This window comes from Pristis pectinata, chromosome 12 (genome assembly GCF_009764475.1).
Source record: "Pristis pectinata isolate sPriPec2 chromosome 12, sPriPec2.1.pri, whole genome shotgun sequence".
NCBI lineage: Eukaryota > Metazoa > Chordata > Chondrichthyes > Rhinopristiformes > Pristidae > Pristis > Pristis pectinata.
The window spans coordinates 18,988,893-19,133,071 of record NC_067416.1 but is presented as its reverse complement, the minus strand read 5'-3'; the positions used below and the strand labels follow the sequence as shown (position 1 = coordinate 19,133,071).

Here is a 144,179-nt window from a genome sequence, read left to right as displayed (position 1 = left end):
AAGAGACTGATTAATAAGATGAGGGGTCATGGAATTACGGGTAGGATAACAGAATGGGTGGAGCATTGGCTGGTTGACAGGAAGCAAAGAGTGGAAATAAAAGGATCTCGTTCTGGTTGGTTACCGGTTACTAGTGGTGTGCCGCAGGGGTCGGTGTTGGGACCGCTCCTTTTTACCTTGTACATTAACGAGTTGGATGATGGAATAAATGGTTTCGTGGCTAAGTTTGTGGATGACACCAAGATAGGGGGAGGAGTAGGGAGTATTGAAGAGATAGGAAGGTTGCAGAGGGACCTAGACAGTTTAGGAGAATGGGCAAGGAAATGGCAGATGAGATTCAATGTAGGGAAATGTGCAGTTGTACACTTTGGAAGCAGAAATAATCGGGCAGATTATTATCTAGGAGGAGAGAAAATCCAAAGCACGGAAGTACAAAGGGACTTGGGGGTATTTGTGCAGGATACCTTAAAGGTTAACCACCAGGTTGGATTGGTGGTAAAGAAAGCGAATGCTATGTTGGCATTCATTTAGAGAGGTATAGTGTATAAAAGTAAGGAAGTGTTGATGGGGCTCTACGGGGCACTAGTGAGGCCTCATTTGGAATATTGTGCGCAGTTTTGGGCCCCACATCTTAGGAAGAATGTGTTGACGTTGGAGAGGGTTCAGAGGAGATTTACGAGGATGACTCCAGGAATGAAAGGGCTTACATATGAGGAGCGTTTGTCGGCTCTTGGACTGTACTCACTGGAGTACAGAAGAATGAGAGGGGACCTCATAGCGACATTTAAAATATTGATAGGAAAGGACAGAGTAAATGTGGCTAGGCTGTTTCCCTTGGTGGGTGAGTCCAGGACCAGAGGGCACAATCTTAGAATTAGAGGGTACAGTTTCAAAACAGAGATGAGGAAAGATTTCTTTAGCCAGAGGGTGGTAAATTTGTGGAACTCCTTGCCACGTACAGCAGTGGAGGCCAGATCAGTGGGGGCGTTCAAGGAGGAGATAGATAGATATCTAAATAGTCAGGATATCAAGGGATATGGGGATAAGGCCGGAAATTGGGATTAGAATAGTTTTTTTTCTTCTTCCCCCATTCCCCATTTCTCATTTCTATTTCCCTTTCCTTGGAGCAGACTCAATGGGCCGAATGGCCTGCTTCTGCTCCCTTGTCTTGTGATCTTGTGATCTCTCCAAGGAGAAAAGGCCGAGTTCCCTCAGCCTGCTTTCATAAGGCATGCTCCACATCCCAGGCAGCATCCTTGTAAATCTCCTCTGCACCCTCTCTATGGCTTCCACATCTTTTCTGTAGTGAGGCGACCTGCAGGTACTCGTGCCCTATTATGACCAATAGGGCACGAGTACCTGCAACCTATGTGGATAAATCAGGACGTGCTTCATTCTAGCAACTCTGTATTCATGAAGAAAGGATGGCTGCTATAATCTGCTGCAGACAATTCTGTAAAACTGTAAGCTGCTCATGGTTAGCAAGTCTTTATCCATTAGCTGCAATCTGCTCACGTAAGGCGTCTCACTGCTCGATGAGAAAAGTAATCAGCTTACAGATGGCATCTTTCTACTCAATGAGCTGTTGCTTAGTACCATATCTCTGTAAATTCAGATAACGTGGCAGAGACTAGACCTCTGAATGGATCATAGTGAGATAGCGTTTAAAAACTCTGGACCAATAGAAATAATGCTCTTTCATTCTAATTCTTCTTCCCTCCCTTGCATACACTCATTTATAATCATACCAATTGTGTGGTTTTCAGTTTCCAAGGTAGCTGTCCGCTAAATGAGTAGGTACTATGTGAAGAGATTGATGTCAATACCCAGCAAAGAAGGGCACGTTGCTTCCAGAGTGGAGGTCATGGTCATCTCCTCTGTTGAGACCTTGGAAGTAGAATTCTCTTTGCTCCTTGTCACCACCTGCATTTGGTGAGATGGGCTTGAAAGCTTACTACTCATTTCTCTGTGCACTTGCATTAGCCTTGCATGAAAGTACTTCAAATGTGGTCTTCATCCAAGCCGTCCTGGGCAGTATAGATGCACTGAACCTACCATCAACCAGCTCCCTTCCCACCACATTGCCTATGAGGCATGGCAAATTGCATCTGGTTAGTTCCTAGTTCCCCTGTGACATACACCCTTTTAACCATAACTGCTCAGCTTGGTAGTACTAGACTCTGAGGTGGTGCTATGGGATGTGAGATGCAGTGATGCACTGGGATTATCATATTTCATATATTTTAATATTTTCTTACAACATAGAAGGAGGTTATTCAATCCATTGAGTCTTTGCCAGCTCTCGGAGCATCAACTAAATTATTTTCCAGTAACGTATGTTCTCACAAATGCCTTTAAAAATTTCCTTGATACTCTCACAAGCCACCTGTTGTCGAGGTAATTATACAGTAGCCAATTGACCTACCATCCTGCAAGGGTCTGTGAGGAAACCAGAGTAGGATAGGGAAACTCATGTGGTCACAGGGAGAGTGCAGGCTGCACACAAACAACGCTGGAGGTCAACATTGAATCCAGGTCATTGGAGCTGTGAGGCAGCTGCACCATCTGCAGTGCTATTGTGCAACCCTAATTATCATATCCCTCCAACCCTTCTCCTTCCATTGTTCCCTCCAGCTCCATCTCTTCTCTAATGGAGATGGCCGATGCCAGAACCCTGCAAGGAGAAAACAGAAAACAGCAGCACCTGTGAGCTGTGGTTATAGTGATGCAACAGCACAGATGATAATGTGGGTATCAAATCAAGTGGGATGTAATGGTCACAGTGAAACATTGTTAGCAAGCTTACCTGACAGATTGCATGTTGCACTTACTCTAGGGGTGGTTTGGGGTTTGATAGTATCTCTGTGCTTGAGGAGCGGGATAGTCTCCTGGAGATGGAACAAGTGCTGAGCACCCAAAGATCCTCCTTCTAGTGTGGGTGGCCTCCCTCCTATTCCTTGCTGTCTTTGTCCAAATCAGAATCAGCTTTATTATCACTGACTTATTTGATGTGAAATTTGTTGTTTTGCAGCAGCAGCACAGTGCAAAGACATAAAATTACTATAAATTACAGAAATAAATAGTGCAACTAAAAAGGAATAACGAGGTAGTGTACATGGACCATTCAGAAATTTGATGACGGAGGGGAAGAAGCTGTTGCTGAAACGTTGAGTGTGGATCTTCAGGCTCCTGCACCTCCTCCCCAATGATAGTAAGAAGAAGAGGGCATGTCCTGGATGGTAAGGGTCCTTAATGATGGATGCCTCCTATTTGGGGTGCCGCCTCTTGAAGATATCCTCAATGGTGGGGAGGGTTTTACTGGTGATGGAGACAGCTGAGTCTATAACTCTCTGCAGCCTCTTGCGATCCTGTGCATTGGAGCCTCCATACCAGGCTGTGATACAACGAGTCAGAATGCCCTCCAGTTAGAAATTTGCAAGAGTCTTTGGTGACATACCAAATCTCCTCCTCATGAAGTAGAGCAGCTGGTGTGCCTTCTTTGTGATTGGATCAATGTATTGAGTCCAGGATAAATTCTCCGAGATGTTGATGCCCAGGAACTTGAAGCTGCTCGCCCTTTCTACTACTGACCCCTTAATGAGAACTGGTGTGTGTTCTCCTGACTTCCCCTTCCTGAAGTCCACAATCAAATCCTTTGTCTTGCTGATGTTGAGTGCAAGGTTGTTGTTGTGACACCACTCAACCAGCTGATCCATCTCACTCCTGTATGTCTCTTTGTCGACACCTGAGATTCTACCAATAAGTGGTGTTATTGGTGAATTTATAGATGGCACTTGAGCTGTGCTTGGCCACACAGCCATGAGAGTAGAGCAGTAGGCTAAGCATGCATCCTTGAGGTATGCCTGTGTTGATTGAATTGAATGAAGGAGATGAAAGACATAGAGTGAATTTTTCATTCACCTACATTTGGAGGCTTGAGCTTTGTGTGGGTAGTGGAGGAGATAGAACATTAATCTTGGAATGAGAGTGGGGGTCATGAACTGAGTCACAAATGATATAATTAAGAGTTTGCATGTGAGAGAGAAAGGGACAAGTTAAGTATCAGAATGAAAGTATTTTTTTTGTCTAGAGCTCACCTGGACATATTGTGTGAGATCTGGCATTGTTCCTGAAGGAGACCACTATAGCCACCTCTTGCCAAATTCTTGAAACGAGGCCCTTTGAGGGTCTCCTGGCACAGTAAGCCTTCATCTTAGCTCTGTTTGGTCACTCAGACTTCAATGTTGCATTGAGTGAAACATGGAGCTGTCTTCCTTTCCCATGCAGCCTCTCTCTCCTCCATGGCAGATATAAGTTTTGATGCTGCTGTCTGGCTGCTATTGGGTGTGTGCCCTTAAAGGCTGACGGTTTGATTTTTGCTTAGAAGAATGTTTACAAGTGTGCTAAATCGGGTGAGGTTCTGCCTGGAACCAGATGGGTGCCCTTTTAGGGCAGGATTCTGGGTATAAATCTTGGCTCTGTCTTCAAATGTATTTTTGTACAATTTCATGTCTTTTGCAAGGTTTGCAACTGGGCATTAATGTTATAGTTAGCACATCTACAACACCAAAAAAAAGCAAAATCTGATACCTGGACATTGATTCGCCTAAGTTTTTGAAATCTAATATTTGATACTCAGTGCTAAATGTAAAAAAGGTTATTTCGGTGAAAGGGTGAAAACTGGCACAAAATGAGTGCTGTGCTAATAGGACATGCCTGTTTTGAAAGTCTGGTTCTAGTCCATAATTTTGTTTCTAATTCCGATTACCATAATTTGAATATGCCTGGAGGTGCTGAAACCTGTGGTTTAGTGCACCCAGGCAGTAATTAGGCTGAATTTCTATGGACTAAGTGTTTTCAGAAGCTGCTGAAGGTATGCCAGCTGACACATAATGATGCAATTCTGAATGGTTTGGGCCAAATCTAAGTCTTTGCAGGTTATTAAACAAGGCACTGGAGAGCTAGAGAAGGAGGCATACCCTCTGCGCTTGAGGAAGTTATGTCTCTCACCTCTTACACCACCAGCTTTGCTTTGCCTCGCCTCAAGTCCTCCTCCCATTCCTTAAGGCACTCAAACAGGATCCCTGGCATGGTGTAGATGTTCAGTCATTGCCTTTCTCCAAGTAACTAATGCTCTTGCACTTTTTTCCAGATGAAGCTGCATGTGAGTATCCAAATTAAATGTTGCTAACGATAAAGTGTCGCAGAAAGGTTTTCAGAGTATTTCAAGGGTCGTCTTCAAACTTGTGAACAGTAAAGTTTGATGGCCTTAGAAATGTACTCAGTTATTTGCTCCTAACAAAATATTAATTGTAGGTAGAGGATGTTGTGTCAAGCACTATCTACCAAAACGTTGTCCAGCGTCCTTAACGAGTGCTTGCTGGGAATTTATGTAGTCATTCGTCTCTTAGGATCTACTGAGCAGCCATTTCGAGAGCAAGCATGAGCTCCTTTGCCAGGATTGCATCTCCAGTTGAATACAGGCTAAACTAGTGTTTCAATTTGTAGCCTCATCTCGGCCATCTTAGAGGCTCTACTTCGTTAGGAGTTTGAGGAGATTTGGTATGTCACCAAAGACTCTTGCAGATTTCTACAGATGTACGGGGGAGAGTATTCTGATTGGTTGGGAGGCTCCAATGCGCAGGATCGAAAGAGGCTACAGAGAGTTATACACTCAGCCAGCTCCAACATGGGCACAACCCTCCACGCCATTGAGGACATCTTCAAGAGGCGGTGCCTCAATAAGGCGGCATCCATCATTAAGGACCCTCACCATCTGGGACATGCCCTCTTCATGTTACTACCATTGGGGAGGAGGTACAGGAGCCTGAAGACCCACACTCAACATTTTTAGGAACAGCTTCTTCCCTTCCGCCATCAGATTTCTGAACGGTCCATGAACACTACCTTGTTATTTGTTTTTTGCACTATTTATTTATTTTTGTAACTTACAGTAACTTCTATATCTTTGTACTGTACTGCTGCCACAAAACAACAAATTTCATGACATACGTCAGTGATAATAAACCTGATTCTGATTTATGGTACCTGAAGTGTCCAGGGGAAGCAGGCCTCACGCTACAACTGAAATAAATTGAAGATGCAAGGGAAGCTGCTGGAATCTAGAGCAACAAAAACAAACTGCTGGAGGAACTCAGCATCTGTGGTGGCAAAAGGATGGTCGACATTTTGGGTCAAGGCCCTATATCAGAATGTGATTTCCGGGTCTAATTTTTTTTCTTGTAAGTGCAGAAGAAATTTGGCTCCTTGGTCCTTTGCCTTGAGAATAGTGCTCAAAGACTGCAGAATTTCAGTAAGCAATCATTTTCATTTGCATTAGTAGTAATTTGGTGGAGTGGATAGAGTACTTTTTATAGATATTGCCAGCTTTTTTTCTTTTACACTCATTTAAAATGGGTTGAAAATCAATCTGGATCTCCAGATGAGTGGGTGATCTGCCTAAATTAATGTGCAGATGATGATATTGAAAATTATCCCCTTTGAGTATGTTGGATGATGTGGATCAAAAGTTGTTTAACAATTGAATCAAGTTTTCTCCTAGTCCTAATCATTGGATAGTTTAAAGTGATTTTCTTTTGTTAGTTTGATTAGCTCTTGTTAAGAATGATCTTTTTTTTTAAAAGCTTGAAGAAATGTTTACAGCTGTTCTATGAATGTTATGAAAATGAATTATATTGGCTGTTGAGTTGCATTGAATATGATTGGCTGTGAGGCAGTATAAGTTTGTGTATTTTGAATACTATTTATTTGGCTAAATAATGGTAGTGCTGTATCTGTGAGGTTGTCAGAGTTCTTGCTGGGATTTTCTTTTACCTCTGCCAGGAAAACTAACAATTTAAAAGACTAATGTTTAGATCTTTGACCGTCAGCTTCCTTCATGCTGCATGGTAGTGTCCATGTCATGGAAGTGCTTGGCAAAAAGTGGAAGAAACTATTCTTCTAAACAACATTTTAATAGATTAATGGAATATAAGAACCTGCAAAGAGGATAAGACCTTGGATTCAGAGGAAAGAATTATGAGCAAATAACCTGATTGATTAAAGATCTTCCGTCTCAAAGAGAACTTTGCTACCAAACAAAATTGTTTAGATATGCTATGAAAACAGGATAAGGTGGAAATTTGGGTAGTTGTCAGCAGGTCCTTGTTTTGCACAAAGAGTGACCAACAGGAGTAAAAAGAGTTAATTCTTTTTATTAAGTGGTACAAACCAAAACACAAATTCTGTCAATAAACACCTAGATCTTGTTATGGGAAAATACTAAGATTAGTATTCAGAACGGATGAAAATTGGCTGAAGCACCTTTTCATCAAGTTAGGTCTTGTATAGGGTTACATAGGAAATAGGACAAAGAAGCTGTTCATTCTGCCCAGCTAGTCTATACCAGAGTTTATGCTCCACTTGAACCTCGTCCCATCTTACCTCACCTAAATCTCTCTGTAAATATCTATTCCCTCTCTTTTGTATGGTTGCCCAGCCTCCCCATATACGCACCTTTACCATTTGCTTCAACCACTAGCCATGATAGGGACTCGTAAATCAGGCAGCATCTATGGAGCAAGAAATGGAGTTAAACTTTCTGGGTCACATCAGAACAAGGAGAAGTTTGAAATTGAGCATGTTTTAAATTGCAGGGAAGGGAGAAGGGTAAGAACAAAGTGAATGTCTATGATAGGGTGGAAACCCAAAAGGGTTGAATTACATAAAAGCTGATAGTGCCAGCTGAGAGAGGGTGGATAAAGCTCGTTAAATATAGCTGATCAGTCTGGAAGAGATGCCAACAGAAGAAGATGAAGGAGGAGAGAGAAGAAACTGTGTTTGAATTGTATGATACAGAGTTGCTGGAAATCTGAAATAAAAGAGAATGTTAGAAATACCCAAAGGTCAGTTGCATCTGTGGAGAAAAAAAATCTGAGTCAACTTTACAGGCTGATTATCTTTCATCAGAACTGACTGTCATTAATGCAAATTAGAATGACTGGTTCTCTGAAACTGTTGACGTTAATGCTGAATCCTGAGGGCTGTAGTGTGCTAAGTTGGTCTCCACTCTATCACAGATGTTTGGCCTCTCCACCACTTGCTCTTCCTTGCAGCTTAAATCAAATTTTCAAAATCAAGCAAGCTTTTTCTAGCTCTGACAAAAGATTGTTTTCCTGCTTGACCCAGAGAGTATTTCCTGTGGTTTCTGTTTTTAGTTCAGGTTTCCAGTATCTGCAGATTTTTGCTTTTCCATGTTCATGCTATTCTAGACAAGCAACTTTCTTCTGAATTCCCTGTTGAATATCTTGTTAATTCTTATAATCATTGTATCCCCACATGTGAAAGCATTCTCTCTAGATCCACTCTATTAATGACCTTCCAGAATTTTAAAGACCTCTGGCAGGTCACCCTTGAGCTTGTGTCTCTCAAGAGCAAAGAAATCCTGTTTGTATAACTTTGCATTGAACATTTTCCTTAATTTTCTCTGTACCTTCTCCATGTTTATAATTTGGTGACCAGAAACGTATGCAGCCCTGTGGTGTGTGTGGCCAAACAAAAGTTTGACAGGTTTGTCAAAACTACCTTCTTCCAGTCCTGTCCCACTCGTACTTGGTTTGCTGTAATTTTTTATGCCCTTGGTATCTTTGACACAACTTTTAATTTAATTTTTTAAAAATTTTATTTACAGCGTGGTAACAGGCCCTTCCGGCCCAATGAGTCCATGCCGCCCATTTTTTTAAACCCAAATTAACCTACCCATATGTCTTTGCAATGTGGGAGGAAACCGGAGCACCCGAAGGAAAGCCACGCAGACACAGGAGAACGTACAAACTCCTTACAGACAGCGACAGGAATCGAACCCCGATTGCTGGTGCTGTAATAGTGTCACGCTAACCGCTACGCTACCGTGCCGCCCTAGTGATTGATATATATGTAATCTGAGATCCCTTTGTTCCTGTACTCCATCTAGACTTGTATCTTCCAAGTAATAATTAACCTCCATATTCTTCCTGCCAAAAAGCATTTCCTCATCTTTTCTATATTTAACTTAATATGACAATTACTTTACCATTGTGCAAGTTTATTAATGTCTTTCAGCATTCTGTTGCAGACTTCAGTTTTGACTATTCCCCCTCTCACCACTACTCCATTTTGTATTATTTGTTTATTTAAAAATGTTGATTTTGATTTCATAATCTAAATTATTAATGTAAATTCTGACCAGAGTAGGCACAGCACTGATTTTTGTTCCTACCACCTTCCATTACAAAGAGTCTTTGCTACCTTTACTGCCACTCTGCTTTCTGTCCTGAAGCCACCTAGCAATCTACTTTATTGCTTATGCCCTGATTCTGCACTCTTTGACCTTATTCATTTGTCGAAAGTGGGAGATCTTAGCAAAGACCTTTTGTAAAGCTGCGTTAGCTATCAACTCTCTCAGTTGCCTCCTCAAAAAGTTTGATAAGCAAGGTTTTCTTTTCGAAATCCATGCTATTATAATATTATTTTTTCTAGATGTACTGCTTTTCTCTTTGGTAGGGATTCTATTATTTTGCCTACTACTGATGTTAAGCTAACTAGCTGACAATTCCCTAGACATGTTCTAACCCCCTTCTTAAATATAGGTATTCTGTTAGATAGTCTCTGGCACCACAGCTGTTTTCTAATGAATTATTAATTGTGATGAATGTACTCTCACAGTGGTATTTTGTAGTGAGTTCCATGAATTAGACACAATGACAATGAAGTATCAGCAACATATTTCCAAATCTGGATGTTCTGTGACTTGGAATGGAAACTACAAGTGGCGGGGGTTCCCATTCACTGCTGCCCTTGTCCTTCTTGGTTTTATAGGTTGTGGGTTTGGGAGGTGCTGTTGAAGTAATCTAAGGGAATAGGCACAATGTATTTTGTGAATAGTATTTAATATATCACCATTTTCTACCCTAATTGCCTTCATCTCATGACTCACCTTGTCATCTAATGTCATATCAGAATGTGCTTTTAGACAGTACTCAATTTTATCAGTTCCAGAATTTGATAAATTTAAATTTTATGATTACTTATGGTATTGAATCTCTGAGGCTTTGATTATTACCCTGTATTGCCATACACTGGTGCAACAGGTATACCTTGTATTTGTGAATGATACTTTGGTTCAGACTTTGTCTATGTTAATACCTGTGACTTTATCAGATTGAGGCAACCCACCCTTATTTCTATTTGTGGCCATTTCAATCTTTTACTAAGTCTTTTTGTCCCTTTATCCGGGATTAATGAAGAGTTCTGCTGTCAGAGCATGAATTGTCCTATTGTTGAATTTGAATGTGAGTTATTATTGAAACGGTGGAACTCTACACATACCCAATGCAAATCGGTACTTTTGCCTTCTCACCACGGCTGTAAGAGGAAATAGCAAAATACAGACAGTTACCTTAAATAAAAAGTGGGGATAGTTTTTTGTTCCTCTGTTCTGCTAAATCTTGGATTGTAGATTTGTATTATTTTGGAAGGCATAATTGTGCTGTGGTTAGTCAAGACAAATTTGGAGCTATATTTCTGTTACGGAGTGATGTAAGTCATGTACAGTGGGTAGATAATTCCATTTTGTTTTACACTTTGCTTGTCAACTTTGTCTTAGTTACCTATCTTTCAAAACCTGACTTTCTACATACTAGGTTGAAGACTGGTGTACAATGATATTAAACTAGTTAACCTTGCTAAGATTTCCTATGAAACTGTGCATAATGTTACATGCAAATATGAAAGACGGAATTATTTTCAGTAATACAGTGGCAAATCTAGTCTAACAAAATACCAATATGAAGCACCAGAGCATGAGTGTAATAAATACTTCAGTTCCTCACTATTGCTATAAATAATGGAATAGTAAACATTGCAACTCAATTTATATCTATTCCCTTTCAAGTGAATTAGTTACAAATACAACAATCATTTTTTCCTGAGAAACAAGCTTTCATGCTACACAACAATTCAGTGGTCATGTTTCACATTAGATCATCCACAGTTTAAATTTTTGACATTTTGGAGGTATCCTGGAAGCTGAGGGATAAGTGGAATGGAAGTAATAGCCTTAGAGGATGGCAGCTGGTACAATGCAAGTTTTTGTAGTGTCACTTTGTTGTTATAGCAGCCAATCTGGACAAAATGACAGGCAAGGTAATTGAAGAAGAAAGGCTTTATAAATGAACAAGAAGGCAATGGCTACTGGAGGGGCAAACCGCCCTCCTTAATGCTGTGAACTTTGTGGCTGTGAACTGCACACTGGTATTTTGTAAGCCTAAATGTTTATTTAAAGCTGATGATTGTCCTGGGAAGCAAATACAAGTTACATCAGTGAGCTGTGGAAGAAGGCAGCAGATAAAGTTTGCTCCACGCAAGGAATGCCAATTGGTGTAATGAGTATGGACGCAAAAGTAACACGGTAATGGGCTGGATTAAGGGAACCACTGCCTTCTGATCTTCAGCACATCTTTGGTTTCTGTGCACTGCAACATGATTGTTGGAAACGTACTGGAGATCAGATGCCAATGAACCTGACCTCTAGCTTAGTTGCTGGATTCACCATTGAGCTGGTGGCAGTTACAGACCACTGTGCGGAGGGGCCAGATGCACTTTACAAGCTGCTCTTCGCCTTACCAACAATGACTGGTATACGAGGGACAGTCCTCATTCTTTTGAATTGGGTTACTAACCTCCACTAAAAAGATAAGTTCAAGCAAAGTTTTTTTGAAATTTCCACTATGTATTTAGGTTATTAATATACAATAGTTAACATTTATATCTGAACCTTTTATTTATTTTGTTTTAAATTTTTAAAATTGATTTCAAAACAGTGTAATGTTATTGGGGCTGGGGCCGCTGGGGCCTTGAATTCTGGTGCTTGCTTCACCTTATAGAAGTGTTATATTGTGAAAGCCTCCAATACAGTGAATCCTACGGAACTGTGAAAGTTAAAGTCAGCCATTGGAAATGCAAGGTGGTATCTACAACAATTCACTCCATTAACTGTGCAATGCAGTGCTTTAATTGTGTTTTTAATAAAAATGTTTAATTATTAGTTTAATTTGGAGAAACTAATTTGTCAAAATGCTTCAATGAAAATGGGAAAACTTGTTTGGAGGGTGGGGTTCGGCATGGTGGGGCAGTAGGAGGGGAAGTTGGTAACCGCTGATGGAGCTTAACTTTGGCACTATGCTGCATCTTTACTGAAACCATCTGTGTTGGTTAAGATGTTGAAAATTTGACTTTGAAAGTGAAAAGTTCAGATATTTGTGTAAATGGCTGTCATCTATTTTAATTAAAAGATGTTTCAAAATTCTATTTAAACTCATTTTTTAGAAAACAACTCTACTTCTTTAAATAACATGAACACATTTAATAACATCCTTTATTCCATCCTCGTTCTTGTTATAACTGACACAACGATATTTAAGAACAAACACATGAGATTTTAAAATCAACACTGTTTATTACAAATGAAAATTACGAAACTTTTATTCCGTTTTTGCAATTTATAATAGTGTTGATTTAATATGTCTCTGGGAAAAATGTTCAATTTACAACCTGTCAGTTTATAGATTTAATTGAGAAAGCTGGTAGCATCTTGCAATTTTTCAGCAATTTTATAGCATTTAAACTAGTTACAGTCTGAAAGGCATCACTAACAGATGTCACCCCAATCAATTTTGCACTATGCAGTCAAAAGTAGTAAAGACAATAGTTTAGAAATAGATAGTTATGTTTTATTGATTGGAAAAATATTCAGGATTCATAGTTTGTGTGTATTTTTTCAGCCATCTCAATGTGGGAAAAATTTAAGCATTCTTCTTTGTGTTTACTCTGATGGGAGAACAGAAATTGCTCTTGGTCAAATGCTGAAAGCCTTTTAATTATCCTTGCTATGTTCCTGTTCATTGTGGGCTCCTGCTATAAAGATGTGCAGAACTGTCACACAACTTGTTGATTGAAGAATAAATGTCTAGTGGACAGCCTTTGACTTTTGTGACTTTGGGAGATAAAGGATCTGTCTGTGGTGCAATTCAGTAATAGTGTGATCTGACTTGCAATGCCTGTGCTGTCATCCACAAAGCTTGCAGTCATCTTGATGGTTAGCAGCAAGCAGAAAAAAAAGTATTATAAGCAAGTTGTTCGAGTAAGGTTTACTAGACTGCACAATTTCATCTTAGCTGATTATAAGATCATGAAATCGCTAATTGTGAAATATACAAATTTGCTGGGATGCAGTTTTCACTGAAAATTGGTGGTTGACAGACTCCTACTCTCTGCCGTGTGTTTGGTATCCATAGGATAGACAGCTGAAAAACATAATTAAAATTCTTCTCTGTGGGGTGATTCTGACTTTTAAGAAGTGTTTGAAAAGTTAGAGCTTTGAAGTTTGAGAACTTAAAAATAAAATTATGTTCATTCTCTTTATTTAGTTTTTATTGACACAAGTAGATAATAATGATTTAAGCCAATTCATTGGAGCTGGAGATGTAATAAAACAAGAATATGCTTGACATGGATTGATGTTTCTAAACAAAAGAAAAGCTAGCCTTTCATTTTAAAACAAAATATTGACTGCAACGAGGGAACATTTGAAGTAGTCGTTCTGGTCTCATTCAGATCAGAATTTCTAGCATTACTGAGTTTTCTATTTTTTAAATCTCTGCAAAAGCTGTATGTTCAAGTAAGTATAAGCAATGCATTAACAAACTTGTTTTTTTTTACTGTCGGTTAGATGACACATTTTGCTTTTCAACAATTAAAATATTCCATCCAATTTGTTTTAAATCAAAGACCCAACTTTTTTTTTAGCAAATACCAGCAATTCCAAATGGAGCTACTGGCATTTCTCTGCTTGAATGACATCAAGTTTGGAATTTGCATGCAAACGCACAAGTATTGAACTTTCTGGTTGCCCTTCACCTAACTTTTCATCACTGCACTCTAACTTTGGACTTCTCATGGAGTTAAATCCTGTGGCAGTTCATCTCCCAGAATTTAATGCTGGGAAATTTGCACAATCTTGCAAGCCTAATTGTTACAGTATGGAATTCATTACCTGAAAAGATGGTGGAAATGGATTTAATCTTAATTTTTTAAAGAAAGTATTAGTTAACTATTTGAAGGAGGAAAAAAAAGTTATGGGGAAAGAGTAGGAAAATGACATTAATAGGATAATTTCACCAAAGAGCTGGCATGGGCATTATTGCCCAAATGGTGTTTGGTGTTGTGTCATTCTTTGATTCTACCAAAAATCGAGGCACTATACAACATTATGGTGATTACAGGGTTGTAGTGCTAGTTGACTGTAATCCTGGAGGTTTCATCACATGAATTACTACATCCAACTAACTTTTCCAGGCAATATACAGATAAATAAGTGTTCAAAAATATTGAAAAGCATATTTTGGCAAAACCATTGTACTCTTTCTCCTCGGCTGATTGTATCTACTTCATTGTGAGAAAATTTAGGAAAGTAATCTTTCAGTTTTTTGTATTTGAATTTATTGGCTTCTTTGAGTGCTTGTTTCTGGAAATGTGAATCTCTGACAGATGTGATTCCAACCAATTTTGCACTTTACACTCAGAAGTAGTGAATAGTATAGAAACAAATAGTTATGTTCTTATTGATTAGAGTAAAATTCAGTATCCAATTTGTGTGTGTGTGCTAACCACGTGAACAATTGGCTTATTTGTTAAGAGATGCAATTGACTTTTGCTTTTCTGTGTTAGGATATACAAACATAACAGAGCATGAAGTTACTGAAGATGTTCATTTCAGAAATGCTTTATTTGATTAGACTACATAAACTTGCCTACCAGTGTGGTTTCCTTTATAATGTGAGGCAGGTGCACAGTGGAACTTTCAAATCTCCTGCTGACTTAATTAAATAGCCTTGTTAAAGTGGTGAAAGAGATTTACATTTAACATAAAATCCATTGTATAAGGTAATTATTTTTATAATATTGGTTTTATCTCAATTTTTCCACTTCTGTCTTTGTAGTGCAAGTCTACAAATGCCAGGTGCCATTTATTTGGCTTGCTGCCTATTTTATAAGCCACTTACTGTAAGTGCTAATTGGATACCTGTAGTCCTGTGCATTTTTTTTCTCTCTTGCACCTTGCTCATTAAAGATTTTGAAGGCAAGTGGCTTAAGCAGCACAAAGTAAAATCTGAATTCAATTTCTGGTTTATAATAAAAATACTTCTTTCCCTACCAAGTGGGTTGTGGGGATGGTTGATGCAGTTAAGGGGGCTAGGGGGACTGGGAGTTGTGGATTATGGGTTGTGGGGGAAGAGCAATAGAAATATTTTGATATGGCATTTAAGTCATTTTGTGCTTCAGGTAAGTTTACTTGCCTAAGTCCTAACAGTTAATGGGGACTTCTGATGAGTTTCCCAAACTTGGAGCAGCATACTCCGTTTTCACATTTTTTTTGTGTATTAAAATTAAAAGATTGAGTTCAAGTACTATGAAAATGGTCTTTCAAGGTTTCTTCTTTGACCGAATTAGAGAACAGGATTGGCAGAAAATTGGGGGTTTTGTTTCTGTTGAGATATAAATCATTTATTCCATCATCATAGTGGGCATTGACAAGAATTCAACAGAGCAAATTGATCCTTTGAGAAGAGGTCTCTTGATCAAACTTTACTTCCTCGAAGCATCAAATACTCTAACCATAAACTTGAGGGTGAGGTGTCTTTGTAGTTATGTAAATAAGTCATGTGGTTGGAGGACACAGTGATCTCGTCATATGTGCGTCAAGCACCATATTCAGGGAGTTGTTTGTTCATAGAGTTGAAATAAACACCCTTGTTTAAAGCTTCTATGTCCTGTGGCTGTTATGAGTAGAACTTACCAGATCTATTGCTGCATCCAAGCTCCACCTTAGGATACATTACAAAGGATGTGATATCACTGGGCAAGTCAATGTGAAGTAAATCCTGATGGTTCTGTTGGGAAGAACCCAATGAGTATTTTATGCTTTACGTGATGCTACAAAAAAAGATGGTTTATGGTCCTTCCACAGACCCAGGCACAAATTTAAGTCATTTAGAAACTGTGAGGTCTCTCCAATATCTAGTTAGTCAATAATTAGTTACACAAAACTATAGGCTAACAGAAAACAGCCACAATTATTTGGAGGTGGTCCATCAAGGTTGAGTTCTTTGCAGGTGAAGATAGTTTTGAGAACTGCCTGCTGGTCACTCCCGTCACAATTGTGAATCCAATGATTAAGAACTGAATACATCTGTTTGGAGGATCCTGTTCAAACAAATTGTCTGTTGAAATTGCATCTTTAATGCATAGCAAATAATGAGATTTATATTAGAAAAATCTTGAAAATCAGTGTTTTTGGAGAGGGCCAGCCAAGTAACTGTACACTGTAATAACAGAGGACTGTGGACCATCCACAGTCAGTAGTAGAGATAGACAGAAGATAACCAGGAGTATGTTGCTGTAGAAACACTGTTGCAATCACCAAGTAGTAAAATAGGTTGTTTACAGATGCTTTCACCCAAATGCTGATGTGTTTGTATGTTGACCATGCACTGTACCAATACACAATCCCAACTATGTCCTATACTTGCCATTGAAGTGCATCTTTTGATTAGTTGACATAGGTTGGTGGGGGGCGGGGGTGGATGAAATTCTCTCCACAGTGGTAGAAAAATAATCTAACCAGATATGTTAGTAGTGCGACACTTTCAAACTTTCCCAGGCCAATAAACTATGTTTCCTGTGTTTCAGGTTGTTCCAGGTGCTACTTTATGCCAGGGATAGTTCAAATGACTAGCCTCTGGGATTAATGGATATTTTTTGCGATGAAGTGTTGAGTAATGAGATTGCTGGAGATGTAGTGTCTGGAAAGTTCACCTGCTTTCTAACACACATTCTGTCACCTGATGGATAGACCAAATATGATGTGACTTTGTGTGTGAGCAGCTATATTTGTGAATACTCCATCAATGCTCCTGTTGTTAGGCTGTCCCTCAGCATGTTGTACCTTTCCGTGAGCATTCAATGCATGGAAACTCTTCTGAGCTGAATATAACACCCATACCAAATAACTCCTGTGATATCCATGCTCATATCAGAAAGTCTACCTCCAGCTGTTTCAATTTTAATTTTCAGTTACGTTTATTGTTTTTATTTTGCATGGATGTATCCAGGAATATGGAGTTATGTTAAAAATTATCTATCGTCTGAACGTTAGAATATCCTTAAGGGACCAAATGGCCTGCACGTCTCTGCATTTTTATTACAGGAATAAAGCACCTCCTGATTTTAATTATTGTAATATTAGTATAAATATATGTTACCATCATGTAGTGAACAAGCTGGAAACTTAAGATTGCAAACAGCCATATAAGACAGCTGCTTTCAGCATTTTCTCTGTTGGGGACCCCTGAGGATAATGGCACATGTTTAGGGGCCCACTGCATCACAAGGTCTGAACGATGTAGTCATTAATCTAAAAATAACTACTATTGATTAAAAGGAACATTTTAAATACTTTGCTGTAAAATAATCTGCTGGTGAGTTAATAAGTTCATGCAAATAGGGATCTAACGACCTTGAGAAGTCCCCAGAATCCCCATTTGAATAACGTACAGCTTGAAATCTCATTTGTTAAAGATATCATGTAAAGGTTAATGGCCTTCTTTTGGCTCTTCAAGATGTTAGAAGTCCTGTGACTAAAAATTAGAATGTGTAGTGCTGTTCATTTCAGTTTTACAAGATTACAAATGTACTAAAACATGATAATAATTATTTCTGGGTAGTTACATGTAAATCTTTGAAAATTTGGCCAAGCACTTCATAGCATGTGCCATACTCGCACTTATGTCAAATTACATAGTTCCCCATGGACCGTTCCACTGAGGCACCGTGGAGGGAATTAGATCAGGTTGCCCCAGGAGCATCCAACATTGGGTTTATTTTGGACAATTATATCTCTGCAGTGCAGTACTGGATAAGGTTCCCAATAAGGTAAATCCCATTCTTATATTTTATCCAGTGCCATACTTCCAAAGTGCCAGTCTTCTCCCCCATTTGGTTCAGCAACCCTCCGCTGATACTGATTGAGGCCTTGATTGTTAGGACCTGGCCCAGATACAATCAGTGGCCCTCAATCCTTCGTCCTTAAATCAGAATCAGCTTTATTATCACTGACGTATGTCTTGAAATTTGTTGTTTTGCAGCAGCAATACAGTGCAAATGCATAAAATTACTATAAATTACAAAATAAATAGTGCAAAAAAAGAGAATAACGAGGTAGTGTTCACGGGTTCATTGACCATTCAGAAATCTGATGGTGGAGGGGAAATAGCTGTTCCTAAATCACTGAGTGAGGGTCTTCAGGCTCCTGTACCTCCTGCCCGATGGTAGTAATGAGAAGAGGACATGTCTCAGATGGTGAGGTCTTTATTGATGGATGCTGCCTTCTCGAGGCACTGCCTCCTGAAGATGTCCTCAATGGTGGGGAGAGTTGTGCCTGTGATGGAGCTGGCTGAGTCTATAACTCTGCAGCTTCTTTCGATCCTGTCCATTGGAGCCTCAGTACCAGGCTGTGAAGTAACCAGTCAGAATGCTCTCCCCCAAACATCTATAGAAATTTGCAAGAGTCTTTGCTGACATACTGAATCTCCTCAGACTCCTAATGAAGTAGAGACACTGGCGTGCCTTCTTTGTGATTGGATCAATGTGTTGGACCCAGGATCGATCCTGAGATGTTGACACCCAGGAACTTAAAAGCTTCTCACCCTTTCCACCGCTGACCCCTCAATGAGTACTGGTGTGTGTTCTCCCAACTTCCCCTTCCTGAAGTCTGCAATCATTTCCTCGGTTTTGCTGACGTTGAGTGTGAGGTTGTTGATGCGACACCATTCAACCAGCTGATCTATCTCACTCCTGTATGCCTCCTCATCGCCATCTGAGATTCTACCAACAACAGTAGTGTCATCAGCGAATTTATAGATGGCAATTGAGCTGTGCTTGGCCACACAGTCATGAGTGTAGAGAGAGTAGAGCAGTGGGCTAAGCACGCATCCTTGAGGTCTGCCTGTGTTGATTGTAAGCAAGGAAGAAATATTGTTACTGACCCGCACTGATTGTGGTCTCCTGATAAAGAAGTCGAGGATCCATTTGCAGAGGGAGGTACAGAGGCCCAGGTTTTGAAGCTTGTTGATTAATCCTGAGGGGATGATGGTGTTGAATGCCAAGCTGTAATTGATAAACAGCAGCCTGACATATGTTTTGCTGTTGTCTAGATGCTCCAAAGCAGAATAGAGAGCCAGTGAGATTGCGTCCGCTGTAGACCTGTTGTGGCAGTAGGTAAATTGCAGCTGGTCCAGGTCCTTACTCAGGCAGGAGTTAATTCTAGCCATAACCAACCTCTCAAAGCACTTCATCACAGCAGATGTGAGTGCTACTGGGCGATAATCGTTCAGGCAGCTCACTCTGTTCTTCTTGGGCACCGGTATGATTGCTGCCCTTTTGAAGCAGCTGAGAACTTCAGACTGCAGCAGTGAGAGGTTGAAGATGTCCTTGAACACTCCAGCCAGTTGGTCGGCACAGGTTTTCAGTACCCAGCCAAGTACACCATTGGGGCCTGACACCTTGTGAGGGCTCATCCTCTCGAAAGGTGTTCTGACATCGGCCTTTGAAACAGAGATCACAGGGTCACCGGATGCTGTGGGAAATCGTGCAGGTGTAGTTTTCTTCTCCCTTTCAAAGTGTGCATAAGAGGCATTGAGCTCATTGGGGAGTGAAGCATCACTGCCATTTATGCTGTTAGGTTTTGCCTTGTAGGAAGCAATGGCATGCAAACCCTGTCACAGATGTTGTGCATCCAATTGTGTCTCTAACTTCACACAGAATTGCTTTGAACGGCACAGATCTAGCCCTCAGCAAACTGCGAATCTCCTGGTTGAACCAGGGCTTCTGGTTTGGGAAAACTTGGTACGCTCTCAGAGGCACATACTCATCCACGCAGGTCTTGATGAAGTCGGTGATGGCCATGGCTTATTCAGATCCGCAAATGAATCCCTGAATATGATCCAGTATTCCATCCCTGAATAAGGTCCGATTCAAAGCAGTCCTGTAAATGCTCCTCCGCTTCCCTTGACCATACCTTCGTGGTCCTCACTACTGATGTTGTGGTCCTCAGTCTCTGCCTATACACCGAGAGTAGAAGTATAGCCAGATGATCAGACTTGTCAAAGGGCGGGTGCAGGATGGCACGGTAAGCGTTCTTGATGGTGGTGTAAATTTGCCATGTTCTACAGTAGCAAGTCGTAGAAGTTTGATCTTGGCCTTAATTGTAATGGATGTTGATGCAGTGCTGCCTGAAATCATTCAGTAGACATTTTAGGGTGTGCTAGAATTATTATAAGCTTAAAATTTTGTTTTCATGTTATCTAACATTTACCTGTTCAGTTTTTCAAAAAAAGTAGAGAGAGTCAAATGTTACATGGTTTCAGCAAATGCATTGAATGCACTTGCTTTCAAGAGTTTAAAACAATTTTGGATACAAGCATACCTACTGATTAATGTAGAAACATGAAGTTCTGAAAAATTTCCAAGACTAACACTCAAGTTCTGTAAAACTCAGAAAGACTTGGCAAAATAACATCTTTCTCTGCTCACTCCTGTCCCTCTGCTTACTCCTCATCTCTTTCCCTTACCCCCCCTTCCCTCACCGACCTCTGTGAAGTTGCCCCTCAGCTCCCTTTTAAATCTTTCTTTTCTCACCTCAACCCTGTGCCCTCTAGTCCTTGATTCCCCAACGCTGAGGAAAAGACTGTGTGTATTCACTCTGTCTATGTCCCTCATGACTTTAGACACCTCTATAAGTTCCCCTGTCAGTCTCCTATGCTCCAAGGAATAAAGTCCCAGCCTGTCCAACCTCTCCCTATTACTCAGGCCTCAAGTCCTGCCAACATTCTTGTAAATCTTCTTTGCACTATTTCCAGCTTAATGATCTCTTTCCTATAACAGGGTAGATGCAATGCAGAAAGCCACTTTTCAGCACTAACCTCATCCTATGATCCCTTATTTATCCAAAAATCTATAGACCTCTCCATTTAGTGTTTTTTAAACTCAAGTTAGGGAGAAAAGAAGAGGATTGATTTCAGGTGATCAGCTCTGGAAGGAAGGGCAGGTCATGCATTAGAACAGGGAGGAGCAACAATAGCTGAACTTTTGGATAACTGGCTGGAAATCGGTGGTCATTTCTGCAAATTTCTTTTGCTGCTTCTGAGTGTTTCTGTCAGCTTTGGCCATGGTTGAAGATTTTGGGAGGATTTTTAGAGGGTGAATCTGAGGCTGCCCTTGGATGATGATCCTTATAACCAACTGAAGGCTATGATCAGAAACTTCTGATGTTGAGTATCTAGGTTCAATTTGAGTCATAGAGTTGTACAGTACAGAAATGTGACCTTCAGCCCAACTTGTCCATGCCAACTGTGATGCCTATTTACACAAATCCCATTTGCCCACGTTAGGCCCATATCCCTCCACTCCTTTCCAATCCAAGTACCTGTCTAAAACTTCTTCAGTTGGGTCCAAGTTGGATCACTAGCTTTGAGATACATTTGGGTTGCAGTTAAACCAGTGATGCTGATAAATAAATGTTATTTTAAAAATATGTGTGTGTATGTTTAAAGTTTGCCTATGACACAGACTAACATCTTTCCCTTTTAGGTGGTGACCTATTGCTGTTCTCTCCACTACCATACTTGTGGAAAAAAGAAAGGAGGAAGCACCTGTCTGAAAGAATGATAAAATGAGGGCATTTGCTGTTCTGTGGCTTCCTTTTGTATTCTGGCAGTGTTTCCAGTTTTGCTCTGCTTTTTCATTCATTGTTTTGTTTGTATCACTGAATTCTGTTTATTTTTTCAGTAGCTAATTTGAGTGTTCTGATTAGAATGAATTTTATAATATAATTTTCACTGCTTAGATTGTGGTTTGTTGTTTAAAAATAATGTTCCATTGAAGATAATTACTTAAGTAATATTTTGATCATGTAGTGCACTTTTTAGCAAAAAATAACAGTAAATAATTAGTTGTATCTCATTGTTCCCAAATGTAAACTGTCAACTTTCTGTGGTGATTGAAGCTGAGAATCTCCAAGCTTTAGGAAGATGGCTAAGGTCACTATAAAGGGATGTGGCTCAGCATAGAAATTTGGAAGCTTTTTCTGACCATTTTGAACACTGTATAAACACTGTATACATTGTTTACATCGAGTGTCAGAAACTTTCACCTTATGATCTTGACTTTTACAGCCCACTTGACATCCCTGCTTAAATATTTATAGTAACTAGTTGCTGAATGGCCCTCATTTTGTGCAGGGTAGTGGTTGATAATGAATATTAAAACTCTTGTGAATTGACTGTATGTAAGTAGTATGCTTGAGGTACCCCAAAATACTGATCAGCATAATACAGACATATATTGTTTGATTTTTTTTGAGGCCCACTACAGCTGATTTTCACTGTGTACATTTTCTCCTTTTAGTCAAATGGGATATTATTTATCTGGTTTGCTATTAAGTAATCTAATAAATAGTCTGTAGAAAATTCACCAGGCCCCATGCAGAGCTAGAAGTAATGAGTTTAAAAGAGCAGGGGCATCACAGAACCCCAGTTTTCATGTCACAAATAGCCCCATGCCTGAAAGAGGTGGGCATTTGGGCTTCTTTGTGAAGAACCCCCAAAAATTGTGTAAGGAAGATCAGGAGCCAGAATGGGGCCATGTTTTTGTTCAATGGATAGCAGCTATAAAGATCAGTCCTTAGTGACTTTGCATCGTGGAAGTAAATATATGAGAATTGACCTTTTAGCAGTCTTAAGTATTTAAAAGGCCAAATCCAAAATATTAACATACATCAAACTATGAAGGTAGGGCTAAGGGCTCAAACTAACAAAAAGCAAATTTAGAACTGAAGATGCTAAGTTCTGTTGATACAAGAATGATCAATACATGGAACAAGCACTGGAAACCCAAAATCTGCCATCATTTGAGAAACAATGGATGAGATGTTGCACTGGGAGAACCCTGGGCTGTTTCAGCTGGAATGAATTAAGATGAGTTGAATGACCTTCTCATCCTTAATTATCTAGTGATTTAAGAACAGTTTTCCTCACAGACTTGCTCACAAACCTGAACATTTTTCAAAATGGTGACAGTCTTCCTATGATTTGCACTTTACTGAATTGTAATTAGCTCAATCAACCAGAAAGATCCTTTCGTTGTAGCTTTGAAAATAGCACTAAGAAGGCAGTCTGTGAGTTAATCTGTCAGTAATGGCCTGCACTATAAAAATTGCATTTTAACTAACGGCCTGCCATTGTCTTCGAGGATCACATTACTATGTTTGTCGTTTATTTCAGTACTGAATTAGAGCCTTGTGTCTAGGTAGTCTATTAAGTTTCTGTGTGTTTTTCTATGATAATTGGGTGTTTTCAGTAATGTGTTTATTAATACAGACAACAATGTGTGTTTGGTTCCATTTTTTAACATTACCTACTGAGATGGCATTTTTAGGAATATGGCTTTGCAATGTTCTATTATTTGCACCTCTTAGCAATCAGAGCAATCAGTGACCCTGTCAACTGATTGGTTATTCTATTAAAAATAAAATATTTTCTTTTTGCTTTTGTCACTTACGTATTTCTATAGTTGAATGTTTGTTGAAGTAAGTATTATTGTTAAAATAGAGTATATTCTTATTTTGGATATTAATTTGGGGCACAAGATGAAATAAGGTCCTCTCACAAGATGTTCTGGACTGGGAATGTTGATTTAGTCATTGTTTGCTGGCTCAGGAATGGCCCATGACACTTTTTCTTATGTTCTTCACATGCATCAGTTAAATGGATTAAGTTACAACCCTGATTCAGGCAAATAAATGTAGAGATTGCGATCTGACAAGCTTCATATGTGAAGGAAAGAAGTGTCTTGACAAGCATATGCAGAGTGTGCAGTTATAAATATGCTTTTGATGGTATTGCTGCATGCTTTCAGCAATGTTATTTTTGCAGACAGTTATTCATCACACATGTAAAGAAGGTACTTATTAGATAATATTGTGATGCAAACCATGGCCAATACTTATATTTACCCAAGAAAACTTCATTAATTCCTTGTTCAGCATGACTACAATACAAATCACACTATTTACTGTTGAAGAGTTTACATTATGGCAAACCACAAGGCTTCAGAATCGCGTCACATCAGAAGGGCAGCAGTGTTACATCCTAATGGCTGTTGCATATTAAAGAGTATCTACTTAACGTTCGAGTATGGTGTTGAAGTACAGCACGGCATTTACCCAATCTCGTTACCTGGGCAGTGATTTGTAATGGTATTGTTAACCTTTGAGTGTTTATGGTGCAGGTTGCACAGTGGTGCTGAATTAATATGTTCAGCCCCAAGACAAAAAACCCTAATTACAAAAGCAAAATTCTATAGATGCTAAAAAAATCAAAAATGTTAGAGATGCTCAACGATATCTGTGGAGAAAATATTGGAAGCACTCCACAGGTCGGGCATCATCTATGGAAAGAGAACCTGTTCTTCACATTAGTAGCTGCCTGTTGTACTTTGTTTTTGAAATTCCATACTATGAAACAGAATTTTGGAAATGGAATAAAACATACAGCTGCTAATATAAAGCATATTTAATACTGCACACTGAGCAGCGTTGATCAATGGTCTATGGAGGCTAAAAGTTACTGAAATGGTTCATAGGATAGACTCTGACAGAGTATTTACCTGTCTGGAAACCTTGATCTAGAGGGCAGAGTATTGAAGGGAGGGTGTAACTATATAGAGCCAAGGTGTGAAAAAAATTCTTCCTGAAAAATTTAATTTGGGGATTTTTTTTGAAAGAGTCTCCCTCCCAGATGCTTAGTCATTATGTATATTCAGGGTGAAACTGATGGAAAGTTTGACTTCTTAAGGGATTCAAGAAATGTAGAATTGAGCAAGAATGTGGATCTGAGTTAGAGGATGAGTCGCAATGTTATCAGACAGTGGGGCACGTTGCAGCTGTGTAACTAACTCCAGCACCTATTTCTTGTACTCTTGCATCCGAGCTGAGTTTTCAGAGCATGTTATAATAGATTCTTTGGCAGCAACAAGTAATGATTTATTGCTTATAATGTGATGTCCCCTGTGTTCTACCTGACACAGCTGTCTGCTTTCAAACATTTGTCAATATTTTTAAAATACATCATGGTTGTCTGCAGAAAACAAATATGCTTTTTTTGTGAAGATAAAAGTTTGTTGTATGCATAAAAAAAGTAATTAACAATGAAAACTCTTCCAGTTGTCCATGACAACTTTGGATTTGTAACTGTTCATCACAGTTTGTCTTCAGAAACGTCCCAATATTATGTAATGCTCTTGACAAACAATTGTGGGAGGCTGATTTGAGAAGGACAATTGAGTAGCATTCCTTGCTTTACTTTAAGTAAGGCCTATGGGGATTCATTGCTGTGTTAAACTTCTGTGTGAGGAAACAGGGAAGAACACTTACTCCTTTACTGCTTGTAATACCAGCCAATCACAAACTTAAGCCAAAGTGTTAGCTCATCTACTACCTTCTCCATGACCATAGGATTTTGAATAAAACCACAAAAATGGTATTTGCAGTTTACTTCTTGATCACTTCCTAGACTTAAGTATGACTGCAATTGAAGTTACTGTGAAAGGTTAAGAAGAAAAAAAATCAAATGCACTGATAAAATTTGTTAGGTTAGTTTAGAGGGAAGGGAGACGTCATTCTCAAACCCACCCTCAACCAAAAAAAGGGAGTTATCTGTTCAGAAAAGGTTCACGTTTTTTATAAATTGTTCTTTTGTTTAAAATCGATCTGTAGGAAGTTTTATTGGTCTAAGATAGAGATCTTAAATTGTTGAGACCTGTTTTGGATTACGTATCTAAATTCCAAACGTGTAGTGCTATGAAAATGACAGCACCTTCTGTAACATGGTAAACACAGATGCTATTTCAGTGACACTTTATTTCTCTACCAAGCCTGGGAGGCAACTGTGCAAGTGGGCTGAGTTGTGATTGAAGATTACAGCAAGGGAGGTAAAGAAATGGAGGAGTCAATTACTTTATCAGAAGGTTTGCTCTCAATATATTAATTTAAGCAAAATAGTTTCACACATTACTCCCTGTGAATTTCTCATCTATGTATTGAAAGCTTGGGCTGTTGTACATCATTTATTCAGCCGACCTATTAAGCATGATATATCTCTCCTAGGTATTTGAAGAGACCATATATTAAATCTTGTTTGCTGTAGGTGGCAGTTCTGAAGGTCACCACAGGCTTTCAGAAATTTGGACATAGTCCAGATCTTGGCAGGTCAGCAGTAAGTCTCAGACTGGTCTGTCACCTTGCTTCATCCTGGGGTATCTCCTCTTTAATCCTCTGCCAAGTCAGCACTCATGTAGGATCTGAGACCTCATTCAGTTCAATTTTGATTCTTGGACTCGGGAAAATGGATGGTAAGGTTTTAGTTCAGTATTCTTATAACTTCAAGCTGATCAAATTTGTTTAATGAACTTTATTTTTGAAATACTTTAATTTCTATTAATTGTTTACATCAGTGTTAATATTTTTCTGTGTCTCTGAGTGCCACAGACATTTAAAAACTGTTAAAAGTAAATCACAGAAACAAAAGCTCTGGTCCCTACTTTATTTTCAGTCAAAGCTTGTTAGGCTGTTCTTTAAAAGGCCCTCAAAAGTTAATTGCCTGACTCTAGGGCACAGAGGGTTAGTAGGTTTGGCCTACTGCATCAGTCCCAGATAGTGTGATTGGGCAGGAACCGTGGAGGGCAGCTCTAGGCAATGGAAGGGTCCAGGCCATAATAATACTGCCTATTTAGTAACATTATAGGACTTTGCTGGATTTCTTTAGATTTACCATAGTAATCCTGGTAGATTTTGCAAAATATCTTGAATTTTTTTAATGCTGAATGGAATCTCTGCTAATTGTCCAGTGTTGATTTATCGTGATTGTAAGTTGTGATTTTAATTTGGGGCAGGAATTAGTTTTAGACTTGGTGAGGGTGACTGGAAGAGGAGGTTGAATTAAACTACTTTTGCATAGTTGGAAATTAATTTTAGATCTCCAGTGCTCATGACCGGTATTGTCTTCCCCAACAAGCAATAGCATAGTGGTTTAGCTATTAGATTAGCAAACAGATGCCTGAAATTTTGATCCGGAAGTACATGTTTGAATCCCACCAATGTGGCGAGGAAACTTTAATTCAAGTAATTAAATAAATTTGGAATTAAGAAGGCTAGTATCAGCAGGTCAAGCTGCATCTATGAGAAGAGAAACAGAGTCGACGTTTCAGGTCACAGATGCAGCATGACTTTCTGAACATTTCCAGTGTTTTCTATCTTTCTTTTAGATTTCCAGCATCTACAGTTTTGTTGATTTTCAAGGCTAGTATCAGGTATAATACCCATGAAATTGCCAGGTTGTTGTTAGAAACCCAACTGGTACACTAATATCTTTTAGGAAAGGAGATCTTCCTTTATTTTCTGGTTTGGATTGACCAACGTGATTGACTTTTAATAACCCTCTCAAATAGCTTGGCAGGCCATTCAGTGGGGCACAACGATGGGCAATAAATGTCAGGCTTGCTAATGATATCCTTAATCTGATTTTGTTTTAATTTGCAGCAAAGGCTCAGTATCTTTAATATATTCAAACTAAATTATTATTTTTATTTCACTTATTTATTTGCTAGGACCAGGAATGCTTAAACACCTGGGCTTCAAGAGCCATTTTCAGATCTGAGCAGAGGAACATAGGCCAAGATTTGTACAGAGATCACAATGTGATGTTAAATGGCATGCAGCACTTAACTGACATAAGTTTGGAAAATTTCTACCATGCATTGTAGGCCCAGAAGAATACTGAAGCAGAACTTAACTGCAAGATTGAGGCCTGCCTCAGTATTAAAGCTTTTCACTCCCATAAGCTACTGCTGAGAGATTCATCGTCCACCTGGCAGGTGTTTTCTTTAATTTTCTGTTGCTACTAATGGCCCAGACCCCTTTCTTCCCCCAACCCCCCAATCCTCATGCAGCGTATTTTAAAATCACCACTCTCTGACAGCAGCAAGATTGTAGCCTATTCATTCCATTCTGCATAACACCTTGGACTGCTGGAAATAGTTTGTCTGTCCCTTGTCCAGACTGTTTTTAGTAACTATCACATTGTATAAAACTTTTGAAAAACTCATTGCTTGCATTTTTTTAAATGACTTAATGGCACAATCTGTCCATAAATCATGTTACTTTGTGTCTAGCCAACTTTTTGTAGTTTGTGAAATAGTCATGCCACTACCTCCTAGATTTTTCTGCCCTCATATTCACTGTCATAGGAATTTTACAACACTAAAGGAAACCACTGTAGCGGTTAGTGTAACACTATTACAGCGCCAAGCAACGGTTCAATTCCGGCCGTTGTCTGTAAGGAGTCTGTACGTTTTCCCCATGACTGCATGGGTTTCCTCCGGGTGCTCCGGTTTCCTCCCACATTCCAAAGGCGTACAGGTTAGGAAGTTGTGGGCATGCTATGTTGGCGCCAGAAGCATGGCGACACTTGCAGGCTGCCCCCAGAACATTCTACGCAAAGATGCATTTCACTGTGTGTTTCGATGTACATGTGACTAATAAAGAAATCTTATTCTGTCTTATCACTTGGCCCATCATATCCATGCCAGCTAAAAGAGGAGCCACCTCACCTACCCCCATCTTACATCATTAATTCCATAGCCATAGAGGTTGGGGCTCTTCAAGCACAAATCCAGGTGCTTTTTCAAGTGTGACAAAGGTGTCTGCCTCTACTATCAGGTAGTGTCTTCCAGACTCCTACTACCCTCCAAGTGGAAAAGAATTTCATCATCTCCCCACTAATCCTGGTACCAATTAACTTAAATCTATAAATTAGTCCTTCCTATTCTATAGGCCCCTCAACTAAATCCTCCTCGGGCTACTCTTTTTTTTGAAGAAATCAACCTTGCCTCATCTTTCATCATTATTGACATTTTCCAGTCCTGACAACATCCTCAAAAATCTCCTCCGATTCCTCTCCAGTGCAGCAACCACAAAGACTTTTTGGGGAAAGACCACTCTCTAGAGACCTGCAGCCACTGGACACTGACACTGAGTGTACCAGCCCCTCAAACGCTCCTCAGATGCCTTGTTTAAGGAGCACACGTGAGTGGCACTGATGCATTATAAGAAAATGTATTTAATTGATGATATACTGAATGTAGAGAAAGACATATACCAAAGATACTTGCTCTATATAGAATGAAGAAAATATATTGTTTAAGTGAAAGAAGTATGTGTGCAGTCTAGATTTGTGCTCCTCGCTGCTAGTCATAGAGGCAGTTTTTGTATCATCTGCATACTTTTATCATGTCCCATACATTTAAGTCTAATTCATTAATATATATTACATGCAGCAAGGGACTGCTGAACTCTGTAGAACACCACTGGAAATTGTTTTCCAATCACAGTGATACTTGTCAATCGTTATCCTGTGTTTCCCGCCTCTAAGCCAATTTTGGATCCAATTTGCCACATTCCCTTTGATTCTATGGGCTTTTTCTTTTTTTTGACCTGCCTGCCACATGAGACCTTGTCAAAAGCCTTGCTAAAATCCATTTTGACCACATCAAATACACTACCCTTATTGACCTTCCACGTTTCCTCCTCAAAAAAAATTCAAGTTAGTTAAACAAGGCTTTCCCCAAACCAATCCCTGCTATCTGTTCTTATTAAATCTGTACCTTTCCAAATGATGGTTGATATTGTCCTTCAGAATTGATTCCAATAAATTGCCCTTTATTAAAGTTAAAGTAACAGGCCAATAATTACTCGATTTCTCCCAGCCTCTCTTAAACAGCAGTGCAAGATCAGCAATCCTCTAGTCTTCTGGCATTACTCCTGTAGCCAGGAAGAATTGGATATGACGAGAGCCTCTGCAATTTCCTCCCTTGCTTCTTTTAAAACCTGAGACTTAATTTCATTCAAGGCTGACAATTTATCCACTTTAAAACTTGCTAAATCCTTTAATATTTTCTCTCTTATGCATATCATCTTATGCAATAGGTCACACTCTTCCTCCTTAACTACAACATTGGCCCACCCCTCCTCCCAATTTTGTAAAGCGGCATCACAGAGTACTCATTGACAATCTAACCAACATTCACCATCTCCACATGTTGGTTGTATTTTTGGTCCATGATGGACCCTTCTTCTTCCTCAGTTATCTCCTTGCTTTTGCACTACCATGAGTGTTGCACTATCATGGACCTGTCTCTGATCTTTTTTGCACAAATTAATTAATTTTTCACTAGTATAATTTATGCAGTCTGAACCTATGTGTCTGTGATGCTGCTGCAACCAAGTTTTTCACTGTACCTGTACCTCACCATACTTGTACATATGACAATAAACTTGACTTGATATATATATAAAACCTCATTAGATTTTCTTTGATTTTTTTTCTTCTATATCCATGCTAAAATTTTATCTCCAATTCATTGTCAACTTGTTCACCGAAGTATATGAGAGAATGGGACTGTCACTTAACATTCCTACAGCAAAGGTCCTCTACCAACGTGCCCCCTTTGTACAACAACTTCCCCACAATGAAGTTCCATAAGGAGACCCTGGAAAGTGTGAAATCTTGGGAGCCATTTCTCAACAAAGGCAAATGTTGATGATGAAATTCACTATTGCCTTCAATGCGCCAGCTCAGAGAAAAAAAATATAAATCAAGACCTCAAATTCATACCAGGATCATGATCTGTTAGCAGTAATCCCACAATCCTGTATGCTTCTGAGCCGTGGGCTACCCACAGCAGGCAACTTAAAGCACAGGGAAGATAAGTAAACCAACATCAGCATCCTATCCCAGCACTGAGGAGCTAATTACACTCAGTGTGCAGCTTACACCATTCGCATACCTGACACCAGGTTCCCGATACTGACGCACTATTCTGAGTTCTTTCGTGGCAAAATATTGCCAAGTGCACAGAAGAAAAAAACTTAAGGGTGTTCTTGACATTGTCTTGAACATGTGAAATGTCCTTACTGACTCATAGAAATCCCCAGCGCATTGCCACTTAAATATAGAAAGAGCATTCTGGATGGCATCGAGAACACGGCAGCCTGGTGTAATCTGTGGAAGGAGTACCCAAGCTATCCACCAACTGTCCAATCAAACATCTCCTGTCCTGCCCATTTCTGCGTTGGTTTCATCCAGAACACGAGCTGAAATAAATAATTTTCAACTCTAAGGGGTTACCTAAGAAGAAGAATGCCAGAAAATTAGATCTGGTATCTTGCATATGAGAGGTCTACTCAGGTATAAAATTAAAACCCGACCTGATCATGGTCTTTCAGAACCCTACAAAAACCTAGAACTTAGCTTAATTACCAAAGAAATTCTAACTTGAATCTGACATCCAAAGAGGACCCATTGGGTTAGGTAACCAGGCTCCATCACATATTGCATTTACTGTATATCATGGGCTGCAGATTCCTATGAGTCAGTGAGGACATTATAAACCCAGAAATTCTAAGTTTCAAGCACATACAAAATTATAACTTTCTGCTTTACAGCTAGTAGTCTTTTGAGTTGTTCATTGAATCTTACTGAAGTATTTCTATGTTGCATGATGTGGTATATTGCATTACATAGAAGCACTTCCAAAACCAGTGTTTTTTCACCTGCTGATTGATGCTCCTTATGTGTGGGATGGGGGTGTGTGGTCTGCAGAACATGTCTATGGGTTCTCCATTAATCTTGTGAGCAAGTGGGAAAAAAAGATTGTTGTTCCCAATACTGCTTGTTGGCTGTATTTGCCCAGGCATGTTCCTTTCAATGCCTATTGCATCATTTTGTTGCCTTGGACATAAGATTTTGCTAATCCTCCCAATCCCTTACCCCCTCCTTGCCTTTCCCCCCAAACTATCTAGGTTGCTGTGGACTTCACCCCACCAATCTATCCTCAGGAAAGGAAAGAGAGAAAAGGGGGATTAATTGCAGTAATGTTTTGAATCATCAACAGGCCAACTAATGCCTCCAGATATAATTACTATTCTAATAACTTAACAGTATATCTCATTCTGGAGGACTAACAACCATAACTGGCAATTATAGAACTGTTTGGTTTTCTGTATTCCTTAGAAAGAAATTGAAATTGTGCTAAGTTCAGTACATTCTTAGCAGCAATGTGAAAGGGGTTGCACTGTGGGTTAGGTGTCTGAAACAACTATATATATTTGCAATACCAACAGTATATTTTCAAAAGTATGTGTTTGCTCTATATTTGAAAAATAATTGAAAACCAAAATCAGTGTTAACGTTGGACTAAAGTGAGAATTCATGTGAAAGTAAAACACTATGGAAATAAGACAATTCGAAGTGCTCAACAAGTTGGACACCATCCATGAAGAGATGAACAGAGTTAATGTTTCATGTAGGTAATCTTTCAGTAGAAGTGAGGAAAAAGCTGGAAATAAACAGGTATTTAGCATGCAGAGAAAGTTGGGTGTTGGGGGGTGGAGCGTAAAAGTGAGAGGAGAAAACAAAATGAAAGGTCAATGTTGAGTTGTTGACAAGAGAGGTCAAATGACAAACATTTTGAGATTGCAAGGTGAAAGAGTGGGATAATGAATGAGCATTGGAACAAACGTCATTCTTGGGGAGGTGCAAATGAGGAAAGCAGAAATAAAATATTTGAAATACTGATTATTTAATCTTGTTAAACTCTAATGTTGAGTTTGAAGGCTACAGGTCTGTTTGGAAGAATAGGTGCTGCTTTTATTGAGCCTTGTTAGAACAGTGCATTATGCCATTGAAGAGGGGCCAGAGAGGGAATGGGATTGAGAATTAAATTGGCAGATGACTAAAAACGTGGAATCATATATGGTGGTCTCAAATCTGTGTTTATTCTCCTAGTTTATAGGAGTCAACTTATAAGCAGTATGTATGGATCAACTGGGAAGTGGGCAAGGGCATGGCAGATGGAATCTAACTCAGACAAGTGCCAAGTGCTGCATTTTGGGAAGTTAAACCAGGGCATGACATACACGGTGAATGGAAGGCTCTGGGGAGTGTTGTTGAATGGAGTGACCTTGGAATACAAATACATAGTTCCCTGAAAATGGGAACACAGGTAGACAGGGTGGTGAGGAAGGTGTATAACATGCTTGCCTTCATCAGCCAAGGCACTGAGTACAAGAGTTGGGACATTATCTTATAGTTGTACCAAAATTCGGTTAGGCCGCACTTGGATTATTGTGTGCAGTTCTGGTCACCACAGTATAGGAAGGATGTGATTAAGCTAGAAAGGGCGCAGCAAAGGTTCACAAAGATGTTATCTGGATTGGAAGGGTTGAGTTATCAGGAAAGATTGGGTAGGCTGGGTCTCTGGAGTGCAGGAGGCTGAAAGATGACATGACAGAAGTAGATAAAAGTATGAGAAGCACAGATAGGGTAGACAGCCAGTAGCGGCAGTGTCTAAAACTAGAGGTGAGTGAGAGGAGGTTTAAAGATCTGAGGGATAAATTTTTCACACAAAGAGAAGTTGGTTTCTGGAATGAGATGCAGAGAAATGGTGGAGACAGGAACACTATCAACATTTAAGAAGCAACTTGACAGTCACTTGAATAAACAGGGCATAGAAGGATATGGAATTCATGCAGGCAAGTGTGATTAGTATAGATAGGCATGCTGGTTGGCATAGACACGATGGGCCAAAGGGCCTGTTTCCACATTGTACAACTCTGACTCTTTCCTATTACCTTAGCTGAAGGAAGTCTCAAATTAAGTTCTTCTCCACGTCCAACTTTTCCACTGGTTTGCTGTATTCCTTTTATTAAAATGATTCCCTTTTATGTTATTGTGCTAATAGAACTGATTTTAATGATGTAAATTTGGGAAGAATACTTTATTAACACCCTCTGTGACTCAAACTCTAGTATGCAGGAGAAAAAAGTGAGTGAGGTAAAATTGGCAAATGACAGTCATTTCAGACCAGCAGCTAGTTCTTGGTGCTCTATGTCAATCTTACTCTTATTGTCCTCAGCTTAGGAATTTTGTAACTTACCAGACAGCATTCATTTTTAGCATGGCAGTCTCAACAACACTTTAAACAACTTGATATTTTGTGTACTCTATTCTGCTTTCAGTATTTTGAGAATTGCCCAGATCTTCTTTGTGAGGTATTGTTTCTTTCAGACTTAAACTATGTGATGAAAAATCCCTACAGTACTCTTTAACTGGTTCTTCATTAAACATGGGACCAAAAACAAATCCCAATTTTATTGAAAAGGCCCAAGTGTGTGATATTAGATATGCACTTTGAATTTAGGGTCTAATTCAATTATCTTTCACTTTAGATTAAGCTAAAATGTATCTAAATATTGTCATTACTGTATTAAAAATCCAGTTAGTTTTTGAGCATGCCGAAGTAACTCTTGTGCACCCCTCTAATTTGCATAACGATAATGCAACCAATTATTGTGGGAGAGTAGGCATTACAATTTGCAATAATGCTTGGTAGGATCAAGGTGGAATAAGTGAGGTAAATTGCCTTGTTTGGATTTAAATATGGGATTTTTTTCATGTCAGAAGTTTCTTGTGTATCCTGGATATACTTAAGCTTTTTTGGAATCCTGTCTAGGTTTTGTAATATATTGGAGAAACTCCAGGGTTTTCTACCACTGCAGGATAGTTTATTGTGGTGTACTTATTTTAATCAACAGTACTTTTCATAATAGCACAGCAGTTTTTTTTGTTTATATACTCTTGGCATTGGAAAATCGTTAGTAATTATTTGACCTCCAGAGTCAGTACAATGCTCCCAGGGAATAATTCTATTACAATTCGCGCTTGTGGGAACAAGAGGTTGAACAGCAAAAGCTGCTTACTGTCAGCCACGTGTGTTGAAAGGAGAATGGAATGCAGTTCTTTCTTCAACTCAGATTCAAATACAGTAAGACCGTTATTGGCTAATCACATGGATTATATGGTACAAATCCAGTCTTGTTGGTGTATAGTACAATGTGCTTTTTACATGTGGGTATATATGGAGACCCCCAGGGTCCTGCAATAGAGTTCTAGCAATATGGATGTATAGCATTCTGCATGCACAACTTTACTGGCTACACTTGCTTAGGACATACAATGAGACCATTTCTGCCCTTCGAGTCTATGCCAGTTCACAGAGCAATCTCATTCCCCAATAATTTTCCCTATTACCTATGCTTCTCACAATCCCATCAGTACACCTTCCCCCCCACCGCCCCCCCCCCCCCGCCCCCAGATTCAGCTAAATCAATATCAAAAGCAGCATAATCTCAGGGGCATGCAATACAACATTGTTTATGGTTTATGAATGCATAACACTATTCAGACCAATACATGTGTAAAAACTAGAAAAAAACTAATACTTTTTCTCAAATAAACAACTTGCACATCAGCAGATAAATACTGGCTGGGCATGTGGATACACAAGCCAGCCTAACAAGGACTGTAGATCTATGGAGTTGAAGTTATGTAAACATGCACCACAGCGTCTTTGTTCCCTCTCCTTTCATCTAGCAGTGTAGTGAAAACTTACAATCTAATGGACATTATATATATTGTTGGGAAGACTCTTAATAGGTTTTGAAATACCACAAGCTGCATTGGAAGCATATTATTTGAGTGCAGAACTTTGTATAAGTGATCCATAATCATCATGCAGATCAAATGCATCAGGAAATGATAAATGTTGGATATTTACTATTGTTCTCTGTTAAAGATAAGTAAATTGAACAAATATTATGATTTCCCGACGGAAGCTGTGTTATTCTGCCAGTATCCTGAAGTAAATGCTTATTGGACCAGATGTCATATCCCTTAATAAACTATAAGTATTTACAGCTTGAATTTCCAATGGGTTGACATGAGCCGATGTGAGCTGCCTTTATTCACTGCAAATATATGTATTTGAACGCAGACATGCATTCAAATATGTCCCCCTTGCTAAGAGTCCTTATTTTTTTGCTAGACTTCAATCAGAGAATATGTACTGCCGCCTAGGTGTGATCAGCTAATTACTAATTGGAAAGTTGTTGCATGTTTTGATTTGGAAGGTTACTTTCACTTTAGCTAATTGCTGCAATGTCACATCACATAATGTTAGCGGAATGCTGGGTGTTTAACTGATACCGCAGTCTAGTTAATTAAATTTACGTTTAAATTTCTAAGAGAATAGAATAAATACTCTGGCTTCAGAGTTAATCATTGTGTTGTTTCAATTATACACTGTGAGATTGCCAATAGAAATTGTGCAATAATAAATTAGCTAGTGGTTTCTGATATGTGGAAATGCTTTTTGAATGCAAGTTGTTCAACAGTCTTCCATTGCACTTGCAGAAGGCATTTCTTCTTCAGGTATAGAGAGAGAGAGAGATCCCATCTAACAGTTTTTTTTCTCTCCATGTTTGTTGTGTGTCAGTCACAAAGGCAGTAGGTACAGATCACAAAAATTATCAGATGGAGTTGCATTTATTCCCATCAAATATTTTTCAGTATATATTCTGGTTACATCTTTTTATTGTAGCAGCATTAGGCATAGAGAAGTGGGTATGCATGCATTTTCTTTGGAACATCTGGGAGCACTGTGAGGGAGCATTGATTCAAAAGTTGTGGATTCAAGTCCTTTCCAGAAACATGAGCACATGATCTAGGCTGGCATTTCAGCACAGCACAGTGCTAGATTCCATCTGTCAGATGAAATATGAAATTGAGGTCCTTTCTCATGTTCAGGCATAAGTAAAAGATTCTCAGTACTATTTCGAAGATAAGCTCTTCTCAGTAACTTAGCCAATATTTATGTCTTAACCAATCCTAAAACATTATCTGCGCATTTATCTCATTATTGTTTAAGGAATCTTGCTGTGTGTAAATTGTGTGCCATGTTTGCAGTAATACAGTAGTTATTGCCTGAAAGTATATTTCAAATGTAGAGTACTTATAGGCATCCTGAGGTTGTGAAAGCGCTAAATAAAAGTAAGTTTTATTTTTTTTTGCATGAGGACTTTGCAGACAGTAGTTATCAAGAAGTTGTGTCTAGACTGGGTACATCCCCATTCAAGGTCTTCTGGGTGATCATTTGCAGAGGTCGGTTTCTCTCACCAGCTGTAGGATATTTTGTATTATGTAAGGGGAAATTATGGTGCAATGGGAGGAAAGATAAGTTAGGATATAAAGGAAGGAGTTAGGTTTGGAAACAGATAAAATTTTGAGTTTCTTGCTCTACCATAATACACATGCATCCTTGAGAATAGAGAGAAAATCGTAAATCTGTGTTGAAGATAATGGTTATGTAAGGTATAGTAGTGGCTAGAAGTTAATACACTAAAGTTCACATTTGTTTTTGTTATAATTTGTTAGTAGAAAGTTAAATCAAACTCAGTCTAGGGACTGGGTACTAAATAATGAGTTAATAGGTGCATTATTGTTTGAGAATTGTTTTACTCATATGAATTGCTTCCAGCAAGCACAACCTTTCACCAAAATCTATTGTCAGAGTGAGAAAATTTCAGCAGCAGCCTGTCCAACTCTTTTTGGAGATAAGAAGATGGGATGGACTGATCTAGATCCAGATGGAGGCCAGGCCTTGTCTTAGCTGTTTGGAGATACTGCCCAGAGTTAGCACTAGAAAGTTAGGGTGAAATTAAGTTGCCAATTAGTTGCATTTCCTTTTTAAAACAGGCCATCATTCTTAATGATAAGAATGGAAATTCTTTCCCGTGCTCTGTTTCTTCAGTCATGTTCTAGTGGGTTTTATCTAATGATAGATTCCAGTGTGGACTGAATTCAGTAAAGAAAGAGAAGGGTTTCAATTTTGTGGTGATTTTTGTAAGCTTGAAATTTGGAATATGACTAATACTTTATCAAAGTAGCAAAGAAACCAGTTAAATTATTTTAAAAACCCTCAAAAAAAGAGAACTAATTATATTATTATAATTATAAGTTATAATTATAACTAATTATATTAATGTGTTAAAGCAGATTTGACGTGGATTACAGTGTAGGAGTGCGCCACATCTGCAGCTTGTGGGAGCTTTTCTTGAACAGTGTGATCCCTAGGCAACAACATCCACAGTAACTATCTGCAATTGGAGGTGCTTTTGATCAGTTATTGAGCTGAAGTCTGAGTACAGGCATTACAATACATGAAGAAGATGGAGAAAATAACTCAGGAGGCATGATCAATACTGTCTTATGAAAAAGAGTATGGCTAACATATAAGGGGAAAAGCACTGAAAGTATGTTGGGATTTTCAGAAGATATGCAATAAGATATTACAAAAAAAATTAGCATATGTGTTTGGAGAAAATATGTCAGTATGAAGTGTGAATCAGTTAAACAAAATAGCATATGAATATTTGGGTCATTTTTTGGTTGTCATGCTGATTTGATGCAAAAATCTGAGGGAGTTAGGTGTAATATGGCCAAGTTTACTGCTTTTGCTAACAGGTAGGAAAGTAAATTCTGGAGAGTGATATAGATTGGTTGAATGATTTGATTGGCCAAGAAGGTGGCAGGTGGAGTTAAATGTGTTGAAGTGTGAAATTGCTTATTTTAGTAGGAAGAATGAAAAAGCAGAATACTCTTAAATGGTGAGACACCAGTAAATGTTGATATTCAGAGGGTTTTGAATGTTCTAGTATGTGAATCACAAAGCGTTAACAAGCAGGTACAGCAAGTAATTTGGAAGGCAAAAGCTATGTTAGCTTTTATTGCAAGGGGGTTGGGGTATAAGAGTATGGATGCAGTTATATGGTAGTTCTGCATTACCTGCATTAGGAATTTCTCCATTCCTAAAGAAGAGGAGGTGTTAGAAAAGTTCACTCACCTGGTAAAATAGGACTTTATTCTCCAGAGTTCAAGACAATAAGAGGCAATTCATTGAAACATACAGCTATCTTGCAGGCCTTGACATAGTTGATGCCGAAAGGATGTTTCCTCCATCTAGAGAATTTGGAACCATGATTTATTTGAATTATGGAATAGCCTTTGATGGGCACTGTAGCCTTTTTCGTATTTTCTTACTAGACAAATTTATAAATAACACTCTAAATAGTTTTTTAGATTTTTTTTGAAACTTTACATGAGAAGTCCATTATTTTTAAAGTGTTGCAAGTAGTGTGAGAGAAGTCTCTCTCTGCTGATGAGGAGATCCATATACACGAAATTCCAAGTGACCAGAAATCGTGGAATATCCTATTTAAATGATAATGGTACTTATTAAATTTACATACAGACTTCCTACATTGAATTTTTAAAAATGCTGGGAATATTCAACGGGGCAAGAAGCATCTGTGGAGATGGAATCAGTAAACATTTCAGGCAAATGATCTTTAACCAGAACCAACCCTAATTACAATTGTATGCTGGGTTTGACATCCATGAAAATGTTACCCCTTTTTAAAAGGGAGATCTTCATTATTGGGCTTTTGCATTTTTGTTGTACATGGGCCCGTGTGATAGTCATACCAGCAAAGATTTTGACACCTTGAGTTTGCATTTTATTTTCACTTGTTATTCTTGGCTGGGCCACTAGGTGGAGCACCCCAGTAAATGGAGTTAAGACTGGAAGCATCAGATCAGCCTCGCAGAATGATGATTTATATTGATTAATTTTTTGGGTCAGTACTGGTGATAGTAAATCAACAGAAAATGGAGGAATTTGGGCCATGAATGAAGCATGCCTTTTACACCACTAGCACAGTGTACGAATGGCAAATAAGAATTTTGTCTGCAGTTCAAAGAATATTTCAGTTGTGGCAATTATACACAGATATGGACACAATATCATTGGGGTAATCATGTTTAGGGATGGGAAAGAATGGCAAAAAAATTGATAGGATTGAGCCATTGTAGGCAGTAGAGGTGTTTAAATCAGAAAAGTGGAGACCCCAAAGCAATCTTTTTGAAGTATTAAATTCTGAAATTAAATGGTGAAATTGGATCCTAGAATCTTGTGCAGTATTAATATGTTCTGACAAGTGGATATGGATTCACTGAGAAATAAATTGGATTGATTGAGAGGGTTAAGTTAGTGAATGGTGAATTTATCCAGGGAGATGGTGTAGGTGGAACATATTCTAAGGAAGGCATTTGTTAAGTTTTTCCAATGGTGCAACAGTCTGGAAAAACAGTTCAGCAGAAAGGGCATGAGGGAGGAAATCCAATAGTAAGTCTGTGACCTTTGGAGTGACAGTCCATAGGAACTATGATTCTTAACTCAGCTGTTTAATACTTATTGTGAATAATCCTTAATCTCATTGGAGATGTTTTTAATCATTATTAGAAAAATAAATCCAGGGCTATTGTTGGTTTACATATAGATCCACTACTGCTCTTAATCAGACAACTCATTTCTATGGAGACATAAGAGACTGCAGATGCTGAAATCTGGAGCAACAAACTCATTTCTATAATGGAAGAGTTCCTTAACAATAGCCTGTATATAGTGACAATACTATAGCCAGACAAAGTGGTAATGATAGGATAATTCCCCTGTCAATTAGGCTTGGGACCGTACACCTGTAAGTGACTGAGGTTAATTTTATGCATATGATTTATATGTAGCTATCTTCCACATTGCATTTTTTTTGAGAAATTACACCCTTATGAGGAGAAGTTTTGTAGTTTCTGTTTACTCCACTCTTTAAGTGGACTTTGTTTTCTTAGTAAATTAATTTTGGTGGTGTACATTAGGTTTCTGTGAGTCATATGCCCCACCTTCAATTCAATGGCTGGGTGGTGTTGTCACAACTCTGTTTACAGTATGGTGATACAAAAGACTGCAGATCCTGTACTCTGGAGCAAAGAAAATGTTGGAGGAACTCAGTGAGTCGGGCAGCATCTGTGGAGACAAAGGAATAGCCAATGTTTCGGGTCAAGACCCTACATCAGGACTGAAAGTGTAGAGGGGAGGTAGCCAGTATAAAGAGGTGAGAGGGAGGGGTGAGACAGGGGTTGTTAGGTGAAAGGTGGAACCAACTGAGGAGGGGGATGGTGGGCAGGTGGAGCCAGGTGGGGGAGAGGGAGGAGGGGAAATTGGGAGACAGCACCTGGTGGGTGATAGGTAGAGAGAGATAAGGAGAAAATGGGCAGATGCAGCCAGATGGAGGCAGAGGCAGAGGCTGGAAGGTGATGTGCAGACACAAGAGGCTGCATCTGCAGTCTCTTGTGTCTTCAGATGTTGGAATCTGATAAGCAAGGGACGTGATAAGTAACCCGCACCCACCGTGCTCCTTTCTCACTCCACCCAGGTTCTCTAACCCACTCCCAGCAAACCACCCCTCCCCCAGGTTGCCCAGCTCTGTTCCCCTCCCCAGCCTGGTTCCATCTGCCTATCACCCACACACTGAACCTACTGAGTCTCCTATCACCTCTCCCAACTGGTGTCATTCGCCCATCATCCCTCCTTTATCTGATTCCACTTTATCACCTTTCTTACTTATCATATTCCAGCATCTGCGGCCTCTTGTATATACACTTATCACCTTTCGGTGTCTGTCTCAACCACCCATCCCTCCCCCCACCTGGCTCCATCTGCCCATCATCCCCCTCCACACCTGCTTCCACCTATCACCTATCAGCCCCTGTTTCCCTCCTCCCTTTCACCTCTTTATGCTGGCTATCTCCCCTCTAGATTCTCAGTCCTCATGCAGGGTCCCAAACCGAAACGTCGACTATCCCTTTGACTCCGCAGATGCTGGCTGACCCGCTGAGTTCCTCCAGCTGTTTGGTTTTTGCTCTGTTTACTGTATGGACTAATTGAGCAGAATGACCTGCTTTTTTTTTGTTATATTTTCTTTGTATAAAACAGCACAGATTGAATTTTAATGGAATTGGAGGACTTCTGTATGTTTATTGCATGAACTGATTGAGCTAATTAGCCTGGTTCCAATTAGCCATATTCTATATATAACACTGCCATAAAATGAGGACAACATTCTTGCATGTTGTTCTTTTTTTACAGTAAGTGAAGAAGAACTAAGGAAGTTGCAGAATGTATGCAGCTATTTGTATAAATGGTAGATTAGACACATGTTGAGTTGTAATCCTCATTTTAAAATCAACATATCAAGATATCCAGCCAGTCTAGTTCCTCCTCCAAACATCCATCACCTATTAGTTTTTAATACACAGGGACAGGATCAACATACTTGTGGTTTTAGCGATGTTTTTCCAGGTTTACATGATGTTGTTCTGTAGGTGCACAGGAGCAAAAATAAAGACTCGTTTGCATTCCACCTGGGCTGTCAGTCAAAAAGATGGACGAGGTTCGAGAACGAGAGAGAAATCATGCAGAGCAGTCACTAAGCAACCAGTTAGGTGGCAGCAATATATATTGGGAAATCTCCATTGAACTCATTTCTAGTTTGTATGTTTTTCTGAATAAAAATATATCTAATGAATTAAAAGGTTTTCTTTTCAGTAAATTGTGTGATTTTAATTATAAAATACCTCACCTACTGCTTTTATGAATTGTTTCCTCTGTCCATCTGGTAATCTTTTACTGCCACCATTTCTAAGTATTCAATAGATTTAGACTTGAGGGATAATTCTCCAACTTTGTGGTTTTGATGGGGAGGCATGCTTAGAGGAACAGCACTTCAGAAATACGGGAACATGCATTACACACTGTTTTCTGATAATAATATCCATGTGTGGATATACACTAAGCATTGCCAGTGGCCAAGGGGAAATCAGAAAATTGCTCTTGCCATTTACAGCTAACTAGTGAGACACTGCTTGGAAACTAGTGTGAGATTTGTGACTCAGGAGCTGAGCAGGTACTGGTTCGAAGACTAATTCAGCAGATCTGTTCAAATTTTCTGCTCTTATCACAAGCTGTGAATTGACTTGGGTTTGAATTACACGAGGGATAAGCAGCCTCTAATGGCAGAAATTTAGTATGGCAACAGGACAATTTACATTATTTGTTGATTTGAATGACAATGTTGTCAGCAATATATTTCAAAAACGTAGGTGTATTTTCTTAGCATCCTGCTCCATCCTTCCAATTATCTTTAAATAATTGGCTTGGGTCGCCTACATTAACTGTGGTATTTCTTGTTGCCTTTTGCAGCACTCCGCAACTTTTGATCTTAATGTTTCCCTGAATGTAAAGGAATAATGAAACTTATCCTGCATTATGCCATATTAAAATATGTTGAAATACCGGATAAAAGGCATGCTGAACTGATTTAGTTTGGGGCTGTCCGTTTTCTATTATCTCTTATACTGGGCTTTTGGCAGTCCTGGTTTGCTATAGCTTATAATGACATTTTTCAAGTGATGGCCCAGAATAAATAAATGTGTCTGTCAATCATTTCACACTTGTTTACAAGTTTTGCTTGTGTGTGTGTGTGTGTGTGTGTGTGTGTGTGCGCGCGCGCGCGCGCGCGCAGGCATGCACACATTGCCCAACTGGATTGATTAGTTTAAAACTGGATTTTTAAAGCTATTAAGCATGTAAAAATTGCTTTTACCTGGAGGTCAGGCCAGCAATTCTTTCTGGGTGAAATTGTGCCTGTTACAAAACTGATGTTTACGTGGCATCAGCCTCTTGGATAAATGGCATATAATAAATTTTATGTGGTGCTTTATTAAAAGTACCACATTTATCATCTTAGGCTGGAATGTGCTGTCATATAAACCTTTAACTTGTGACCTGTAATTTGTTATAAAGTCTGTCAGTGCAGAGTTCATGACAACAGTTGCTCTGCATTTCAGTACCTTTGCAATTGTTTCTGGAATATTTGGCTGTTGATTGGTCTTGGACTAGGAGAGCTCCAAACGATCTAGAGACCACAGGCTCCCTTTGTAACAGCTCCAAAACCACACAGTGCTCAGTACAAGCTAGCAATGTTTAAAATACTTTACATTTTGAAAGCTCCTCCTTTTTTTTGTTTCTCCTCTCACTCCCATACTGTCAAAATATACTTTTTGATATAATTAATTGCAGATTAAAAGGCACTATATTTATTTTTTGTGGGAATAGGCTCTGGCTCAGACATTCTGGCACCATTGCCTGAATGGGTTTAAAGTATCTTGACTGTTTGGATAATGTAGTGGCAGATTCTGCCACTGTAAGCTTGAAGCTCGGGGAAAAATTAGCTCCATTATTCACAGCATAGTAAAATATAGTTAAATTAGACCTGCTCAGAGTAGTGTAACATTCTACATCATTACCTTGTTTCACAAAAGCACTCTAAAACCTGATGTTTTGATTTATTTGAAATTAAACCTTTGTTTCATGATATTATGTTAGAAATGCAAGATTTTGGTTTTGAAATGTTTGCTTCTGCTCTAAGTGCTTTCAATATTTTAACAATTTCATTGTAAAATGATTTGGAATGGCCTCAGATTTGATTGCCGATTTGAATTGAGGTAATTAACCTTCTCCAGATGGTGGTGTAGGCTGTACCAATTGGCTTCAGATTTCTGAGCTATGGAAGTTAAAGTAATAAGTCAGTATCCATGTTCCTGAGTTATTTGATGACTTAGAACATAGATAATTATAGCACAAGAACAGGCCCTTCAGCCCATGATGTTCTGCCGAACTAATTAAGCTAGATGTTCTGCCAGGAAATGAGCATGTGTGTTTGGTGACCATAGAATCAGTTTGAACTGTGATGCTTCTAGTTGAGTAGTCTGTTCCAACACACAGAAAAAGTGCCGGAGGAACTCAGCAGGTCAGGCAGTAGCTATGGAGGGAAATAAACAGTCGACGTTTTGGGTCGAGACCCTTCATCAGGAATCACCCTGATTATTTCTCTTCGTAGATGCTGCCTGAACAGCTGAGTTCCTCCAGCACACTTTGTGTGTGTTGCTCCAGATTCCAGCATCTGCAGAATCTCGTTTCTGAGTAGTCTGTTTTTTCTTTATGTCTATGCTCACACTAAAGCGTGACACATTGAGAAAAAATCATGGAAGAGGAACACTGCCCTTTTCTGAATCCTCCGAAATGATTCTTCGTTTTCCACAGAAGTGATGAGAAAATTATACTGTTTCTGCTGCTTGTTCTACATGAGCAGCATGTACTAGATAAAAGGCAACTTTAAAAGTAAACCTTTTCAGAGATGAAAAATGAATTCAGTATTTTTGTCCCATTAAAATAAATGTTGGAAAGTAAAACATTTAGCATAATTAATGTAACAATATTCTTGTACAGAAACAGTATTTTTTGCTTTCCCAATAGTATGACAAATGCATCGGCATCCCAATTAAATGGTAAATCGATAGCCTGCACTTCCAGAATATCTCTGCACTTTATTGTTTTAGAGCATTGTTCAACTTACTGCCTCCCATTGATGTCCTGACTGCCTATTGACGTTTCAGTATGAAATTTATAACGGCATCTTTTTTTGAAAGGAAGTCTCAGGGGTCTTTCAGGAGTTTAGGCTACTTGAGATATTTTGTCGGAGAAAGACAAAATAAAATGGATCTCCTATAGAGAGGTGAAGATATGTTGAATGGGGTCCTTGTCAGTCCCTGCTCTCGGATAAGACTTGGCCATTGTTCTCTTTGCAAGCTGAACTGTCACCTTGAGCCTCTGATGGCTTTACTGCACTTGGTCCCTAATCTGCTGACTAGTGTCTATTTGTCCATTCACACTCCACTGGGGGGCTCAATAATGGGCTTATTAGCTATACCATTCACATTCAATAGGACCCTGAAGGAGTTTCAAAGCAGCCAATCACTTTTCAAAATCAGTGAATAGATTATGGTTCCATTCAAGAACGTAATTAGTGTGAAAGATTCCCCAAGCTTGCTGCGATCAGCCTTTTTTCTCATCGTGATGAAATTGTTTACTCTGTTCACTATTTGTGTTTTTTTATTATTATGGACATCCCTTTTGTTTTAGTTTCCACACTGCAATTACTGTTTCTTTTAAGGATTTGCCAAGCTTTACTTCAGTGGAAGGCCATTTATCTAAATGAGCTGCTGCTGATTGATTGTTGTCCTTCAGACTAAAGGAGTAAACTCCCTGAATTGCTGTTAAAGGAAAAAATGCTGTCTGCCTTGTCATTGTGCAACCAAAATAGTGCATTCTGTACTAATAGGTAGATGTTAATGAATGCCTCATTGTTTTGCGGCTTCCTGTTTCTACGTTCATTTTTGCTATATGAGTGCAGCAGCTACTAGTCTTTCAAATATTTGTTCATGTGTTGGGACTAAACTGAGTTGAGGGGCATGCCAGCAAACCGTGTGCCAAGTTCTACATGCTGTGAAGTAGAGGAGTTACAGCCTGGCCCACAGAGTTAAACATTACTGAAAACTGATTTGATTGGCAGAGGCAGTTTGCTCTGCTTGTTTGATGATGAAGCTCAGTTCAGGAACGGGTTCAGATTACAAACAGAGGGGAGTGACCAAAGAGGGGAGAGAGAGGGAGAAAAGATTTACAGACACCACAAGGCTTTTGAGATTGCAACGAGCTTGTGAATGAAGTGTATCCAAAGCCAGGGCTGCAGAATCTTTTATTCTGTTTCGTTGCCATCTTTGCTTTCTTACAGTAATACTGTCAAGAGAATTGTAATCTCTTGTAATTTAATTTGCCTTTTTTTTAAACAAGAGAAAGTTATTTAGAGAGATGGACACTCCTGTTCATTCTGCAAGAGCCGCATGTTGGATATGTGTGTTTGGGTCATGTTTTCGTTGATCCAAGTAGTTGATTTTTCCTCGGAGACCCGTGGCAGTTGGATCCAAGTAGTCCAGGGACAACTGTTTCTAGAAGACTACCCGAGGGAGCCCACATTCCTTGCTTTAATTCATCCTGTGCACACGCCTGCTGTGGGGTACGTGGGTCATGTTCTTACTGTGGTAGTTAAGGTAATTCTACCAAGTAGTGTTGGATTGCAGACAATTATTGTATGCCAAAAAAATGAAAGAGAATGTAATCTTTGAAATCAGAAATGCGGTATCTTTTTATTTCATGCTTTGTTTGAATGTAACATTGTGGTATTCTTAAGGGATAGAAAAGAAAAATTAACCGTGGCTGAAAAATAATGATGTCTCTGTTTGATAATCATTTTGAAGTTAAATTTCATTAGTCACTGCAAAGCAAGTGCTCACTTGCAAACTGTACATGGAGATTTTTTTTTACTTTGAAGGAATGCAGTACTTCTCTCAACCTCACCGCCTTTCCCATGTTTAGAATAATTTGGGCAGGTATGTGATGAGGTGAAAATGGCTTGGAGAGCGGGTGGCATTGAGGCCATCAATCAAATTAACTTGACAGCTCCTCCCCAATGTAGTCTGTGGAGGGAGACAAAGTTCCCTTTCAAAAAAGACCAGCTTTCACTGTATCAGGAACTCTGTAAAGGATTGCTGTGCATTTCTGTATTACTGCAAGGGGCTAATATGTGAACAGTCTGAGAAAAGTTGTGTTCAGGTTGAGGTACTTAAGACCAATAGAGCATTTTTCCTAAATGTGATTTTATTTTAAAAACTGTACCACACAATATGTAGCAATTTTAAAGTATTCTATAAATTTGAATGTTTCTTGAGAAAACTGTAGTATTTTTTGAAATATTTATTCAATTGTGATATAAAGTTGTAATCTATTTTTATCACCACAATCTTTTATGTCTCTTGCTTCAATGGAAGAGCAATATATTGGATGGAAATAATTAGTAGAATAAATAGAAAATGTTAGTTTTAAAATGATGAAAGTGTGAACTGTAACTAGTTGTAGTCCAAGCTCTAGAACAGCTAAGTGAAAAGTTTGATCAGTATGAAAAGAACTCCGGGATCATCTACTAACCACTTAAGATGCATTCTGTATAGCAAATGCTGCTGGGCAGAAATTCCTATCTTTTATCATACTCAAATTATGTCCTTTACTAGGTTTAATTATCTGAAGGTATATTATAACCAACCAGTATTTTTTTTACTAAAAGTACATTAAATGGAAAATGAAGAAGGATATGTGAAAAAAATATTTTAAAATATCCAATTGCTTCATAACCATAAATAGCAGAATTTTTTTTAAGTTGTAGTGGTAAAAATACAAAGCTTCTGATATTGAGTGAGATTGTTTGAAATGTTTTCTCTCGTTGAAAGTATAATTTATTATCGGTACATGTTCCATCTGAACTTGTGGAATATCAAGAGTACAATGGTCGGATGCTTTTTTAGTATATTGATCTTTTGAATTGCGGATCACCTGTTCTGTGTAGTCATCACATAAGCAAGATGGGTTTAGAGATGTTAGAGACCCCTGGAGTGAAAGGCATTGCTTTAAAGCTAAATGTAACTCAATCTTGATCAGCAACAGAACTTTCATGAGCAGAAAAGTGCGGTATGAGCTAATTTAATTTTTCACTGATGTAAATTGATACTGTCAGGTCAGTAAGGAATAGCCAGTCTTGGAATTGTGTTTCATTCAGGTTCTGTAATCAAACATAGTTAATATTTGGTCAAGAAAGGTGCTAAGTTGGGTTTTGGTAGTTTTTTTTATCTGTGGAGATTGGAGGTAAATATCCCTTTCACAAGCATTTATTCTTGAGCAGTAGTTTTATTTCCCTCAGTTGATTTTTCTGTTATGCACAACTTTATATTTTGTGCTATATGTTGACTCAGGTCATAATGTGTATTACTCAGGTTGTGTAGCTTTTGTTTGCTGATCCAGTCTCCCATGCTTTGCTTGTGCAGAGGATAGCCCTACTTATTGTTTGCATCCTCATTTGCAATACCAACTGGGAAAAAAATACTTAACGGATGCATGCAGTCATTTTAACTGTATAATTCTGACAAAACTTTGTTTAGTGAAGCAATTCTAAGCTTATTTTCCAGTAGGGTTCTTTTAAATCTCCATTGCAGAAAGAACACAAAAGGGGAAACTAAATGAAGGAAGGACAGGAAGAATCACAGAATATGAAATCTTTGTACCTTTTAATCTTTTGTGATGCATTTCACTGAGTCCATGATGTGTGGGTTCATGCTTTCTAAGCATGATACTGTGAAAATATTAGATACTAAAAGCTTTAGTAGAATAATTCCTCAATTTTTTTGGTAAAAAAAAACATGGTTTTTAAGATTTTTTTAAGTTTCTTCTGCAACTTTTCACAGAAATAACTGAAATAGGTTTATTTATGCTGTAATGAGGAATTAATATCACAGATGTAAAAATAACGATTATCATATTTGAAGCTGAGTACCACCCTGTGTATTGAAGCAGGCTTCCAAAAATGTCCGACTGACAAGCTAATTCTTATCTTTGCAGCCTTTCAAGTGAGGAGTTACACGGTTAAGAAGAGGACACTTGTCTTTCATGCCTATATAAAAGAATTCAGATGGGATTAGAGTCAAGATGGAGTTCCAGCACCAGTTTAGCTATCTTCACTAACAGGATGCCTAGTTGTTGCTTAGTCTGCTGGGCCATGTTAACCATGGCAGCAGTCGTTCTAGCACGGCCACAGTTTAAACCTGCTGATGATGCATCAGAAATGGAAGGTAAGTTAAATTTCAATGATTTCAAAGCTAAATGGTCACTGTGTTTATATCAAAAGAAAATAAAAGTCTAATTGAATATCTAATTGAATATTCAAATGCTTCTATTCTTTCTTTGTTTTTTGTTTGTTTAATCTGCCAAATAAATTATTGAAATTTGGTAACTTGCGCACTTCACAATAAGACAACTGAAGTTATTTACAGAGGTTTACTGGAGTGACCAACTTTTCGACTTTGGCTTTTGTGGCTGATAAATGTATACTTGCTGACATTTATGTCTTTGAAAGCCCCATGTGTTACAAAGTTTTTTTTATTTTCAAGCTTTGCTTATTTTTTTGTAAGCCTCTATTTAGTTCCTAATTTCCCCATAGGTAAGAAACACAAAAATTTACATGCATGAAAAAGGAGATGGCATTTTTCCTTCAATACCTTCACCAGGCAGTGAGTTTGTAATTTTTTTTGTAGTTTTCTGATGTACTATTATCCAAATAAAATGCTAATTATTTTGGTAGTGATCTTGAGTCCTTGTAGTGGTTCCACAAAGTCACTGTCAGATACTGGTGATTTAAAAAGGCTTCCTCAAAACATGTTTGATGGTGACATGCACTGTGTTGTTAAGAAGTCAATGAATTTGATTGCTACATTAATTTTTTTCAAAGTATGTTAAGATTTACTATTTAAGCTGGTAAAGTTCTCTAAATTACAGTAACATCTCTTTAAAGATTGTGAAAGAACGTCAGGACTTCTGTCGCTAGTCTGACATTTATTTCATAAACCTTGGTGGGTTTTGTAGCTCATTACAATCAGCAATTTCAAAGCAGCATCTCATACTGATTGTTGCCAAAGACGCAGAATGCCATACATTGACTAAATGAGATTTTCTTAACTGATTGATAGATTAATTGAATGAAAGCTTATGTCCAGGAGTCTGTCGACGGTTGAGGGAAATTGCAGTCAGTGTTTTCGTTTGGAGGTAATCTGAGAATATAGAGAGAACTGTTAGGTTCTCATCACTAGTTAATGAGTTATTATTTTCTTCCTGCTTGTAACAGGAGCATTTTTAGTGACAGCTTGGTGTGGGAGACAACTGGTCAAGAAAGCAGTCATGGTCATTTGATTATGTAAAGAAGAATGCAAGATAGGGGAGGAGCGTGAAATATTGTTAGGTTTGTTTTGTGATTCACAGGGAAAGATAAGTTTTGCAAACATTGAATATCTTTTAACATTAAATGATTGAGGGAATCTTCCATTTGCTGAAATACCCTGCTTTTCATTCTACATTTTGTTTGTTATATAATTGTGGTTAATTGTGAAATATTAAAAGCTGGGAGCTCAAATCCATGCTCGTCCAGCTATTGATTAAAGGAAAAGGTTGTTCTTGAGAAGTATTCTTGCATCAAATTAAAAGATGGTTTAAAAACTATGAGGGCTGTGGTTGAAATGAAACTATCAGTCCTGTAGATTGAATTTTCTCCTTCCCTCTTTCTTTGGGGAAATGCCTGGCCTCCACTTGGCAGCTGCCCAAATTAAAACATTTGAAATCACAAGTTCACCATGAGGAGAACTGCGAGTTTATACCCTTGTCTTGTGACTGCATGGTGTAGCACATTGGTACATTCCTGAGAGTGACTTCAGAAATGTACACTGTTTAGGGTTGCAGTTCTTAACAGAAAGATTTGTAAAAACTGTGCCTTTGTAGTAGAACTGTTCAATCTTAAATATATTCATTTTCACAATATACATTTTTAATTAGATTCCATATTTCAGTTTTGTCAGAACACTGCAAATTCTCCCTGCCCTCATTTCCCAGGCTTGTATCTATCTTGGGGGGGAAGGGCCTGATTTAGGTGCTAGGAAGTCTGAACTCTGGAGAGGATTTTTTCCAATTTCTATAATAACTATTGACACCCTGCTCCCAAAAGTGATCGACAGTGAAATTCAGAATCTTTTCAGTAAAGGCAATAGAGCTGGATTTCAGAAATGAAGTAGAACCCACAGCTTCTGCTCAGCAGGTCAGGCAGCATCTATGAAAAGAGAAACGAAACATTGAAGCTCCTTCATTAGAACTGAAAAAATGAGAAAACAAGTTGGTGTTAAATGGCAGGTGAAGGAAGGATATGCAGGAAGCCCCGCATTATGGGGGTTGCATTCCAAGAAAACAGCCTATATCACAATTTTCCGTAACAAGAAGTCATGTCGTCTGCAAGTGTGTCAAGAAACACAAGTTGCAAAAAAGATGAATTTTGCATTTTTTCTTTTTTTTACTTTTTTCCCACATAAATTCCATGAGAGCGAATTTTATTCTGCATCTCAAATTTTTGGGTAGTGATTTGCAAATTCTGCAACATGGTTTCATACTCAAGATCTCACCTATTAAACTGCTGTCAACTTCTGTAAGTGTGTATTTCCGTTACCCGAATGGCCGTAACACAGGGGTTGCCTGTGTAGGGCAAAACGAATATTTCTGAAAGGATGGAGGCAGGGTTCCCTTGCTTTATAGCCCGTTTACAAAGCCATCTGGTTAACATATTAGTGAGGATAGTTAGAGAGAAAGAAAACAAACAAAGGTTCATGTCAAAGTTGTGAAATGCTGAGAACTGAATCCAAAAGGAGAATGTTTGAAATGTCCAGTAGATCAAGCATTGTCAGTGGAGAGAGCCATTTTTGATACAAAGAGAGAAAGTAAGTTACCTAAAATTGTTGAATTTGATATTATGACCTATAAGCAACAAAGTGCCCTGATGGGAAATGAGGTGCTGTTCTTCAAACTTAATATAGGGGGAGCCTCATTAGAACAGTGTAGACAAATTATTTAGAGTGGGAGTGGGATGGAGAAGCAAAATGACAAGCAACTGGAAGCATAGGGTTACCCTGCAGACCGAAGCAAGGTGCCCCAAGAAGCAGTTACCCCATCTGTGTTTGGTTTCTCTGATGCAGAGGAGAGCTTATCCTGAGAACTAAATGCAATGCATTAGATTGGAAGAAGTGCAAGTGAATTACTGCTTTGCCTGGAAGAATGGTTTATGTCCTTGAATGGTGGAAGGGATGAGTCAAAAGAGTAGGTATTGTGGTTGCATGGGAAATTGCCATGAGAAGGACAGTGGTTAATGGAGAAGGGAGAACAAACTAGGGAGTTGCAAGGGAAGCAATCCCTTTGGAATGCTGAAAGGGGAGGGGAAGGAAAAATACATCTAGTGGCATTGAATGTGGAGGCTGGTGGGGTGGATGGTGAAGACTTTGGGAACTCTAGCCTTGCTGTGACTGGGAGGAGAGGGAGTGAGAGCAGAGGTGTAGGAAATGGAAGAGACGTGGATGAGGGCTCCATCAACAATGGTAGGGGGAAAGCCATGGTTAAGGAAAAAGGGCGACATTTGTATGGAAAGCCTCATCACCGGAGCAGACTTGACAGAGATGGAGCAACTGGGAGAATGGAATGGAACCCTCTCAGAGGAGGAATGGTAGGAGGAAGTATAGTTAAAGTAGCTGCAGGGGTCTGTAGACTTAAGAGGAATGTTTGTTGCTAATCTATCTACTGAGATGGAGACAGACAGACAGATCCAGAAAAGGAAGGACAGCAGTGGATGACATGAGAAAGTAGGGTGAAAGTTGGCAACAAAAGCAATGAAATTTTTGAGTTTAGTCTGAATGTAGAAAGCAGCACCAATACTGTCATCAATCTATTGGAAAAGCATTTAAGGAAGCAGCCCCATGCAGGACTGAAACAATGACTCTTTCATGCATTTTTCATGCTCCGTCCCCCACACACACTCTCTGCAGATTAAAACTAACTTGTTTACTCACTGTTCCAGTTCTGATGAAGGGTCTTCAGCCTGAAGCATTAGTTCTGTTTCTTGTTCCACAGATGCCACCTGACCCACTGAGTGTTTTCAGCATTTTTTGTTTTTATTTCAGGTTTCCAGCAACTGCACTTTTTTTTAATTTTCATTTTCCATATTATTTAGCCCCTGACCAGGAATGTATTTCTAGACATTTCTTTTCAATTGGACCTTAATACACAAATTAGTCCATTAAGAAAATCTTTAATTTTGTGTTGCGTGTTTAAAACATGTATTTCTCTCTACTCATCCTGTTTAAAGGCTGATCTTTGATATTTTGCCTTCTATAATTGAGTCCGAATTATACCATGGGTATCCTCCTTTACGGAGGTTTGGATTTGCTCTGATATTGACTGTGACTTGACTCACATGGTGTAGCTTTACTTACTTGAGCCATGAGCAATGAATGGATGTGCAGCATAAACTTCTGAGACTGCATGCCATGGCAGCATTAGATTAGGTGTTGAGGATAAGTGTAACTGCCTGGTGTTAGCCCTCCTTTTAATTTCCATAAACTGAGCCTGGAGCAGAGAACCAGGTCTTTGTAGAAATGAAATGAAATACCAGAGTCAAACTGATCTTTCAAGAGTTTTTGACCCTCTGGTCCTTTGGGTTATGCCCCTGTTCAAGGGAATTGTAGCAGGCATCTGGCTGACATGTATTCAACCCCTGCAGGATTTCCCAAGATAAGGAGGGAACTTTAGCAAAAAAAAACTTTTTAGTCTGTGAAATAGGGAAAGACTCAGTTTAATTTGTTTTTGGATTTGTTTTTTAACTAAGAATAAAATGGATAGGAGCTTCCTTTGTTCTTAGGATACTGAGCAGGAATTCCAAAAGAAAATTAAGCATCAAGCTATGGAAACTTTACTGTTAAAAATTTAAGACAATGCAGGAGATAGGCAAACATGGAGACATGCTATTTATCAAAATCCTCCAAAATTAATTAATTAACTCTTTTCTTTTGGTGTTGTTTTAAAGGGGCGTTATGATATCTTTGACGAAAAAATTTCTACATAGAAGATAAGATTTCTTTATTAGTCACATGTACATTGAAACACACAGTGAAATGCATCTTTTGTGTAGAATGTTTTGGTGGCAGCCCGCAAGTGTCGCCATGCTTCTGGCACTAACATAGCATGCCCACAACTTCCTAACCCGTACGTCTTTGGAATGTGGGAGGAAACTGAAGCACCTGGAGAAAACCCACGCAGACACGGGGAGAACGTACAAACTCCTTACAGACAACGGCGGGAATTGAACCTGGGTCGCTGGCACTATAATAGCGTTACATTAACCGCTACACTACCGTGCCGCCCAAGGAGATTATGCTGCTATCCCAGGAGTTTGTAGTAGTTCGCCGTCAAAAATTTAGATGCTTACCTAAAAAAAAGATTGAAGCATCTGACATTTATTATAGACAGTATCTGTGTGGCAAAGTGTTAGTTGAATTAATCTATGTTCAAGAATAAATATAAACTCACCTGAAAGCTTTAAATCATTTTTAGCTCTTAGATGGTTAAATATTCAAACTGTTATTTTTTTTCGCTTTCAAAGTAAGTTAGTACCAAATAAGGGAAATGATACATTATTTATGAAATCAGTGGATGCTGAACAGAGTTATTAAAATGCGAAATAGACAGTTTCAAACATAAATCATGGTTAAAGCCTCTTTGGACTTCATTTTGGCAGCTGTGAAGTTGATGGTGTCAAATCAGTGGTGCATAAAAATAAAGCAGCCAAGCATTTTCTCTCTCTTCACCAGATTTGAACATGATAGCATAGTCTTGTAATGTAAGTAGTTCTGTTGTCTGCTTACGGATTCCAACCATAAAAAATGGGATTTGGATATAAAACAAATGTAAAGTCATCACATTAAACCAGCAAGGAATGAAGTACTTGCTACAGAAATGTAGGTTCCAGTCATCACAACTAAATTGTTGCAGATTCCCAGACTATCCAGGTTGTTTTCCATGATCAGCAGTCCTGTCTGTGTGAGAGGATAGAGTGTAATGAGGAAAGAAGAAAGAGTTGGCCACACAGTCTCCATGAAGTGTAACACCTCAACCCTTCAGAAGAGTAATGACAGTTATTTGGGTGTGTTCCAAAGCCATCAACTTTGGGCAAATGTCTTGCATTGGTGTTGTTGCAAGGAGACAAACTGGGACAAAAAATAATTCATATTGGTGTAGTTGAGGGGAAAAATGTTTGAATTTTGTGAGTAGTCAGATATGGAAATTGGTAATTAACAATGAAAAATTAATATCATCATGATACAAAGCTCATCAATGAGCATTCATTCTATATTCAAATAGTTTTAATGCATAAGATTAGACCCTTTTAAACTACATAATAATGTCAGTTATCAAGAAAGCACTTTCAATCCCGCATATGTGAATTGGTCAAACTTACGCTAAGGAAGCATTCAACCACTGGTTACTGCAGAGTCTAGAGTATTATAACTGCAGTGTATATTTATAAATTAGTACTTTTTTAGCTTTGAAAAGAAATGTGACCATACTATTTGTTGCAATTTAATGTGTTGCTTGCTCCACACACCACTGAGGCATGTTAAGTTATAATTCCCTTTAGATTAGGTTTTTTTGTTTGGTACTGGAATACTAAATTATATAGTTTGGTTGGCATGGTGTCTGGAACAAAAGAACAATTTATTTTTCCTATATTTCCAGTAGGTTTTTCAAACACAGGTGTGATCTAAAGGTGTATTAATAATAATACAAGATAATTAACCATGTGCATTAAAAGAGCACACAACAGCAGAAGTTGCACACCATCCTGATATGGAAATTTATTGCTTGTACTTCATTATCACATGGACTAAATCCTGGAACTCCCTATTCAACAGCACTATGAGAGTACTTTCAACAGAAAGACTGCAGCTTTCAAGAAAGCAACTGAACAACACCTCCTCAAGGGCAATTAAAAATGGACAATAAATATTAGCCTTGCCAGCAACATCTAGATCCTGAAAACTGAACAAATTTTTTAAAAAAAGAAGATAATGCAATTTAGTCTAACCTTTTGTCTGTTCACACTTGTCTCCTGGTTGTCAGCTAAGACTAGTCTTGACTCTAAATTGGATTAGTTTGTTCACACTTTTGCTTCATCTGTGGAATGGGAATGATGCAAATAAGTAGTAAAGAAACAAAAAAGCAACGGCATTTCAAGAGGCAAAAGATAAATTTTAACAGTCAATAGATATTATTCAAGAAATGTTCCTGAAATGCCCAGTTTATGGGCAAATATTTGTTCTGTTACTCACTTCATATTTATTGCCAACCTCAGACTAAAACTGAACATTTGATGATTTCTTGGTTATAAACCAATTTTTCCTCTTTATGTACAGACAGCTTTATTTTGATGCCCATAGTATTGCAGTGAATTAAGTGGGTAAAATGTAGTCATAGTATTTTTGGTGTTTTTACATTTGTCCTTTTCATTTACACTATAAACCTCAGAATTGTTTCTAGTGTCACTGACCCACATCTATGTAGAGTTATTTCAATGAATATTCACCCTAAGTTGCTAACTACTCAATCACAATCTTGACTTTAAATTGCAGAGGCCCATAGAATACATAGTAAGTCATAACATCAGTTAATAGAAAAGACGAGATTACACATTACACCCAGTGAAGCAAATAAAATACCTGGAGGCTCTATAAGACAGCTGATCTTTTTCTCCTAGCTGGAGAGTTTAGAATTGTGGTCATAGTCTCAGGGTAAGAGATTCAAACATTTGGGCCTGAGATGAGGAGAAATTTCTTTCTACAGTACATAGAAAAATATAGCACAGAAACAGGCCCTTCAGCCCACCATTGTCTGCGCTGACAACGATGCTAAATTAAACTAATCCCAGTTAATATTTAGGAAATTGAAATCCCCTAGAGTGGTGACTCTGTATCTGCTCTAGATGGTCAGTCAAATGTCTGGCTCCAGGCTGTCACTCCTGATCCAGCTCCAGATGGTCACTCAGTATTGAACTTTGGGTGGTCAGTCAGAGGTCAAACTCCAGGCAATCGCAATGCGTTCTGATCCAGGTGGTCACTCAGAGTGGCCACTCTATCCGGCTCCAGGTGGTCACACTGCATCTAGCTCTAGGTGGCCTCCTCTGTGTCCAATTCTGGGCATTTGCAGTGGTCTGGTCCTAATCTGCCCTAGATAGTCACTCAGGGATCTGGCTCCAGGCAGTTACTCAGTCCTCTAGTCTGACTGGATGGTCACTCTGTCAGACTCCGGGTCACTCAGTGGACAGGCTCCAGCTGGTTAGTCCTAGTCCAGCTCCAGGCAGTCACTCAGTGGTCCAGTCCAGGCAGTCACTCTGTCTGGCTTAGACTGTCACCACAGAACATAATGATTTTTATTTCTCTACCTCAAAGATTTATGTATAGTCAGTCACTAAACATATTCTCTGCAGAGATCAGCTATACTTATGGCCACTAAAGGAATCACATGATAGGGGGGCAGTATAGGAAGGTGGAGTTGAAATCAATTAACCATGAACTTGCTGAATAGCTTGAGGGGCTGAGTGGCCAACTTTAAGTCCTGCTGCTCATGGTTTTGTGTTCACTCTCTGTCAAACTGATGGGAAGTTCTATGGAATCAAGGAACATGAGCAGTGGCTACAGTTATTTTTGTTTCCTTTGTCAGTCTTGAAGCAATATTGACAATTTAAGTGAAATCAATTAACAGCATAGACCCAGAATCAGACCTGGAGCCATGTAGATCTATGTTACAGATAAAACTATCAGTTAATAATGTAAGGCAAGTTTTTATTTAGTAACTTTTCACATCTTTGGGACATTGCAAAGCACTTAACAGGGAATAAGTTATTTTTGAAGGACACTTTTGTATGTAAATCTAGCAGCCAATTTGTGTGCAGCAAGATCTCTTCAAATGGTGACACAAGAGATTCTGCAGATGCTGGAATCTGGAGCAATATACACAAAATGCTGGAGGAACTCAGCAGGTCAGGCAGCATCTATGGAGGGAAATAAATAGCCCACGTTTCAGGTCACGACCCTTCACCAGTTCTAATGAAGGGTCTCGACCCAAAACGTTGACTGTTTATCTCCTCAAATTGTACAGGGTGAATTGTTAGTTCTTTTTTGTGTTGATTGAGGAGGAAATGTTTGCATGGGCTCTGTGAGGACTTCCTTGGTGTTTTTTTTCCCCAGCATTTTTTATTTTATTTCTTTTACTCAGTTCTGAAACCAACTTTGACAACCATGTGCTTTGTATATTTTCCTACCCCTGAACAATACATTTTACCTGGATTCTTGGCAGCCATGGGACCAGGATGACAGCTGGAGCAAGGGGTGAGCAGAGCTGTGACACAAGTCTCTGTAATCTCAAAGATATGACATTGTCAAAGAAAATAGTTTATAAATTTATGACTTTGACTGCACTTACATACAGCAATAATATAGGATAAGCAGCTATAACTATGTATTTTAAGTTTGTTTTGGTCTGGGTTATAATTGCTATTGATCAAGATAATTATTGGATTCTGTTATAAAATCAGCTATTGTTTGATTCTTGTGCAGGATTGTCATTATTCCATAGCACTTGCACAAATTTTAAGTGATGACTTAAAACTCTTCAGTTCACAATTTACAAGGGTGTAGAATGCTGAATTTCTGTAAGAACCATGGCAATCCCTGACTGGATTTTGATCAATCACTAGACCTCACCTGGTAACATCACATTAAAGGCATCTGTCATGGTGGTTAGATGAGATTTACAGTTCTTTATTTATTTGTGGTTAGGTCATTTATCAGTTTGTCTATGTTGTCTTGAAGTTAAATCAGTGGGATGTCATCCTTCATAGTGCAGTAGTATAGACAGTTGAAGCAAAGAATGTATGTTCATTCTGGCTTAAAAATGACCTACCAGAGAACATCACTATTAAGGTCCCTTTAAGGGAACTGAACAATCACAAAGACTTTCATGACTAGTTATTTCTGCTTCCAGTTGCTTCTGTTAAAAGAATGCTGGTGTCTTCATAGGATGAATTGGTTTGGAGGAGTTTCTGAGCCAGGCAGTACAAGGGGCTGTGTAGAAATGCAATCAACTGTGTGTTAATGCCTCTCCCTTGTACCATCAATCTCACTAACTATTTAACATCAGTTCCACGAAGTATTGTCAACATTCATTACATAAACAAGTATTGTAAAAACAACAAAAATTAAGCAAAGTATATTACATTTAGGAATAATATTTTATGGATTTACATATGATAACCAAATGTTTGCAACATGGCCTGTTGAAACCTGTTTAATTCGTCCATCAGATTTTAATGAATTAAACTGTAGCCCTGTTTGAAACTGTCTGAGCCAAGTTCATGTTTTGAATCTTGTAAAAAACTGACTTGGTCTGATGTCTAATGCAGAAGGCAGGTGTTCCAGACTTCCTTAAGTGCATGTTAAAGTCATTGTATAGCATGTTAATGCCAGGCTTGTTTTTCTCATTTCCTTATTTATATCTTCTCCCTGGCAATTTCACAAATAACATTCACAGATGAAATTAGCCTACCCATTTTGAATGACTAGGCTAATTTACATATAATTTGCTGTTAATTAGACTGATCAAAATTGATAAGCAAATGAATTATTTTATCACTTTTTTTTGGTTTCATAGGTATCGCTGTTCAAAAATACTGAATGTCGATGGAGCTCTAATTTAGTCATAAATAGAAATATTCAATTTGCTGATGTAGTATACATTTTGCAGCTTTGTCAGGAAAAAGTAGTGATGGAATATATGCCCATCTCATAAAAATTGAAATAATTCTAGCAGCTTAAAAATGTTTAATAGATGAAGGAAAATGTATGGATTCTGGTCTTCTGGGAAGAGGAGAGCATGCCAGAGGATCCCAAAGATAATGTAATCATGACCATCTTCAAGAAAAGAGAAGTCTGTTTATAATACTTATACATGAAACTCCCTGCTGTCTGCCGCAAGGAAAGTCATCGCAAGGATCGTCCCCAGCTGATCCCTCCCAGTCACCTTTCTATGTCAGCTAAACAATGACGTGCAAGCTGATCCAAACAAAATGTTACTTGTGCTATTGAGCATCACCTGTCCCAACTGTGGCAGAGCTGTGGGTCCAGTGTAGGATTCAATAGCTATCTCAGAAGCTACAGATCTGGAGTGAAGCCAAGCCACCTATGTGGGTTTGCCTCAGAAGAAGTTAAAGTATATTCATCTTTCTGAACAGAACTATTACAGAATAATGTTGGAGGTGAATGTAATGACTACCTTTGTAGCTTTCCTCCCCTCCCCCACCAAATTGAAAAGTTGAATTCTGTTCTGTATCTTTGAGAAACAATGGGAAAAAAATCAATATGGGGAAATGTATGTTTGTCTATTTTGAAAGTAGACCTGTAGTAGTTTGGTGATTTTTGCTATTATAGTCCCAGTATGGGAAAGTTTTTTCCCCTATTAATATGAGTTGAGAAAATCGCATGTTCAATTATTAAAAAAAGATTGAAAAAAAGTTTGCAGTTTCATCCACCAGCAGTTAGGGTGGGAATTCTCAGACATTCTTGCTGTGCTCTATATCAGGGAGATTTGCTTTTACTGCCCTTTCCCATTCTCCACTAATTATAAACAGAGAGTAAAAATTATTCATTTTAATAATTGTGTCCATGTGTAACACTCACATTCCCAGTGAATGTACCTCCACCCCCATTGGACAACATTAGTTCCAGGACAAGTGGTAAACTCAGGTTCTTTTGAATTCTTAAGTCATTTACTGGAGAACAGTAACAGAGGTGGTTTTCCTTCGTCCTTAGCTTAACCTTTCTCTTTGGACTACCTTCTCCTGAGGGAGGAAAGCTGGAATCAAAGCAGTAATGGGAAGGGAAACCTGAACACGCCAAATGGGGTCTGAACTTATCGGGGCTGTCTGTGGCCAGCAATCATTCTTGGAATCTGGCCACTTGATTCTATTGGGTGAAAGGTAGAGGAAGGAGGCACAATCTCAGGATAGTTAGCCATTTAGATCTGATTTCAGGAAAAACTTCTTCATTCAAGGTTGTGAATCTTTGGAGTTCTCTATACAGGGGGCTGTGGATGCTTGGTTATTGAAAATATTCAAGGCAGTATTCATTGGATTGTTGGAATGCAGGAAAATTGAGTGATATGGGCATAGGGCAGAAAAGTGAATGTCATCATCATTTGTTCAAAGGACAAAGCAAGATCATGGGGTCTTGCAGCCATTCCAGTTTCTTACATTCCTATGTCTTGCACTTGTGTAATAACACCTTTCATTCACTCAGGACACCCTAAAATGCACAGCTAGTGAAGTAATTTCAAAGGGTGGTCACTATTATGGTGTTGGAAACATGACAGTCAATTCACAGTTAGCTAACTCCCACAAATACTAGTGTGGTAAACACTGGAAGATTTGTTTTAATTCTGTTAATTGAGGGATTAATGTTCACAAAAACATTGGGAATAACTTCCCACCATCTTTTTTTTTGAAATCATGGATTGGGATCTTTTGCATCTACCTGAGAGCAAATAGGCCATAATCCAAAAGACAGGACATCTAACAGTTCAGATCAGATTAGATTAGTTTATTGTCATATACACCAGGGTGCAACGAAATTTCTCGCTCGCGTGAAGCTCAGAGTAAACAGTGTACACAGTAATAATAAATAAAACAATAAGTACAGCGACGAATGCAAAACAGCAGAATGGTGCAAAGTACAACACAACGGTGAAAAGATAGTAATGCAATCTGAAAAAGTGAAAAAAGAAATGCTGAAGTGACAATAACAGAATAACCAAGAGAAGTAGAATTAAAGGTTTGAGAATGTGGCAGCACCACTGGGAAGGGGATCTGAAAGAGGTGATTGGTTCAGAAGTCTGATAGTGGGGAAGAAACTGTTCTTGAGTCCAGTCATCTGGGCTGTCAAGCTCCCGTATCTTCTCCCACAAGGTAGAAGAGAGAAAAGGGAATGGCCATGGTGGCAGGCATCTTTGACGATACTATAAGCCTTCCTGAAGCAACGCACTGTGAAGATGGACTGGATGGAAGGAAGTGATGAGCTTGTGATGGACTGGGCAGTGTTTACCACTCTCTGCAGGTTCCGTCAGCCTAGAGCAGCATAGTTGCAAAACCAGGCTGAGATGCACCCATCAAGATATTTTCTATAGTGCACTTGTAGAAGTCCGAGAGGATTCTCATGGACAAGATGAATTTTCTCAGACATCCTAAGAAGAACATATGCTGACGCACTTTCACCCCTGCTTCCCTCCTTCCGCTTCCTTAAGTCAACAACCAGCTCTTTCGTCTTGCAGATGTTAAGGGCTGGGTTGTTGTTCTGATACCATAATACAAGGTTCGAGATCTCTTTTGTGCACTCTGTCTTGTCATTATTGTTGGTCCGGCTGATAACAGTGGTATCGTCGGCGAGCTTAAAGTTCGAGTTTGCACTACTCTCCCTCAGTACTGCACTGAAGAGTCAGCCTAGATTTTGAACAAGTCTTTGGAAGGAGACTTGAATCTTCAACTTTCTTAGTCATGTTAGAGACCAATCGAGCCACAGCAGACAAGTAAATGCTGAATATATTTATATTTTTAACTGAAATTCTGTCACAGTACTGTAGTGTTAAGGATTTAGCAAAATTGTGAATATATAAACCTGCCATAAAAGGAAATATTTTGGAAAATGATTTAGATTTCCCTCCATTGATCAAATATCCATGGACAGTCTGCTGATCTCCTGCTGTAGCAACAGTGGAAGATGGGTTATACTGTGTCTCTGCTGTTGCTTCAGGTAGGAGCATTGTGTACAGGAACCCCAACTTTTCCTGGCTCAGACAGGATCTGACATGTTTATTAGAATGACAATCTTTTTTTAAACAAAATATTTGATTGGTCCCATCACACCAGACCAGGGTTTGGTACGGAGAGAGTAAGGCACTCTGCAAGCTACATTCCACCCCATATTTGCTTCCGTGTGCATTTTGCTTTGCAACGATCAATCCAAACTTATTGGTCATTATTAATAAAGTGTCATAAATATCAAGACATTTTCTCTCTCCTTTAATGTAGTTTGATTTGAGGATTGTTTTAACCAGCATGTTACGTGCAGTCTACTTTTCAGAACATTTTGGCAGTGTTATTTCACAGAGTGATTAACATTGGGGAAAGTATTGAATATATTACTTTTGTCTTAAGGTGGCTAAGGGTATGTGATAATTATGCTGTGCTTCAGTAACAAGAGTGCTATGTATGTTGGAAAATCAATGCACAATGGCAAAGAGAGAAGAGAATTGTCTTGATCTCCCTGTCCTTTCTTTACATTCACTGGATTAACTAAATGTAACGAACTGTTAAGTGGGTGGAAAAAAGAGAGCACCTTACTCTGGCATCTGACAGCAAGAATAGAGCATTATGGGCATGTCCTGCAGATAATGTTGATGTTGGTAATGCTTCAACCGATTCCTCTTCAAGGTAAGGAATTAGAGACTTATAGTAGGCTGAACTAGGGTTGAATGAAATGTGTATGAGCAGCTCTTTGCACTTGCTGTGATAGTGTCACTGGGTTGTGATTTTGGACACTTCTTGTGCACTGATTCTATGATATTGTTTAAGACTTTGTGAGGATTTAAGGTGATGATCAAATGTTGGAGCATTCCTTTCTTTTGATGCTGTATTTTAAGCAGGTTGCAAACGAGGTTGAACATAATGAGACCAACCAACCTGGTCGAGAGTTTAACGATGCATCTTGGCCTCAGTTTCAATAGAACATTCCCTGCTGCAAAAGTGGTGTTCATTTTCTTAAATGAGCCATAGCTCTAACATGTCAGAGAATCCTTTCAGCCTAGTTGGTGAATAGAATTTAATGAATTCTCAATTTCACAGCAAAAAAAAATTGCTGAAACGCAGATGTTGAATATATCAGACCAACAAGATACCTCCATCCTTTCCATTCTTGTGAAGGCCTTGAATAAGTTGGGGTTACTAACCTTCCAGCCACCTGTTAGATTTGGCGGTTGTAACCCTTTTTTTAAACAGTGATTTGCATGCCTTTTTTCATCATTTAAAATTGTTAACTTCAATTTGAAAAGTTCAAAGACCAGCATACATTCCAGGTTATTCTGTTCTCAGAATAACAGAATGCATTTTTGTATCATTCATGGTAATCTCCATATGATGTTAATACGGTTTTATTGAGACATCAGTTAAATGGAGCTTACTGAGGAAGGTATACAGAGGAAAAGAAAATGGACAATTTAATTCTTTGGCAGGAAATAAAATAAAATGAAAACTTTTGATAACTCCCAGCTTTATAATGGACTGAAGTGAACACATTGGAACAAATTAATTAAAAACATTAATATTAATTAAAAGAGAGCTTTTAACAATTGCCTTCTAATTGTCTTTTTTGGCAACTCCTCTCAAGCTGAATGCACTAAAAATGGCTGGCGTAAAGCTGAGGAGCCAGATACAAAGTGCATCTGGCCCTTCAGCTCAGTACATTATGGAATTCCCCTGGGTGCAGTGGTGAAGCAGGAGTTCAGAACAGGCTGACACACAGCTTGGAACCTGCCAACATTTCGCTACAGAACTGCCAACTACCACTCAACCTGGTTACTCCAACACAATCTGTTCCCCTGAGAGGATATCTTCGTCTTATATACAATTATCTAATAGTATGTCACATAGTTAGCTTATTCAAAAAATAGTTCTCAGTTATTCAGTTTGAGACCATCAATAGGATAGTCTTAACATGTGGAAGAGTTCGAAGTTGACAATCGTGTGATTGCATTAAGAATATAAAGCTATAAATATCACTTGTACACAGTGGACTTGTAGTGTAGTATTTGGCACTTGCATTCTGTCTCTGTGGTTGTAGTTTTTTGGAGTTAGGTTGGAATATTTGCTCCTTCCTGTCTATAGTAAATGTGACTGCTTCTGCCAACTTCTTGAAGATAGAACTACAGCCAAGGAGGAAATCTTTTAAGAGCCTGTTATCGTTTCCTTTAGTGACATGTAAAAATTCTGCAAGCAGAATCACAGAAGTTTTCACAGTTCTTCCAAACCTTCAGCGAAAGAGCAGAGTGCTAGCTAAAGAGCAGACACTTGCTAGCCATCCTTTGATTTTATTCATGTAATTATTTTTTAAATGGATATGCCTGCACTATACCTTGGTAATTTGCACTTCATAATTGAAAACTCGCAAGTGAAGGTTTGAGATAAAACACAAATATTCAGCAGATCAGACAACATCTACGGAGAGAGACATGAGGAGTTTCTGGAATCCCAAACTTGCTGACTGAGCTCCACTGTCTGTTTCCCAGCTGCACTCTGCTGCTAAGTTCACCCTCTTTCTCTGTTCACAAATAATGTATGACCTGCGGTAGCACTTATTTTAGATGTTCAGCATTGGTGGTATTTTGGCTTTTTTTAAAGCGAAAATTGGAGGCTCCCTGAAGCTTGTCCTATTTCAGCACATCAACAGCACTTCTTAATTTATCATTTTCCAGTTCCCAATTAAATAATGACAGCCCTGAAACATATTTTTCCATAAAATCCTTTCACCAACTGATATAAATACAGGTTGAATTTTGTAACAAAATATTTTATTCTGTGAAAGTTATAACATAATAAATTGTTTATAATTCAATTTTGTATTTAATGCCACTGTTCTGCCTTTACATAGAATGAATTTCAAAGTCTCACATTTTAACTTTTTTATCTGAAACTTCAGTCCATTTAGAAAAAAACAGCTTTCCATGTAGAATTAAGAATGTAGCAGATAATAGAGTTGAACTGCATTATGTTAAAACTAAAAGACAGCCATGCCAAAGGAGAATGCACAAGTGGTCAATTCACTAGGTCAAGTTAGCCAGGGCTATCATTTAAGAAGATATGAACAAAGTATAGTTGGGTCAAATAAACAATAGATAGAATTTTTAGTAAGTGTATGTCAAAAGTTGAAAAAAATTGCTGAAGACCTCTCTAATCTGTTAATATTGCAAGACATGTATGTAGCTCAAAACAAAATCAAGTTGAGTTTCTAATATACAAGCTATTAATTTGGGTGGAATTTAATAATAGGATTGTTTACTGAAGAGTCTAATAATTTTTTACCAAGCATAAATATACACTTAATGAGAATTTTCTTTTATGTAGCATGTTTATTATTGAAAAATATCCCAAGATGCTCGAGCTATAAGGAAAACGTGTACACTGAGTTAAAGCAGGAACTATTATGAAGCTTGCTGGAAGAGATGAAGTTTATTGGTGGAAGAGGTAGTTCAAGTACAGAACCAAAGAGGCCAAATAATCCTCAGGTTTATGCGTCCAGTCTAATGTGGTATTCTAACAGGAAGGATTTCTACTTAAATGTAGTACATAGTGATAGTGCATTAATAATAAATTAAATCACATGTACAAAATTATTTCTTGCCCCCCCCCCCACCATCCCCTTCACCCTGCCACTAGTTTGTTTTATAATGGATGGAGGTGCCAGGCGATATTGGTGCTTATGCCCCAAGAATTCTTAATTTGGGTTCTGTCAATTTCACACAGTTCTTTGATTCTGTTGGTATGTCGTGACTCTAAATCATTAAAGGAACAGATTAGACCTGCACATAATAACAAAAGAATCAGGAAAGTAACTGCTTAATTTTATGATTTCATAAATAAAAATAACAGTCAGATAAGTTATTACTATTTGGAAATATTGCTTAGAATGGAAATAAATTGTGCAAGGCAATTTGAGTTTTCTCCTGAAGTATATAATCCAGTTGATTCATTGCTGCTGCTAAACTTCATTAAGTAGGCAGTGCTGAGCTGTATGATGATATTTCATCGTTTTTACTAATGTAATTTTTTTCATGTGCATATGGTAGGCAGCATATGTGGATTCTTGTTGAGAGAATTATTGCTTTTTTACCTTGTAGATTACTATAACTGTATTTATGAACATCCACAAATTTGCCTTGCAACCCATGCAGTTCTTGTCCTTCTGATGTCACTGGAGTGTGCTGCACTTAATACAGATTCTTGTGATGTGAAAACTGTTTTATATTTCCCTTGATGTAAAGTAGTAGCACTAAAGTCGGTAAAGTAAACTTTATTGTACTTTGTTTCTGATAAAACTTGAATCTCGAACAGAACGAGGGAGGCAGGGTTGAATGGATCCCTGGAAATTTGTAAATACATAATTGCTATTATACTGTGTGTATGTGTGAGATGGGGCGGACGTTGGGGTAGGAGGGGAAGAGCCAAAGAGATGGTGGAGAAAAGTACATCAATTAAAGTATGAAAGGTTCTATATAAGAAGTCTGAAAATGCAGCTTACTAATTTGTAACAAAGTATTGACAGTAGGGAGATGGAGCTTATTGCTTGGGGAGTCTGCAATGAATAATTACTGTTTTCACGTCTCTGAAGAAACTCGTCTTATAAAATGTTGTTCCTTCAAGGCTTTTTCACCCAGAGTGCAATTAAAAGTAATTTTGCAGTCACTTTGTCATCTGGGAATGTAGACACCAGTCATATCAAATTGCCTCACACAGTCTTCATGGAGTGTAGTGCAAGCAATACTTGGTGATTCATTACAGCAGTTCCTTGTTGAAACCTGAAAGGCCAGAAGTAATTTTCTTAACATAATTACAGCTTAATTAAAGTGACATGTCTCAGATGGGTTTCTTGTAATGGATGTCATTCTGTTGGAAAATGAGTTCTGTCTTTTATGCAATTTTATAATTTAGTCGGATATGAAAGACTGAACTAAAAATATAAAGACCCCTCAAGATCACTATGTAATTTGTACTGCATAGCCTGGAAAAATATGAACAGTATATTAAGTTGATTTTTTTGCATAATTCTGTATTATAGCTTCCCCACTCACATCCACTGTCAGCATACTATATATCTGGTCCTTTGCTTTTCTTGAGCCAATCATTAATTGGAACTTGGTATTGGCTCAGCAACTGCTACCCATCTGATGTTTGCCTCCTACATATATCCTCATTCCTTTATTGGGAGGAATGTACTCGGCACTTTGTTTCTTCTGACCGTTCCTTTCTGACACATTACAATTTGGATCAGGAACATAATGGAGTGCAGGACAAACCCATCACCATGGTACTCCTTCCTGGGTAAAATTAGAAAACTTGTTGCAAACTTCCTGGTCATTTGCAGTCTGGCTGTGCCACTGGCACCTGTAGAAGTACTTTTTGTAATGGCTGCCATAATTCAAGATGAGTTCCCCTTCCAAGGCAGGGGAGCTGGACTGGGTCAAAGAATTTTTTCAAATTCTTTTTAGTTCTGTGCGGCCATTCTACAGACGGAAGTTAATTGATCCATTCCCGACAATGTCTCAGAGGGAATAGAGCACTGGTGCAATTATGAATAGCTGGAGAATTTTTCAAGGGTATTGACGAAAGAATTTCTAGGAACCTCCAAGAAGGTCTTCCCTCACACCCCCACGTGCAACTTTGATGTGAGTGGGGCAAAGGAAAATCCTACACAAATCCTCAGCATCTGGTTGAAAGCAGCAAAATCCCAACAGAACTGGGATCCAGCCCATTTTGTGTCTCCTCAGGCATAACCCTTGTGATCTCCAGCCCCAAGAATTTCAGGGCAGTTGTTTTTCTGCTAGTCGACATTTGTGTTTTATCTTCAGAGGTGTTTTGATGTGCATGTATCTACACATTTTGCAAGATGTACCAACAATGCTATTAATGTCTTGCCTTGAAATTATCTCCTGATCCACAAGCTTTCGCAATATCATGTTGATTAACATCTTTTTAAACAAAAAGAAGCATAACTGCAGGTAGAAATTATTCTGATAAGTAAGAAAAGCAGTTGCATATCAAGGCAGAGTTGCTGGATATACTTCAGTATGCTACCATATAATTATATTACTGTGCTTTCAATTTTCAGTGAACCCTCAACAAATAATGCTTTGCTGGGAATTCTTAATTAATTTCTTTTTGTACTCTAGTCATGATTTTATTCCTAAATAGATATGCTATATATCTAATGCATTCTGATCCTGGTGTAAGCAATGAGAATGGGCATAATTTATCTTTCCGTAATTGGGTATAATGAGTGATACCAGATTGGCTGCTTTACTATGCTCTCTGCTCCATTCCCCTCCATTGACTTCCTGCATCGCCTGTTTTAAACTTTTGTAAAGAATTAAAATCACTTTCAGTAAATCTAATGGCAAATGTGATTTAATTTCCAGTGTTAACTTTTGGCTCATTGTTGCTTTTGTTTTTAAGCCAAAATGGGGCATCAACTGAAGTCAGATTTTTCTGACCAATATTGCAACTTTCCTTTTCCTTCCCATCCCTTCCTTTTTCTTGCTTTGCAGAGCCTCCATCAATCTACCAAATCTCTCAGCCTGAAGTGCACACAGCGCATCCAGGAGATTTGCTTCAAATGCAATGTCCTTTGAAAGAGGATGTACAGAACATCATTTGGACTAAAGTTGGGGAGCAATTAGGGCACAACAATAAGACTTACATTATCAGAGAGTACTTGCAGATTAGTGATGCCACACATGAGGATTCGGGCCTCTATGCTTGTACCACAATTAGACCAGTAGGCAGTGGTACAGTATACTTCATTGTTAACATTACAGGTGAGTAATATTTCAACTAGACATTCAATAAAGCTCAACCTTTATATTGGTTGTCTCTCCAGACATAAGTTTGGCTCAGAGATTGAAGGTGGCAGGTGGAGGGGAGGGGGGTGTGGTTAGGGTTGGGATTAATGATGCAGTGGGTGGTGGTGGCTTAGAAGAATTAAACTTGTGTGGCATTTTGGACAAATAGAAATTGAAAACCAAACTGAAAGGCTGTAAGGCAGAATTAGGAGAATGACAGATTTCATAAAGAGTTATATTGTCCTTGGATTAAGACTTATTCTGTTTCAGCACTCATCCAATTTTTGCAATAACATAGGATACAATAATACTAAATAAAAGTCATGTCAGATCATGCTGTTGGATGCATTTTAGTTAGGCAAGTCATTTAAGAGTAAAACAAAAATACATATTTTAAGGTAGTGATTTATTTTGCATCTGCAAAGGGTGCTCAAAATTGAGTAATTAAACTGTACATTTCATAAGGATCTTCTTGGTGTAGTAATTGTTGATTTTAATGCACTTCCTTGTTTTGAGATAGCACTTGAGCTGTGATTGGCCCTCAAAGTTAGTTCTTTAACTTGGCTCATTTATCTCTATGGTAGAGTTGTATTACAGGCAGGTTATTGCAAGCATCTTCCATAATTTTTCCAGTAGGTAGTGTTGAGATTATTTAGCTCTAAAAATAATGTTTGGCTTTGGAAGGAACAATTTAAATCATCAAAGATGATAAAGTTTCATATTATGTACAGTGCAAATCTTGGATATGACAAGGAGAGTTGAGAGAGAGAAATCTGTAATGCATCTAGATTTCCTAAAGGCATTTCACAAGGTGCTGCATAAAAGGCTGATGCATGAATTATGAGCCCAAGGTATTGGAGGAAGTGTGTTAACATGGATTGAAGGCTGGCTGTCACACAGAAAGCAAAGAGTTGGAATAAATGGGTCCTTTTCAGGCTGAAGGGATGTAAAATACCCCAAAGATAGGTTCTTGGCCCTCAGATGTTTATGTTACTGACCTGGAGGAGGAAACAAAATGTAAGATTTCCAAGTTTGCTGATGATGTGAACATAGGTAGAGGGCATGTTATGATGAGGACATTGTGATTCTGTAACAGGATATAGATAGATTGAGTGATTGGGTGAGAACCTGGCAAATGGAGTTTAATGTGGGAAAAGTATGAGGACATGCACTTTGGTAAGAGGAATCAAAATAAGGATCGTGATCTAAATACAGAGGGACTACAAATGAGTGAAGTTGAGAGGGATATAGGTGTTCTAGTGCATGACTCACAAATGTTAGCAGGCAGGTCCAACAAATAATTAAGAAGACAAACAACATGTTGGCCTTTATTGTGAAGGGGTTGGAATTTAAGAATAGAGAGGTTTTGTTACTGTTGTACAGGGTATTAGTGAGACCTAGAATATTGTGCACAGTTTTGGTCCCCTTACCTAAAAAAGGATATGGTAGGATTGGAGGCAGTTAAAAGGAGATTCACCAGGCTTTTCTTGGGATCAGAAGGTTGTTCTCTTTGAGAGAAGCTAGATAATTTGGGTTTGTGTTCTTTGGAGTTTAGAAGAATGAGGGGTGACCTTATTTAAACAAATAAGATTCTAAGGGGGCTTGACAGGATAGATTTTGAGCAGGACAGTGACAAACAAGGGGACAAAGCTACAAGATAAGGGGCCAGTCATTTATTTTCTTCTCTTGGAGGGTAATGGATCTCTGGAAATCTCTGCCCCCACAGATTGTGGAGGCCAGATCATTAAATATATTTAAAGTGGAGGAAGATAAATATTTGAACGATTGAGGAATTGAGGGTTATGGGGAAATGGCACAAAAGGAGTTGAGACCAATACAGATCAGCCATGATCATATTGGATGGTGGGGCAGGTTTGAGGGGAGGAGTGGCCTACTCCTGCTCCTACTTTCTTGTGCTCTTGTGTTGGATATTGATATTTGAATTATTTTTATCTAATTAATACTGCAAATCAATAGGGATAGGATTATTTTCCTTTGGCTAACAGTGTGGTAGGGGAAAGAGTAAGATGAAAGATATGCTTTGGAAGTTCTTTACAAATATCCATCTATTGAATTTCTGTAATTCTGGGGAGATTACAGATTCTGGTTTTCTTCCAGATGCCATTTCCTCAGGGGACGATGAAGAGGATAGTGATGGGTCAGAAGAGACAACCAATGATGGTAACAAGATAAGTAAGTACAGGCTGAGGAGATAGACTAGGTTGATGTAATGAAGTCAGCAAGAACATAAGGTCCTATTGGTATATCTAATTTCATATATATGAAATTGATGGCCTAAAAGCACCGATGATAAGGAGATAAAAATTCGCAAAGTAACATTTCTTTCAAATGCACATAATATTTTCATTGTGCAATCATCATTACACCTGTTCTGGGGATCTTTAATTTGAAGCATGGTATTAATTTTGTTTTTACTCCAAGGAGTAAAACAAACATAAACTTAATTATGTTGCAGATTATTCTGGAATGTGCCTACTCTGTCTAGTAATTGTGTACTTTTTGGAGTCCTGTTATTATGTCCAGTTTGTCAGCCATGCCCATGATAGGTTGACCTTGACAGAAAATGGACTTCTAGAAACCATTTAATGTGATACACCTCTGAAAAAGTGTCAAAAGAAAATAAAAGCAGGTTGAACACTATTTGTAGCATTCTCTCTTATGGCTAAAATTTGTAGATTTGAGACCCGCACCAGATCGCATTGTAATACAATACTGAAAACGCTACTTTATGAAAGTGTTGTTCAGTGGATGAGCTACAGTCTCATCTGTCTTATTAAAGTGGTTCAGGATCCAAAAACAGAAGTTTTCTTGTATCTGTAGAAACATTCCCCTTCCAACCAACATTACTGTCAACCAGTTCCATTCAAAAGCAGCTCATTCTCTTCCTGGCTGTTTATTACAGAATAAAATGTTGCATAGCCTATTTAAAGTAAAATGCCATTTACTGTAGGGAAGTTCCACATGCAAGTTCAATTTCTTCATGTTGTTGCACCCAACTCCCCTTACCTGTTGCTATGGATAGGCAGTTAACACACGTCAAACAGCTCAGCCTGGGGACAGGTCAAGGAATGTCAGTGCTAGGTCATAACGCTGACCTTGGTGCAAGTCTGGGAACGAATTGCCAGTTTGCCATCTTGGTTATGATGGAAATAGCCTTTGGAGATTAGGAACTGGCAAGAAATTCCAGGGATTTGTGTCCTTGGATGTTGCTGAGTATTTATACAGGACTGAGTAACTATAATACCTCATCCTTCATCTAGTAATGTTTCATCTCTGCTTGGTATAATAGTTTTGATGGAATTGTGGAAGTAGACAGTATTTTGTTTTCAGTTAAAATTGTTTATGATTGAGGTTTTATTGTGAACCATTTTGAAATGTTGGCCTGCATCAACTTTACCTGTAGCCAGCAGGTCTACAGAGAACCAGCAGCTATCTTATGCGCAGGTTACAGCTCATCTCTGACTTTCATTCATGTATGGCTAAATTCAGATCTTCAAAATGTGTTGGAGACAGGAAACTATAACCAAGCTCAGCATATACAGTATGTAATGTAGTAGAATGTGTCCTTAACAATTAAATTAGTTAAGCAGAAGGAAAGTGAAGTGTTTGATCAAACAGTGTACACTGAAAGGTCTGAATTCATAAAAAGCTGTTTCAAAATAAAATTGCAGCAATGTAAAAAAATATTAGTGTTGATTTATTATTGTTCAGTACATTTAAGAGCAAGAAACAAGAGCATGGGTTGAACATAGCACACTTTGAACTTGCTCTGCCATTTGGAAAGATGCTTGACTGATCAAGGCTGATCCTTGACCTCAACTCACTGATGCCCAAATCTCTTAATTCCCTTAGAGTCCAAAAATCTATCAGTACTAGTCTTGAATATACTCAGTGGCTGAGTATCCACAGTCCTGTGGGTAAAGAATTTCAAAGATTTACAGCTCTCCCCTCCAATCCTCCCTGAGTAAAGACATTTTTTTTTCCTGCAGAGCATTCCTAAATAGCCAATCTCTTATTCTGAGAATACTCCTTAGTTCTAGACTCCCCACCCAGGGGAAGGATCCTATCAACATCTAACTTGTCAACCCTTCTCACAATCTTGTATCTTTCAGTAAGATCATCCTTCATTCTTATAAACTCTTGTGAGCATAGACCAATCCTACTTAATCTGTCCTCATAGGGCAGAATGATAGAATGATAGCATGAACATACCACTGCTCTAACATAAAAATTACATCCTACCTATTTATAAAAGGAGCCTCATATTCTAACAGTTGTGTACTCAGCATTTTGGTGACAAATATTTCATTCTCTATTTTCTCCATTAACACGTTGTTATTCTTAAAAGGGAAGCAACATTTAATATCTGTGTACATTGTCAGCACCAGTGAGAAATTTAATTTATTTACTACTACTAATGTGAACTGGTAATTAATTAATTTTACATCTAAAATAAGATGCAAGATGAATCTGTCTTTAGAGCCTGTAGTGTAGCTCGCTGTCAAAAACACACATTAATAGTGCAGTAAGCTGTTACTTTGCTTGAATTGTTCTCCCTGTTTTGTAGAAATACATGAAATTCACATACATTTCTTAGTCCTGACTTATGGGAGTGATTTGCCATATATCTTGTAATTTTTTTGTACTATTATTTAATAACCAAAATTCCTTAAATTGTTGTTTACATTTTACATGAAACAATCAAATTATTTTGCACTGTCCACAATGTACACAGATATTAAATGTCCATGGGCATACAAAGAGAGGCTGGGTCCGTTTTCCTGGACTGGAGGAGATTAAGAGGGGACATGTTTGAAGTATATAAGATCATGATGGGTATAGATAGGGTAAACCACAGGAAACCTTTCCCCATATCAGAGCTAGATTAAACTAGAGGACATAGATTTAGAGGGGATCTGAGGGGGACCATGTGGAATGCACTGCCTGAGAGAGTGATGGAAGCAGAGTCGCTGATAGCGTTTAAGAAGTATCTTGATAAGCACTTGAATCTCCTAGGCAGAGAAGGCTACAGGCCAAGTGTTGGAAAATGGGAGTAATATAGATGTGTACCTATTGATTGGCATGAAGGTGGTGGGCCAAATCGCCTGTTTCCATGCCACATATTAAAAGTATGGCCTAAGTTAAATTAATGCTAATTGTTTTTTCCAAGAAGGAGAATTTAACCAATTGTATGTTCATGTCATTAAATATTGCAAACATTTTATATGGTAACAGGCATTGCCTTTTGAAGTGATTATACTATTGATATTTAGTGGCAGGGATCTTGAAATATAGTGGTAAAAAGATATTGTACTAATGTGGACAATGCTTATTATGGGTATCAACCATTAACTAATGGTTTTACCTTTACAGTGTTGTCACAAGGACCAATATGCTTTGTAACATGGCACTGTACAACCATAATTATTACATTAACCATTGGTCTTTAACACAAAGGAGCCATTGTCTCTGATTTAAATTAGTTCATGAGCTCTAGCTTGTAATTTAGAAGACATGCTATATAAAGAAGTAAATGACTATTCTTTAAGGAATAAAGATCTTTAAAGTTTCAGGAAACTTATATTTCCCACAGGAGAGATTTTGTGCTTGTTGAAATCGTGGAGGTGACAGCTAGTGGTAAACCCCGAAGAACTTATTGAGATTGAAGTAAAGGCAGATGGAGCATGCATTTTATAATTTAGGATGAATGCACCATGATTCCCTGGTCCTACTGCTTTAACTTAAATTATGGAATGGACATTGAAGGGTGGGTGAGTCTCTGTATCTTAATTCCAATCCTGAATTTGGTTTAAAATCAGAAATGCACACCTCTTAGTTACGTTTTCTTCTTGTTTTCAACAGCAAAATATGAATAACTTTGGACAACCTGAAAGTACGAGCAAAAGTGTACGGTTAAGATGAGAAACAGGAAAATGTTAAAAAAAAGCAATATTAAATGAAACAGTGAGAAATACGAGACAGGCATTTGTCACTAAATATTTTAACATGAATTGATATTACTAACCAAAGCTCAAATTTAAAATTGTACTTCAGGGACACTACAGGTAGCATCCCTGCTGTTTTTCAAAATAGACTTATTGTTTTACCCAAGAACAAATGAAACTTCCATTTAATATTTCATTTGAATGATGATACCTTTTGCCTGTGCAGCAATTCCCAAGTAATGCACTGGAGTGTTAACGTAAACTTTTATGCTCAAGTCTTTGAAGCAGCACTTGCACCCAGAATCTTCACACTTGGACAAGAGTAATACCAACTGAGCTTCAATTGACATTCACAGAATTTTGTATTCCCCCATTCTTATCAAATATAGCACTCTTGGAATTAAAATCAAATTAAGGTGATGACAAAAGATCTGTAATGTTAAATGGATCCTTCTACTGAACACTGCTTCTTGGCTATCTGTTGATGTAATTAGTACAGGCAGTTGCAAATGCAACCAAAGGGCACTTGTTGGTCAACACCTGGTGGATGCAAAGAATAGAAAAAGATTTGGTTAAGGTTTAAAATGAATTCATTTGAAAGACATGAGCCATAGTATGTTTAATGTTCAGAGATATCTTGCAGAGATTACGTCCTGAGGATCCAACACTACTTTTCGTCATTAAATTACTGCCAAGGACAATTAATACTTCATGTTACAATGTTTATGTGCCATGCTATTGTGTGTGAAGCCTCTTAATATTGCATGATAGCAGAAGATAGTTTATATGTTCGATGGTCAGGCTTCTTGCTGGTAGGCTATCACTTTGTATAGCTTGTAAAGAGTGATAAGCTTTAAAATATTGAAAGAAAATTAGAAACTTGGGCTCTAAGTGACTTGGTTCTTATAACATATTTACTCATTTGTAAAGGAATTTGCTTAAATTCATGAATTAACTTTTCTCTTGAAGAAAAATACTTAGACAAAACTGTTGTAAATTTTTCAATAAATTTATTTTCTGTTCTTAATTCTTTTAATGTAAACTATGAACAGATTTCCACTAAGATTTTTGGGTGAAAGGAATATCATTGGAGTGGTCCTATGAACATTCTGTACTGTGATATAACTTAAATTGTGTTCAACTTCAAAGATCTCAACTTGTGTAAATTCCAGGCATAGCTAGAGTGGCAATGAATGAACGCAAGGTGTTCTTTCATCCACCACAAGGATGGGGAGGAAATCCAAGACAGTCTCTGCATGGCAGTTTTTCACTGTTTATGTACTGAAATTGGAACATACTGCTGGGCTCCCACTTGTGCTCCTACTAAAGGCAAGAGTGGGGGAAAGTTCAAAAGAAAAAGAGGGGGATATCATGTTTGGATGTGTAGCAGGAATTAACTTAGAAGTGTTTTTGAAATGCATGTGTTGCTGAAATTAAATTATAAAACAAGCAATATTGTTTAGGGATGCCTGCACACAGATCTAGCAAAATATTACAAGAGGAAAGTGTAAAAAGAAAATGTGGAAGGAATGCCAAATAGTTTCAGATGAAATATTCACCAGTCAGCAATTAAAATTTAGATACACAAACAGGCTTTGTTCAATTTTATAACAGAAAAATGTTACTAAACATTCATTTACCCAAAGTTAATATGAACTAAGCATTTGAATGGTAAATCTATGTCTGCAAGGAAGCAAGAACACAAATTAATATTTAATATGTGTACAATGGTTGGATACAGCACAGTTTTGACAATGTGTACATTCAGTTGGTCAAGAGTGCACAGTGTAACCTGATTTCTAGTTAAGAAAACACCATGAGTCAAAATAGAAAAGTATTTATTGGTAAAGAATAACAATGCAGAAATTTTGTTGAGCTGTGGTGAAGCTGGGAAGAGAAATAAGTCATACACAATTCAAACAGTCAATTCTGTGTAAGTATAAGTTTCTCAAGTGTAGTCAATCAAGTCTTTGCCCTTGGAATATCCAGCTTACTAACATTACAGGAACCTGTATACGGTTGCCTTATTGGCATCTACTTAAACTGAATGACCTGAAATTATGTTAGTTTAAATTATTCGTCAGATTTTCTATGCTTCAAACAATTATAACGATATAAAGGAGAAGCTGCTATTTATATTTCCTCACGACAAATAACTGTAATTTCGATTTGCATTATTGCTGCGCATGTAAGCCTTTTGCTGAGTTTCCTCAGAGAAGAACAAAAGCCACGAAAAAAATTTAAATCAGAAAATGTCAAAATTTTGGGCCATTAATGATCTAGCCTGAATTCATTGCCAATGATGAAAATACTGTAAAATAGAAGCCTTCATTATTGTAATAGGAAGAGTATAGGAAGAGGTCCAAAAAGGAAATGGAAATAAGGTCAAGTTTAAGCCAATTATTTTTTTTAATTCCACATTAGTTTGATTTATTTCAGGAAGTTCAGGTTGCAGTTAGAAATGGAATTTCACGTAAATTAAAACAAATGTGCAAACAAACTAGATTTTCCATTTATTAGGATAAGGACATATTTGAAATCTCTTGATTCTGGCTAATAGAGTTTACAAATGAACAAAAATTGGGGAGGTTTTGTCTGGGGTTGGAGATGGCAAGTTCCACTGCCATTCTTGAATAAAATGTATTAATTGATTGTGCAATGTACGTTCTGTGACTAAAAGAATCACTAGAGCCCATAAAGTTACAGAGTGCAAAAAGTAAATGAAAAGTAAACTGTGACTTGAATTATTTTTACAGATATCTAGCTATGTGCAGTCTTCTAGTATTGGAGTTCATTCATTTGTGTGCTTAGAGGTGTTGAATTTGAAGCCAGTTTCCATGCCTGTATTTTGAATGCTTTCCTCTTTACTCTGGAGCTTGTGTAGTCTGGCACATCTCTAGAATCTCGCTCCAAACAGCTTGAAATATGCACATCAATGGAAAATAGTGTCTTCCAAAAGAAGTTCTGTACCATGAGGTTTACTGCTTCTAGTAAAACCTGAAGTATTTGTTTTAAATCGACCCTTTATTTCTACCAATGTGGAGGGAAAATCAAAACATGAAACAAGCAACAAGCCGTTGGTTCCCTTCTAAGAGAGGGGAAAATGGCCATAGTTTACATCCAGCTACTACATTTGTTCATTTGTTAATTTTCTTTGGCTCCACTGGATCATTTTTTATTGCAAAATACTAATTATAGTTGCAAGTTAGAATTGGGAACTCAGCTATTTTAGTTTTGTAACTTGATTTTCAGAGAAAATTTTAACATCCCAAGTCTGGTGAAGTCATAGCAAGCTGCTTCTGACACCTTTTGTGGGTTAAGGGGATGGGAAAACTGGGAGAACAGGCAACCAGGAAAACCTGGCAGAGATCATTTTCCTACCTGATTTAGTTTCCAAACAAGCCTTTAAATGGCTACTTAGCACTCCTGGCCAAACCAGTCAAACCATGCCCCCATCTGTAGATGTGCAAAGCATGTCATACATCGTAGAATCAGTTATTTCAGGTTTTCAGTAACCAATTAGTGGACCTGTTTTTATATCAAGGTATTTTTGTTCCTCCTGCCTCACGCAAGCTAGTGGCCTAGACTTGGTCTTTCTTTTCCAAGCTCTACTCTTAACCAGTAAAAGGTCAGGTGACTGAGGTGCAGCAGACACTATTTTGATATCTTCAACCATCTGCAGCTGAAGGTGGTTACAATTTCTTGTTTTGCACTTAGCCTTACAGTGTTTGCCAATATTGGACTCTTTATAGATCTGCTTGGTTTCCTTTTCTTCTCTCTCTCTCCCTCCCTCCCTCCCTCCCTCCCTCCATCCCTCTCTCCATCCCTCTCTCCCTCCATCCCCCCCCCTCTCTCTCTCTCTCTCTTCCCCCCCCCATCCCTACCTTAATTGAATGATGTTTTACTTGCTACAGGAAGATTTTTTGAGTAGTATTAAAGTGATATTGGTGTTTATTTGAATCAGGTCCCCCATACTGGACTCAGCCTAATAAGATGGAAAAGAGATTGCATGCTGTGCCAGCAGCCAACACCGTAAAGTTTCGCTGCCCAGCAGCAGGAAACCCAAAACCAACTATGCGATGGTTAAAAAATGGCCGTGAGTTCAAACCTGAATATCGAATGGGTTCATATAAGGTAAGATCCATTTCTCTTATTTATAGTACCAAAGACTTTATAAATATACAGTGATTACATTCAAAAATGAGCACTGGCTCTCAGTTTTCCTGAAGAACCTTCTGCATATCAGCCTCTAAAGTAGCTCAATATAAAATAAAATCTTGAAAATTAATTTACATTGTCACAAGCCATCTGGGAAACCAGTATGTTGCTGGAGGTTTGCGGTGTAGGTGACTTGGCTGGATTCAATGCAGTGGTTTATACTCTTGGCAGAAACAGTGGGACCAAGCAGGTTCACACTTGTGCACACAGCTTTTTGCCTTTTAATGTAGACAGTTTTGTTTGTGTCTTGCTCATGTACAACCGTGGCTTTCAGTTGTAAAGCGTCTTTAATGTGGAAAGAGTTGCTTTACCAAACATAACAAAAATTGGGTCTTTATTCAAAGGAGGTGGTTGTAGGAGGGGAAGCATAAGCTTAATCAAAGAGTTTGGTTTCAAGAAGGATAAGGGGGTGGAGTAGCTTGATGCAAGATCGGGGTGGTAGAGAATCTTGATGCAATGATGCAAGAAAGGATGCACAAGAAAAATGAAGTCAGTGCATTTCTTTTGCTGAACAGGTAATAAAGATCGGGAGGAAAGGGGCCATTGAGGAATTAGAACACCAAGATAAAATTGTTAAGACTGGGGGAGAGTGGGCTACCATAAAAATGCCGGGTGGATGTTTCAGATGAGTTAAAATTAACAGAAGATGGGGGAGCACTGGAGTAATTGGGAGCTGTTTCTCAGACAAAGCAGTCTGCAGCAAACAGAAATCAGAGATTTTTCCAGCTATCACAAATAAAAAGACCAGGGCTATGTCAGCCCATCCAGGCACTTAAGTAAATGATTGACACTGCTGCTTTCCCAACCTTGAGTCTGCCTTTTGCTTTTAACCCTCTCTGTTAGGGTACTAAAATCATCTGGAAAACTTCTACATCCACTCTGGAATGAAAGGTGGCCTCAGATTTGATTACTGCACCTCACACATACTACAGTTCCAGTACTGCAACGCCAGGGTGTAACTGGCCTCTACGTAATGTTTTGGCAAGGTGTTGAGCCAGTATCTGAATTCACTGGAACTGGAAGCTGCCAGAAGTAGATCAGCTGCCAGTAGTACCCCATTTCTGATTTCACATTGGCTTATTGGAACAAAATGTCAGATGGGGATTTAAAACAGGCAGCCCATTGCTACTTGTATTCTAATCCTGCAAAGTTGAAAATTGTCCCAAATATATAAAAACCTTCTGCTATGAACATCATGTGATACTTTGAAGTATTTCTCTTAGCAATAGCGCAGTAAACAATATGTACAATCTGAAGCTTTGTTCATCGGTCAGCCTTGCAATGGTGGTGTTTGTATAGCTATGATATTACAGTACATTTAGTGAAGTTTCCAGACACACTTTTTGCATGAAGTAGATGCCTTAGCATTAGAATTCATGATCTGTGTCACGTTTGTATGTGTGCCAGAACTGTTTATATTTCTGGACACTATACTGCATTTGATTTTCACATGTCGCCCATGTACTATAAACACCAGAAAATAAGGAACTTTGTTTACAAAAGCAGATGGAGGATTTTTGCATTTCTGTGCACTGAGTTTTAAACTGCTAGACTACAGGACCTAGCATCTGCCAAATGCTCGGTCTGCAAGATAGAGTCTCTCATTCAACAATGAGTGTCAAGTCAGTCATAAATCAAATAAAGGAGGGCACCAGGCGTCAAACCTACTATACGTGAGACAACCACAGATGATGTTTAGTCTGGTCTGTACAAGTTAAAATTGGTTCGTTTATTGGAAAAGAACAGTGATGTGAAGTTTTTCTTGTACAGACTGTGCATGAAGCATGTTTGGTTGCTGTAGTTCTGTGAATTTGTATCTAAATTGGAATTTGGTATCTAAAACTCACACATAATAAATTATTCAAGATGTAAAGGAACCTTTCATTTCTGGAGATATCGCAGTGTAGTTATGGCAGTTTGGTCCTTATCTCTCAACACTTTGAAAATTGTTTTCACATAATGAGAAGCTGACAGAATGGACCTCACACTATGAATGAGACATTGTGTGGAAAACACAAGTATAGCCTTTTATCTGCCTACTGATTTCTTAGCATAAAGTTTATCAATAAAATGTGAAATAGCAGAGAAAGCAGGTGCATTTGTTGATATTGCATCTGCTCTTGAACTTAGTCTGATTCTGGATTCAAAACAATTGCTTAATTTTAAATTCCTTGACAGACTGATACAATATCTGAAGTGGCTAAAAGTGCATACTCATGGTGTTGTATGTTATTAAATTTCCAAGCGACTTTCAAATTTCCAGTCTCAATATTGAGTTCAACAATGTCAAATTATGACCACTATTTTATTTCGGACTCCAGCTGTCAGTAATGATTCTAATGACACTGACGACACCAAGACCCAAATTTTGATTCTTTACTCGTTCGTTGTTCCCCTTCCCTCACTCTTTGGCTGCAAAAGGTATGCTTTATCTCTCATCAATTCTGACAAAAGCTCAGCAGCTCTTTTTATCTTACTCCCCATAATGCTGTATGCCCTGCTGGATATCTGAAGCATTTTAGTGTTTTGTTTCATGTTTCTGCAGTAGTATGCTTTACATAGCAGGCAGCATCTGTGGAGAAACAGAATCACATAGGTCAATGCCCTTCATTAGAACTGGAAAAGTGAGAAAACAAGCATGTCTTAAATTGTGGAGAGTGGCGGGGGGAGAGCAAATTTCTGTAATAGGGTGGAGGCCAGGGTTGCTAGGTAACAAAATTGCTTTCTCTCTGCAATTAAAACATGTTAGTTTTCTCATTTTTTTGGTTCTGACAAAGGATCATTGACTTAAAAAGTTAACTTTGTTTCTGTTTCCATGGATGCTGCCTGGCCGGCTAAGTTTTTGAGGCATTTTCTGCTTTGTAATGCACATGATGTATTGCGGAGGAGCTTTTGATGACTCTGGGCCTCTACTCAATGTTCAGAAGGTCAAGGGGGGATCTCAATGAAACCTCCTGAATACTGAAAGACCTGGATGGAGTGGATATAGAGAGGACGTTTCCATTTGTAAGAGAGTTTAGATTCTAAGGGCACAGCCTCAGGATAAAGAGACATCCCTTTAAAACTGAGATGAGGAGCAGTTTCTTCAGCCAGAGGCTGGTGAATCTGTGGAATTTGTTGCCACAGAAAGTGGTGGAGGCCAAGTCATTGGGTGTACTTAAGGCAGAGACTGATAGACTCTTGATTGCTTATGGGGAGAAGGCGGGAGGATGGGGTTGAAAAAAATCAGCTATCATTGAATGGTGGAGTAGACTCGATGGGCCGAATGGCTTAATTCTGCTCCTGTTTCTTATCCATTACTTTGGGATTTTCTATCCACAAGCACGATGGTCAGCTCTACAATAAGTCATTTTTTCCAAGCACAGGTGGGCTACTTTTAACAAGTCAGGAAACAGAAAGATCATTACCTGTCAAAAGTCAAGGACCTGAAATGATAATTCTGCTTCTGTCTGCTGTCTGATCTGCTGAGTTTTTGTAACTTCTTTGTTTTTAAATTTCTAATATCCATAGCATTTTGATTTTATAGCACAGATTATTGAATACATAATATAAAATGTGTAGGGTAGGCCAATTAGCCGTTTAACCCTTTTCCACAATGCACCTACATCACCAAGGTGATAAGAGACCTAACGTTATACTTGTCCTATATACCTTCAGTTTACAAAAATCTTCTCAAGGTTAAAATTAACAATTTTCTGAGCATCATTTGCCAATGGTAGAAGAATGTTACCATGGATGAAGCTTCCAGGGTGATTTGAACTTGTACTCCCATATCTTTTGGACAATCTTGTGGACTACTGGTCTAACAGCATGACTACTCTACCCAAGTAATGCAGTCTATCTTCTTGTTATTAGCTAAGCTAAATATCTGGCTTTCTATCCTAATGCATAAATCATTAATCAATGTTATGAATAGTTGAGGCACTACACAGATCCCTTCAGGATAGCATTCTGATGTTTCTCCCAATTAACCTTACTCTGTCTCCTGCCATTCAATACCTGGTTGAATTTCTGGCCTGGTGAAAAAGAATTGAATGACTGGATACATTATCTAATATCCTGGCTGCCTGTATAATGTTATTGATGTATATCTGTTAGTTTAAGGCAAAGGAAGGGAAGTAAGGTTAGGCTGATGATTGACTTCTAACCGCACTGAAATTATTATCCATTATTAAGCTACATTCTATAGGACCCTACAAAAGAACTAATAGGAAACCATAGCAGAGCAGCAGCAGTACATAATGGATACTCTGTTCTATCGCATTATCTTCTGTTATAGCCCATTGAGCCCAAAATGGAAATGTACTTTTCTGGTAATCACCATCCATTCAATTCCAAGAGACCAAGTTGAGGCAAAAGCTTATAGGGTTAAATCTTGACATTTAATTCATAACTACTTAATGTATGAATAAAAATGCAGGCATTTTGTTAAGTTTACTTCTGTATATTTAAGACTTGTCTCAAAAAACTTACTGCTTTTTCAACAGATTCGACCTCCACACTGGAGTCTTATTATGGAAAGTGCTGTTCCATCCGATAAGGGGAATTATACATGTGTGATAGAAAATCCCTATGGATCCATAAATCATACATATCATTTAGATGTAGTAGGTGAGTTGACATATAATCACCAGGCACCAAGATGATGTTTAATGTTAGAATCTGTGACATAGTAAAATTGTTTTGTCAATACAGCATATGAAGGAATTGTTCAGCATATGGTTCAAAGTTAGAACATGACCATGTTCTCCACTCATACTGGCTATACAGGATTCTAACAATATTTTTTGGTTGCAGCATAAATGGTCAGCAAACTTTTGATTCCTGTGCTTGCTAAAGAATTTTTGATTTTAATTTTGTATGTGCATTTTCTTTACAAGACACTAAAGAATTAACCAACCAATAATCGCTGTTGGATCATGTAACACATGTTTTACTTTAAACAAAGAAAACAGCAGAGCTTAGGTTTTTCAAAATCATTCAGTTCGTTGCCATGTTTTCAGCTGTGTTTTTCCATGTTGTATATGGTCCATTTAGAAGGGAACAGAAATATATCACTCAACAGAAAAGGTTGTGAAGTTCATAGGCAGTTACCTTCTGCTGGAAAATTGCAGTTTGAAAAAGATTACCACAAGCAGAGATTTATAGTGGTTTTGCACAAAGCAACTAAACAATAACCTTTTTCTTATCCAAAGCATTATTCATAGCTTCAACAATCACTGTGAGGAGACATCTTTGTGAGGTATATAAACAACTACTGCTCTGCCAAATGATGACATCATAGCATGCATTCATCCATGGTAGAGAAACCATAAATAGAATACTTCTGAGCTGAAATGTCTTAATTTTCAATCACAATGTTTGACACAGATTGCCTTTGGCCATCTTATTCTGGGGTACAGTAATATGAACCCTGCACAAATCCCTCATCAGAATTTCATGTAAAAGGCATGAAATTTGATTCCTTCTGCAATGCACAATTTTTGTACGTATTTTAATTATTTTATATATTGCACTTTTATGTGAATGCATAAAAGTTGTTATGGAATAAGATTTTTTTCCTGAAAAGATGCACTCTGTGGTAAAGACTGCAGCCAGAGTGCAGAAATAAATAAAGCATTTTGTGGAATATTGTTTCATAACTTGGTTTTTAGTATTTTCGATTAGGTGACATTTTATCCTAGAACCATCTCAACCAGCTATATTGTATAAAGTTCACATTTATCTTCTAACTACTTTTTTTGCTTTGTGCTTATTCATTAAAATAATGAATGTAACTGAAAACTCAAATGTTAGGGTATCTTCAGTCTAGGAACTTTCTTCAGAAGATTGCAAAACTACAAGCTCTTCAACCTATTTCTAGCGATGAATAACTTTGACTTGCAAAACAGCCTGAGATTTACAATGTGGAAGTTTTGTGAATTAACGTTGTAGTCTAAGAAACTGCTAATACAGTATTCTGGAAATATTAATTGAATCACTACAATTTTGCATCTGTTTGATTGACAGCAGAACATTTGCCAGTTGAAGTTGCTATAAGACACAATATTGGCATTCTGAATAAGTGCACACCAATCCTTCATTTGTGAATCAAGACAATCCATATGCAATAGCATAAATGGCATTCAAGTGAACTTATTCATTTGTTTTCTGCCTTTTTTTAACATGTGCTTTCTTGGATCCTTAGAAATGTGCTAGTTGTGATGAATTTATGATTAGAAGTTAAATTAACAGTTGATTGATCTACAAGATGGGTAATTTAATTTGTGGTATACCATCAAATTTCAAAGTTGAGGAATAAGCCTGTCAAGTAGTTGAAAGGGATAGATTGCCTTAGTTCCCACCAGGTTGCAAGTTAACCATCACTCCCAAAGATTAGTTTGCTCAGGTAAATTATGGTAGTTTTTAATCCCAAATGCTTGTAGAATGCCAATCCAGAGGAGGGCCATCAACATGAAAGTGGTGGTGCTGGAGGAGGATGCCAGGATGGTGGGGGTGGTGGTTAACTCAGTGAATTGCAAAATGGTGTCCCTGATAGCTAGGAAGAGGTCAACAGATTGAAAGCACACCGAAATCCCAGCTGTTTTTAGTGAAAGACCTGTATGACTATTGAATAGCACAGTTGGAAAGCAAATCCAGGGAGTCTTAAAAGTAGGCAATATTAGAGAAACACATTGAGATTCTAATAGTTCTTGTCCTGGGTCAAAGAACTTCAATCTCATTTCTCTCCCTCCCCTGAAGTCATTTTGGCTGCCATGTCGTTTTTGATTTAATATTCACTTTTAGTATGATTAAAATTCCAAATTTTAAGTTGTCTTTGGCAGAAAATCAAGTGCTGATCAAATCTTGATTAGGTGACATAATATTTAATGAACAGTGGTTTTTCAAACATACATCACTTTTGAACTGAGGCAATATTCAATGTTTTTTACTAATGTCTGGTTTTAAAAAAAACTTCAACCAACCAGATTGGTTGTCTTCATAGTGATTTTAATTTGATTCTTTTAAACATAACTTTTTTTTTAAATGGCACAGTGCCAAGAGTTCTTTAAAATCATTTGATACAGATTGTCAGCCAAGATGTCAATTATAGATTGAAAACTAGATTCTTAATACCAAAGACTTACCCAAATGCTCCTAGTGAGGATAGCTATTAATAAATTTTCAGTTTTGATTCGTATTTCATAATTTAGTCTCTTGCTTAGAGAGTGATGCAATATTGAACTGTAACAGTAATTTTTTTCAGAACTACTTTTCAAGTTGCATTGAAGGGTGGCTGAGCTAATTGTTTGCATTTGTTTAATGTGCAGCAACATTTGAATACATATACTAGTGCACCATTTAAGAATTTCCAGAACACCCTCTTGTTTATATTCTGTATCAAATAACCGTGGCATGAACTGGTATAATCTCTTCAATTAGAGTACACAATTTCATAGGTCATTGGAGGCTTGGGTTTAAACATCTGCTTTAGTTCACTACCAAAATAACTACTGGACCTTTTGTACCAGTAACACTTTTTAAAACAGAGGAAAACATAAACATCAAGAATGTTAATATAATATTCAGCCGTCAAAATCCATCTCCATAACTCTTTAACACTTCCATTGCAACATGCATTCATAATTTGAAGATCCATAGGTTAACCATCAAGTTTTTGAAGATTATTCCAAAATTTTAGCCCTAGTAAATAAATATGTTCCAAAATGTCTACTTTAAAAAATTCTTATTCGATTTAATGTCTTTGGTCCTAGTTCCCCATCTTGATTTGTTGTAACTTTGAATTTGATATTTTATAAACCTTAAGGTGCTCCACTGGGTATATTCTGTCTGACAACAAATTTCTGTTTCTCTAATATTTCCTCATAATGTAATCCACCCCATACTTCAGATTGATCTCATCTCTTCCCCAACTTTCCTCCCCCCATCCATTCTTTGCACAGGTGTTCTTGATGGGGTTTGGGTACTGTGATTTTGAGATTTTAAAGCTTCACTGTGACTGCTTGGGCTTATGTCTAGCTGTGAATCTGCTTGCTTTCATAATTGCATGGCTACATTTTCCATATTTTGTCAATTTTTGTGAAGTGTTCTCAATTTATTGTTGTCAAACAACATTTTCATTGAATAGATCTTTTCAAAAATGTGAAGAAGACTGAAATAATGAACATACTGGTGAGATATGTAACTATTCTGTTTTGATAGAGAATAAGTGCTGGTCTTCTGTGTCAACCAAGTAATTACCTATTAAATGCTCCAAATATAAACTATTTTGTTAACCAGTTGGATGAGATTCCAAAGTAGCGTGCATTGTTTGGCGAAAATGATGACTGCATAATTAAAATAATTATCCTAATACCTTAGATTGGGAAAAAAAGTTCTCAGTTGGCCTCAAGCATTAAAGCATTGCAAAAACACCAGAGATTGTATTTCCATCCTCATTTGCCACAATATGATGAGTCATTTGAAGCCACTAAAGTAGGAAGCCTAAGGACTGTCTCACTTTCACATTTTCAGCTCAGTTTCACCTCTGGAGGAAGTGGATAATTTAGCACGTGATGAACAGAAAATTTAACCATGAGTAGTTAATAGGATGGTAGATTGAGAAATTTTGATAAGAGGGAACAATAATTTATTGTTTTTAGCCACTGGTGCATGAACAGACAATACACTCACTTTGAGAGGCCAGTATCTTTATGTTTCAAAAAATCTATTTGCAGTTTAATGCTTAATCCTGTAAAGCTTCCATTCAGCAGGTAATAATGTTCTTTCTAATTAAAAATAGTTAAAGATTTTTAATTTTTCATTAAAATGCCAAATTGTCACATATGTTGGATGCTTTAAAGCTAATTATCTACCATAACATGTAGTAGACTTTACATTTGCAAGGGCCTTTTTAATTAGAGGTAGATGTATATGTGCAATCAAGGCAATACATAAAATAATATTTTACTTTTGCACTGAGTTTACTCTTCTAGAATGGGCGGTTCATCTTTTTTCTCAACGACTGCTCATCTGAGTCCAGTATTGATAGGAGTTGTTCCAACATTGCTATAACTTTGTCATAAGTACACTTAAAACTTAGCCCTTGTGGACTAAGAAGACACTCTCTTAGGCAAATGTACAAACCTGTGCTTGTACTTTACTAGTGTCTGAGAATTTCTAAATGGCCCACTGCTGAGTGGCCCCAACATGCAATTTTGACAGGCCAATATATAGCTGTTGACTAAATCCTGACAGTAATGAGTCTGACTTTGACATATTTACCTCAGAGCATGAGGCCTAAAACAAGAAGAGACTAGGACCAAAGCACAAAGGAATTTACACTACAACTTGCTCTCAGGCAGTTTGTTGTTAGGTGAATAAAGAGTCTTTATTAAATCCACTGACAACTGAAGGTATGTGATTTACACCTGGCACTGGCTGTGGTTGCATAGCTATAAGCAATAATTATGCAAATTACCTTGCAGAGAACGCAGTTATTTTAATGTTATTTGACAAGCACCTAGCTCAAATTTTCAGATAGTAATTTGAAAATGGAAGCAGGGAAGTGACACATTTTAATGAAAATTTACCTTATTATTTCTAGTCTCAGTGGTTTACAGTATAGGCTGTAAATGTGCACTCGTCATTCCTTTATATCTGTGTTAAAGCCTCAGTTATCATACTGTGATGGTGAACTTCATTTCTACACTGTCTTTTTGAATCTACTCTGAAGTTACAAAGATTATTTGCTTTCAGCTTGGTTTAATTTCCTGGAATGTTTTTGCTGTATGAGCACTTTTCCATGAAAAGTAGAAATATACATTACTACAAAGCTGATCCAGATTACAAATTTTACAAAAGTGAAGACTTTTATATTTAATCATTCAAAGCGACCAATTAAAATCAGTCACATGGCAAAGATTGAGTTGTTCACAGTAAAATTCCTGATATAGTTTTACCACGGGGTGATTTAAAAATATCTTTGTTTTTGCAGTTTTATTTACATATTTTAGAAGAAAAGAGAAAGGTCCTGCGCCAGTTTGATCTGTAGCCTGTCTGCCAACCACACACTCTTAACTTTCAGAGATTATTGAACAAGGACAGAAAAATGGCTCCATTTCAGCATACCACTTAGCCTCAATTGCTGGGAAAATGAACTAAACTAAGTTGTGCACATCCTGCCCTCATTTTTTATGAAATTTATTAACAAAAGAAATATGCCCCAGAGGAGTTAAGATGTCACAATTTAGAAAGTTACATTACAAACGTAAAATAATTTATTACATGTTGTTTAACTAGTTACAGTTGTGAAGACTGAAACTGCTTGAGAATAGTGGTTAAGATGTAGAATAGTAGTTTTATTTATGACTAAAATGACCATGAATATTAGTCATGTTCAGGTTAGTGTGACCACAGACGTTCCAGACCCTCTAATGATGTCTGAATGTAATATTAGTCAGGTCAGTTTGACCTTAATGGTGTCTCAAAATGATCTTCTAGCTGACTTGAATCTCTAAAATCTGGTATCCATCATTTTGTTTTTATTGAAGCCCTCTTTATACTTCCTGCCTTAGTATTGGGATTGGGCCATTAACTTCTCCTTGCCTGCCACCTGCTCAAAGATCAGCCATTAGAAAATACACTTCCTTCATATCAGGCCTTTGCTGGCAAGCTCTAAGACAGGGAACACCAACCATTGCAAGAATGTATACTCCTAACTCTATCACTCATTATTCTCAGATTTCAGGTTAAAGTGATAAATCATCTCCTCCCTGACCACCCTATATTTAAACAAACAAAACTTAGGAGTGTAAATTCACCTTAGATGCTAGAACAAAATGGGTGATGGGAAAAGCAGGCTGCCAATTTCCAATGAAAAGGAAAAATGCAGCAAAAAGAGCAATTGATTTGCTGCTGCACATTTTGCATCACTTCCTAAGGCAAATTTATGCCTTGCGTTCCTTCATTAATATTAGTAATGGGATAAGTTAAATAATTCACTGAATTCAGCTAAATATTCACAGATTTTTTAAAAATTCTGATGTGAGGCATGAGCTGAATAATAGCCGATTCAGCATGTGAAAGTTAACATAAAAATCGAGTTCTATTTCTAGTTCATGGGATTCCTGAGTCCTGTACGGCACTCTTTGTTTGAAGGTCCTACAGTATGCTCCAAATAAAATGCATGAATTAATGTCAGTGCAAATGAAAAATAAATACTGATATTTGTTCTTGGAGTGGTACGTAAAGGAGACTGTTGGTGTAGTTTTGACCTGATTTGGTACAGTCAGTTTGGCTGCTCATTTTACATCATTATCTCCCCCCCTCCCCCCCATTGCTCCTTTTACTTTCTATTGACTCCCCTGAAAGTATGAATACTGTATTCCAAGCTTGTAGGTATATCAAGAGAATCAGTAGAAATTCCCCATTGCAGCAGCTTTTTGTATCCCTTTAGCAGCTAATTTTTAAGCAGAATCAAGAGAGATATCTGGGAGTAGTGCCATGGTGAAATCTTGGTACAGATTGCACAGAAACCTTAAAAATGAAAAGTAAGTAGAAAATATTAGGTTGTAAAATTGACAAATAATTTACATCCAAGTTGTTAGAATGAAAAACAAAGCAATACCTTACAGTGTTTTAAAGGTGTCAGTATTTTGACTTCAGGCATTTCCTTTTGTTAACATGTAGCTTTAAAGTAGTTGAACAATTTAATTTTTAAAAGTACCTAGATTTTGAGGCTCTTCTGATTTTTATTCTTTTTGCTCCATATTTCTAGAATATTACAAATGAAGTTTTAGATAAAGCTTCGGCCTACTTGACATTTTATTTCTTGTGATTGAATTACTACTTTTCATTTTTGTCTAAAAGCGCCTAAACCTGTTGCTTAAATATGTGCCTTGTCCAGGATAAGGTAACTAAAAAGACCTTAAAATAACAGATTCTTATGACACGTTGTTCAGTAAAATTAATCGCCTTTTTGTGTGCAAAGTGATGGAATATTTGATAGCCTAATTTTTTTCACCACTTACATTCAAGTGATACCAAAGTATTTGGAGTTTTTAGTTGTTGTAAATGTAGTGTTGTTCATAGAATTGTACACCTTGGAAAGACTATTTGCCCTGCAAGTTTAGGCTGGTCTACAAAGTATAATCCAGTTAGTTACAATTCCCAGCTATTTCCCTACAGTGATGCAAGCTTTTCTCCTTTCAGTATTTATCCAGTTTCTTTTACACGCTACAGCTTATCAGGCAATGCATCCCAAATCTTAGCAACTTGTTGCAGTGAAAAAAGCAGGAGACGGCCATCAGCACCTTGTGCCTGCTTCACCATTCAGTGGCTGATCTTTTACTCCATTGCCACTTACCTACAATAATCTCCTATCCCTTGATTCCTTTAATATACAAAAATCTATTTCTCTCTGTCTTGAATCTACTTGGAGACTAAGCATTCCTGGCTCTCTTGGGTAGAGAATCCAAAGATTAACTATCCTTTGACATTCCCATTCATTTTACGTCTGTGTCCTCTTGTCATCCCTTCACATACTGGAATCAACTTCTTTTTATTTACTCTATTTAAACCATTTATAATTTCACAATTAGATCTTCTCTTGGCCTTGTCTACTCTAAAAAGAACATTTCTGGCTGGAACCAAACTAATATTTTGTATATCTATAGCTGTTTTTCTTTTTGTAATTTATACTCTAATTTATAAAGCCAAGGACCCCATATACTTTATTAATTGTTTCATTGACATTCAAATTCTTGTGCCCAGAGCATGCAAAGAGCTTCATGACAAATTTGCATGATTTTTAAATAACATATTACTTAGGTTGACATTTAGTACATTCTATAAATTGAATAGTGAATTTGACATGCAATTCATGATGAAAAAAATTGAACTTTCCAGGGCTTGCATTCAAAATGTAAAATTATGGATTCCTACTGATGCCAAGTGGCTGTGAATTGCCTACATGAGATTATCAACTTACATTATGAATGTTGAATTGTTCCAGTAAAAAAGGTTCCGACTCCCTGTGTTTTTGGGAGTCAGGGGTATGGTGTGTCAAGTTTTGAATTACATTTGGAGAAGATGAGCAAAAATGACATGATGCTGGCAGGAGTTTTAATATTTGGCTGTGGCTCCATGAGCTTAATTAGTGGCAGACCCAGTGCCAGCCAGCTGCCTCATTTATTCTTTGCCCCTCCCCCCCCAGTCACTCTCAACTTCACCTCATCACATCATTGAACAAACACAATGGAATTAGTTTAGTTTACCCTCAGGTTTTTTTTCTGAGGACTGATGGCCTTGGTCAGCAGCAGGCATGCTTAATTGTAGAAAGTGGAATGAAGAATGCTCTATCTCTATATCTTGTATCCTTGGAAAAACAACCTATTGTTTCAAAAATGAAATACTTTCCCAGAGATATTTATCCCCTTTGGAGCTCTGGCACCGGGAGTTACTGTAGGTTGTTCAATTTTTAATCTGTAAAAAAATTTCCTTTTACAATTCAAATTATCATTTTTTTTTGCATTGGCCTTTTGAACTCTATGTAAAATGTCCTAATGAATAACTAATATGATGCACTGGTTTCAAAATTAAGAGAATTTATTTGAATTGTGATAATGACAGTACATGAGTATAAGGAATAGAAGCAGGAATAGGTTATTCAACCCCTTGTGCTTGTTCCACCATTCATAAGATCACTGCTGATCTTTTACCTCAGCATCACCAGCCCTGTATCTCTTGATTTCCTTAATATTAAAAAAGTTGCCGTGAGCTTTCTCATCGACTAAGCCTCCAGAATTCTCTTGGGTAGAAAATTCCAAAGGTTTGCCACACTGTGGGTGAAGAAATTTCCTCTCATCTCTGTCCTGAATAACCGACCCCTATTTTGAGCCTGTGACCCTGGTAGGAATTTTGCATGTTTCAGTAAGCTTTCTTTTCAATAAGATCACTTATTATTCTATTAAACTATAGTGGGTATGGATCTAGTCTGCTTAAACTCTCTTCATCCCTGTCCCAGGAACCACTCTCATAAACCACGTTGTACTTCTTCTGCGCCCGATATTCCAGATGCGGCCCTTTATATTGCGATGAGATGTCTATACTCTTGTACTTGGATGTTCTTGCAACAAGGGCCAACATTCCATTTGTCTTACTAATGCCTGCATTTACCTGCAGATTAATCTTCAGAGATTTGTGTACAAGGACACCCAGTCCCTCTGATTGCCAGTTTTTCTCTCTCTCTCTCTCACCATTTAAAGAACATTTTGTCTTTTTATATTTTTCCTACCAAAGTGGATGACCTCACATTTTATCACATTATATTGCATCTGCCATATCCTTACCCATTCACTTCGCTTTCTATATCCCCTTGAAGCCTATATTTATTCTCCTCACAATCCATGCTGGCACCTTGCTTTGTATCATTAGCAAGCTTGGATATAATTGGTCTCCTCATCTAAATCACTGATATCAGTTGTGAACAGCTGGGGCCCAATCCTTTCTGCATCCCACTGGTCCCAGTCCCCAACCCAAAAATGACCAGTTTATTCCTACTCTGTTCTGTCTGTTAACCAGTCCTCAATCAAAGCAAGTATATTACCCTCAATCCTGTGTACTCTAACTTTATAAAATAATCTTCCGGATTACATATGATTGTTCTGCTACTTCCACTGCTTCCTGCTTTCTGTAAGTACATCTCTAAGAAGTTTGTCAAACATGACAAAGCAGCTCCAGTTGCTAAAACTGTCATTGAAAATTTTTAACCATTCACAAAATCTGAGCATTGCTGGCAAAACCAATATTCTCAATTGCCTTTGCATTCTCAATTGCCTTTGAGAAGGGAGTGAATCTTTAGAATTCTCTTCCCAAGACATATGGAGCCTGAGTTGCTGGGTATATTCAGGACAGAGATTGATAGATTTTATTCAAAGGTGGAGTAGGCACAAGGGGCTGATTGGCCCAACACTGCTTCTGGTTCTTGTGTCAGGTGCTAAATAGTCCTGAGTGAAGATTGGGGAAGAATTATTGTTTACTAAGTGCTGTTTGGTAGCACTGCCAGCAGTGGAATGTGCTTGAGCATAAAATTAAAATCTGACCCAATTATGTCCAATCCAATTCAGACTCAAGCCCAAGGACTTGTTGATGCCTGACCCAATTCTGCCACATGTGGTCATGTTTATAGAGTTCATAAAGTTCATAGAGTTATACAGCACGGAAACAGGCCTTTCGGCACAACTGGTCCATGCCGACCAAGATGTCCCATCCAGGCTAGTTCCATTTGCCAGCATTTGGCCCATTACCTTCTAAACTTTTCCAATCCATGTACCTATACATGTTCTGTCAGTCTTGGGTCAGGTAGGCAGGCTCTAGTCAAAGGCTAGATAGGATGATAATCACCCAGACCTTTAAAAGGTGTCACTTGCTGCAGGCCACACACTCTGTTTCACATATGTCTGTAAGGATTCATCCGCTTAGTGAGTGGTGATGCTACTGACTCATTCTTAGCAATGGCCAAAGTAGTTTCTTTGCCACTGCTACCTTCAGCATCAGTTCAAAGTGATCTTCAACAAGTGAGGAAAGGCTGTAATAGTAATCAGTATGCTTCCTTGTTCATTTTTGACCTGATGCCATGAGACCTCATAGAATCCAGAGTGAAATGTTGATGAATTTCAGAGTCTGTTGGACTTGTCCTTCATTGGTGATGGAGGTGTCTGGGATGTTGGCTGGAGTGTCTGTAATTTTTCTTAGATTGTTGCTTTGTTAGTCTGTGGGATAGTTCTTCCATTTTTTGCACGTCTCCAGATGTTACTGAGAAGGGCTTTTCTGGGTTGGCTGCGCTGATTATCATATTAGAATCTGATGCCAAAGATGTTGCCAGGTGGTGGGCCTAATTCTATTAAGATTTTGCAAAGCATTTGTTTGGCTGGGTGGGGTTTAATGTCATTTCAGAAGTAAATCTTAAGTCAACCACATTAAAATATGATGGCATTGCTTATCTCTTGTTGATAATTAATATATTTGATGCAGCATTTAAATATTCAATAGAAATGAAAACTAATGACTGTCAATCTGCCCTCACCAGAATCTTCTTTTTATTTGGAAATTCATGTTTGATTTCAGTCAAGGCAGTGAGATGTCCAATATAATAGTGTAATTCATAACTACCCAATCACAATGCTCTACTTAAAGATTTTTTTGGTTAAATTTGAAGAAAAGCCTGTATTCTTATTTCCCTAAAGTCTTCAGATAGTTTCTCTGCAGAAGTTGTTATCTGTTTGTCAATGTTAGCTTATGTTTTTATGGCCACTGGACCCTTTTCTGGAACCAAAGTCTCTTTCATACCACTCAAATAATCATCCTTAGTTTATTAACATTTGACAAGAAACAGAATATTTTAAATTTGTAAATTCATATAATTTTATGCAACGTGTGTGAAGGGCTTAACACAGTTTTAAATTTGTAAGAAGAGGTTTGAATTGAAATTAGTTGTAAACTTGTATTTTCCTCAGAAAACTGTGAAAACAAAAATGTTTTAAAGCATTAATATAATGGCAACAGGAAGATGCTTGAAATATTTAGTTTAGAGTAAAAATCCTTGACTTCAGGTTCAATATCTAACATTTGAATGTGAGAATGAGAACATTTGACTGATTGTACCATACTTTAAATGAGCTAATTGTGGCCCTATAACAGGGCAAGGTTGCTCCATGAATTAATTCCCTGTAGATGCCAGCATCTAGCCAAATATGTTTGACTATATCAAAGGTCTTATTGTTAACCAGAGGCACCATTTCTTTGCAATACACTCAAAATGTTTGCTTGTGAAAGAATCTGTTGGCAAATTCAAAACACTCATTTAGAAATGCTGGCAAGCTAATAAAAGTAATATATATGGTGGTATTGGTTCTCATATGTATTTCTAAGCAGGCATCTTTAAAACTACTCTGTTAGTGCCTCCAGTGTTTTCTTTGGGGGTCTGTAGCTGTTCTGTAGTCTCCTTCCAACGTTTAAAGACATTTCAGAGCTTTTTAAACTAGATACTTTTTACAAGTCTCATAGCTATTAAAGCAGGATGTTGCTTCATACGTAATGGAAAAACAACAGAAGAACAGCCTTATGAAAAGCCATGTACTTAAGAACTACCTATATTTAAAATTCTATTTCCATGAGGCAGGACATAATTTTATACTGTGTTCCAAGTAGCCGCTGAAGCAGCAGTTCATAACATTGGTAGCTTTTTATATTCCTTTATACCATAAAGTTGGCTGATGTAATTTTCTTTTGCTTTTGTAGGTATTTTAAATTATTTGACATTTTTTAGTTTTAATAAATGCATGACACTATACATCCTTGTCAATTTTCCCATCATACTACTTGGCTTTACAAAAGGGAAGGGAGAATCAAAGAGAAACTTCAGTACAAGCTTTATTTTACCAAGCACGCAGTAGTTTCCTGTTAACTGTATGTTGTTTGTTCCTGTTAAATGTATGTTGTTTCATTCAGTGTTTCATGTACTAATATGAAGTATACTTGTTTTCTAAAATTTATTTCAGAGCGGTCACCCCACAGGCCTATTCTTCAAGCAGGATTGCCTGCTAACAAAACAGCATTGGTGGGAAGTGATGTGGAATTTGTATGTAAAGTATTCAGTGATGCCCAGCCCCATATACAATGGCTGAAGCATGTTGAAAAGAATGGCAGTCGATATGGTCCGGATGGAGCTCCTTACGTCAATGTCTTAAAGGTTTGAGAACTCAAAGGCTTTCTGAACGTGATAATTGTGATGAGTGACATTTCTTATCAATAAGGGCAAAGTATATCCATATTTTTAAATATTTGCCGATATCCAATTTGTTTTAAATTGTATTTAATTCTGAGTTTAATCCCAAGGATTTCTTATTTAGAGTAAATTATTTTTCTTCCAAAGTTCTATTTCCATGACAGCTAAAATATATTTACATTTCAACTGAGGTTAAAACATTGTACAGTCCTCTTAGATCTGATTGATCTGTCATGTAAGGTAGTCCATTGGGCTTGTTCCAGTGAGTTGCTTGCTATTCTACATATTCTTAAATGGAGTGGCACAATGGTCCCCGAAGCTTTCTTCTGATCTAGGAGGCCCTGTGCAGATCAGAACCGAAAATAACAAGCTACACCCCATGACTTTGACAGCTGGGTGAGCCACACCTGCAGGCTTAACCTGCTGTCAAAATGATCAATAGACAAAATAAAAAATATTTTACTATTTATTTAAATTCAAATATTTATAAAGATTTAAAATAATTGAAAACATTTAAAAAACATGTAAAAAAAACAATAAATACTGTTTTATTTTAAGTCACTTCAATTCATTACCTAAACTTTATCTCTCTCAGAGCTATTTCTCTCCATTGAAATAAAGGGAGTTGCTAATCAAGTGTAGGTCTAATCTATGGACTTCCCGACTTAACTACTGGAACACTAAGGAATTAGATGCTCTGCCTGGTGGACTCCATGAGTTTTCACTGTAAGAACAAAGTTGGAAAGACAGTGATCAGACTTCAGAAATGTTTTGGATTGGTGATCTGACCCTTGCTGAAAGAAAGATGCAACACTGGTTTAAAATGTGCCAAATAAACTGGTATAAACTATTCATGCAGGATCATCCATTCAGTGATTTTTTTTCACAATCCTTTTTTCCTTCAGACCACAAGATTGTGGGACATTTTCATAAATAAAATAGTTTTCTTTATTTCATAAAGTTATTTCATATGGAGACTGATGCTGGTGGTGGGATATTAGCTCTGTTCATACCAGAACAGCAATGATATTGTTATCTTCTGTTATTGGTTTGTTCTAGCACTCGGGGATAAATAGTTCCAATGCAGAAGTGCTGAATCTGTACAATGTGACTGAGGCGGACAGTGGCGAATATATATGTAAGGTCTCCAATTATATTGGAGCTGTCAATCAGTCTGCTTGGCTCACTGTTGCTCAATTCTCCCCAAAAGGTAACACAATTACAAAAACAAAAATCACAAAGCTCTGCCCATGGTAAATGAATTTGGGAAACAGCTGATTCATGCTGGGAGACGCTTGGAAGATTGAAAGCAACTTACGGAATCTTTGGGCTTTGGGTTATTAATAGTTTCTTAACTTCCTTTCCAAGATGCAACTTTATGCACGGTAGACATGGAAAAATATCCACAATATGTGGCCAAACTCTCCATAACTGTACAGTTCAATTTTTTTTATCAATTAAACTTTCCCTTTTTTCATCACTATATAATTTTTCATTCTCCTGTGGATTTTCATTGCACCTTTTCATTAAGATCATTCTACATTTCCTTTCCCATTTGTTTTACCTCCTTTTTCATTTTATCCAATTCCTTTTATTCTAAGTAGAAAATGATAAAGTAAGAAAATATTGTGGCTCTATTTTTCCATGAGTTAAATTGCATGCCTAGAAGGGTGAGTTAAGATGGTGATGGGTATCTGATTATTCCATACAAGCTTGAAGTTGGGCGCAAGCTTTGGATGAAGGGTTGTGGATAGGTACATAACTCCATCAGGTTGCTGCACCTCTGCTGTTAAGCAGCAATCCCTTGGTTTGTTGTCCCTGTCCACAAATATCTGATAATGTCTTGCTTGTATATTTTTTTTGTTTTTGCTTTCCTTTTTCTTCTAGACTGCCGGTGTTAATACTACGGACAAAGAAATTGAGGTTCTCTATTTACGGAATGTAACTTTTGAGGATGCTGGGGAGTATACATGCTTGGCGGGTAATTCTATTGGGATTTCTCATCACTCTGCATGGTTGACAGTTGAGTCAGGTACATATGGCTTTCCTTCAATGGTTAATCTTTCACCTAAAGCAAAATTGACACTGCTTTCTAAAGAGGAACTGGCAGGAGAACTAAAATGCTAAAATCCCATTGTATCATACATATATATATATATATATATATATATTGCTTTATTATTATAGATGGAAAATTGTATATAATTATAATGTATTTGATTAAATAATTAAGGGGAGAGTCACGCTGACAATTGCTCTTTTTGCCAATGTAATGCCAGTTCCCCTCTGTAATGGAGCAGTGTTACTTCTTGGGAACTCATTCAATGAATCAACTTTATTTCTTCATTGATTGCATGTATTCAAAATGAGGTACTGATTCATTTGCAACAGAGGGCATGGAAAGTCTTACTGAGCATGTTGAAACTGATGCTGTTTCTCTCTCTTAAGAAATGGTCATCAGTGGTATTTTTAACTGATAATTGGCCGGAAGAAAGTTGGCACTATGCAACTAAGTTCAGACGAAACTTTCCCAATTATTGGTCCTCAATAAACTGCACCTGCTCGGTAATTCCCTCGTAAAACTTCAATTCTGTTGGACAGTGATGGTTATCGGATTTGCAGGATGCAATGACAGCTAATCTTTTCTCCCTGGAGAAAGGGACCTGTTAACCACTCTGTTTGATCTGAATGAAGTGTTGAGGTTTTTCACCAAACACCATGATTGTCTCTTTAAGAATGCTACAAACCTTTTCTGTAGTCTCTAATTTCACAGACAATCAGGCAAAAACCTTTGCACAGCTTGCTTTCACTAGGAATCTGGGACTGTTCGTGGTTTTATTTGCTTCTTGTTTCACCTTAAAGCTTTCAGAGGGCATTTTATGCTTGGTAGCTTTTGGCAGTACTACTTGTTATGGATGGCAGAAGCTTAAATAGCATTCATTATGCTAAATATGTTATGCTGTAGATGTAAGTTAATGATAAAATTTAAGGCACTGTCTAACATTGAATGTTTTCTGCTTGTGAAATATATATGAAACTACGTAACAAAATATTTATCACTCTAACAAAAGCTGGTTCAGGTTTAACCTTTTAGCTGTATGAGCCTTGGACTTTGCACCAGAGCATGTAAAGTCTTAAATTTAACATCAATATTTATTACTGAATGTAACAGTTGTAGTGGAAAAGATTTCTGTATGTTCAAGCTGAAAAAATTATTAATGTATTTATTTTTCAGTTTTGTACTTGAATTTTAACTTTTGTTTGTTTTTACTGCTATTATCAGTATTCACCCAACTGCTAAAAGAGCTGGAAGCTGTTTTTTTCCAAAAGCACTCTTACCAGTTTAGCTGTAATCAAATTTTAAGAATTGCAAAAACAGGACAAAGTCGCCTTGCTCTATGTCTCCCTAATTCTTTGCACCCTATGTCACTCTAGAATTTAATGCAATGGTACACCAATGCTATTATCATACTAGAAATATGTACTTGTGGTCTTCCTCAGCCCCTGGTTTCCTCCCTCTTCTTGTGGAGACATATGATTCCATAGACATCTGCAGACACCCAGTATCTCAGCTCAATGGTTTTGCTTAATGTGTGGTCCTGGTGAGTCTGTCATGGTAGTATTGCAGCCAAGTAAGGTTTTCTCACTTGGTGTCACTGGTAGTGAACAGAAATGGGAACTTCTCCTTTGTGCCATAGCACGCTGAGGTCCTTTCCAACAAGACTGGTGTTGTACCAGTATGATAACCTAATTCTGTGGAAGCAGAAGTTTTGTAGTTGTAGATAGCTCTATATCATACTGGTGTGCATTTTACCTATGGCGCTATTTAAAAGGCCTTCACTTTTTCTTCTTTATATTGAAAATGTTCTGAAAGGATAAGGTTGCTACAGTTAATAGTGTGTCATTTCTATTTCAGTTGCCTTATCATGTGTGAATCTGTATGCTAATATCTGACAATTGTTTCTTCACGTGTAATCCAGTTCCTGAAGACAAACCAAAAGGGTTGACCTCTCCTGACTATCTGGAAATAGTTATCTATTGCATTGGTGTTTTTGTAATCGCGTGCATGGTGCTGACGGTTGTTATTTGTCGCATGAGGAGCACTGCCAAGAAGCCAGACTTTAATGCCCAGCCGACGGTGCACAAGTTGACCAAAAGTATCCCTCTGCGCAGACAGGTAACAGAAAGTAGATAAGAGAGTTCAAAAATCTTTACTTGACATTTATTATTCATTATTACTAGACACTCCAGTCATGTCTTAGAAATGATCACACAAGTTTCCCTTCTTCAATAGCAGTAATCAAAGCATTGTCCTTCTTTTAATTGACCTCTGTCTTTGCCCGCATTTCCAGTGCCAAACTGTTTACCCCCTCATTAAGGTTCTTATTAAATAACTGCTCATTTTACTAGTATGCAGTAAATGCTGTTCACCAAGAAAAGTACTTGTCTCAATTGCTACCTATTTCATGAAATTAAGAAAATAAGAAAAAAAAAGTTTTTGTTTTTGTTCTGGAATTTTTTCTGCTGATGGATAGGATGTTCCTATTTTATTAACAATTTTTAATTTGTACCTTAGATGATAAAGGGATGAACATTCCAAGAACATTTCTTATCGCTTAGGTAGAAGTTTTGTTTGTTACCATTACAGAACTGTACTCCGTATAGTTACATTCCATGTACAGGAAAAGAATCCAAATGCTGGAAAATGGGTTGGAATTTTGATAGCATCAGAATAATGTGTGGAATTCCTGTTCCACCACCACTTATGCTCTTGTGAGATCATTAAATCATCCAGTGTTGGAGAAGGGTCTTCAGATTTGGAGAGTTGCCACCCACTACTTGTAGGAATATTGCAAAATGGTTGTAGCTGTTGTATTGGCAAAATCTCATGCCTCCAACTCTTTCACTATACCCCAAATGCCTAATTTCCACCAGAATCCTATCTGTTTTCTTCTGAAGGATTTCAAAATTAAACTTGTTCCTTTTTAATCCATGATTTCTCAACATGCCACATCAATGTATAATTCAGTGATTGCATGTTCATATGGCACTTAGGCATCCTGCCTTTAGCAGGATTTTCTCTGAGCTCCAAATAACTCTGCATTAACTCAGTTGTATCAATGGATATTCTGCTTCACCAGACTTTCAACAGCAGAGGCATTACCCTGAACTTTGCATCTTCTGGTTTAACTATGTTGGTGGCATAACTGAAGTGCAGGGGATAACATCAGATGGCTGTACTATCTTGGTTTTGAGTCAGGAATTCTGGATTGGATAATATAATGTAGACCAGCAATATGGCACAAAACTGAAAGTACTGGAGTTGTCATTTTATTGATTGAGATGTTACATCAGAATACATTTGGCTGATTGACTCGGGGTGGATCTTAAACATCCCAACATCTATTAAAAGGGCATTGATTTCCAGATTTTTCCTTCAATCAATATCACACAGATTTGCTGATTATCTGTCTCTATCCCTTTTGTAGGAACTTGCTGCATGCTACCTTGATGTTATATGTTTATCTGCATCAGTCACAGAGCTTTAAAATCACTCTTATATGCAAATATTAATCTTTATTTTTGTGAGAAAATGACAGTTTTAAATCCCGTACTGCGTGTTGCAAACTGAGAGGGTGGGCAGTTATGCCCATCTGGGCCCTAATGGCCCAGAGTTACCAGGATGAGCAGTTGAGATAGCCCGGATTTTTGAGGGTGGGCAATTGAGATGGCTCAGGGTTATGAGGGTGGGTGGTTCAAATGGCCTAGTGTTACTCATCTGTTCAAAAGGCATAAAGACTCTGCCATCCAAGATTTTAATTTGGCCTTCTGAAAAGGCAATCCAGTCAAAGTTTGTGGGTCATCAGGACCCGCCATCTATTTTAATTTAAACCAGACTGGGGAAGTCACTGCAACATTCCCACCAGGTGAACATCAGGTGTGATCTGCCAGAAAGAAAGTGAGTACCAAAATGATTTTTTTTGTCCATCTAGAGCCAAAGCCATTGTGCTACTACAAGGAAAGCTGTGCCTCTGTTTCAGATCGCGTTGTGCTCTCTCACCCCACTTTCAGCCAGTTAACAGAATCAGACCCATTATTGCAAAGGGTTTGGAAGAAAGTGGTTTTGTATTTTTTATGCAAATCTATTTGGTATAGACCATGGGTGCCAACAGTCAGTTCAAAGGAATTATCTGGTAATTAGAAGTAGAGTGGCAGATATCCGGCAAGAGTTAAAATGTTAAGAGATAAGAGTCAGATCTTTTCTGCATTTTCAAATCTTCCTACCTTCCACATCCTGGAATTTATATATGTAATACAGTTATTTGAACATATCCATTGTCTTCGCCCTTTGAAATACTGCTGAGATGTGACCAACATGCCACATTATGTTTACTTCCCATGTACATTCTCAGCTGGGGACCTCTCTGCCAAACTGGAGCTTTCCCTGATTGTGCAGTCAAATACAGTGAATCCAAAGCAGGAAAAGGAATGAAATTGTAAATATTAGTTCACATCCAGCTCTGTGATTTTGCACCTAAACTAACAGTGTGCCTCCAGGCTGCCCCTGTCTCTATCTTTCATGAATGATAAAACCACAATGATCTCATGGGCTCTGTTAAAGGCGCTGCTTTGTAAATAAATCTTTTTAAATAGGTTCCATGTTGCTTACCTATAAGTTGCAAATGTCTGCCAAATTTCTTTAAAATCTTTTTTTTTCACTTTCCTGTTTTCCAGTTAAATATTGAATTAATGCTTGGAAAATTACTAATGGAAATTTTGCTTTAGAATATGGCTTTCATTTTTAATCTTGATGTGGTCCTTTAGCCCATAAATGGTTAAAAGTCTTAATCCCTACTTGCTGCACATGGTGCAACCCTGGTGACAGGATGTGATAATACCAAAGGAATTCTATGTATGCATGCATGACCCCATTCTGTCACCTCCAACTGCCAGATGTCACCCCAAATTACATATCATTTGCTTTTTTTTTCAGTCTTAACAGTGTAAATTAATAGTTGTTTTTTAAAGTAAGCTTTATTAAGGGTGCATATTAGGATTTTTCTTGTTAAAAGTGATTCTATTTTATTAAGTTGGCATAAGAAACCACTTCAATCTTTTTAGTGGTATTTGAGAGAGAGGATCTGTTGTCAGTAACAACGTTGATTAGTGGAAGCAATTTATACTCAGTTATATTTGATAGTTTAACTACTCAGTTTTCTGTTGCAAACTGTGCTGGACAAGAAATTTACTGATGGTGTTTACAGACTTTATATGCAAACATTCTTCCAAGCTATGTTCTTGTTGTATTGGTCAATATACTTCGTTTGCAGTAATTTTCTTGAAAATTGATCTGTTTATCAGTGAAGTCTTCAGGATATTCTGAAGATGTACAGTTTTATAGACATTTACATTGTTTCTTTTAATTTGTAATACTTGATTAGCAGCAGTACTTTTAAGGGAAATACTGTAATTTCAAAAATTTTTAGAGATTATACCAGGAAGCTAGATTTTGGTACTTTTTTTTAAAGTGGTCTTCTGGTTTCATCAAATTGGTATTTTCCTCATAGTTTTCATTTAAATGATAAGTTGAGGCAAAAGAGGTTCAGTCGATATATAACTCCCCCAGAAAACTACGAGTTCTTGGACATGAGCAGTTTAAATAATTGTGAAAGTGGGAGCTAATTCTCATTTTCTAAAAATCAGATGGTGGACTTACAGAGAACATCAGGTGGAAATATTTTGTTAGCATTTATCGTCATAATTTTCAATGCACTTTTGGTTCTCTGTAAGTAATCATTAACTGCTTTTTGCATTCATTAGTTAAAACAGGGGACCCTACACAAAGTGCATGATGATTGCTTTGTAATCGTATATACGAATATAAGTCACGCCGTACATTTAGAGGAAAAGAAAACATAATGTAAGGTGAAGTTGTGGAAAAATTTCTTGTCTGGATAACCTCCAGGAGTTTCAAGTACTCGATTACAAACATTCACAGCATGTGTGTTCCAAGAGCTGCAGTCAATGATTTGGGTTAAAACATATGATAGAAATTACAACCAAATGTGCCATAGGTGGTTGTAGCACTGCCAATGAACTGGTGTAATGGACTGGAAAAAGAAAAATAACCAAAAATGATATAAACGTGGATTCAAAATATGCTTCTCTCCCTAAAAAAAATTATTTGGCATATACTGTATTTAATGTCAAGAAGTAAAACAATATATTCCCTGTTTCAGTCCTATTCAAACATGCTCCCTCATCTCTTATTTTGTTACATTGATGACTATATGTTCACTACCTCAAGCTCTCGTACAGAATTCAGAAGATTCATCACCTTCGACAACTTCCATCCTGCCCTCGCTTTCACTTGGTCCATCTCTTCACTACCAAATCTAGAGCCCATTGATGGAAGGTAGAATGAGGCAAAAAAAGGGAAGCTTGTATCAGGCATTGAGAAATCAATACTGCAGAATGCCTAGAAGAGAAAAAAGGGTAGAGGCGAAATTAAAACAGAATGAAAGTAGGCAAGTAAGATCAAAGAAAATCCAAACACATTTTATAATTGCATAATGCCAAAATGGTAGGGGCTAGAAAGGTAACGTGTTGACGTGCAGGATGTGTATAAATCCTTAACAATTCATGGCTGTTTTCTCAAGAGGGTGCTACCAACATCATCGCTAAGGAGGAAGAGTAAGAGAAGAAGAATTAATGAGTTAAGCAACTTTGAAAGTAACTAAATCATCAAGCCCAGGTGAAATATATCCTGTAATGTTAAATGAAGCAGGGGAGTAAATTGCAGATGCTCTGACCATTGTTTCCCAATCCTCCTCAGCTATAAGAGTGGTGCCAAAGGACTAGTGGACATTGTACTATTAATAAGATAGGAAGGTATAAACCAAGTAATCACAGGCCAGTTGGTTTAACTTAAGAGGTGGGCAAGTTATTAGAGTCCATTCCAAGGAACGGCAATGGCTTTTCTTTAGGAATGTATGGATTAATTAAATGCAGCGTTACATTTAAACAACTTGGTTGAACTTGTTGAGGAGGATTCGATGATGGTAGTATGTTTGATGTAGTCTCCGTAGATTTTAGCAAGGCTTTTGAGAAGGACCCACATGGCAGGCTGGTCAAAAAGTAAAAGCCCATGGGATCAAAGGAAGAGTGGCACAATGAATCACAACTGGCTCAGTGATAGGATGAAAGGCTAATGATTGACAAAAATGGTATTTATGATTATAGAAGATTTATTGACAAGAAGGCCATCCGGCCCATTCTGTCCTTGCCTGTAAATAAAAATAAAGCTAAAAATGTTTTTGTAACTGGAGTGTTATTTCCAGTGGGGTTCCAGCAGGGCTCACTACTTGGTCTCTTCCTTGTGTTTTTGCTAATAATTTATGTTTATGTGTAGGGGAAATAATAATGAAGTTTGCAGATAATACAAAAAAATGGCTATGGGGTTGAAAGGGAGGAGGAATACTTTACCCTGCAAAGATAAAGTAAAAAGACATGGATGGTCCAGTCAGATGGACAAGGAAGTGGAAAATGGAAGTTAATGCAAAGAAGTGTTCACCATGTTAGGTACAGCTTTGTGGGCCAAAGGGCCTGAATTGTGCTGTAGTTTTTCTGTGTTCTAAATGTGAGGTCATGCATCTGGAGATGTGATTTGAATGGGACTAAAGGGAAAAGGTTTAAGGTGAGAGGAGAAAGTTTAAAGATTTACGACTCATGTTCTTTTACACAGAGTGGTAGGTGCCTGGAACCTGCTGCCAGGGGAGGTGGTGGATGCAGATACAATAGTAATGTTTAATAGGCATATGGACAGTCACATGAACAGGCAAGAAATAGGGGGATACAGGCTTAGTTAGATGGGATTAGTTAGATTGGCATAGATGGCACAAACATCGTGGGCCAAAGGGCCTGTTCCTCTGCTGTACTTTTCTGTATTCTGTGTGCAATGAGGCAAGGATACTTGGATATAAGAATAATTGGAGAATACCGAGAGGTAGGGAGGAAGAGAGGGACTTTGGAATATTTGTCCTCCGATCCTTAAAGGAAGCAAGACAGGTTGTTAAAGTGGTTAAAAGGTATACTGGATACTTTATTAGCTAGGACATAGAATATAAAGGCAAGGAGGTTTTGCTAGAATGGAAACTGAGGGGAGATTTACTGAAGCGTATAAAATTATGAGAGGCAAAGGTAAAATAAATAGGAAGGATATATTTACCTTTGAAGGTGGATTAAAAAAGATGGCACATATTTAAAATTGGTAGAAGGATTAGGGGGGAGTTGAGGAAAACACTTTTCAATCTGATGATGCTGAGGTCTAGAATTTCCTGAAAGAGTGGTAGAGGCAGAGATCCTCATCACATTTAAACAGTACTTGAAGGTTACATGAAGAACCAAAACTTGCAGAGCTACAGGCCAAGTGTTGGAAGGTGGGATTAGACTAAGTAGTTTTATTTTACAGGCAAGGACACAATGGGCCAAATAGCCTTTTTGTCATAAATTTTCTATCACCATAATACAATTTTTGTGCTATTCTATGTCTGTAAATATCTATAAACAAGTTAATTTTGTCAACTGTCTGTATAGTTCTTCCTAAATATTGTGATTCATTTGACTTTGATAGTTACTTGTGGCAAAGTTTTCAAAATCCAAAAACACTTTAAACACAAAGTAAGCTTTTCTAATTCTAAATTTGAGATTGAGATGTCCAGCTGAAAGTTTGAAACTGAAGCCCATTTGGCGTGATTTTTAAATATTATTTTCCTTCGTGAGTTTGGCTGGATTAATGGATGCAATTTTTGTATTGTGTATTGTCTGCACTGGTGCATCTGTATACTGACCTGCTGAGGTAAGATCTTCACTTGAGAGATGTGTGATGACTGAAAACCAGAGACTAGCAAAATAGACCCAAATAAATCGGATAAATTTGAGTAAGGCTGCAAATTGCTTTACTTCCCAAAATCTAAAATTGCCTAAAATTGAAAATGTATTTTACTTCACTTCCTGAACAACAAGTACAGTAATCCTATGTAAATGTTAACTAGCTGAGTTAAGCACCTGAGTAGAGCAGGGATTAATAAGAGGTTACTCAGTCCAGGTGCAGTAGCGGAGAGGCCCAGCTGAAGTACTTTTTTTTACCAAATTCACCCTATATATTTTTGCAAGAATGGATGTAGATGTTAAGACAATAGCCTAGTATACAAATATAATTGATTGCACTATGTTGTGACAGTGGGGATCATCAGCATTTTGTTTCTTCACTGCTGCTGTAAACAGGTTTCAGCTGATTCGAGCTCCTCCATGAATTCGAACACTCCCCTGGTAAGGATCACTACACGACTCTCATCTGCAGATGCACCAATGCTGGCAGGAGTTTCAGAATATGAACTCCCAGAAGATCCAAAATGGGAATTTTCACGAGACAAGTAAGTACCCATTGGGATTTTGTTCCCTAATTGTTTGCCCAAAGCCATCAAATTCATCATAAGTTTGAACTTAGAAACGTCAGATTGTTTGAGACACATTTCATCAGTCATCAGATGATTAGTGTATATGTAAATCAAGAAGACTGCTAGAAATAAAAACAGAAATACTGGAAGGACTCATCCAGTCAAACAGCATCTGTGGCAAAAGTAAACAGTTAACGTTTCAGGTCAGGGACCTTTCCTCGATTTTTGTTTCAGATTCCAGCATCTGTAATTTTATTTGTTTTCCAGGCTGCTAGAATTGTTGGAGCTTGCTAAAGTCAGATATCCAGGAGATTTCTCCTCTCTTTGCATAATGTCATTGGACCTCTATCTTGAGAGAGGAGTCTGGTCCTGCTTTAGAATATCATGCCACAGATGGGCTGTCTGAAGTGCATCACCAGAAGTGTTGGCATGTTCTATTCAAATTCTGGACTGGGGTTTGAAATAAGGATCTTCTAATCCAGATTATAAATATCTTGTGATTTTAATTTTGGTTATTTTAATTTTCAAACTCATCACATAGTAAGGGACTGCAGACACATGAAATCTAATTCTGTTTACACTCAGAAATCAGTATGTGCATTTACAGAAGCAAATGCAACTCCTCCATATAGTATCTATGAGCAGTGCTATGGCTGTGGCGAAGGTTGCTTTAGTCTTTGTGACCAGGACGTGTGGGCCAACCTTGGAAGCCCCCAATTTTGTATTTAGATTTTTACCCAAGTATTGTGAGGTCTTTCTGAGGAATATTACCTATTTGGCATAGAATGGCATTTTTGTTTTTGCTGTGAACTTTTGCCTAATGGGAACTGCGCTGATTGTTTAAACTATTTGTTCTTAAAGTAACCATTGAAGATTGGACTTATCTCTCTCAATCAGCTTGTATTTGAGTTACCTGATCCGGTATTAAGTTTAATGCATCATATACAAAGGAGAGGAATAATTGAAAATAAATACAAGTATTGAAGGTGGCAATTGCTGTAAAGCAATTTTCATAATTTTAACCAGAGGGGCAAGTAATATTTAAATACTGAATGATTTAGTGAACAAAAAAAACTCTCCAGTCTGTTATAGCAAGAACTAAATACTTGTGGCCAGGATGCCAAGTATTTTTGGCATATTTTCTGTTCCCTTCTTTCTGCTTGCCACCCCTTCCCCCACCACCAGCATCACTACACACACACACACTCACTAACTCACTGTACACTTTTTTGAAACTATCAAAATGTTTTCCACAGTTTTCTTCCAACAGGACTTGCATACTTTATAGCCAACATCAAAGACATGCAACATTAACCCTGTCCCTACTAACTCAAGCCAGAAAATAGGAAGTGGGAAGAAGCTACACGATTTTGGTGAAGCTACACTTTAGCAGAATGTTTGGAATACCTATCTGATAGGAAATACCTATCTGATATTTTTTCCATCCCATTGAATCATAGACTCCGTACTGAACAGAGTGGATGATCCATAGACTTTTGCCCTGTGCATCTAGGATTAGGGCACTAACTTCACTATACTACTGTCCAGGTATACTCACTTCTCTGATAAAGGAGGATAGCACTATTGATCTCACTGGGGCCAAAATTAGGAACAGGGTATATCCCTGAGCTTGTATTTCTAGTTGATACCCAGGGTGACGATGCACAATAGACATTTGGAACTGTGTGGATCTAAAGATGTAATGGAGGATGGTCAAATCTGAATGGTTATGAGACTAACCTCTAAAACAGTATTCATCAAGGCACAAGATGAAAATGGCATTTATTTACTTGTCTAAGTGGTAGCTTTGTTGTGAGAAAAATCTCTCTGGGAAAGAAAGTATGTAATCTTCTTGGTTTACGTGTTCCCAGCAAGTATTTCAATTAAATGAGTGCCTCTAAAAAGCAATATACTTTAATTAATGCTTGCATTATTCTGGTCAGTACTGCAATCTGTGAACCTACATATTGCCTGGAAGCCTCAGGGGACATATTAAACTTGGAAAATTCTAGTGCATCACATTTAAGAAAACAGTGTTTAACACAAATGTAGGTGGAACAGGTTTGCAGTGAAAGAGAGCTTTGAGAGTCGGCCATGAGATCTTATGTACATTTCCAGCACAATGAAAGGATTGTAGAATTCTGTTGAACACACTATCTATTGGAATTTAAATTGACTTACCTGGAAATGTCAATGTTTGTATAACATCACTGTTTAAAAATACAAGTCTGATACCGATCTTAACTGATATTTCCTCAGTAGAAGTTAAGTTTTCAATAATGTAAAAAGTTCATGCTTTACAAGAACACTGTTGTTCATCAAAAAACTTTAAAAGGCCAATTCAGACTCCAGTTACACTCAGCAATATTGAATTCAAATAGTTTTCTGCTTTCGGTAGATGTTATGGTTTATGAATTTGTCCATGTCTGTTGATACTTATCCTATACTAGATTCTGAGCAACATGTGGGAGTGGTCTGTAAACTTAATTAATGGAGGAATGATTGTCTTTTTTCCCTTAGGATATTAAATCTTCTACATCAACAAAAAATTACAAGCAAAATAAAGTTTGAAATCCATCAGTGCTAATCTTCTGTTTTCACTTACAGGCTGACACTTGGTAAACCCCTTGGGGAAGGCTGCTTTGGACAAGTTGTAATGGCAGAGGCTGTCGGAGTTGACAAAGATAAACCAAAAGAAGCACTGACTGTGGCTGTAAAGATGCTGAAAGGTAAAAGGGGAAACTTAAGACCTCATTTATTTATTTTTTGGAGAGTGAAGCTTGGCCTTCTAAAGGTTAAAGGCTTAGTATTTGACCTCTGCATTTATTTGGTCATCTGAAAATATTTTGACTAATTAGACAAATCCTTGTAAGAAATTCCATGGAATTAAATCTAATAATCTTTTGTATTTCTTCACAAACTAAATAATGACAGGACACTTTATTTTGGAAAGGATTGTAATAAAGAATACAAGCTGAAGGCTATCGAACTAATGAAAGAACTGCATAGTCCATTAAGTATTCCTTCAGGCCACAGCTAATTTGGGAAGAAGAGTTATGCTTGAATGTATTCCCAGATTAACTCTGGTGTATCTGTTTGATTAACTAGTTTAAATAATGTAAAATCTTAATTGCAATCTTCTCAGATGATGCCACAGAAAAGGATCTCTCAGATCTTGTTTCTGAGATGGAAATGATGAAAATGATTGGAAAGCATAAGAACATCATCAATCTGCTAGGTGCATGCACGCAAGACGGTAAGCTGGAGAGTGAGATAGTTTATTCTAAGGTTGATTCTGAAGTAGAAAAGTCTGTATTTTGTAATTTGTAGCATGGATGGATAGAAAAAGAGCTCTTGGCTATGACTCCAGATTTTGGTTGATCCAAATAAAGCTACTAAACAGAGGTTAGAGTCATTTCTTATTGGATGGGAGAAAATGATCTGGTGCAAACGCCACACTCAGCAATTCCACTATCTCCCTTTAGGATAAGAACTGGGCTGAAAGCAGCTTAGTCACTTGTCCCCTCAAAGGAAGCAAAAAAATGCCTGATGGAAAATAAAGTTGGCCATTTATTTGTAATGATAAAAATGATCCAGTCACGGGAGCGTAGCGGTTAGCCCAACGGTTAGCACCAGTGATCGGGGTTCAATTCCTGTCGCTGTCTGTAAGGAGTTTGTACGTTCTCCTGTGTCTGCGTGGGTTTCCTCCAGGTGCTCCGGTTTCCTCCCACATTCTAAAAGACGTACGGGTAGGTTAATTCGGGTTGAAAATGGGTGGCGCGGACTTGTTGGGTCGGAAGGGCCTGTTACCACGCTGTAAATAAAAGTTAATTTTAAAAAATTTTTAAAAAATGAAATAACAACATAGTGAATCCACAGACAGTTTTGCATAGACCATTTGCTTAATTATTCAAGTCAATAGAAATCAGACACATGTATGTATTTGCTGTGTGTCCCTTTTATGCTACTGGTGGAAAAACTAAGCTTCATTCCTATGGACTCCTATTGCTTTCATCCACTCTGCATGGGCCTCATTTTTCCACAGCTTTAAAGTAAAATGAGATGAGATCCAACCTGTGATATATATAACTGAGAAAATAACTTAAAGGCAGGACCAAAGTAAAAGAGTGGAATTTTATTTATTTCAAATGTGAAAGTTATCTTTTTGACTGAAACTTATATCCAACCGCATCAAAGTATATATGCTGAGATAGGGAAAATTGAAATTTGAACTAATAACATTCTGGCAGAAAACAGATGCCAAACATTTTGCAGTATATTTTTAACATTTTCCCTTTGTAAGTGTCTTTCATTGAGATGAGATCATATTTTATTAAAAACATGGGAGGACCAATTATTGCACAGTTTCTTCAAACATGTTTTGACATTTTTTGTAAATTTGCTTTAGGCCCTCTGAACTCCCCGCTGACTCATACATTTAGTAACTGGGAAAAAAAGTGTCTACATCTATAGCTTGAATGATGAAGAAAGTAAAAGAATCATTACCTGTTTATTCATGATGAATGTTGTCTGATCAGGCAAAAAAAAGTAATACATAAATTTTGGAGGAGGGGGTTTAATACCTTGCATTTTATTAAGTTTTTAGTCAACTAGTGTTCATGCCATTGCTTATTTTGATCTTTAAATTAGAAAGTGAGATCTCTATTAAGCATGAGTGTGCATATATTGCCGGCGTGTTTAATTACCTCTATTCTTGTTTATGTCTAGGGCCATTGTATGTAATTGTTGAATTCACAGCCAAAGGCAATCTGCGCGAGTATCTGCGTGCACGGCGTCCCCCTGGTATGGAATATACATTTGACATAAACCGTGTATCTAATGAACAGTTAACATTCAAAGACCTGGTATCATGTACTTATCAAGTGGCAAGGGGCATGGAATACTTGGCTTCGCAAAAGGTATGCAACCTTGAAGTGGACAAATTCCATTGAAATTCGAAATGTATTGTAAATATTTGATAAACTGATACAAATTTACAAAGGTAGCTTTTCAGGTGCAATCTAGATTGCAACCAGATTATCTCTATTAGGACAGCAAACATCTGCTTATCAAACTGCTCTATGTACTGCTGGTAGAAAGTTAAATATTTAAACAAAGGTGTTAACCCTTGTAGAATGTGGCAGCATTATTGCAGTATTCAGACCGCTCAGTTGCTTACTGAAAGTTATATCCATTGGAGAGAAAGAGAACGTAAAAGTGCTATTTGACCCTTGTACAAGTATTTTTGTTTGCTTATTTCAGTAAAAGACACCTGCTTACAGATGTGATGCTCGTCGTCACTCTAAATCTATGAGATTAGGATTTGAAATTAGTTGGACAAAAAGAGAACATTTGTGTTGCTGGTATTAGCACTGACTTCAGCTTCCTTCCCATTTTCAAGCTGTACTCTGAAAATCAACCTATTTTAACTCGCAACTTTTTAAGTGCCTTTTTGAAAAATGTAAGATTGTGAGAGTAGAGAATAGAATTATTAATGTAGGAAAAGGAGCTATTCATCCCAAGGTTATTACCACAAGGTGTTTTATTGAAGATCCCCACCTTTTTCTTGTTCCGTTCCCACCACCAGATTTAGCAAGTCTGTAGTATTGTAAAAAAGTGGTTGGGGAATCCCCTGTCTTCCCATAATCACATTTCTTTCACTTGTACTCACCACTATTGGAACCTTCATTCCCCTTCCTTAGTGTTTGCACCTGAAACGCAGCCACAGGGGCAGCAAGTTTCTGGACCTTACTTTATGCAGGTAAATATTGCACCTTCTTCTGTTTCAGTGTATTCATCGAGACTTGGCAGCCAGAAATGTTCTTGTTACAGAAAATAATGTCATGAAAATAGCAGATTTTGGGCTGGCTAGAGATGTCCACAATATTGACTACTACAAAAAGACAACAAATGTAAGTTTCCATGTCAGTTTACACAGTTGGTGTTAAATGTTGCCTTTTATTCTTTTGCTTAGAATTAAAGCCTTGTTTGTTTTTGTAACAAGCATAGCAGGGCATGAGTTTATTCCCTACATGTTTTTCTGCATGTTCACTTCCTCTTTTGAGTCATGCTACTTGCCTTTGTGGAGGCATTGAATAAAGGTTTAGTGAAATCCTCTTGGTGATTTTTCCATTAAAATTATTAAAAGGCGACTCTGTGCTTGGAGGAAGAAGGTTGGCCTTGGTTAGTATATTACTTCATAGCACCCACAAAAGTACTCAGGTTCTGCTGTAAGAGCTTGGGTAGTTTTGCAGTAGGTCCTGCTTGCTTCTGGTCAGTAGTGATTCCCCAGAATGTTGATGGCAGGAGGACCTGGAATGGGAAAGGGCAGAAGGGGAAATTAGGTTTTAATGCTGCACAGGTTCCCTGATCTATGGAGCAGGTAGATCAGGCCAGTGTAGGTTGTGGGTTCAGGGGGTGCATTCCACAATCAGGCCAGGTAAGTCAAGGAGTGGACCAGGGACCACTACCAGATCAGGAATGAGCTGACAACTGCAATGGACCATGATTGGACTGGAGCTGTGCTACAGGCTGCTAAAGTAAACCACACCATGGTTGGCAAACATTTTTCTTATAATAAACTTCAGAGAACATAATGAGGAATTTATTAAGTAACATAATGTTCAAGTGAAGTGACCTTGCTTTAAATCACGAGGTTTAACAACTTTCAGCTCGACATAATCCTTTTTGAACTGTGTGCTCATAACACAGGTTAAAAATCACACCTTTTGATCCAATTTCTGGCATTAAATAAATGGAAAGTCATATGTACATCAATGAATTCATAACTGCTGGAAACATAGTTGGGGATTGTCATTGGTATTAAGATGAACCACATAAAGAATAGATTAGTTCATGTCTCAATAGATGGGATTTCACCGGGAAATCTTTGCAAACTGTGCAAGATGTTCACAGAACCATCTTTTGTTCATTATTAAAGCTTATAAAACTGGTGCATATTGTACTTCTGTAATCCAATTTCTAGATCCTGGTTTCTATAAGAATCAGGCAGTGGGAGCTCCCATCAGTGGAGTCATGGATATATGCATTTGTGACAGATAAATTGCTGAGAAGACAGTTTTCACTCTTTTTAGTGTTCTCACCACGTACCCAGTCCCAATGTATCTTGGCCAATTTGGTCAATAGTAGTACAGCATGCCATTCAGTAGTGGCCATTGAAGTCCCCCACCTGCTGCATATTCCGTGTTCTTGTTACTCTCAATGCTTCCTCAAAATTGAGTTCAACATGGAATCCTGCTCTGTTAACCGAGGGAGAGTTTTGGTGGTATCAGCAGGAGGTTTCCATGCCCATATTTGACCTGGTGCCATGAGACTTAAACGGATTTCAGAGTCAAAATTGAGATCCTGCTGGGCTTCTTATTGTACACCACTGTGATGCCATCCGTGGTAGGTCTGAACTGCTAGTGCAGATCATTTCTAGGAACATTGGTAGAGGAATTAGGCTGTTGGCTGAAAGATGATTCATTATGTCCATCTCGAGATGTTGCTCAGCTCGTCTGTGGAGCTGCTCTCCTAATTTTGGCTTGCCCTAACTTTACAAGGTCACTGCGATAGTTGTGTCTTTGTTCTGTCTTTCCCTAAATCAAGGTTGGATGACCAATCTCTTATTCTTCCTAGCTTTCCTAGTTGTTTTGTTGGAACTGAACAGCTTATTATTATCTCATAGGGTTCATTGGTAGTGCATCTGGCCTGAGTCAAATTGTCATGAGTTCAAGTACCACTTTGGAGACCCGCCTGTAAAATTCATAAGAGGCATAGAGCAATACAGCACAGATACAGGCCCTTTGGCCCAATGAGACCATGCTGACCACATTGTCCACCTAGCTGCTCCCAAGTTCCTGCATTTGGCCCATGATCCCTCCAGGCCCCTCCCCTCCACGTACCTATCTAAGTGCTTCTTAAATGATACTATTGTACCTGCCTCAACCAGGTCCTCATGTTGGCATTTACCCCTGCACTACTTAGGGAATGCTGCACTGTCATGATTGCTATCTCTCCATTATATCTGGCCTTTCAGAATGATATCAAGTACCACAAGGCACCATTTGAAGGCCAACAGAGGACTATAACAATATTAACAGCTAAGGTTTATCCATTAACAGATCACTAAAGCAAATTGCTTTGTAGTATCCAAATTGGCTTCTTTGTTCCTTGCTACACCAGACAGCTTAGAACAAGTGATAGGCCTGCTCTTAAGCAGGAAGCTACATCTGGTAGAAGAAAACTGGAAAGAAAATATAGAAGTATTTATGAACGTTTAAGTTCCGGACATTTAATGTCTTTAGTTAGTTTGTAATTGCTGAGTGGGCTTGCATAAGCTGGTTTGGCCTGACCATGACCCTGTCACAATCTGCAGGGTCAGTTTCATTGGAATAATTGGGGCAGTTGACCCATGTCTATTGAAGCACAACACAGGCAGCCAGCCTGTGGTGCAGTCGGAATCCGAGGCCACAGCTCTCTAGGTCCAGCTGTTACTGAACAGAAAATCAAAGTAGGAAAGTAAAGTTTCTCTGCAGGGGACTTATTTGATTAACTATGCACATTTTCATCTTTGGTTTATGGGTTTTGTAGAATCACATGGCCCCATGTCTGCTCTCAACCGCAACTATTTCTGAATTCTGTCCTTCAAAAGGGCTGTATTTTGAAACTCTATCCTGTTGAATGACTACTTCTAAGATTGGAGCCTAGGAACTTGAGTGAACCAACCAACTATGTCTTATCTGCCATTCAGTTAATTTACTTCTAACCTGTACCAACTCACTATTTACTCACTGTTGCTCCAAATCCTTTGATACTTACAACTGACAAGAATCTATTGACTCAGCCTTAAGCGTTTTAGTTGACCTGGCATTCAATCTTTTAGGGGAAAACTGTGACAGATTTCCACTGTGTTTCAGTTTTGGTAAAATGCTTATTGATTTCAATTCTAAATCTCCTGCTGTTAATTTCAAAATTATTCGGATATGGCACTTTGTGTTCCAGGGTCGACTGCCAGTTAAATGGATGGCTCCTGAAGCTCTCTTTGACAGGGTTTACACACACCAGAGTGATGTGTAAGTATTGATGACATCACCAACAGGAAATATGATAATCCATTTACCATAGCCACTTCATATGTGCTGCCAGGCTAGAGTACAGCTGACACAAATACTGCAGATTTATGCCTACACAGTTTCATAAGTACAGGTTCCCTCTAGTTAATGAAGAGGTTACATTCGCAAAGAACCCTTTGTTATGTGAAAACTCATATAGTGGGAGGTAGTTTTATATTATTTACAATGGAAAAAAATTCAGCTTGGTACCTAGTACTAAAATTTCTAGTAATCTGTTATTTTTGAAAACATACAAAAAGCATTATATTGAGAAGGCAAAAAGAGACAACAAGTAAATGTTTTCCCACAAGAAAGTGGTGTGAGAGGTGGACATGATCTATTTTTTAGGTGGTGGTGGTGGAGGAGGAGACAGAGACATATGAATCCGGTTTGTCGGATGATGTTGATGTGATTAGCACTGGTTTGGTGGAGGCAGACATTGACAGTTCAAGCAACGTGTTGAGAGAGGACTGTAAATGTCTCTATGCAGAATTGTGAAAGTTCATAATGTTTAGCCCTAAAACAAGATTGCTATACTGGTGCTCACTTAACCTGATTTTTCTGGAGACCCCCATCATTTAGCTGTCTCCTTGAATTAACAGTAATTGAAAAACAACAAATCTGCAGATGCTGTAAATATGAAATAAATGTTCATATATCCCTGTACATACACCTGTAGCCCTTTTCCTAGCAGCAGATTTGTAGAACCAGAATTCCCTGGAGCTATGATTCTCCCATTGGAGATAGATTTGCTAGTTTAAATAACAAGAGTCATTCACTTACACTGGTTTAGAATTTTATTTGAACAGGAATCAATACGAAAATGACTTTAGTTTATCAGTCATGGTGCGGCTTAAAGTCCTTGAGGTTTATCTCCAGGAACCAGATATGTGTTGGTGGGTGGGGAGGAGAATGAAAGTATCAATTTTTAAACCATTGATTGTTTTTATCAGGTAAGATAATCTAGTTTTAATATGGGACTGGAAGCATCAAAGATGGCATTTCTAAAATGTTTCCAAATGTACCTACGGTGCACTGAAAACTGCTGAATTTAAATCTGTAATAGACTTCTCGACTTTTTTCTAAAGTGCTGCTTTTTGCACTAAAAAAATTCCTTGTTTATGATGTCTATTACACTCAGTTATGAAATGAGTCTCACCTTCCTGCATTTGTCAACCAACTATCAATTATCAGATGCTTGCAGCATAGGTTAAAGGAAATGCAGACATCAAAAGTAACAATTTTATGGTAAACTGATAACCAATGCTACTAATCCATTTGACTTCAAAGCGCATTAGGCATTAACCTACTAGTTCCTAACGTTACGGTGAAAGGTTTTATTGAAGGTTACAGATGCAGAACTGGAAAAAGGTTTGCTTGTCAAGCACATACTTTATCCTATCAGCACCTAAACTTCCTAACTTTTGAATTTCAACATTGAAGAACTCATTAACTTGTTATCTGATCTGGACTGTCAGTAAGATTCATAATTTTAAAAACATGGGATCCACATAACTTACTAAAAAAGTGGACCATCAGGTTCAGCAATACATAAAGTGTTGCGGAATATTAAAAAAACATAAGTTTAATAAAAACTCATATGACTTAAAACTGAAACTCATTTGCTGTTTAATAAAAATAAAGGTGCCTAATTTTACTTGCTTTGCATTCTTTTAATGAGGGAAGGAAACATAAATCAAGACCACATTTTCTACAGTAAAATTGTGATCTGATATTCTTATTAAAAGTATGGGGAAATGAACCTGTATTAATCTAGCCACATCTCAAATTTACTAAGAAGTCAAAACTGACCATAAAAAGCAGGAAAAAAACTACAGATGCACTAAATATGAAATAAAAACAGAAATGCAGAAATACTCAAAGTCTTTGGACAGGTACATGCATGAGAAAAGTTTATAGGGATATGGGCCAAATGTGAGCAAATGGGACTAGCTTAGATGGGAATCTTGGTTGGCATGGACAAGTTGGGCCGAAGGGCCTGTTTCCACGCTGTATTACTCTATGACTCTAATAGCATCTGTGAACAGAGAAACAAAGTTAATGCTTCACATTGATAACCCTTCCAAAGAAATTGACCTCCTTTATGCCCTCAGTCCATCTTGGTGCACAAAGTTATGCATTCTGTTACTTAAATACGTGGAGCAAGATCCAAGCCTTATTATCCTAATCTATGTTATGTTAGTCTTTGTTAGCTTAGGTATTAGTATGAATGTTATAAATGGCTTCAAGATCCCCAAGCTAGGAAATGGAAATACCTATTGGTCTCCTGATCATAGTTCCACTGCCCTTGTTCTAAGATATGTGTGACTAGATATCAGGTGAATATAAATGCAGACATCATTGTGATGTTCTGCAACATAACGTTCATATGCAAAACAATCTCCTCAGTGACATGCTAGTAGACAACCATGGAATGTTACTATTGCATGAGACATTGTGCAGATATAGGGGAGAAATATTTGAAGTGAACTGCAGAAAAGCAGGATCATAGAAGCTAGAAGAGAGTAAATGTTCTGGAAAACTCTCACCAATTCCAATAAATTTCACAGATGGTCATTTGGAGTATTGATGTGGGAAATTTTTACCTTGGGAGGATCTCCATATCCAGGCATTCCTGTCGAAGAACTTTTCAAGCTTCTGAAGGAAGGCCACAGGATGGACAAACCAGCTAACTGTACCAATGACCTGTAAGTTTCATAAATCTAGTACTTTGTAAGACAGAACCATGGAAAGTGATGTACTTGGATGACCCAAAAATTGCAGACCACATATTCTGTCTTTCCCTTTACCAATGGGTAAACCTGTGATTGTTACTTCAAGGTCCTGTTCTCAAGTAACAATCATTTTGGTTTATAGTTGTTGCTTATGTAAGCACTAGCCACATCTAATGCTGAATTGAGATCACTCATTATGGATATGGCCAACCTATACCCATGAATCAGACGTTCAGACTCTTACAGTATTTGCCAGGGAGAAACAATCCTTCCTTTTTCTTTATGCAGTTAACCTGCCAAAAAGCTGAACACATTTTGGAGGATGCTCTAAGGTCTTGGTGATCTTTGTTTATAAAGTAGATAGCAATGTAATTGTATGTTAAACAAAGACTTTGCTATTACATCATCAATTAGTTTTGGTCCTTATTCTCGTTTTATTTTAGAAGTAACATTTCCCGAAAAATACAAAGCAATTGACATAATTTCTGAGAATAAGATTTTGGGTCTGTCCAAGCAGGCTACAGTCTTCAGGCTACCTGCCAAAAATACATTAATCTGAAAACTGTCTTGGACATTAATATTTAGGTTAAAAGTCACAGAACTGTGGATATTTTTGATCTCTGAAAGTTGTTGATAGATTAGAACTGAAAAGGAAATTTAGTCACGAATCTTTCTGCTTTAACTGAGCTCAGATAATGTGTGGCCTCAGTGTGGAAAGTTACTTAACAATATCGAGAAAACTTTTATTGTTTGTATTACAATTTGCTCCAACTTAACTGAAAACTGGAACGATTTTAGGAAAAATCCATCTTTGTGCTACAGGTACATGATGATGCGTGATTGCTGGCATGCAATTCCTTCACAGCGACCAACTTTTAAACAATTGGTTGAAGATTTGGACCGAATTCTCAGTTTAACATCCAATGCGGTAAGCTGACTGTACTTGATTAAATGATGTTCTGTGCACATATTTAACACAGTTTAAAGCCCCTTGCACATGTTTATTTCATAAGGATTATAAATTAAGCAAACACAACTCCTTTTTTGCCTCATGCGAAAGTGATGTATGATTATAAATTCAAATATTTTTAATTAGTGCAGTGTGGACTGTTGGGTAAATTTTAATCTTGATTGAACACTCATTGTTTTTAAGAAACACATTTTTAGTGCTGCCAACTAATTAGCACCAACTCTAAGAAAGAGATCAAAGGGCAATAAACAGAGATGATTTCCTGCTGATGGTCACAATCCACAATGGTTACAGTCTGTTCCAGATCGATGAAAGGGTTTATATGACATTTGGCACTGAGTACTGGCACATATTGAAAACGTGTTTTAGAGCAATTGTTTGTTGCCAAAGTACAAAATCTTCCAGTCTTTGTCGGTATCAGTTTTTTTTAAAAAATGCAATTTTGATGCTAATTACAAATATTAACTAGTTTTCAGGCTATAAAGTTAACGATTGCCTTTCGAATTACAAAGTTGCCCTTGAGCAAACAATACTTTTAGTATTAACCAGGTGTTCAAGATATTACTGTACTCATCAGCTAATCACTGTTTGCATGCTAAAAGTAGTTCAGACCTATAGATTGTATTTTTGCAACACATGTTAATAGGGTTTATGGTTAAAGCATAACTCATTGAAATTTGTGGCAAGTATATCGGGTTGGAAAATCTGGACTGAAATGAACATATACTGTTTTCTGGTAATGTATTACTACAGTTTAGAATATGTGGAGTTTGAGCAGATAATATGTCCATAATCTAATATTGCACTTTTGATACCTTGGAGAATTGTATTTCAAAATAAAACTGAAGAAGTCACGTAAATCTGCTTAATAGTCTGTTTTCTCACGATATTTTAACATATTTATCTTCAGTTAGAGTTATAGATTTAACGTAACAGTCATGTTAATTATTGGTGTTACTGTGCCTTTCCTAAGTATTACTTTTATCTTGGCTTAACATAATTAACCCATAATTTTGTATAATTTATGTTTAATTTATGTTTTCTTGTGAATGTTGTGTCTCTAATGCTATGTGCCCATGATGCTGCTGCAAGTAAGTTTTTCATTTCACCTGTGCATATATGTACTTGTGCATGTGGCAATAAACTCGACTTTGACTTTGACTTGTAGCATGTTTACAAGAGCATATATGATGAAAGCAGCAATACTTAACAACTGCCCTTTTCTATTGGCAGGAATATTTGGACCTTTCTGCACCACTAGAACAGTATTCACCCAGTTATCCTGGTACTAGGAGTTCCTGCTCATCAGGAGATGACTCTGTATTCTCTGACCCTATGCCCAATGATCCATGTCTTTCAAAGTATCAACCGCACATGAATGGTACCATTAAAACATGAACGAAAGAGCCAATTCTTACAAAACTGAATTTAAACATTGTCTTCCCTGTTTTACATATCTTCAAGAAACTTGGGCACCGGAATAGAATGTTGGTTGGACATGGTTATAATGAAAGTAAGGATTGCAGTAGGCTGTTCATGAAGAAATGTTCAGCTGTATATATTTTGTTGCAAAGAAGACAGAATAAGTATTATGAGCAAAATTTTGTTTTTGGTGACCTAGCCAATTTATGTTCCATCAAAAGCTGACTGGTTGGACTTTGGGCAAGACTTGAAGTAGGAAGTTCTGCCTAGATTGTTAATTTTGTAATATTGGAAAAGTTATCCAGCATGAAACTTAAGAGTGCTGGCTATATTTGTAAATATACCCAAATATGTATAAATATATTTTATATATATATTATTATATATATATATTTACAGTGAACTATTTTTTGTATGGATAAAAAGGTGATTCTATTTGCAACCAGAAAATGAAAGCAACTTTTGTTAAATAACTAAATGCGCTTGAAAACTGTTTCCGCAGCAATTCCTAGCACTTCAGTTATGCAACATTTTCAAGACACTAAGTTTCTTTTTCAGGGAATAATTTATTAACTGGTGTTTAGTAACAATTAAAACAATTAATCTTTGAATTTCTTGTATTATGTCTGGCTTTTGCAAGATGGGAAATGGACTGAAAATTAAAATGTGTTGGAATGGGTATTATAAAAGTCCTGTCTAAGTATGGGTGTTTGTCCAGAAAAAAAAACTATGATATAAAGCAGCAAATAGATTTTCACTTAAGGTTTTGCACAGAGAGAATGTCATATTGATGCTCTTGAATCTGGCCATCTGCTACAATTCAATGTTTGCTGATGGGCAAAATGTAGTGATCCATCAAGAAAATTATTGCGATGGCATGATTTGGGTCACAATGGCTTGATTTTCCTCAGCCTTGATAAGATAAGATGGGGTGGGGGGGTGGGGGGTTGCAAATATGGCCAGAATGACTGACTGCCTCAACCTTTCTTGAGTGTACTCTGATCTTTTCATCAGCCGTTTCTTTGTCCACCCACATAATACTATGTGGGGTGGGGGTGGGGGGGGGGTGAATTGGCTGGAGTGAGTATTTGAACATGTCAGATTCCATGCTCATTTTTTCCTTTAACTTTCTCCTTCTTCCCCTGGGATCTTTGTGTGGTAGGCCTGAGGGATTGACAGCAAATTGCCAAAATTCTTCAGTGGAGGAGGAAGGCCCACTAAAACTTCGTTCAGATTCTATTCCTGTTCCAAAGACTTCATGAATATCTTCCTTTCATCCCAACTATTCTGTTCTCTTACTTGATCAGTCCCCTTCTGGAATGCTGCAATGAATGGCCTGCTGCAGCACTGTCAGGATTCTTCCCCAGGCTTCAGTCCTCTGCTCTGCAGGCAATGGACCTGGCAGGAGTCAGTGCTGCATTAGAAGGGACCATGATCGTAATAAATGGGTTAAGGGTTATGGCAGAGTTGAAAGAGCTAGAAGTCCCTTCCTGCTCTTATTCTGTTAGACACATTAGATAAGGTTAATCTCAAAAAGGTTCATATTTTATTCTAACAAATGCAAGCTGCCCCATAGAAGTATGTAAATTTGCTACAAATTATTAACATTTTCCACACAATTAAAAGAAAATGATTGTAAACTTAATCATGCAAAAGTACCTTCTATAGATATAGATGACCTAACCTTCACCAAAGTCATTAATTTCTATTACATGTGTCTCAAAATGTAGAATGTTAATGGAAAGTTAATGTGGGTTCAGTTTTGAAGATGTGATACCAGCTTGCCCAACCCACGTGATCAGAAGAATTGTTAACTGAAATGGTGCCTAATACTCCATCTGAAAGCTCCACAGGTACTAATTTCAATGGCTGCTGGTCATAAGTGTTTAGTTGTGAAATTAAAATTGTCAACATTTTCTGTCAGGTGAGAATAGTTTCTGATGCTGATATTGTTTTGGCATTATTTTGCAGTAAGTTTAATCTTATATTTTCGAACATGATTGTGCTCTGGTTAGCCAATTATCATCATACTGTGTTTCCACGAAATAAGGTGCAGTATAATATGCATGAATGTTAAGGGATCATTTCAGTGCCCTGAACAATTTTCTTCTTTGATTTTCAGTATTATAATTTCCCATACACTGGTTTTATCATGTCAGAAGTGCATTCTCATTTTATTACCTCCAGCAGTGAGCTTTCCTGTCAGTGCCAAAATGACCAGTGAAGTGAGGATATCTTTACAGGTCTTCGCCAGATTATATAGAACACAGCTTCTGTGACCTCAGAAGACTAAACATACCTTTCTCTGTGTGCTAGGGCCTAACTTACAACATATCCTATTCAAACTCTGACGTAATATCAAAAAATTCATTTCTGATCTTGCTATCTTGTAGTAAAATAACATATTCCTGAAATAAGAATAATTGGTTAATTATGGGAAGCAATGATAGACCAGATTTCTGAAGTTGGAAAGTTATGATCCAAAACAGACCTCACTCATTGGATCTGTCAGTCTTGTGCTCCAGAAAATATGTCCATTCCTTTCTGGCATTGAAATTGATCTGAAGTCAATTGCATTGTAATTGTTCGTGCTTCTCATAGCTTGTTCAATTTCTTTATTTGCTTTTCAATATCCTAAGTAGTATGGCACTAGGTGTAAGTTGTTGTTGATCTGTTTCTAGATCAATAATTTAAAAGTGCACTTTAGCAAAGAAAACCAACCAGCTACCCAAAATTAGATTACCAAAACCAGAAGGGCTAACTATGTTGCTGAAAATGAATAGGTGTGGTCATTTAGATTGAACATGAGCTGATGAAGAAAATATTCAGCATGTTACATATTTAGTTTAGCTGTAAAAGCACACTACTTCAAGAATGTATCTGACTCAAAATGATGAATACTTACTAGTATGTCTTTTAAAATTCAATGTCAGAATGGAATAGGAAAAAGAAACAACACATTGAGGTTTGTTTTCCCAATTTAACATAAATGAAGTAATTAGATGATGTATTATACAGTGTTGGCAGGAAAACTAGCAAGACCAACATTTAGTGTAGCTGTTTTGCTTTGGTGAGAAGGTGCTTAGTTCATTCTTATCTACATTCCACTACTTTGTATATTTTTATAAGGCAATTGTCATCCTCTGTGTCATAAATTTGAAATTTGTGCATGAATTTCATAATACAATGTACAACTAATTTATTGATTTTTTTTTACAAAAAAGTTCTATTTTGTTGGTACAGTTTTTCAAATAGCTAAAAGCCTAGTTAAGGCTATAAATGATTTGTTTATATGAAAGATTTGCTTCTATATTATGCTGTTTGTTCTTCTTAAATACTGCTGGACACATTATTAAGCAAAAGAAAATATAACCAAAACTTAGTTTAATTTTCCTTTAAATGCCAAAGGATATCCCCTCGTAATTTAAATGTTAATATTTCTCTGACATGTCCTGTAAAATTGTTGACCAACAAAATGTTGATGCTGATTATTTGAGAGACAATAAAATATTCCAAGCCCACTATAAAATGTCAGCTTCTGCGTGAACCATATTTTGCCACTAGTAGAAACAATAAATCGAGGCTTTAGCTATCACACATACAGCTGTTGTGTTGTGTTTTGAAATGGGTAATTACTTAGGAATATAAATAACACCTTTGTTTGAATATGGGTGTTAATCTCATTTTTTTGTACTCTGACAGATTAGTGTTGTTGAACTCAAAGCAAACTTTGTTCAAATACAGGAACATGCAAGCCCACTCTCCAGGTATCTTCTTGTATATTTATATTTACCATGTGTTTAACACTGGTAGTGGTAACAGACACATCAAAACGTTCAGGGATGATTGTATATTGAAGTCAGTGCAGTAACGTAAAGACAAAAATCAGCACAGCTAAAAGATTATAAACACTGTTTATTTTGTAGCACCTTTATGATATCACTACTTACATATTGTTGCATTCGAGAATTTCAACCGCACATGCTGTAATTATACAAAGGTTTGTTGTTCAACAGGCCCATTACATAATCCAGCATGTGTATAGATATCCATAATGCCTGAAGTATTACATTTAATGCACAGCCCAATAATAGATGCTGAAATGAATAAAAAATCTTAGCTTAACAAGGTTATCAATTGTATTTGGTGTCAGGGTATTGAACAAACTACAGTTGAGCCATTCTTTAATTCAATCAATATCCAACAGCAAAGAATTCCTAATTTTGTCTGTCACTTTGAGACCTATGGCTTTCTGTTAATCAATGGGTAATAAACTAGAATTATCGACACTTATATGGTGGAGCGAAGGGTTTGTTTCCATGATCGTGATTCCACAAGTTTGTTCTGTGGCACCAAACAGAAGAAACTTGTTGACCACTGAAGAGCCATCATTAATGGTCCTGCTGAAGTTCTGCAAAATGTGATCATTGATACCAGTAAAGATACAATATTTATATGCTGAGTGACCAAAACCATTATTACATGGAGAAGTGTGCACACACTTTACAACAAACTTGGGTGAGTTTAGGAATTCAAAGTTTTAACTCATCTGTGTGGGGCTGTGATTACTTAAAAACATTGGTTTGGGAATTTAGATATCTGCCTAAGTACATGGATGAATTAAACACTGCACAAGAAAGACATAAGACAATTTCATCATAAGACAATTTGAAGTCTCACATTTGTATTCTAAGGTTTTATTTACATTCCCCAATGATGGTCTTTGCAACTGCACAGTGTAGGAATGTAAAATGCAGTCATACTTCATCATTTATTCTGGTGAATGAGAATATTATGGTTAGACATGTATTGCTGCAGAAAAGTAAGTCATAACCATGTAAATGTCCTTTACTGGTAGAATTGTCCTGCAGTAAAAAATTATGTAAAAGTGTCTGCCAAGAAATTAAAGCGCACAACATTTTTTTTAGTGTTATGTGAGTGAAAATTCCTTTCCCCCTGAGTAAAACAAGATAATGAACGGTCAGGGTCATTAAGCATTACTTCCAATATTTGAAAGGACACTTTTGGATGCAAATCCTTTTCATGTCCCTGAAGTTTTTTTTTACATTGGTGGTACTTGGGTATAAAGTATTGCAGGGAACTTTGGCCCAGGAACAGCAGTCATTGGGCCCTCCCAAAACAATTTGGACTTCCCAGCACATTGCTGAACTGGAGCACCTGTCAGACAAAATTATCTTTCATCCCTCAGGAGGCCCCTCCAAGAGACAGTGTGCAGTAAATGATATGGGCAAATACTATTCTGAATTCATGCCCTTATGACTTAAATATATAGTTACAACATGGTAGCATGAGATAGCACCACTATCATGTAGTTGGTCTGAATGACTCCAAATGACCATTTGGTATCAACTGACATTGACTTACATTGGGTTGCCCACTCTGAAACATCTGACCTAATTTTTCAGATTCCCTGAGGTGGATGTATTTGAGCTAGTGCTTGCTATGCTGTTGTCAGCTTACTCTGCTGGGGAAATATCAGGTCAGGAGGCCTCAACACAGAGAGAGGAATAACTATTGAGCATGGGACATGTCAGTAAAGATGCTCCATGATGTAGCAACTTGACACAATGCTGCTGTTTGATAACTTCTGTAACCTATCTGAATGAGAGAATGTAAGGAGCTATTAAACAATTGTATTTGTATGTTCATGACAATAAAAGCACTTCAAAGTCACTTAAGTAATCTTTGAAGGGTAGTCACATTTGTATTGCAGCCATTTTGTACAACTGATGTCCTCTGAATGCCAGTGGGATTATTGACAAGATTTCCTGCTTTAATGGTGTAAATACCTCAGTTTCTATCCTCCCTTCCTGTCTTGCCCCAATTCTTCCTCAAACGCACAGGATTATTTTATTTTCTTTCCACAAAAAGTGGGTATTCCGTCCAACTCAAGATTTCTTCCACCCTTCCTCATGGATCTTTATGGAACTGGTGTCAAAGTACATAACAATAGAGCCATTGTCTATTTTATGTTCTGAGAGAACAGACTAGACCACGATTTAATGTTTCATCTAAGCAATTTGGGCAAAACCAGCAACCAGTCAAAAACCAGGTGTTGAAGCAAACACTTGAATGAGATAATATGAATCCGTTATTCTGCCTGTTTATACACCATGGCAATCCTCTCTAGCCCCACCCCAGGGTTAGTTAGGCAGTCTTCTTCGTAAGTATCTGTTTAGGTGTTGTCTTGGTTGCCCCCAATGAGGCTTCTCTTTTGATTGCCGTAGGCCTTTCTCTTGGACAAACTAATACTTTCAGAGGATCAATATAACACAAGGGTTTATATGATACATAGCCTGCATTTCCTTTTTCAAGCCCACAAGGTGCCTTGTGGAACTGCTGCCAAAGCATAAAACAGAATTGCGAGCCAATGAAAGATTTTCCCTTCCATTGTGACCCAAGTTGCTGTTCTGCAGGCATAGAATGGAGTGAGAATGTAAGGAACTGAACCAGTGCTTTCCAAGTTGTATTGGACCATGGTATTGGCCCAATGTGCAGTGAATATACACTCCAGGCTTACTCATCTCATTTAAATTGGCAAACTATCATCAACTACTTTGGCAATCTTCTAAGTACCACAGAGCTATTCACTTGACCAATAGATGTGGGAGAGTGCGCTGGCTCTGTACTTATGGATTGAGAGGAAGTGTTCCCGCTGTAATAAACCTTCTGCATCACACATCATCAAATAACATATTTGAAGTCTCATCATCATGTGGAGCAGTTCTCACATCTGACCCGTGGCTCCAGCATCTTTAAGCTAGTCAGGCACGAGAGATCGCTGTAAACAAAAGAATTCACAGTTCTTTAAGAGTAATAGTCTTTTTGAACTGCTGCACTCACTGTTCTCTCCTACTTGTGGCTCTGTCACTCCCTGTATATGTTTAAAATGTGCAGGCAGCATGTAGTGTAGGCATGGTAGTGTAGCGGTTAGCGTAACACTATTACAGTGCCAGCGACCCGTGTTCAATTCCATCTGCTACCTGTAAAGAGTTTGTACATTCTCCCCGTGTCTGCGTGGGTTTCCTCTGGGTGCTCTGGTTTCCTCCCACGTTCCAAAGACATACAGGTTAGGAAGTTGTGGGCATACTACGTTGGTGCCGGAAGCGTGGCGACACTTGCAGGCTGCCCCCAGAACACACTATGCAAAAAGATGCATTTCACTGTGTGTTTTGATGTACATGTGACTAATAAAGATATCTTGTCTTATAATTAAATAATCTTGGAAAATCTAGCACTATAGATCCCCTCATCAGTAATGCAAAAGTGCTACCTTTACTGCAACATTGGGGTTGCAGAACTGGCCTCACAAAATCAGGATTAAAACAATTAACATTTTCATTTCTGGATGTAAATCAATGTAACTCAAGCTAGTTTATTCTATCATCAGTAATGTTTCCCAGGTTACTCATAAAGTCAGAAATGAACTTAAAAGTTGTGCTATTCGGGTGTAAGGTATTTGTATCTGAAGGTATTAGACATAAACCATACATTTCAAAACTACACATCTGTAGAATATGTTACAAAGGAAGGATTCTTCTAGTCTTTGATAAATTTCATCAAAATCTTAAATGGTGGCTAAATAATTTCTTTCCTGAAAGAAGGTATTGTCCTAGTTTTGGCTCCTGGCACTCAAGGTTTCCTATCTACATTGTGGACATGCATTGAGTTATTGGGATAGCAACTCCCCCACCCCCTACCCCACACAGACACACACAGACTTGTGGCACGCGAACACATACTGAGTACCTAAAAGAAAAATTAGTGTTTTCTTTGCCATAAAACATTTTGACATGCTTTCACATAAAATACAAGGCCTTTAGCACAAATGCACGTAATAACACCACATAAGAGACTCATAGGGATAATTGTGCAATGAACTGACTGTTGAATCAAGACCATACTGATCTATGATTTCACCTGGAATTAGTCTGAATGATCTTTAGCCTCTCATTTACAGGCACTTTTTCTTATAGCGTCAGATTGTTTTTCAGATTTCTCTATCACACATCATTTTTGAACTATTAACTGGCTAGTTATAAACAGCTATGGCAAGGGTTGTTTTCTGTACCAAGATATCAAGAACTGTCCAAGTTAGGAGACTGAAGGATGCAAGCCTGGATATATGACTAAAACTAAAGGAAGATAAAAACTAGTGGAATGCAAGGCTGTGTAAGAATTTGAAAGTGAGCTCGAACATTTTAATTTAGATAATTTTGAGCATAGGAATACCAATCTCAAAACAATATTTCAACTATTATGGGAAGAGAAGAAAAATCTTTATTTAAGTTGGATAAATAGTAAAAGCACCCCTCTTTAGACAGTTTTCCTTTAGAACGCTCAGTGAATGGACTAGATAAAATGTTCCTTCAAGCTTTCTTATTACTTCTTCCACTCTGGAAAAATTACTAATCAACATTCAAGCTCTGCAGTACCAAAGGATGACATAAAAGGAGGAGGACCTGTGGCATCTCATAAAATTATATCACTTTTGTTATTGTTGTTAATTGTATTCAAACCATAAAACATCTACTATTTTGAATTATGTCTGAATCTTAATTTTGAATCAAAGACAGCCAAGACTAATCCCCTCCTTAGAATGATAAAGGGCCAGAAGAGGCCATTCACCCCATTGAATTTGCATCAAGTCTTTCAAAGAACAATCCAGTTACTCCCATTCTCTCTAACCCTTTCTCCATGCCCCCAAATTTTTTTCTCCAATTATCTACCACTCTTTCCTGTATATGTTTCAAATCCTGACCACACATGGTGCAGCTCACTAAACAGCAAGAGTGAACGTATTGGACTGGCCCTTCTGGAATTGGATTCCAATTGGGCATCAGCTACTTCACCAAAGATTTGGAGATTGATGTTAATCAGAAATGATCAGGAGGTGGGCTTGGGTGGGGGGGGGGGGGGGTGCTGGGAGGGGAGGGAGGGAGAGGTTGAGAACTCTCTCAACTTTTAAGCCCAGAATATTTCCCATTTAGATGAAAAGTAGACTTGTAGCATTTAGACAGGTACCAGGACTTCAGATAACCTTAATTTGAACTGGGAATGAAGACAACATTAAGTGATTGCTGAAAGATGCATATTGTATAGACTTTGACCAACATCCAACCTGCAGAAAGGCAAAGAGGAGGTTTCAGGGGAGTCTTATAGAAGGGTGTGAGATAGCTCATAGGAAAAAAAGCTGTTTATATATCATAAGACCATAAGACATAGGAGCAGAATTAGGCCATTCGGCCCATCGAGTCTGCTCCACCATTCAATCATGACTGATTTTTTTCAGTCTCATTCTTCTGCCTTCTCCCCATAACCTTTAACCCCCTTATCAATCAAATACATATGATTCCTCTGCCTTAAATCACTGGAGTCCTACTGATGTAATAGGAAGCCTTTGCAGGTGATTCTCACAATATTGGGAGGGCGGAGGGGGTGGGGGGGTTGCACTTCTAGAAAATGGTCCATATCATAATTTTCCATAACACAAAGTCATGTCATCTACTCATATGTCAAGAAACCAGAGTTGAAAAAGATAAATTTTGTGTTGATTTATTTATTTTCATATAAATTTCATGAGAACAAATTCTATTCCATATCTCATTATTTTGGGCAGTGATTTGTGAATTCTGTAAGGGCGAATTCCTGTAACCTGAATGACTGTAATGCAGGGGGTCACCTGTGCACATAAATTCCCAAACTGCCTGCGTGTTTTCGATGCGTCACTGCCTGTCTCTGCAACCTCACCTGTCAGATCAGGGATGGCAGCAAAGGGTCACGTTTCAAGCAGGTAAGAAACCAACTGCCAGCCTACCCAGTTTCTACCAAGTGGGTAGATTAAAAGCTGTGATTTTCCTGATTGATGTGGTTTAATTACTCATTTACTTAATTAAATGAGCCATCGTAATTTCTTGAAGCTCAAAATCAGCTGGACAGTATCCAAGTGCCTGCACATTCTAATATTTTCCTATGATGTATCTGTTACTTCATGTTGACCAAAAGCAGGCTGCTCACTAATGACCCCTGAACCCCAGCTCAGGTCTGTAGAAAGAAAACTGTAATATTATTGAAATCTACAGCACGTTGAACCAACTGACAGAAAGTGAAGAAAAGCTGATACTGTTTGTTTGTTATCCAATGAACTGGTTCCCAACTGTTGTTGAGATGAAGGACAGGTATTTAGAAACAACCAAATACAACAGCAGGCCTCAACTTTGAGCTCTGATTTGAACGGTATTGGTGAGTGTAGGGGCACCACAATTAGAATCAACACAGAATGGAAACATCTGCTTGAGTTACTAATCACCTTCCTGTGATATAGCTGAGAGTATACATGCAGAATGCAGGTGTTCCTTGGCATCCATACCACCAGCAACCTCACCCGGTCCTTTCACACTGATGCAGTGATCGAGAAAATGCATCAGCGTATTTACTTTCTTAGGCATCCTTGAGAAGATTCAGCATGCCTACAAGGATTCTCTCAAACTTCTACAGATGCACTACAGAAAGTATCCTGATGGGTTGCATCTCAGCAAGGTATGGAAACTAAGAGTGGTAAACACAGCCCAGTCCATCACTGGCTTGTCACTTTCTTCCATCGGTGTGTTGCTTCAGGAAGGCTAATAGTATCGTCAGGGATGCCTGCCACCTGGCCATTCCGTGGGAAAAGATACAGGAGCATGAAAACCCAGACGTCCAGATCTAAGAACAGTTTCTTCCACATTGCTCTCAGACTTCTGAACCAATCACCTTTTACACACCCCCTTCCTGGTGTTGTTACCACATTCTTTAACTCCTAATTCTATCTCTTTGGATATTCCCTTATTGTCACTTTAGCATTACTTTTTGCATTACAGATTGCACTACAAACTTTGCACCATTCTGCTGTTTTGTGCTTGTCATTGTATTTATTGTTGTATTTATTATTACCATGCACACTGTTTACCCTGTGAGCTTCATGTGAGCAAGGATTTTCATTGCGTCCTGGTGTATACGATGATAAACTAATCTAATCTAATTTTATCTGAGATAACATTCAGATTGTAAGTGAAAATCAAAAAGAAACTGCAGATTGGTTGTCAGGGTGTAAACAGGAAGAATTGCCAATGTACTGTAAGTTAACAAGTGTTCATGAAACAGATCTCTTCTTGGGATGAAAAGCACAGAAAGTGCTAGAATCTATCATATATAAAAGCATTTATGTGTTGGGGCAGAGTAAATATGGATTATTAAAGGTAAATTTTATTTGGGAATTTTGCTAGAGTTTTTTCAAGTTGTAGCTAGTTAGATGGATAAAGGGTACCACGGAAGCAAAGTTTTTCCTCAATTAATAAGAATCAAAGGCTAGAATGGCTCATGTCATTTTGATAATATTTTAGCATTGATTGCGGTTTGTTAATAGACAGAAAAATGAGTAAGAATAAGCAAGTCACTTTAGTATTGACACAATGCTGGCTGGGGACTGGGTGTAATGTACCTAAATGTGCTGGGTGGGAATGTGAGCTGTGAGAAGGACCCAAGGGGATATGGATGGGTAAAGTGAGTGGGCAAAAAAACAGCAGATGAAAAATAAGACAAAGAAATGTTAGGATCTCCAACTTGGCAGAAAAATCAAAAAAGCTGCTTTTTAAAAACACGGTGAGAGATTGAGAATTATAGGCTGTCATTGTACAAGGAAATATAGAAAGTTAACATGCAGGCCAGCTGAATATTTAGGTAAGTTTATGTTGGCATGTTGATTTTTATTACAAGTGTATTGGATGTAAAAGTAATTACTGTGATTATATACAGTATTGATATGACCACATATGATGCACTATGTACAGTTTTGGTCTCCTTAATAAAGGAAAGATATTCTTCCTTTAGAGGAATTGCTACAAATGTTCACTATAATGATCCCAGGGATGAAGGGGAAATGTCCAAAAGTGATGGATCCCTTTGACGTTAGGAAAATGAGAGATAATCTCATTGAGACTAGAAAATTCATCAGAAGCTTGAGAAGTTAGATGGTAGGAGGACATTTCCCTCACTGGGAAGTCAAGAACAAAAGGCTGCTGTCTCAGGATAGAACTGAGCTGATGAGAAATGTGCTCAGTAGTAAGGTTGAAAATCATTGGAATCATTTAAGGGATATGGGGATGGTATATGAAGATGCAATCGAAGCAGAAGACTAGCCATGATTTTGAATGATGAAGTAGGTTTACAAGGCCAAATAGCCATTCCTGCCCCTTGTCTTAACATTAAATGGACACGTCAGAAGTGATAGGGGTAGAAAGTTAACAGGATGGTGTAAATATTGACAAGAGGTGCTGTCTACGAGGAATTTGCATGTTCTCCCTGTGAACACTTGGGTTTCCTCTGGCTGCTCTAGTTTCCTCCCACATCCCAAAGATGTGCTGCAATGTTAATTGACCACTGTAAATTACCCCTAATGGAGGTGAGAGGCAAGAGAATTGGGGGAAGTTGATGGGCATGTGAGAGGGATTGGGTTGCAGGAAAATAAATGGGGGAATGGGATTGATGGGATTGCTGTGAGAGTCGGCATAGCCTTGATGGGCTGAATGTCCTTCTATGTCATAAGTGAATCTTAAACCTAGAATGACATGTTCATGATGGAATTTCAAAAATGTCAGTTCACTGTAACAGATTTAAATATCTGATACGAGAACTATTCAGGCCATGTTGCTCCAGGGCACTGCTGATGATTTAGCATGAACATAGTACCTGGAGGTAAAGGCCTGTCACTAGAGCTGTGATTTGCTTTTACTCAGCTCTAGACATTCCTGCAAATCAAAGTCTTGTGGATAGGGAGGCCCCACATGGACAATCAACAGGAAAGGTCATCAACAGTCTGCATTAGAAAAGTTTCAGCAAATTCTACCTGAACCCCTTAGGGCTCCTGAGTTTTGCCAGTGCTAATCTGGACCATGGGTGTCACATTGACATCAATTAACCGCAGCCTTTCCATATGCTGAGCGAGTTTGTGGTCTGTGTCATGGTATAGAAATTTTACTAGCATTGTATTTGCAGTAGCTTGGATTAGAGGCCGTTAAACACATTGCTGAATTGTCCCATAGTAGGGCAATCAGCTGACCAAAGCAAATCCCCACATTGGGTGTGAATCTACAAAGTGAACGAAAGCAGGATGTTTAATTATGGAGACATCCTATTTAGACCTATCCAACTGTCTAGAGACATACAGGCATGTAAAATTTTGCAAAAGTGGCTACTGAACAGCAAACAAAACTCAGGGCTGTTGAGACCAATAGCAAGAGCCTAATTAGGTTTCTATTTGAGATTAGCTAACACAATGCAGATCAGGGATCAAGCTTGAGAACTTTTGTTCCCGCAACATTAAATACCAGGCTTAAGGCCAAATAGAGACAATTTTCCTGTCCTTACGATAGGGCATTATGTACAGGTGGGTGCGGTGAACCACAAAATAGGGCAGAAATCATTTCCCCTCTGTTTACAGGTATTGTGGCGGGCTCAACAGATGGGAACTTCAAGGACTTATAAAATGAGGCAAAGAGGCCTCGCCTCCATCTACTGCATTCCACAAGCACCAAATATTCTACATCAAATCCTTTGCTCATCCGGGAAACCTGTTGTTTAACAGGTCTTACAAAGTTATGAAGCTATTTGTTTTAGGGGATGTTTTTCATTGTCTTTATGGATTTGCTTCTCTTTCTTTCCTATTGACTCTTTGGCTTTGGTGAACCACTGTGTAAATTGTTAAGATCTGAAGTAATGTGGTTGTTAAAAGGCAATTCAGTACAGGTGGCCCCTGTGTTATGACCATTCAGGCACCAGTAATTCACCCTTACAGAATTGACAAATCACTGCCCAAAAATTTGAGATACAGAATAAAATTTGCTCTCATGATACTTATGTGGAAAAAGTAGATAAGTAAACACAAAATTTATTTCTTTTAACTTGCATTTCTTGATGCATGCGCAGATGATGTGGCTTCATGTTATGGAAAATCGTAATAAGGACCTTTTCTAGGGGGATAATCGTATTACGGGGGATGCTGTTTTCACGCATCCCCCTGTAACACAGTGGCCGTCTGTAGAAGATAATGCAACAACATAGATAGAAATGCAGGTTCAATGATTGACAGATATAGAACAAAGTAACATGAAATTAAGTGCAAAATGAAAACAGAAAACTTTGGAAATAACCAGCAGGCCAGGCAGGATCTGCAGAAAGAGAAGAGTTAACATTAAGCAAAGTTAACAATGTTAACCTTTCATCAGAACAGAAAAAAGTCAGAAATCAAACACTCTTTGATAGGTGCTTGTTTCTCCAGCAGAAAATCTACCATTAGGGGGCGCAGTCACAGGGTAAGGGGTTGGCCATCTATGGCTGAGATAATACATTTTCTTGTGCAGATGTTTGTAGATCTTTTAGAACTCTCTGCCTCAAGGGGCTGTGGTTACTCAGGCTTTGAGCATATTCAAGGATGAGAGCAATAGATCTGGGGCATTAAAGTGACAAAGGAACATGGGTATCAGGAGGGAAAGTGGATTTTAGGAACTGACTGAATAATGGAACAGGCTTGAGTGGTCTCATGGTCTCCTCCTGCTTTCCTCGTGTTCTTAAGCCAGAACTGTGATAGTCAGATATGATCCAGGTTTTGGCTCTATCCAGGCAAACTGCAAGGATTGTGCACAGGGGGAGAAACAAACGTTCAGTACAAACCATCTGATGAAGCAGGAACTTGACTTCAGCAATAAGCAAACAAGATCAGGTTCCGGGCTGCTTCTGTTACACGTCCACAGACTGATGCAGCATCTGATACAGTTCCTTCTCATTCCCCTCAGCTTATTCTTGGTTGTGGACGCTAGATCACTGGAGGTATAGATAGAGGGGGAGATACATTTTTGATAGATCACGGAATAGGGGGCCATGGGAACAGGCACAGAAGAGAGGATGAGTCATGGGGCAGTTCAACTATGTTCATATAGAATGGAGGGGCAGGTTTGAGGAGCTGAGTGTCCTACTCTGCTCCTATTTTCTTTTGTTCTTATGTATCACTTTCTAGCAGTGTACCTTGCATTCTAAAATGCCTGACATAATCAACTCCACCTATTTCATATTTGATTTAGACAGTGGCTATCTCCCCTCTTTCCTTCTGACCCAAAACATCAACTGTCTATTTCCCTCCATGGATGCTGCCTGACCCTCTGAGTTCCTCCAGTGTTGCTCAAGATCCCCATGTCTCCCTTTTGGTCCATTTCCCCTGTTCTCCTTGGCAACTTTAACATAGCTTTTCACAGTCTGCCACGAGGAGAGTTCCTTTAAAGTCTGACAGTCTTCCCAGTGATCTGTGAGGCAAGGTTGCAGCAGCTGGGAGCTTATCATGCAGCTCCTGTTGGGAACTGAGGAGGTTCTGCATCAGGGCATGGTTCTGGCAGTAGCCAGAACTGATTTTTAATGCACCTTGGCCAATGTTATGATTTTTATGGGGGTTCCAATTGAGAATCAGCACTATACCGAGCACAAGCAGCAGAGGATGATGAAATCTAGCTACCAGGCCATACCATTTTACCAGTACTACACATATCCATTTCATGGAGATGCTTCATCCCCTCCATTTATAGTACTGGGATTGCTCCTGGTGAAACTGTACTTCATAGGATTAACCTAGCAAGCTATACTGTCTACATTTCAAAGACTCTGTCAGAGATGTATCCTCTCATTAAAAACTGCATTGGATCAAGTATGCATTATGTTACAGGATGAATGGAGAAAAAGATCTGCCTTTTAGCTGTGTGGTTTTCAGTGAGTTGTGATATTAAATGTTACTATATATATAAAACAAATCAGGTCCCCACTCTTAAAATACATGGTCTGAGAAGTCAAAATTGTAAACATAATTCTCCTCAGAACTTTATGGGAGTTGGGGAAGGGCAAGAAGGACTTTCATATTCTACTAAAGCTGCAAGCGTTGAGAGATATATGTTGTATTCTAAATTATTTCAACCACTTTAAAGTATAATTTAAGCCTTACATAAATATTTACACTGTAGAGAACCCTTCATCTGAGTGCTTCTTTGAGGCATGCTAACTGCATTAGAATAGTGCTGAACGAATTCTTTCAGCTTTCATTGAAACCAACTTGTTTTCATGTAACTTTTTCTCTCCATACCTTTCTGGAGTGTGAGTTACAGGGTAAATTTACAGAAATGCCCCAATGTATGTTTTTTTAACCGACATTGTGTTTCTTTGTGGGGGAGGGGCTTGAATGAACTTTGATCTCTAAAAGCCTCTGAGAAATGCTTCATATTTTCCCATTTCCCTTTAAGCTGCAAATGGCAAGGCATTTCAATATCATTGCGCCAACGCTTTAATGTCCCCTGGCTTGTTTCTCAGATTTAGTGTGAGCATTTTTTTTTGTTTTCACACATCAAGCAGTACTACGAACGGACGAGTAATGATTCCATTTTGAAAGGAGCTCTGTGCTGAAAAAGCAGTGCTATCCATCAGAAGTGTCACTTCAGGAATGTGGCCAGATGTATTGACGTTCTGGCAATTGCATTGGTGCCATCTGGCCTGTTGGATGCCGAATTTGACTGAAATGAAAACTGGAGACAAACTTACAGAATTGTGTTGTGTACTGGCTCTTGAATGTAACATTGTCTGTATTATGTTTATTTTAATAGCTCCTCCAACTTTTCTGTGAATTTAAGAAGGATTATAGTTTATTTCATAAGATAATTAAAGATAGGGGAAACTTTTATGTTTACATTTTATTCATTTTTGCCAGTAGATGATTTTCGAATAATGATCCAGTGTGGCCACGTATAAAACCATGGTTCACATAGGAAACAAGCTTGATAAAAGTGTGGCCCACAATTAACGGAGCTAATAAGAAACAATTAAACTGCTTGTGAGGAAGCACAAAAGGATTTGACAGCTCAGTAGCTTGAGTCAGAAAACTTGACTCTTTTGCAGGAGGTCAGGAGTTCAAGTACATGAGCTGCCTCTCTCTCTTGAATCAGTTTACCTGAACTTCCTTGGTTGTATATACCACTTGTCGATGGAGTGTCTTCCGAAGGAGGAAAGGGAAACACTGGCAATGTCCAATTCATCCTTCTTGAATTTCACAAGATGCCTCTGCACTGTGGAACACTTCTGATGGGGGTATGAACAAAACACATATGTCCTTCAAAGGATAAGTACTTCTGCTAAACAAAGAGGGGCAAGGAGTCAAAGATATTAAAAACAAACTCCAAATACACATGAAGTATTTTGTACCCTGCATTAAGTAGTTTCAACATTATATTGTTTGAAAAAGTAACAATTTATGAAACTCAGTAAACTCTAGGCAAGCTCTGGATTTTATCAACCACAGAGAATACAATACCCTTGAGATTCACCAGTAAATGTGATGAAACAGCCTCCACATAGGTTATTGCCAATGCCAGTGGACCAGATCTCAAAAAATGTAATTTGAAAGAACTGACCATTAAAAGGTACCCACGGATGTTTCCACTTGAGGCTGTTCACAGAATCATAGAAGTTTATGGTATTGAAGGTGTCCTTTCAGCTCACCACCTCAATGCCAGCCAAAAATGCGTTTTAGATTAATTCCACTTCTCAACTTTTGGTCCACAGCCTTATAGCTTATGGCTCTTCAAGATCAACCATGGTTGGTCACTTAAATATTATGGATCTAAGGGTTCAGAACTAATCTGCATCTTAAACTTAACCCTGCTCACTGACCCTCCACTTGGTATTGGTATTGGTATTAGTATTGGTTTATTATTGTCACTTGTACCGAGATACAGTGAAAAACTTGTCTTGCATACTGTTCGTACAGATCAATGCATTACACAATGCATTGAGGTAGTACAGGGTGAAAACAATAACAGAATACAGAGTAAAGTGTCACAGCTACATGGAGGTGCATTGCAGGTAGACAATAAGGTGCACGGTCAAACAAGGTAGATTGTGAGGTCAAGAGTCCATCGTATAAGGGAACCATTCAATAGTCTTATCACCATGGGATAGAAGCTGTCCTTGAGCCTGGTGGTACGTGCCCTCAGGCTCCTGTATCTTCTGCCTGATGGGAGAGGAGAGAAGAGAGAATGACCCAGGTGGGTAGAGTCTTTGATTATGTTCGCTGCTTCACCAAGGCAGCAAAGGATATAAACAGAGTCCATGGAGGAGATGCTGGTTTCCATGATGCGCTGAGCTATGTTCACAACTTTCTGCAGTTTCTTGCAGTCCTGGGCAGAGCAGTTGCCATACCAAGCCGTGATGCATCCAAATAGGATGCTTTCTATGGTGTATTGATAAAAGTTGGTGAGTGTCAAAGAGGACATGCCAGATTTCTTTAGCCTCCTGAGGAAGTAGGGATGCTGGTGAGCTCTCTTGGCTGTGGCGTCTACATAGTTGGACCAGGACAGGCTATTGTTGATGTAAATCTTCAAGCAGATAGTACACCTACAAAGTTCCCAGTTCACAAAACCCATGCCCTACGGTTGAAAATATCTACTGCTGAATAGTCAGTGTTGGGAAAGGCAGATGGCAGGAAAAACTTGAGTCCTTTCTCACATCTTGCGTGTCTGGGGGGCCCAAGCATTGATCTGTCTGCCAGCAAAGCTGTGTCTATGCATACACTGCTGTGGCTGTGCACCTAGCAGCTTGGACCCAGGCCTGCACCTGAAAGCACATTTTCTCCTGACTGACAGCTGTCAGGGAGCGGAGACTGGAGTGATGGAGAGGATTGGGAATCAATGGTGGATGAGGGAGGGTGGGGGTATGAAATTGTGCTGGGATAGAGGAGATCAAAAGGGAAGACTGGGTTTCTGAGGAAGAACAGCAAATCAGAGGGAAAGTAAACAAATGAATCACGTTGCAGCAATATAAAACTTTGGTTGGACTGTGCTTGTGCAATTCTGTTTGTCCCATTACAGGAAGGATGTGGAAGCTTTGGAAAGGGTGCAGAAGAGGTTTACCAGGATGTTGCCTGGATTAGACTGTATGAGCTATAAGGAGAAGTTGGACAAACTTGGGTTGTTTTCTCTGGACTGTTGGTGGCTAAGGGGAGACCTGATAGAAGTTTATAAAATTATGAGAGGCATAGATAGGGTAGACAGTCAGAATCTTTTTCCCAGGGTAGAAATGTCAAATACCAGAGGACATGCATTTAAGGTGAGAGGGAGAAGGTTTAGGGGAGAGATGTGTGGGGCAAGTTTTGTACACAGAGAGTGGTAGGTGCTTGGAATGGGCTGCCAGGGGTGGTTATGGAAGCAGATATGATAGTGGCATTTAAGAAACTGTTAGATAGACACATGAATATGCAGGGAATGGAGTGATATGGATCATGTGCCGGCAGAAAAGATATAGTTTAATTTGGCGTCGTGTTTGGCACAAATGTTGTGAGCTGAAGGACCTGTTCCTGTGCTGGACTGTTCTATGTTCTTGCTGGACTGTTCTATGTTCTATGTAAGAGATCAGAGTGGGGAGAGGACAGGGGAAAAGAGGATGGCAGAAGATATTGGTCAGGAAGAGGACAGAAGATCAGAAAGGGGAAAGGAGCTGGGAACCGGAGGAGGGGAGAGGACACTGGATCAGAGAACAGTTAAAATGTAGCCTGCTAAACCTTGATTTTATGAGCTGACTACTTTGCTGTGCTGTCACCCTGTGTGTTCCCAGATTCTGTTTAGAAAGCATGGTCATCCTACTTTTAAAGTTGAATTGCTGCTTGGTCTTGTCATTTATTCACCATCTCAAAATACACACGTGGTGAGAAATGGTTGGAGTAGAGGTTTATCCTAATACTTCAATCAGGAGTTGATTTATTCCAGACTCTGCTCTCTATCCAAGATGTGAAGGTCCTTGCCAACTTCTACAAAACAGAACAATGAAGGCATGTCACATTATCCTGAAGAGTGGATGGAATATTCAGTTTTTGTTGTATGTGATTTTGGATCACCTTCCAGTTGAGAAAAAGAGTTAAATAACAAATTCATTACCAGCTTTGAAACCTATATAAAATAATCAGCGATTTGCGAAGGAGGAATAAATTTTACGTCTGTGACTTAAAAAAAAGTTAATAAAAGAACAGTGCACATGTTAACTGTCATTATGTAGAAAGCTCATCTGAAGTTACTTACACACATCTTCAGTCAGTGGACAGTCTCTCTTGTTGGCATGTTGGATGATGATGTGGCAACTGTTGCAGGCCATATGTGTGTTACATGCAGCTTGCTAGTGACTTGAGCTTAACTTAAAGTTAACAGATTTTAATTTTTAAAATCAAAGGTTGCCTTGTAAGTAAAATAAATATACTGGTAGAAGATTACAGTAAGTATAAAATTAATAATGATCTTTCACTTGCTTAATTCAGTTATATCACATGATAGCTTTGTTA

General features: G+C 38.0%; 1 protein-coding gene across 2 annotated transcripts; it reads left to right on the top strand.

The window, feature by feature from the left end:
• The first annotated feature begins 46,570 nt into the window (after window positions 1-46,570).
• LOC127576950 (fibroblast growth factor receptor 2-like) lies at window positions 46,571-124,688 on the top strand. Of its 2 annotated transcripts, none has more exons than XM_052027776.1 (18): window positions 46,571-46,966; window positions 49,396-49,625; window positions 69,826-70,095; window positions 72,238-72,312; window positions 80,050-80,219; window positions 84,791-84,914; window positions 97,844-98,034; window positions 99,958-100,102; window positions 102,051-102,247; window positions 109,357-109,505; window positions 112,137-112,258; window positions 112,675-112,785; window positions 114,258-114,448; window positions 115,319-115,441; window positions 118,533-118,603; window positions 121,213-121,350; window positions 122,200-122,305; window positions 123,581-124,688. In XM_052027776.1, exons 2-18 carry the CDS (start codon window positions 49,466-49,468, stop codon window positions 123,743-123,745), a joined length of 2,508 nt encoding a protein of 835 aa, XP_051883736.1. In that variant the 5' UTR covers window positions 46,571-46,966; window positions 49,396-49,465; the 3' UTR covers window positions 123,746-124,688. The 2 variants fall into 2 exon arrangements, with proteins under 2 accessions (XP_051883736.1, XP_051883735.1); XM_052027775.1 differs by lacking the exon at window positions 99,958-100,102 and adding an exon at window positions 99,130-99,280.
• Window positions 124,689-144,179: the final 19,491 nt, after the last annotated feature.

What these genes read in the sequence shown, in the direction of transcription:
- LOC127576950 (XM_052027775.1), top strand. Translation starts at nt 49,466, where the DNA reads ATGGGATTAGAGTCAAGATGGAGTTCCAGCACCAGTTTAGCTATCTTC. An exon ending in ATCGAATGGGTTCATATAAG is followed by an intron (nt 80,220 to 84,790) that starts GTAAGATCCATT and finishes CTTTTTCAACAG; the next exon opens with ATTCGACCTCCACACTGGAG. An exon ending in CTTACGTCAATGTCTTAAAG is followed by an intron (nt 98,035 to 99,129) that starts GTTTGAGAACTC and finishes GGTTTGTTCTAG; the next exon opens with CACTCGGGGATAAATAGTTC.